At 49.4% G+C, this 140,278-nt stretch overlaps 5 protein-coding genes across 5 annotated transcripts; 4 read left to right on the top strand and 1 right to left on the bottom strand.

Annotated features, from left to right (window-relative positions):
- Window positions 1-55,613: 55,613 nt before the first annotated feature.
- On the bottom strand, window positions 55,614-63,145 carry SLC2A10 (solute carrier family 2 member 10). Its single transcript, XM_054392048.1, is given in 7 exon segments — window positions 55,614-55,710; window positions 56,336-56,471; window positions 57,032-57,154; window positions 58,020-59,448; window positions 59,451-59,519; window positions 59,747-59,756; window positions 63,120-63,145. Coding segments are annotated over 7 exon segments (1,890 nt in total).
- A 4,166-nt stretch (window positions 63,146-67,311) lies between these two features.
- TP53RK (TP53 regulating kinase) lies at window positions 67,312-68,640 on the top strand. The gene is made up of 2 exons (XM_054392074.1): window positions 67,312-67,660; window positions 68,162-68,640. Exons 1-2 carry the CDS (start codon window positions 67,312-67,314, stop codon window positions 68,638-68,640), a joined length of 828 nt encoding a protein of 275 aa, XP_054248049.1.
- Window positions 68,641-76,412: 7,772 nt separating this feature from the next.
- On the top strand, window positions 76,413-102,846 carry SLC13A3 (solute carrier family 13 member 3). Its single transcript, XM_054391804.1, has 13 exons — window positions 76,413-76,523; window positions 87,311-87,576; window positions 88,004-88,167; window positions 92,370-92,436; window positions 93,157-93,342; window positions 94,205-94,330; window positions 96,609-96,704; window positions 99,259-99,363; window positions 100,331-100,428; window positions 100,990-101,102; window positions 101,454-101,615; window positions 101,913-102,050; window positions 102,661-102,846. The coding sequence occupies exons 1-13, from the start codon at window positions 76,413-76,415 to the stop codon at window positions 102,844-102,846; spliced, it is 1,818 nt and encodes a 605-aa protein (XP_054247779.1).
- A 7,029-nt stretch (window positions 102,847-109,875) lies between these two features.
- On the top strand, window positions 109,876-113,210 carry OCSTAMP (osteoclast stimulatory transmembrane protein). Its single transcript, XM_054392152.1, has 3 exons — window positions 109,876-109,925; window positions 110,819-111,863; window positions 112,890-113,210. The coding sequence occupies exons 1-3, from the start codon at window positions 109,876-109,878 to the stop codon at window positions 113,208-113,210; spliced, it is 1,416 nt and encodes a 471-aa protein (XP_054248127.1).
- Window positions 113,211-124,331: 11,121 nt separating this feature from the next.
- LOC128975239 (thyrotropin-releasing hormone receptor-like) lies at window positions 124,332-133,422 on the top strand. Its single transcript, XM_054392049.1, has 2 exons — window positions 124,332-125,117; window positions 133,042-133,422. Exons 1-2 carry the CDS (start codon window positions 124,332-124,334, stop codon window positions 133,420-133,422), a joined length of 1,167 nt encoding a protein of 388 aa, XP_054248024.1.
- Window positions 133,423-140,278: the final 6,856 nt, after the last annotated feature.

The raw sequence follows: 140,278 nt of genomic DNA, 5'->3' as shown, positions 1-140,278 counted from the left end.
TAGTGAAAAACTTCTTCCTAACATCCAATCTGAATCAACCCATTTCTATTTTTTGTCCATTGCCCCCAGTCCTATCACTACCTGACACCCTAAAAAGTCCCTCACCAGCTGGATCCCTCCCATCTGCTGGGTATTACAGGCTGCCCACAGGCTGCAGAGCTGCCCTGTTGTCCCATGCTAGCTTGCGTATTTCTGATGTTTCCAGAGGTGTTGAGGCCAGTTAGACTTCTTCCATTACTCATCTCAGCTCTCCAAATGCCAGCGTGAGCCTCACTGGTAACTGAAACCAGAGGGAGCTGGAAGCCTGGGAACAGCTGCAGGCTGCAGTACAGCAGGAGGCACTGCGGTCTCATTGAGGGGAGGGAGGGAGAGCTGAGCCCTGAGATCCCATCGATCTTGTGCATGACCCAGGTGCATGCTCTGTGACATCCCAAGGAATGCATCTGTGGCACTGTACCAGAGTGAGGGGGCAGTCAGCTTAGACCCATGGCTCTGAAAGTTCCTTTGGAGCGTGCTGGGTTCTGCTTGTGCGTGGCAGAGCATGGACAGCTGCAGAGCAACCTGCACTCCAGGTGACAGCAGCTGGGATTTCCACAGGTTGCTGTTGTGTGGTGCTATCTGTGGGTTGGGATTTTTGTTCTTTGGGGATTTTTACAGTTGATTAGGAGGGCTACAGGAGTATTCTGTGTTTAATCAATTTTTGAAGTTAAGAAACACAAAGCAGTTGCAGGGACAGTTCTTTATGGAAGCATGCTTAGACTGGAGAACAGATTAGGGTTTGATTTAGAGCACTCAGATACCTTACATCTGATCTGAGCAGTGAGCAGTGCTGGATCTCTTTCTTCACTGGATAGAAATACAAAATGGTTGGTCTGAAAATACAAAATTCAAAGTTTAGAAATTGTGAGTAAAAGTCTAGATTATGACATAGATTCTTCCTCCTTCTGTGTTGCCTCATCCTTCTGAACCCTTCCAGCAATTCCACTCCCAAAAGCATCTCCAGTGTAGATATAAGAGTGTTGGTGACCACTGAGTGATGCAGATCTGCTCTGGTCAGCACTGGATTGCAGAAGGTGAACCACTCCAAGAGCTCATTCATGGCAGTGTTTCAGGTGCAGCTGCCACAGGTGGAAAATACCAACTCCGTGGTGCAGACACAGCAGCTTCATCTTGTCCCAGAGCAAAATCAAAAGCTCTGAACAGAGACTGAGGAGATGAGAGCTGAGCTCCCTTCCTTACAGATTGCTGAGGCTGTGGGCAGGTCTGACAGCAAATAAAGCAGAAGCTCTGCAGTGGCTGGCTGGTGAGATTTGTTCATTTCAGTGCAGGATGTGTGCAGGTAAACGCAGCATTAAGAGGAACCTCAAGCTCCAGCTTGCTGTGGCCAAAGTCAGTGTTAGATCCCTCTAGCAGACTGTGCCCTTCCAGGAGCTCTTCCTTTGCAGGTGTCACCAGTAGCTTCCTTGTTGTGGCTTGCTCTGTGTAACCATTGCAAAAGGCCTTTTGTGAGTTTTCTTAGAGTTTTGATTTTTTTACAATACATTCCCAGCACAGGCCATGTTTAGGATGAAAAAACCCCAGCAAAATAAGGAGTGGAAGCAGTGGAGTGGAGTGAGTGGAAAACTCCAGGGACCCTTCAGTTACTTTTAACTGTCTTCAGAGGCATTATCAATAATGGCATCATCAATATGCCAAGCCCAGTTTCTCACTCTTCATTAGGTGCTCCAATCCAGCTGTGTTTGATTGTGGTTCTCCAGCTGAGCAAAACTTCTCCATTGGTAGTACTTGGGAAAGTCAGTGAAAGTCTAAGTGCAAAGCTGAGGTTGATAGACAGGGTATAGGCCATGGCCAAGAAAACTTCATTTCTGGCTCCAAACAATATTTTCTAATCCCCCTCCATCGTCTGAGACTTGCCAGGTCCCTGTTTAACTCCTTAAATTATTGTGTGTAACACCTGAAGTCAAATGCAGACCTGACTTTATCTTGAAGGAGGGAATCACACTTAAAATTATGGCACCTAAGAGCCAAGGGAAATTTTCTAGGTGCCAAATTTGGCTGTGGAGCTGCCATTTCCCAGCACAGTGGAAGAGTTCACCCCCATCCAAGAGGTCACAACAAAGCACGAAGGAAGGTGTTAATGTAAAACCCCAAATCCACAGACTTCTTGATTTATGGAGCTGCCTTTGCTTTCTAGGAAGGAGGAACAAGAGTCATTAGAGATGGGGATGTTTCATGTTCATGTCACAAGGTTTAGCTGTGCCATTTGCTCCTGGCATTGATAGCTCAGGACACCACAGACAGGCTGTGGCTTGTGGTGGTTTGTGGAGCCTGGCAGGACTGAAGGTGCTCTAGCGGGCAGGGAGCAAGAAGGAAGAGTGACTGATGAGGCTGTGAATGTGTAGCATGCTAAGAAAGGCATGTGAGTCTCTGGTGCAGACACAGGTGGTGTCAAAGCCTGTCATTGCTGACCTCCAGTACCAAAGTGCTCCTGTTCTCAGTCACCTCCTGTGCTGCAGAGTTCCAGGAGACATATTTGAAGCTGTGGCAGCCCAGGTGTACCCGCAGTTACTGGGATCTCCAGCTTGTGAAAGACCTGAGGCATGAGTTTGCTGCAAGGGAGGGTCAGTGCAGGGGCAGGGGGATGGTCCATGTCACAGCTCCTCTCCTCTTTTCCCCCATTAGTGCTTCTCCTGTGCTGGGTGCTTTATGACACAGCATGGGGAGAAGTGATGCCTGTCCAAGGTCTCTCCTTATCACTTCTGTTAAAACTGTTCTAGGCCTTACCCTTGAAGGCATTTGCCTGCTGAAAGTCTCTGCTGACCCTGAAATAAGACACAGAAGTGGGAAGACACACGTGACAAAGCCCATGTTTGAATTGTGGTGGAGTAGGTCAACAGAATCATAGAACTGCCAGGCTTGGAAGGGACCTCAAGGATCATCCAGTTCCAACCCCCCTGCCATGGGCAGGGACACCTCACACTAGACCAGGTTGCTCAGAGACACATCCAGCCTGGCCTTAAAAACTTCCAGGGATGAGGATTCCACCACCTCCCTGGGCAACCTGTTTCAGTGTCTCACCACCCTCGTGGGGAAGAACTTCTTCCTGACATCCAATCTAAATCTCCCCTCCTCTAGCTTGGATCCATTCTCCCTCTAGTACTATCACTCCCTGACACCCTAAAAAGTCCCTCCCCAGCTTTCTTGTAGCCCTCTTCAGATACTGGAAGGCCACAAGAAGGTGTCCTCAGAGCCTTCTTCCTCTCCAGACTGAACAGCCCCAACTCTCTGTCTGTCCTCACAGGAGAGATGCTCCAGCCCTCTGATCATCCTTGTGGCCCTTCTCTGGACACCTTCCAGCACGTCCAGATCCTTCTTGTAATAAGGGTTCCAGAACTGGATGCAGTATTCAAGTACATCTCTGAATTGTGAGTTAGTTTTAAGGGAAAAATAGTTTTAAAAACCCAAGGTGGCATCATTTGGGTTAGACAGTTGGATGCCACTGCACAGGGATGTGATGGTTTGAAACTTCTTAATTTTTCTTCTCAAAAGTTGAAGCAGAGAAAGTGAGACAGTGTAAATAAGTCACTATTGGGTGTAAGAAAGCAAAATGATTGTTCTAAACACTTCCATTGGATAGATAGAAATGCTTAAGAACCACTACTCAAAACAAAGTAGGGCAGTCTGCAGTCAGGGCAACTTGCTGGGCTGTCTGGCTGCTGCTGCTTCTTCTTTTCTGGCTGCTGCTTCTTCTTCTCTTGTGGCTGCAGGTAACACACTGACCTTGGTGAGCTAAGTTAACAGCCTCTTTGCTTTTAATAACTCTGTTTTCTGCCAGGGGGGTCTGGGAGAGAGGCCCCTTGGGAGGTCCCCTCAGGGGAAGCAAAGGGAGCTTGGTTGTGTTTTTCTGTTGACTGTATATATTTGTAAATGTTGTGAATAGTGTATATTTGTACATATTCATTGCATTTCATCATAGTTTGTAGATTTGCTTGTAAATATAGCTTTCATTTGCTTTCCAGACTGAGCTAGCCTGGTTATTGGTGTGGGGGGAATTTCAGCTCACACTGACACAAGGGGCAAGTCCCACTGGATCTCCCCAGTTGGAACCATGGTGCTGTGGAGCTGCTGTAACTCTGCCAGCTCCTGTGGCTCTGACCTCAGCCACCACAGAACAAAAGTCACAGAAAGAGTTTTCCTCCAGCAGATCCTCCTCTGCCTTGGGTATCCTTAAGCTCCAGCGGGTGACCGCAGTGTGAAGGCAAACCTTGCCCTGACAGGAGAGTGAGGGATGGGTCCTATCCTGAAACCCAACCCCTGAAATTGATTGCAGCATCACAGCAGATCCATTACTGGAGCAACCCCTTTCACCAACACCACATTTCAATAATTCATTTTCAAATAAAAGGCTTTTTAAAGTATCAGATGAAATTAGGACCAGTTCTTTGATATCTGTAAATACTGGAAGCCCTGCTTCAGGTGGAAGTGTCATAGATACTTCCTGAGAGAAAATTATAGTTAATAGAGATAGCAGGCCAGAGAAGAGGGGAAGGGCTGAGGGGAAGGGAGTAATCTCATCCTCCTTGGGCTGGCCAGTTCTTTCCTCTTTATCTAGGTGGATCTGCTCATTGGCTGCTCCATGTTGGAAACCTGCACAATGGTGGTTAATAAATGTGGAGACTGGCAGCTCTGAGTCCACCACGTTCAGACAGGCCAGAAAGCTCTGCTTTCATCCAGAGCTAATTAGGTGGCAGATACAAAATGGATCAGGCTGTAAGCCCATCTGCATTGCACTCTCTCTCCAGCAAGGGCTGGCAATGGGCAATGGTAAGACAGCAGGAGCAAGCTCCTGTGTCCCACCACAGCCCCTGGTGAGCTAAGCTGCAGAGACTTCCACTGAGCTGCTTGGTACCCCTTGGTGGACTTCTTCATTGCTTTTACATATAGTGCTGCCTGGAAATCAGAGCATTAAAGAAGTGTGAAGTCACAAGGAAGACACATTTGTCACAAGTCAGAAAGGACAGCTGGCACTGGTTCTAGTGCTCCTGGTTAAGGTTTTGAGCTTGTTGGTATCTCTAGAGCTGGTTCTTCAGCTCTGCTGTGACCTCTTGGTAGCTCTTAGGAGTCTGGGTGTTTCTCCTAGAGCATCATCTACAGACCCACTGGATTTGCACCACCTAGAAGCTGCTGTTTGATGTTCCACACAGGTGTTTGTTGACCTGGACACTGTAACTCACCCCACAGTGGTGTTGAACAGCATCATGTGAGCTCAGGTATCAGAAAGGCTGGACTGTGCAGTTTGACTGTAAGTGCAGACTGTCTCTGGTGGTGTCTTCCAGGGTTTTGCTCTTAGGTCACTGAAATAGAGAGAACTGGAAAAGGTGAAAATGAGAGAGTGTGTTGCATTAATGGCTCATTTTATCTTCCTTTGACCATTACAGCAATAATGCTCTCTCCTAGCTGTTGATGGTTTGCAGAGCTTTGCACATTTTCCTGCAGGGCTTTCTGGGCTTGAGATAACAAAATCGGTGTGAAAGGAGCAGCAGCAGCAGCATGCCCTGCCTGCACACACCCCTCCAGTCCTTGGCTGCAAACACTGCTGCAGAATCAGTTCACAGACTGCTCAGAACAGGCTTTTGAGCAGTCTCATTTCTTAACAGTTGGTCCCAAAGGTTGTGTTTATATTGATGGTCATGGCTGGACCCTGGTTTGCCCCCCCCCCCCCCCCCCCAGACAGAGCAGCCCTGACCTGGTGTGAAGCAGGCAGTGCTAGTTTTAAGACAGTTGGAGGTTCCCATGTTCATCCTGAGATGCTCTGCAGCTATCAGAGTGCTGAATAGTGAGGGCCTGGGGTCAGGAAGCTGAAAGAAGGGGAAATACAAAGCAGGAGTGCATCCCATATTTAATAAATATGCACATTTTAGCCTCCATCTTCTGCCTGTTTACAGTGAAAATAAAATGAGCTGCCCTTGGTGTGACATTCCTTGCATTTTTACATCAGCTTAACCCTGGAAGAGCTTAATCCTGGTTTAATGGCCTTTTAATAGAAGTGGTCAGTAGTTTGGTAAATGTTTAAGTGACAGGCTGACAGCAGTGGAGTTAACACTTTAATCCTGGCTGGGGGCCAAATGGCTACCAAGCTGGTTTGTCTTTAAACCCAAGAGTGGGGCTTCTATTTGCAACTCAGCCTCAGGTTAGAAGTGGTGGCTTAGGCAGCAAAATTTGCTCTGGATGTTTACAGCAGGAAAGTGGCTGTGGCACTGGGCTCACAAGAGGTTCCTCTGGCTGGTGTGAAGGATTTCTATCTCACATCTTTGACAGATTACTTCCTCTGGGTGGTTGTAGCCAGGTGGGGGTTGGTCTCTTCTCTCAGGCAATCAGCAACAGAACAAGAGGACACAGTATCAAGCTGTGCAGGGGGAAGTTTAGGCTTGATCTTAGAAAGTTCTTCACAGAAAGAGAGATTGCCCATTGGGATGGGCTGCCCAGAGAGATGGTGGGGTTGATGTCCCTGGAGGTGTTTGAAAAAAACCTGGATGAGGCACTTAGTGCCATGGTCTGGTTGATTAGTTAGGGTTGGGTGATCAGTTGGACTTGATGATCTTGGAGGTCTCTTCCAATCTGGATGATTCTGTGATTCTATGTGATTCTCTGCTGCTGCAGCATGCAACAAGGGTATTGCAGGTGGATCTGAATGCTCTGCACAAAGATTGTCTTTCTTTAAATCCTGTCTCTGTAAGTGGTTGTTATAACCCAGAATCATAGAATCATTTGGGTTGGAAAAGACTGTGAAGAACATTGAGGCCAACCATAAACCCAGCATTGCCAAGCCCACCACTAAATTGTGTTCCTAAGTGCCATGTCTACACATTCAAGAAGCCCAGAAGCACAGCATTAGATGGAACCTTGCCAGGACAAGCAGGGACTCGTGGGTGTTGTAGGCAGCAGTGTCCCCAGGCACTGGGCATCTTGGGTGAATTTCTCACAAAATGACACCTGGGTTTAGAACTGGGGGGCTTTGAGGCAAATCCAGACTGCAGAGCTGATGCCAGCGGAATGCAGACATGTTTACCTCCCTGGTTCATGCTGCCTCCTTCCCCAGCTCCTTGCCCAGCTCTGGCAAGGCACATCTGGTCCCGGCCATGCACATCCCTCCCTGACTGTGCTGGTGTAGGGAGATCACAGCTCTGCTCCAGTAGCTAAGGACCAAAGTGAAACAGGAGCCAAAGGGACTGGTGCTCTGCCCTCCTTGAACCCAGAGCAGTTCTTGGTAGAGCCTCTGTAGGCTCTGCAGAGACACAGGGCAGCCCTTGCTGAGGTTCCAAATGTCTGTAGGAATGTGGCAGCAGCACTGCAGTGATGTGGGTCCCAAAAGAAGAGGCAATTTTGGTGGGGTTGGCTCGGCAAAGAACAATGCTGGGACAGCTCTCTGTGCCCTTCCCTTACACATACTGCTCCTCCTGCAATGTTCTGGGATCCCCCAGGACTCAGATACAGAATCATAGAATGCACTGGATTGGAAGGGACTTGTAAAGGACACCCAGTCCAGCCCCTTGCAGTGAGAATTTCCTGTGCCAATAAGGACATAAGCAAAGGACTGAAATCATCCATCTGATGGTTCAGAGTCTGCTTAGGTCATTCTGCTGCACAGCAAGTTTTCATTTTATGGGAACAATCTTCTTTCTCTTATGGAAGAGGGGTTTGCCAGATTCATGACTTGCTACCAGCTTAAAGGGAAGGAGTGAGCTAGTGTGGACAGACAGCTTGAACAAATTTCAAGCAGTAAAAGAAACTTGGTAGCTTTCAAATTGCTATGCCATGCATGTTTCTAGCTGTGCTTTCTTTCCACCTCAACTTGGAATTCACCCTGTTAAGATTTGAGTTGTATGCCCAGAGTGTGTTTGTATGTCTGAATGTGTCTGTGTATAAAGTGTATTGGGTTTGGAATGACCTGCTCATGGAGGGGGAGATTAGAAAACAGTCTCTCCAAGTGATTGGCAGCTGCACTCAGACCGTGAGGATTAGGGGGGATCAGTGAGGATTATCTCATTTACTTTCATTAACCCTTGAATTTGCTTTGCCAGTTTTCTTCCACATGCCTCTCAGCTGAATGTTAACAGCTTCTTTTAACAGTCAACTTTGCTGCCAAAGTCGAGGGCTGGCTTTTAAAGAGATGTTTTAGTACTCTAAAGTGGTTAGTGATAAAGGGAGACATTTAATGTTAAATGTCAATAAGCATCAATGCTCTGCACTGGTGTAAAAAAACCTGTTTCAGAGTTTATCCTTTTCATTTCATTAACTCAGCTCAGTGGAAACAGAGTTTTGACTCCAGTGGATGTTTTCTTGCTACCATCCCACAACTTCTTTGTAGGGACTTTTGAGATAAAATTGAAAAGAAAATTAAATTCCCTTCCCCTGTAGTGAGCAGTTTACTAACTGGATGCCTACATTTGGTACTTTCACACATTAAACATTAAAATTTAATATTTAATGTTTAAAAATTCCTGTTGGTGAGGCAATACCAGCATGAGACCCTCAAGGAGCCAAAAAGTTAAGAACCAGGTAGAAGGGATGGTTCTTGGAGGACGCTGCTCTGTCCTCAGCCTTTTTGAGAGGTTGCTATCTGGTGCCACTTTGTACCAGCAAAGTGGTAGTTTAGTTATGTTGATACATGCTCAGCATCCTCAGGGCAGCAGTCCTCCATTGTATCACCATCACCAAAGGCAGGTCAGCTTCTGGCAGCTTGGAAAGCATGGAAGGAGCAGGTTTTGTTTTCAGAGTCCTTCACTCAGAGAAGGAAGAGCTATCAACATTTTTCTGATTCCAAAAGTATAGTGCAAGACAAACCTCTTGCTTGGTTTCCATCCCTTCTCTCCCAGGGCCAAGAACCAAACAGAGGACACATGAAATGTGAAACCTTCTGGTACCTCAGAAGAAATGAGTTTCTGTGCTGAGGATTGAGCAGCACAGTTGTTTCTGTGGCTGCAGACTCCATGTGTAATGCTAATAACAAGACATGGAAAGAAAGCTGCTTAATCCCACTTTTGCTACCCTATGACTTCCAGGGGCACATCCAGTTTTCACATACATGGAACTAACTGCAGAAGGGATGTCTGTATGTCCCTGGGGGCTGAGCTCAGCCCAGAATCCCCAGGCTGGGTGTAATTTTCATTGTTAGTGCTTTGCAAAACTGCCTAATGCACTCCAAACCCTGAGCTGTTCCCTTGCAGACCATGAGTGAAGATGATGGCTGGATGTGTCCAGACAGATGCTGCACTGTGCAGTGCCCCACTGAAGTAGTGGCTCTGGCACTTGAAGGCCAGGCTTTTCTTTTTAGCAAGCACTGAACAAACAGCTCTGAATAAGTGAGCAGAAGCTCAACATTAGATTTTGATCCTAAAATGCTCCTATAAAGTACAAATGATGTGGTGCTAAGGGAAATGTCTATTAAATTTTGTTAGGAAATTATTTGATAAGAATAAAGATCATAAAAGGTGAAATGAATATGACTGACTAATCTAAAATGGCAAGGAATGTGAGCAGTAATTCTTATTAACAGAACCTTGGTAATTAACATTGTAAGAAGGTCATTCACAACACCTCCTTCTACATGCTCAGGATGTGACTAGAGCCCCAAGAATGAATTCTGAGTAGGAATTTGTAATGTCATGGAAGTCACCAAAACCAGGGGGATGTTTTTGCTTGACATTCAATAACACCAGGAAATGTCTGCAGACACATGGCCCTGGGAAGTAAAACAGAGAAGATGCTTCCAGGTGCATGCTTTACTCTGTGGTACTGTGCAGAATTATTTCCAATATGTGAATATCTAACATGATCCTGTCAAATACACCTAAAAAAAAACATTGGAAAATCCTGGTTAGCCACTTTCTGCATCCCCTGCCAACATGGAGTTGTGCAGGCAGACATGGAGTTTCCAGCTGCAGGAACTGAGGTGCACCAGGCTAATCTTGTTTTTAAAATCTACTTTCCATTTCCAAACTCATCTGCAGTCTTCTGAAAGTCTTCTTCTTTCTTTGGGGTTTCCTTTGGTGCTTCAAACACTTCCAGCAGGAATTTGCAACTACCTTTATCTAAGAACTGAGCTGCAATCTGTGAGGGCAAGTCCTTTTGGTTAAACAAATAAACCCAGCAGTGTTTGGGAATGAAGGAACATCAGATGTCAAAGCTTCATGCTCTTCAGAAATTTGTGAGATGCCTTAAGGAGCCTAGACAAGGCTGTGTCCTGCCACTGGGAAGATGTTGGCAGAGGCCCTAATGAGCACAGGTGCCTGCAACTCCTCTGTAGGTAGGAAATAAAGGAACACAACAAAGCCAAACTGTTTTCTGCCTTAGCAACTCATCCCAAGAGCAAGTAGAGATTCCAATTCAGGTTACACAGTTCCTTACTCTCCAGTCAACCAATTAGTGCCAGACAAGGCAGTGACATCTGGATTTGGTTAGTAGAGCATTAGCTGTTCATTGGGATGTTTTGACTGGACTCTTCAATGGGATTTATTGTACTTTATAGTTGTTTATTTTCCAATCAGAGTCAGCCTTTAAGCCAAGATTGCTGCTTCAGCCCCTTCTGAGCAAAAAGAACACCAAGCAAGAGCCTCCTCAGATTCTTAGGCAAGAAAGGGTTTCTCAGCAGTTACACACAGGCTGAAAACACTGCAGGGCAGACAAAGTCAAGAGAGCTTACCACATGCAGGTGAGGGGGTGAGGCACAGTGATAGCAGAGCAGGTATGTCTGAAAATGCATCTGGTGCTTCTTCTTTTAGAGATAATGGTGATTCATCTGAAGCTGAACAAATGCAGGAGTGGAGCTTCCGGCATTTTAGCCTCCTCTAGCATAAGCAAGAGTGAATGTTTGGTGCTGTGCTCACACCTTGCTGACCCCCAGCCCATACACCTCTGAGAGCCAAAGACAAGCAGCTACAAACTGCTGAGGTGGCTTCAAAGGAAGTGTGCCATGCTAGTGAGATGAAGTTTTCATTATGGGATGGTCTGTTTAGGACTGGAATGAATTCTGAAAGGACATTTTGCTCGCTAGGGCCAATGACCATCCACGACCTGGAAACTGCATGTAGTCATCCCAGCCCAAATTCACTTGATCTGAAGAAAAAAGTCTGACTCTCAGTTTCTGCCTCTTCCCAGTGCCTCTGGGTGTTTGCCTTAGCAGTGCACAGAGGCGTTGTGTGGCAGTGCACCCAAGGCTGACTGAGGAAGGGCTCCTCAAAAGTGTTTAGTGTGGTGAAAGCAGCCCGATTACTGCCCATGTGCTGAAGCCTGAATCTCACTGATGGTTTTAGGTGCCTAATTTCAGAGCAGTTTGGGGAAAAAAAGGTCATACATGGGCTCTGAGCCCAGTTAGGAGGTGGGAAGAGATGGAAGTCTGCAGCTTCTGGTCCTGGGAGAAAACTTCCACACAGAGCTCCGCACTTCTCCTCCTCCTCCTCGCTTCCTGCAGGGTCACACCGAGGCGTGTTGGTGGCATTCGGCTCTTGCTGACTGGCTGGGCGAGCACTGCTGCTCTCCTGGGGACAACGGTGGCAGGCAGAAGGCCACCCAGCCGGCTGGGTTTGGGGGCCCAAGCACAGGAAGCTTTCCTGACACGCACCTGGTGTTCCTCAAAAGCCCAGCAGTACCTCACTGCCTGGCCGTAAAACAGCTTTGTGCGAGCGGGGAGGATCGCGCCGTGCCCCGCAGCCTACACACAGAGCCGCAGCTCCGACGCTCCCCGAGAAGACCTGGGCGTGCAGGGGAGCTGTCTCACACTGCTAATGCATCCAGCAGCAGGTTCTCCTCAAACTCCCACCCACTCACCATGGCCAGGCTCAGACCTCCGCTGCCGCTTCCCCTCTTTCGGCAAGCCCCAGGAGCGGCGGCAGCCTCGCTCGGCGCCGCTTGGCAGAGCTTCAGCCTCCTTCATTAAGCCCCCAGCCAACAGACCTGCAGTCGCAGGCTCACCACGGCTGCCTCTTTTATTACCCAGTTCTGCTTAATCGGGGATTTTTTAATATATTATCCGGACTGAAGTCCAGCAAAAGTGTAATTCAGGCCCTAATCCTCACTGTACAGGAAACTGGATTTGGTATTTTCTCCCTTTCTTTCTTTGCTCCCCCTCGACCCTCTCCCCCTTTATCAGTGTTTCCTTTGGGTCTGCATTGAGCCACTTCAGTGATACTCAGTCAAGATTAAATATTTTTGCACTTAACATCATTGCTGCCACATTTTTTTCCTATTTATCCTAAGCAGAAGTGTAATTTACAGAGGCACACATCCTCCAATTATCCTTCAGCAGCAGCCTAGCTGGCTTTTTTCGAAGTCTGTTCTGAAATGGAAATGACTTTGAGCTCACAAATGGAAAAACCCAGCTCCGTTTAGAGCAGGTATTAAGACTTGACACATTACCAAATATGTCAGAAAAATAACTGTGAGTCCTGGGGGCATGGGGCTGGCACTCACAATTGGGTAATAGTTGGGACGTTTGCTTTTCACTCACCACTTGGCTGGTAATTGTGGGGTTTATACCACAAATTTGATCGTGTGGAGCACACAGACTTTGACCTCCCCTTCCTTTTGCTCAACCACTTGCACATGCTGTTCCAGCACGCTGGCATTTGGGGCTGATGCTAAGGGAGACCACATGGAGTGTTTCAGATTAGAGGCAAGGGAGGTGATGGTGATTGGTTCTGATGTGCCCGTGCTCTCCATGTGTGTCTGTAATGTCAGCAAGAGCTCAGGAGCGGAGCTGCTAACCTTGCAGCCTGTCGCTTCCAATGCAGGCAATGAGGAGTGAAATCACCTCATTTGCTGTGAATGTGAAGTGGCAAATTAAAAATGCCTGTGTCATCACATTTGTCTGGAGGTATTTCCTGACCAAACAGAGGCCCAACTAATAAAGCATATTCCAGATTTTCACTAAATAACGTGGGTTGCTACACAATAAACTCTCCACGGTCCTGGCCCTGCTAGGATCCAAGGGGAAACCTCTGTAGCTTGGCTGCTTGGAGAGGCAGAAAGTACCTGGGCTTGTTAGACCTTTGTGCATGGAGGGAGTGTGTGTACAGTGCTCTTTTTATAGATTTGTCTTGGCCAGACTCTTGCTGTGGCTGTGTCGTGCTTGTGGCTGCCAGGGCTTGGAAATCAAGCACAGTGCATGCTACAAGGAAAACTTTTGTCCCCTTGATTTCCCCTCCCCCCATCCAAGTTGGAAGTCTGTGTTTGAACTAAATATTTAAATGCTCTGTTATTCAGACAAATGAGAACATGATCTTGGGCCTGAGCTGTGGAATTAATGTCAATACACTGGAATATTTTAACTGACCTAATATGTGTTTGTTGGGATGATGCCAATCATCAGGTGTGTTTGCACACATGAGGAAATTCTTTGCTCTCACCAGAGTGGCTTGGAAATCTGCTCTTAAGACTACCAGAGGCTGGGGTCTGAGGCTCTGGTGGGCTGTGGAGCTGCTGTGGGGAGGCCACGGTTCATTCCCAGTTGGACTTTGAAAAAAGTTGTGTGGGAAGAGAAGACTTTGTCATGGCTCCCATGCTAACAACCAGGCTAAACTCCACAGAGGTTGTGCTCCTTGTATCAGGATTTTTTTTTTTTTTAATAAAAGGCTCAGATTTTATAATTTATAAGAAACCATTCCATGGTTTCCTTCACTCTGTATTCATGTGCTACCAGATGATGTGGACTTTGCCAGACAGAGAACCAATTTACTAGAATCATAGAGTTGTCAGGGCTGGAAGGGACATCAAGGATCATCTAGCTCCAACCCCTCTGCCATGGGCAGAGACACCTCAGGTTGCTCAGAGTCACATCTAGCCTGGCTTTTAAAACCTCCAGGGATGGGACTTCTACCACCTCCCTGAGCAACGTGCTCCAGTGTTTCACCACCCTCATGGTGAAGAACTTCTTCCTAAGATCCAATTTGCTACAGTAAATAAAGAGCAAATTTTGATTTTTTAATTAGAATTTTTAATTTTAAGATAAAGCATCTTAAATTAAATAAAAATAAGATCTTTACTCAAAGCATCACTGCTGCTGGTAACACCCTGGTACATGCTCAGCAGCAGCTTTTCAGCTGGCTGTGGCTAGCTGTGGACAGCAGCATGATGGAGTAGGGGCAGCAAGTTGACCTTTGAAGGATGAATGGAGCAAGTGCAAAAACCTGCAAGTCAGGTAGGATTCTTCCTCAAAAATTACCTCAATCCATAGTGGAAAAATTACTTTTGAAAATGGGAGGTTGGCTTCAAAAGCATAGAGGTGCTTTATAAAAATGCTACCCCAGGATGGTTGTTTTGTTTTGTTTTGTTTGGGGGGGTGTTGTTGATTGTTTTTTGTGGACTTTTTTGTTTGTTTTTTGTTATTTTTGCTTCTTATGTGAATTTCTGGAAAAGACCATCAGCAATTGATTTCTATTGATGTATATGAGGAGAAAGGCATCTGAAAACCCTCACATGCCTGAATTTGTTTTGGATGAAATAATACACGTGCCAGCTGCAGAATCCAGGCAGCTGAACTCAGAGGTAATGGGAAGAATGAAGACAGGGGCCAAACTTTCCTGTGGCACAGGACCTGGGTCTTTCTGCTGAGGTTCAGCATGGTTTGGAACCCTGCAGAAATCCCAGAAGAAAAGAGTGTCAAGGAATCTGATTGGTGATGAGAGCACACAAAGAACACTGCAGTTCCCAAGAGCACTTTAAAGCCTTGATTCAGAGGCAGGATTCCCAAGCAGAGCCTGCAGGAGAAATGTCTCCGAGGTACCACCATCAGCTTGGATGGGATGGCTGCAGGAACAGCCAGGTGGAAATGGTGGCTTTTAAGAGGAAGATGAGGAGGCTGAAACGAAACTTTTGGAAAAAAACAAAATGAGAAGGTGCAACAGTGAGAGGCACAGCAGCTCCCACCAGAAGAGGAGCCGCAGTGTCCCTCTGTGTCACCAGGGCCTTTGGGCCACAGGGAAGGTCATCTGAGGGCGCTCTGCACAGTGTGAGGACTGTTGCTAAGTGGCAGCTCCACGGTCGCTGGAGTTTGTCCGCTGCCATCTGTCTTTATTTTGCACATCCTGCTGAGGGAGGTGCCACAAATCACACTGACTTGGTGCGTCATGCCACATGTGTGGGGCTGGCAGCGCTGGGCAAGGCGCTCCAAGACAGGCAGAGGGGCAGGAGCTGGGGCTTCCCAAGCAGGATGAGCTGCATTGTTTGCTCTGTATCAGCTCTGCTGCTCTAAAGGTCACAGTGAATGGAGAGCAGGAGCCCCAGTGAGCCCAGAGAGTTAGACAATGCATCTGGCTGTTATTGCTCTGTTCTGGTTTTTATTGTGGTCTGGCACTGGGCTCCCAGTTGTGAACTTCACAGGGCTGCTGCAGGTGTGGTGCCAGTATCTCCTCCAGCAGCTGATAAGAGGAGTCTTCCCCATCAGCTTCCCTGAGAGCGTTCTGAGTGATTTCTGATGGCCAGGGAAATGTGGCATAAATTTGTTGCCTTTGAAAAATAACTTTTGTGTATGATGTTGGCAGCACAAACCCTCACAGTCAGCAAGGCTCCCTCTGCACATTAATTTTACTGCTCTGTGATGCTCCTTTTCCTGAGATAACAAAATAAAAGTGTTTAATGACAGAGAAAAGCAGTGTGAGGGAGGCAGTAGATGGTGAGCTGGACAAGAAGATGTGGTAGTAAACAAAACAAATGCCACCTTCTCTGGAGAATCTGATGATGTTTGGTTGTTACTTGCAGATTTAAGGGAAATGATTCTGGGGAGTCCTCTCTCATCTCTCTTCCCTGCAGCCACTTTTCATTAGTTGTAGTAGGTTCATTTTACAGTAGCTGTAATTTCAATGCAGCTTTCCAGCTTGTTGTAACCTTTCTCTAGGCAAGGGTCATAAAGATTCATGTTTTAATAGCCAGGAGGACTGACTGGTGGGGTTGAGCTTGAGTTTCTTGCTGATGGTGGTGGGAATTGCTGAGAGTCAATGTACTGATGATGAAACCCTAGCTGTGAGCCCAGCTGATGCAGACACATCCTTGCAACCAGCAGCTCTGCAGCCTCTTCAGGGTCTCAGCTCACTAGCAGGGCTTTGTCTTTTCCCTAAAACATTCATTTCATGAAACGTAACTTGGGGAACCAGCCCAGCTGCTGCGTGCCAGCCCTTGTCCCCTGTGCAAAATAACAAAAAGACACCCCCCAAACTTGGATGAGTTCTTCTCCTGCTTCCTGGTTTCCTCTTTTATGGGCAGTGGAGTGGGGGAAGAGAAAAAAAAAAAGTGTTCTTTCTTCTGTTGAAAACAATATGGAAAGAGTCAGCTGCAGCCAGGTCCCAACAGGGAAGAGGCAACTCAATGTTGAGCTCCTGGCTGCAGCAAAATGGCAAATTCCAGAGCAGAGCTGGAGCTGCCAGGCTGGGGGAAACATCAAACCACTACCAAATCCCTACCCACAGAGCCAGCACTGCCAGGTTGGGCTGGGGGAAAGCATCAAACCATCCCAAATCCCTGCCCACAGAGCCAGCACTGTCAGGCTGGGCTGGGGGAAACATCCAACCACTACCAAATCCCTGCCCACAGAACCAGCATGTACCTGGGTCCCTGTCACAGAGCAGTTTTAGCAGGGGAAGCAGCCAGAAGCAGTGCTGGTGAGAGCTACTGGGCCAGCTGTGTGGCACCCTAGGGAGCCAGCTGGTCCCTGGGCCATCCTGCGTGCCAGTTAATGCTGTCCTGAACAATGTCTCTGCTGTGCCACTGATACCCTTGATGGTGGTCCTTGATGCAATGAGCTGCTCATGGGGCAGTCCCTCCAGGTCTGTGCTTCACCAACCATTTCCCAGCAGGAAATGAAGAGCTAAAGCAGTTGGTTTAGCAAACCTGGGAGCGTGAGTGGCTTTATGAGGATCTCTTTTACTTCAGTCCCAGATGTCCACCATGCCTTGTAAAATGGTTTCCTGAGTAGCCTGGATAATAATGATGGGATTCAGCATTACCACCACTCTGACAATTCCTGGCTTGAGTTGCATTTTCTCTTTTTCTTTTTTTTTTTTTCTTTTTTCTTGAACTTCCTCATCTTCTTTCTTCCCAGGAGAGCTGAGTCTAGACAGTGAGCTGGGAACACTGGAGAAAATGAGGCAGAGAGAAAACCTCCCCAGTACATCTTCTCCACCCAGCGAAGTTTTGCACCTGTGCTTTATTTACAATTACTTCTAACTAGTTGTCACAATCTGAGGCCTCCTAGACTGACACTCTAGGAGAGCCTGCTGCCTGTATAGGAACAAAAGCATCACATTTGTCCTTGCAATCAACATTGCTTTGTTGAAATGGTGCTGTTGGCTGCTGCTGATCTCCTGGGATAGAAGAGAGGAGTTCCATGCAGAGCTGGGGGAACCTCCTGACCTTTCCTCTTTACATTCTCAGACTCTTTTTTCCTTCTTCCTCTTACAGGCAAGAGAACTTTTGGACAAGACTCCCAAATATTTGATTTTACAAGAAGTAGAAGGCTTGGTAAACCACTCAGGCCATCTCCTGAGGATGGAGTGGAGCAGTTCACCAGGGCATGCTCCCTGGATCAGCTTTATGTGAACGTGCACACTTTGACTCAAAGCAGCAGGAAAAATAAAAGGCGTCTTGACTGGGTCACATTTTCTGCTCTTGATAGAAACTGTTCAGCTGGAAGGGAGCAGCCAGTTCTGATGTGAGTGATCCAGCACTGGGGTGAGTGATCCAGCACTGGGGTGAGTGTGAGCAGTACAGAACAGAGTCCTTCCACTAGCAAAGCTGCAAACCTGGAGAAGTTAGTACTGAAATCAAAAGGCTTCCACATGAGGCTGGGCAGGGAATGCTGCAGCAATGCCAACAGAGCAGCCTCCAATTCGAAGTTATGTCATTCAAACCTTATGAAAACAGAACTAGTTCCAAATAATATTTTTAACCCAGATAAATCTGATCTCAGAGCCACAAGGGGCTCCTGATGCTGATGTCCCTCTGTCCTGGGGCACAGGGCATGATCATGTTGATCTTCTCTTGGATCTTGTGCAAAGCTTAACGCAGCTTTGCTGGAGGGGGCTGTCAAAGCTGTCCAGCTGTCCAGCACTACAGCAGTGGAGTTTTTGAGGTAAGGACCAGTACAAATCGATACCTCCAAAGAATCACTGAAAATGAAGAGCAGCAGTGGGCCAGGGGAACGCTTTCCTTCCTAAAGCCTTCCCTGTCTGCATTTCAAAGACCTTTTCCACCTGGATCAGTAACATGAAGGGACCTTGCAGAGGGGTTTATGAGGTTTTTCTGTCTCCATCTCCAGTTTCAGCACCTTGGGGATATCTCCAGCCTCCAGCACTGGCCTCTCGTGGCAGAAGGACGTGAACTCCGGAAGCTCTGCTCCGGGTCCCAGATAGGGAAGCTGAGCACTCGAGTCAACACTTCAAATTTATTGATGTCTTGCACAAATATTTATGGGGCCATTTCCTCCCCTACGGCAGGCAGAGAGCCAGCAGGCCTGCTAATTTATGGTATTTATTGACAGAAATGTGTAATTGTTTTATGTCTAAGGAGAAAAGCGTGGGTGCTGCAGCACGGGGAAGGGATGTGTGAGCTGAGAGCTCAGCAGGGAGTCTGAGAGGCTTTTGAAGGAATTTCACTTTCAACACAACAAGCAGGGGCACTGCTGATGTGCCAGCAATGGGACCCCTGGGAGTGCTCAGATCCCATGGCACTGGGCTCTGCTGGGACCCCTGAGAGCATTTGGGGCCCTCAGCACTGGACTCTGCTGTATTCCTCTTTGTTGTCCTTCCTCTTCGTTGTCCTTCCTCTTCACGGTCCTTCCTCCAGAAGCTTCACTGACTTTGAGAGGAGTAAAAGGAACAATTTCAGGATCCAGCAGGTAACCCTGCAAAACTCCAACCTGCATGGCATGGACACAGCATCTCTTGGACCTGCTGTCCAGGTTATTTGACAAATACCAATGCCCCAGACTGAATGTCTTAGATTTTCTATCACCAGCCAGGATCTCTCTGTACTGAGAGCTGAAGGTCTCCACTCTGCAAACACACATTTAAGAAACAGAGGGACTCCATACTTTCAGGCTCCCAGCTCTGAAGCAGTGCCAGGGGGTTATCTCCTGTTACACCCTGTGTGGCTGTGACTAAGCTCCTTCCCAGCTCAGCCCAGTGCAGCATTGAGCACAGGCTCAGCGTTAACTGGAGTTTCACAGGCTCAGTCTTTGGCCTCAGCAGTTCCATGAGTAAATGAGGAAAAACTATTGCTGGAGCATTTCAAACTCATTATGTGTAAACTGGAGGAAGCAAGGCTTTGCAGGACAGAACACAAGCACATGGAGGTTTCCTGCCCGCTGTGGTGTTTTTTTAAGCACCATGTGGCAGTGTTTTCTGCTTGGCAAAGCTCCCTCATGAGCTGTATCACTGGCACAGGCTGGGAAGCAGAGCAGGGCAGTGGGTAAGTGAGGAGCTTGTTTGATTTGCAGGGCTCCAGCGATGCAAATCCCAAAGGATTTGCACCAGAAAGATGCCAGCCCAGCATCAAGGCACAGACAGAAGGATGCAAAGGTGACCAAAAGCCACTTTCATCCATCCTCCTCTTCCCCTCTCAGTGGCAGGTCTCCCTGAAGCCTGGCATGGTTTGATCAATGTGTTGCCCTCTCATGTGTGCCTAGTCATGGGGAAGACAAAGTCACCAAAACATTTTGTCCCATAATTGCATTATGAAAAATGCAATAAAGTGAAAGCATCCTTGCAATGCTTTGTCGCTGGCATGTAAAATAAAAAAAAATAAAATCAAAAAGCAGAGGCATTAATTTAAACCAGAAATAATATTACAGAGACTCTGTGTAGAGTGAGAGTTTCAATTTTAATTTTGGCTCATTATCTTTTTCCTTATTAAGAAAGGTAAATCTGTTTTGTGTTTTCATTATTTCATTAGCTCAAGAAACCTCATCAGTAACCATGAAAGCTGCCAGCATAAATAGCACAATTTTCATCTGTGAGATGGAATAATTTGCTTAACCACCTATTCAGCAGAGGCTGGAGCTAACAATTAGTGAGAGCAGCGTGAATGGAAAATAAGTTACAATTGATTGTGTTTCAGTGCAAATGAGGTTTGCTACCTGCTAATTGCATTTCCTGTACACAGCTGAGCCTCAGTTAGCTGACATGAGACTCGGGACACCTCCTGAAAGAAGGTTCTCCTTAGGAAATGTGCCCCCCCCAAATTTGTTTAATACAATATTTAAAATGCAATTAAAGCGACATGCTAATGATGCCCTCACTTCTCAGAACTGACTGGTGACATCTTTTTCTAGGATTTGTTCCCAAAAGGACACATTTAGAGATGCTTGGCAGGGTGAGGCACCACATGCCCTGGAAGTGCTTATGAACTGATTCACTTTGGAGAGGGTGCTTTAGGACATTCATTGCTGGAGCCAGTGCAGAGGAGGGCAAGGAAGCCGTGAAGGGTCTGGAGAATAAATCTGATGAAGAGTTACTGAAGGAGCTGGGGATGGTTAGCTTGGAAAAGAGAAGGCTGAGGGGAGACCTCATCGCTGCCACTTGAAAGGACATTGTAGAGAGGTTGGTGCTGGTCTCTTCTCACAGGTAATTAGTGATAGAACAGGAGGGAATGGCCTCAAGCTGTGACTGAGTAGGTTTAGACTGGACAGTAGGAAAAAACTTTTCCCAGCAAGAGTGGTCAGACATTGGAATGTGCTGCCCAGGGAGGTGGTGGAGTCACCAACCCTGGATGTGTTTAAAGGTGCTTTGGATGTGGTGCTTGGGGATATGGTTTAGGGATGAACTTTGTTAAGTAGGGTTCCGGGTTGGACTCAGTGCTCCTGAGGGTCTTTTCCAACCTGAATGTTTCTGTGATTCTGTATTTCTGTGATCATTCTGTGTTGGAATGGTTTTGGCCCATTCCAACAATGGTCCTTGTGGCTTAATTAATGATTAAAGCCAAGAGAGGGGCAGAGTAATCTCTGACAGTCTGTGCAGAGAACTTTACACCAGAATCAGTTCATCTTCACTCTTCAAAGAACCATGGAGGCAGGAAAGAAAAATTCAAGAGATCAGCTACTGCTTTCAGCTGAATTTTAGGAAGCTCTGGCAGAAACAGCGTTTCTTGGTGGAAGTGCAGGACAACACCAGGCTTGGTGCCTCTCTGCCCAGTCTTTCCATCACTGGTGAGCTGTGTTCATGTACAGAAAAACCCAGGCTGCATGCAGTGGATTTGGGATGTTCTGTGGCCACTTGTTGACCACATAGCTGGGAGCAGGTTGGCTCAAAGCCTTCTTTCTCCCTCCCAGTTCTCCCCAGCAGCTGTGAGCCTTCACAGGCAGGCAGCTCCACTTCCTCCTGTCATGTGGTTGATTTTTTTTTTATTTTTTATTTTTAAGCTTTTGCAAAATATCTTTCATTACATTCTCTTTAATGTGTAATTATGGTCAGGAAAGGGATATGGCACAGCCAGCTCCTGGATGTGTGGTGTTCTGAAATTGCTGAGCTGCCCCAGATAGTTGTAACACCTGTGAGCAGGCTCTGATTGAGCACTTGGATGAACAAAGGAGGGAAGCCAAACTTCAGATTCCCTGCAGGTGTGGAAGACAGGGGTACATTGGCTATCAGCAGCATGTGGTTCCATGGTGTAATTTCTGCAGGTGAAAATCTGATTTAAAAGGTTTCTGAACTTCCTGATGGTCTTTTCCCTGTCTCTCTCCTTTGTGTTTCTCTCCCATCTGAACATGGTTTATGTGGTTGCTTTTTGGGTTCCTTTTCAAATGAGAAGGACAACACTGTTCAGATTAAACTGAAACCAGGAAGTTCAAGATGATATTTCATGGGCTTTTGAAAGGAAATCTTAGACTGAAGAGGCTCTGCACTTCATCTGTGATCAAAGCTGGTAAGTCAAGCAGGCAGCATCCAGCTGGCTGCATGGGTGTCTCCACATACCCAAGGTGTTTTAACTGCCTTGTCCACTCTGCTCTGGTTTGGCTTCACTTGGAAGACAAAATGCCATGTAAGAGTAGAGGGCAGTCAGCTTTTGTTTTTCACTGTCCCCTGATAAACTTCTCCAAGTAGCTCTATTTTGAGTGCAAATGTTGTTCATTCCACCAGACCTACCCAGGTAGAGCTGCATGCTATGAGGCAAAGATAAATGAGCTGTGAGTCCTCTGCACACCGACTCCTCTTCATCTGCAGAGGTTACTGAGACAAAAAGCAAGGAGGTGTTTGTTCCTAGTAGCTATATGTGCACTGCAGAAATCCATCTGCTAACCAGAGGACCACCCACAGATCATTGTTTTGGACACTTGAACCGTAATTTTCTTTTATAGATGTCCTGCAGTACAGACTCCACCAGGGTTCTGGTCTCTGGCATATGCCTCTGTATTGAGCACACTGACAGCACCCTAATGACTTGCATGGCTCAGCCATCAAGGAAATAGTTTGGAGGTTTTTAAAGGAGAAGCCCTGAATTGTTTATGGAAAGCTCCTTGGATCTTCTTTTCCAGGAATGTGTTATTTATTGTGGTGGTACCACAAAGGGGTAGGGAAGGAGCATGCCCCGAGGAGGAGAGGCTGAGCTCCCTGTGGTGTTTGCTGTCGTAACCAAGCTCAGGGGTCTGGTTCTGATCTTCCTTGTGTTGGTGTAAATCACGAGCAGTGTGGGCTGTGGACACATGTTCTCTTCTTGCTTAAGTGCTGCCAGCACAGTAGTAGGCTGCTCTTTGTTGCTTTCTTGCTACAGGTTCTCACCTTGCCATCCACAGAGCACTGTCCCAGTGCCCTGCTCCTGGCAATGAGATGACCTGGCTAGGTGCTGTGGGCTGCTGTTCCTTTCTGCAGACCTTCAGCACCCACTTCCTCCAAGAGGTGCACAGAGAAGGAAGCCAGGAGCACCAACCTGTGAACACATGTTCATGCTGGCAAGTCAGGCGTGGAGGTGCACTTTGAATTGGAGACTTGGGGCTCAAGCCTTCAAACCAGCTTTGAAAATCCATCTATACCCAAATATTCATAGCTTAGCAATCCACTTGCTGTGTTCATCAATAAATCATCCCATTGATGACCACATCTCTGTGCACTGTTCCAGCCAGCTTTCCCCCTTGCTTTGCTGTCTAGTTGGCTTGCAGGAAGAGTGCTTCTTCATCCCAAAGTAAAAAGGTCAGGCTCCCTGCACCATCTGTCAGCAAAATGGGCTGGCTGGGTGTAATCACCTCCTGGGAGAGGCAGCTTGGCCTCAGGAAGGGCAAGTACTTGTGGTAGGACTGACTTGAAGAAGGCTAGGCCATCCTTTACTTGCTCTGGGACCTGAGACATCTCACCTTTTTCCCAGACTGGAATGCAGAACCTTGTGTTGAGGGTGGTCTGTGATTGTGGATCTCTGCTGCAGGCATGGGAGTGCTTTAACACATCTTTAGCATTGCTCATTCTTTCTAAGGCTTCTAGGCAGGATATCTGAAAGGTGTCTAGCACCCAGTGGGTGTGAAATGAGAACGTGGAGTAATAGAAATATGTGGTAAATATGTGAGGGAAGGACAAACCTCAGCCCTTATACTTGTCTGTCTGAAACAGGTAGGGGTTTTCCCTATTGGAATTCTATCCCCTAAGTCCACTTGCTGGCAGGAGGCTTTTTGGGAGAAGGTAGCCCTTTTAGTCATGAGCTCACTGGTATTGCTGTTACAGTACTGCAGGGCTCTTGCACTGCAGAGAGACAGGGATGGGTGTAGAGGGGAGGTGGTGTCCTCTGACAGGTGTGTCCCCAAATGTGCCCAGGAAAGAGGGTGATGAACGGAGCTGCTGGCTGGGACAGAAATTCCAGCAGGGTGGGACCCTGCTCTGTGGCAGCTCTCCTGAACACCTCCCTGCAGCTGGTGGGTGAGCAGCTTGTGAGCAGCTGTGTTGGCACTGGTGTCCCAGCAAAGGAGTCAGCAGTGGCAGCACACCAGGGATATGCTCACTGGGTTTGCTCAGTGGGCTGAGCAGGAGGCCACAGCCAAGGGAAAGAGCAGGTCTGTGTGCTGGGAATGGGAGTGGGGTAAAGCAGGAATGTGTGCAAGGTGGTATTGCTCTCCCCAGACAACCTTCTGGGGCCAGAAGTCGAATTCCAACCTCAGAAGCACTGCTGAGGCCACAAACTGGCTGCTTGCTTCCTTCTACTGGTCTCTGGCTGCCCAGGTTATGACTGGTCATTATTTCTGCATTAGATCTCCATTAAGGGACCTGCAAGGAACGTCAGCTGAGGGGTCTAGCTTGTTTCTGATCCAGGGACAGGATTTTAGCAGGACAGACAGAAACATTAGCAACGCCTTGCAGTTTATGGGGTGAATTGGAGCTTGTAGGAAATCCCATTGCTCTGCCAGCACGTGCATTTGGGAGGATTAAGGGCAGCTAGACAGATGTTGGGATGGGAGAGGTCACCTCATAATGTCTACCACAGGGCATCCTTCTTCACTGTAGCTCTGCAGAAGGATGAGGGTTTAATTAGGCTGTGACATTGCAGAGTCATGGAGATTAAAGGGCATTTGACTCTCCCCCTTCTTCCCCTCCCCCCTGTGGTATTTTGTTTGTAAAATGTCATTGCTAAGCAGTTTAGGGCCTTGTTTTGTCACTACATTATTTTTATTCTATGCCACTGTCACCTCATTGATTTCTGGATGTAAGGCTGGAGGGTCCAGTGCAGCATGGAAATTCTGAGGTTGGCTTTGAAATGGAATCTGGGATTCAGCTCATTTGTCGTCTTGGGGTGTTTCCAGGCTGTGGTCACACTGTGTGTGTTCCTGAATGCAGAGAATGAAAATTCTGCCAGTTTGAGGTTTCTTCCTGGACTAATGACAAAGATCACTGCTGAGCCCGTGGTCCCATGGCTCATCTAATGTCAGGTGCCTTCAGGATTAGTCAAGCCAGATGTGGGTTGTTAGGAAAAATGACTATTACTCTAAAAACGCTTTTGTGAAAAAGAGCTGCTCTTGGCATCTCCAGGAGAAAACACAGAAAAAGAAGAACAATTATTTTGAAACTATGGTTTTGGTTCTGAATGGGTTTGTCTCCTTTCTTTCCTGTTCTCTTGTTCCTCTACTTTGACATACTTTTGCATTGCAGAGGTGAGGGAAGGCAGAGGAGAGGGTAGAGCATGGGGTAAAAGCTACACACTGTAATTTTGAAATGAGAGTTGTTCTGTTTTTAATTAAACAAGACACTTAAGATCTAAAAAATGTTAGAAAATGGCTTTCTCAGAAAGGTTTAGAAAATTGTCAACCAGCTTGAAATGCCTGCTTGGGAAGTTGACAGCACAGCATCACTGGAGCGTCCTGTATTGATACTTCCAAATCACCACTAAGTGTTGTACAGAGAACTCTGTATCATGAGATGTGGAGACTCCTCCTGTGGAGAAGCTTGGCCAGGCAGGGCTCATCCAAACTTCATGAGCATGGCTTGGGGTTGCTCTCTTTCTTCAGCCTCAAGCACAGGGGCTGAGGCATATTCCACATCCTGGGAAGCACAGCACTTTCCAGACTGCCAGTCTCACACTGCTCTCAGCTGTGTTGCCCTCCCTCCAGCAAGGGACTGCCTTATTTTTATTCTTATGAAGTGCAAAGACCTCCTGCAACTGAGAGGCAGGAAAGCAAAGTCAAACTTCACTGTTTGCTTTGTGCACGAGATCAGACCGTGGGGATCTCCCATTCAAGTCTGGAAGGTGTCCCTCCATGGTCCAAACACAGTGTTGGGCTGCTGGAACACTGGAAGTTGCCAGATCAGGACCAGTAAAGAGAAAAGGAAAGGAAACTTATTGGTTTCACACAATACTTTGTGGGTTCAAACCATCTGTACTCCGTGTGTCCCTGTGCTTGCCTCTGAGTGCATTTCTCCAAGCTCTGCTGCACAGGGTGTGAGGTGCAGGCTCTCTACATTTGCTTCTGCCCTGGTTTGTGTGCTTGTCTCTGAGGCTGTGTGCACTGTAACTACATGGTGTAAGTACATGGCTCCCTGTGGCTGTGGTGTGTAGATTGGAATGTCCAATCTGTGTGGCTGGGAGGACATAAAAATACATGCAAAGAATTCTGATAATTCCTTGGTTCAGCTTCATCCTGGCTTCAACTTCTGGACTTGGCTTGGGAGATTGTTCTTCACAGTGTGTAAAGAAGGAAAAGATGTAGTGGCTAATCCATGTTGCCTGTGGAGCTCAAGCAAAACCAAAATATTCCTCCTCTCCAGTTCGTTCTTCACTGGGCAGAGTTTTAAAGCAGTTGAAGATTTGACTTCTGTAGGTGATGTTCTGACCTATTGCCGTGTTTTCTCTGGAGAGACACCAAGAGGACCATCACCACCACAGGGACACCACCAATATAAAGCCTGATTTGTAGCTTCTGCATGGCCAGACAGCTTTTCACCTCTTTAAAGCAGAGGAGCAGTGTCACAAGTACCTTGTGAAACTTAGGTCCGGTTGGGAAAAACTCAAGCTGCTGTTCCCCCACAGCATGAGCTGCTGTCTGGAGCTATCTGATGTGAGGATTAAAGAGAGAGGTTCTGAATTCAATTCAAAGTGTCAATACCTAACTTTATAACAAATGAAACATTTTTCAATTACTGGTAACATGAAACAAAAGAGTGGGAAATAGAAATGGGAATCTCTTTAGGTAGCCTGAAGGCCATTTCCAAGAGGCACTGTGCAGTAACCCAGCAGTGAAAATTTTTGCATCACTCTTTTCCCCTGTGCCCATAATAGCATAAAATAAAAAGATTTTAGATAAGATTTCATTCAGTGAATCAATTGCAAAACCACACCGAGCCTTAGTGGGCATTCAGTCCTCAATCTAATGGAAACTTTTACGAGGATGTCAATGCTAAGTTGATTCCTATAGCGGAAAGCACATACACAGGATCCGATTACAGATGGAAACCTTTTGCTTTCGAAGAGACTCTGTTAACCCTTAAAGCACTGAACGTGCAAAGGGTTAGTGAAAACTTTGCTGCTGAATTGGATGATGGTTTCTCTCTGATTGCTTCTCCTCCCATCAGCTCTAGAAAAGAATACTCTGCACTGGTGGTAATTAGCATGCAGCCAGTGAAAGGCACAAGCTGGTTTAATTAAGTGTAGGAAGTGTCTGCCTAATGGATTATAACCTTAAAGAGATATCATGCTTTGGAAATGGAAAGCAAGGAATAAAGTCCTTGTTAGACCTTCTGCCAGGGAGGCCTCAATGGTTGGGGAGGTTGTAATGCAGGAATAGGACCAGCAGCAGAAGTCAGAGGGGGAAAGAAGGCTCAGAGCATGGCTTCCAAGAACAACTGCCAAAGCACTATGGGGCTCTCTGGGTCTCCAGGGCCCAGGAGACAGTGTTGGTACTCTGAGCACAGCATCTTGCAGTGCTTTAGTGGCACACTGGGGTGCATTCTCCAGATTCTCACCTCCATGGTGTCTGAGCAGCAGAAAAGCTTTAGAGCAGTTTTTAGAGCAATATGCTTGGAGCTGGGACGTGCAGGTTTGGAGTTCTTCTGTTATAGCCCATAGGCAGATTTTTTTAATTTATGTGAAAATGTTTATTTGATTGACAGCACAGAAGCACTTTGCCTGCTGAAATCTCAAACCGTGTGACTCCTGCTCCAAGTGAGAAGCAAAGCTCAGGAGCTGAGTTTTCTGAGCAGCTCATGAGTGAGAACACATGGAGGTGGATGTGCATAGGCCTGCAAGAGGCAGTGGAGTCTGCAGGGTGTGCTTGCTGTGTTGCTGAGGAGCAGCAGAAGAGGCAGGTGAAGTTTTATGTCCACTTTTGAGCACTGTTGGGTCTTAGCTCTGCTTAATTTCATCCCTTCCTAGCATTGCACTGCCATACTTTCTCCCAGGACTGTGCAGGACATGTACATGTGCCACTGTCCCTAGCTGTACTTACCCCTAAATGAAAAAGCAAAAAGGTGTGTGGCTGGTCATGAGTAAACTCCTCTTCACTGCCACTTGTGGTCAGGTCTGACTTAATTCCATAGCAGTAACTCCTGGCTGATGGAGGAGTACAGCAGGAAAAGGCCGTGGCAGAAGTGTTTATGAACCCAACTCCTAAGTGAAACCCTAGAGATGGAAACCCAACCACAAGCTTCAGATCTAGATCCAGATTTCCAATGCCCCGAAGTATCAGTGGGTTGAGATCCAGGCTGTTGTTCTGGGCCCGTGAGAGCCTGGTGCAAAGCCAAGCCCAGTGTCTGTTCCACACTCCTGACAGCAGCTCCTCACTGTTCTGCCGAGCCTGCAGACAACCAAGCATAACGTGCCCTGGGCAGCCTGGCTGGGCTCCTGGGGGGGGAATTCATCCCCCTTGAATAGCTGGAAAGAGGGCCTGAGCCAGGGTGCTGGGTGAGCATGTGTGCCTGCGAGTGTGCATGGGGAATTCTGGCTCCTGCTTCTTGCAATGAAAGGCAAGAATACAGGGTCAGAGCTCTTTGAATCTCCACTGATTCTGTTTGTGTTTAAGCTGTGGACATTTGAGACATGTGGGAATGTCAAAAATGCCTTGTGCAAGCCAAAAGTTCTCACTCAGCCCTTGCCTATTTTGAAAGAATTTTATCTTTGTCCCCCAAGTCCAACCTTGGTCTCAGATGCTGGGCAGTGAAATCTCCTGGGGTTTGTACTTGCAGATAACTGTTGGTGCTAAGGGATCCCTCTGGTTACCAGTCAAAGACAGAGATCTCCAAGGACAGAAGCAGGAGAGAAAGAGGCCACTGGGAAGGAGGGTGTTGCTCAGGCTGGGGGGATGCTGGCAAACACCACTGGTTTTTCCCTGAAGGAAGATGATGGATCAGACTCCTGCTGTTGCCTTGTGATTTCCCAAACCAACAGGCACCCTGAGAGTTTATGGATAACATATTTGTGCTAAAAATAGGACAAACCAAAATGCAGCTCTAGGGTTGGCTTTGTCCCCACCACTGACTGCACTGAAGAGGAAGGGGGGGCTCATGGGGGAGCTGGTTGGCTTCCATGAGGACTTCAGATCATCTTTCCCAGTTCTCCATTTCTTTACCTGGCCCATCTGCATCATGCATTTCAGGTCAGCTTGTGCTGCTGTGCTTGAAATGAATGTAAACCAATCTTCAGTGTATCATGTGTCTAAGAATCTCATTTTTCTGTTCAAAATGACTTGAGATTCTTGTCAGACCACTCGTCCAGCTTTATTTGGGTCAACTTATATGGCCCAGCTTTGTTGTTTTAAGCTTGAACAGTTCAAACGCTGCTGTCCTGCCTTGGGTGTGCCAGCAGCATCAAAGTCTCTGTCAACACTCAATAAATAAGAGAGCACACAGGCTGTAACTTCTGATGGGGAATGCTGGCAGCATCCTGTGATAGGCTTTTTGGGCAGTGCTGGAGCCTGTTGCCATTGTACACAGGGAGGGAATATCCTGCAGCTAGCAGCAGCTATATTTAGCAGATGGACAACTGCAGCAGGCGATGGGGAGTGCTGAGGTGGTGGTAACTGATACCCCGAAATGGGGGTCAGTAATCTGACCTTTCTGCTTGGCAGCCAAGCAGCTGAGCCTTGTTGTTGTCTTTTTGGACAAATTACAAGAGCAGAAGAGCTGCTGCCTGGTCAGAAAGGCTCTAATCAAATTGCTATAAATTACTAAATGAAGTATTTACGACAAATTTGGGGAAGTTCCTCTCATGCGAGGCAGACTTCAGAGCTTGTGCTGAAGGAGCAGGCACAGCTGCATTTTCCCCCACAACATTGAAAATAAGCACAAATGTTGACAAAATTGACTAAAAGTTAGACACTTCAAGCCAATCTGGTCTCTCAAATGTTCTTTGGCTATTCTTTGTAATACCATGAAACAATCTAATCAGAAGATGTTTGAAGGAGTGAAACTGCTCAGCTTTAAATGGAGGGACTGGACACGTTGGTTGCACTCAGCTTCTCAAACTGAACAGCAGAGTGAGTCTTAGTGGCAATAATTGTTAATAGCAAAACATCCTTCTAACATGCTCCCGTCCCAGAAGTTCTTCAGGTGATTGGAAATGTCCTCGGGCCCACAACAGATATAAACAGCAGTAAAATATCCTTGGCAAGCCTCTTGCTGGGGATGGACTGCAGCTGTGCAGCCTGGGGACTACCAGAGCCACAGCTCTTGCTAGCAAAGCCAAAATGGCAGACCAGTCCCCCAGAGCTTGTGCCCAGTGCAGTCCACTCACCACTTGGGTGGCAGGCTCATTCACTGTGCTTGCAAAGCAAAGGCAGGGACGTAGCTCAAATCACTCCTCAGCTCTTGTGTGCATCAGGGTAACTCCATGGCTGCAGTTTGCATCAGGGAGCTTTGAGAGCGTTGTAGAAGACCAGGTTTTGAGAGCAAGAGGTCCTCATGCTTAGCTGTTCCAGCCTGCACCATTCCCAGCCTTTAACAAGCATGCAGATATTAAAGATATCATCACTCAGCCAAATCTTTGGGGGAAACTGTGCGTGACAGGTGTGCAAGGATCAGGTGGAGGCTCTCAGAAGCATCACCATCTCTCCTTGAATTGCATGCCTAGCACATTGACTTCTCAGACAGCTGCTGGGTTTATTTATTGGCCTTGTCTTTTGTGCTTTGAAGGAACTTCAGCTCTAATTTCTTGCAGGGCTCCTTGTGCTGCAGCTAATGCCACTTCCTTGCCATTAATTGCCTGGTTCATGAGCCCTACACGAGTGTCCCTTTGTTGAGCTGCCAAGCTCTGGAGGATGTAACGCATTGAACTTGTTTTCTTTTCCTACCCTCCTGGCCCTGAGCCACAGAAATGCCATCACCTCATCACCTGCAGCTCTCCCTTCTAATATCTCTCATTTCAAATTAAAACTGGCATTCTATTCTCAGGCATGGCAAGAATTTTGCAGCACTAGCACTTTAAAGAGGTGTCTTTGAAGGTGCCAGGCAAGGACTCTTCTCCAGATGTCCGTCTCCTCTTTGGTTCCTCTCTGCTGCATATGCATGGGTGGACAAATTGTTTCCCTGTGGATTTTTCAGGGGATAATACTGGGATAGGAGAAACTCTATAGGACAGTTAGCCAGTTCAGTCCACTGCCCTGGTGCCCAGCTCCAGGGATGAGAAACAAGTGACATCTGCTGTGCAATTTCAGCATGTCCTCATCAGGGGCTGACTAAGAGAACTTCAGGACATTTTTCCCCTCATTGAAGGGCTGATGTGAGCCTGGAGTGGGCAGAGTTGGTGCCACAGCTCAGTGTTTCTCTTGCGTGTGCACACTGGCTGCTTCTGAGCGTTTTACCTTCCTCCTTGGTAATCCAAGGAGAAGATTTGCAGTGAACAAGAGCAGGCTGCTGATGGCTGAGTTGTGTTGTTGAATTAGTAATGCAGAGACCCTGGACTGGGTTAGACTGAACTTGGGTTTGGAAAGCTTTTTCTGTACCATGCTGGGCAGATATATGTTTGGATTCCCTTCTTGTTTATGTATTTTTCTTGGCCTCTGCAACTGTGTCTGCATTGTGATTAAAAAGTATTTAATTAACATACAAAAATAAAATTAAAAAGTGTAATAGTTATTGTAAAAATAAAACTGTACCAAACCACTCAGGCAAACAGCACCCTGGGGACTTGGTAAGCTTGGAAAAGCTGGAAAAATACAACTACAACTGTAACAACTTGTCCCAAGAGGGGTACAACAAGCTAGGAAAATAAAACCCACCATCTACTGCAGCGAACAACCACCCTGAGGGGGCACCAAGGCAAGGGAAAGAAAGTGCACACCCAAAGTTAAAGCAAGAAAAGGGCTTTCCCCCCCCCATATTTGCACCCAAAGCTGAGAGTGTGACCAGCCAGCAACTGGATTGCCTGGGGCTGCACTGTTAGGAGATGCAGAGGCAGTCTTAAGGACCCCTGAGCCATGAAGCACAGCCCACTTGAGAGCCAACTGCCTGTGTCAGAGCTGGGCTGTCCCTGGTTCAATGTCTTGGCATCAGCTGGTTCTAATTCACTGCTCTTCTTTCAGCTGGCCCCTTGACTCAGTGTTGAGGAGCACTGCTGCAATGGCACAGCCCTTGAAGGCACAGAAATGTTGTGCCCCAAATTCTTGCAGTCTACCAACAAATCTCTGTTGGCAGGCAACAGCAGCATCTGACAGTGCTTTAAGAGCTGTGTGACACCAGAAGGCTGCTGAACAGCTGTGGTGTTGAACCCACATTGCAGAGAGGGGCAGCATCTCCCCAAGGTACCTGAGGGCAGCAGAAGGAGCCCAGGTCAGGGGCCCTGAGCCCCTCTCAAACCAGAGCTCACAGCTCTTGCACACCAGCAGTGCTTTGCTCTCTGCAGTCTTGTGTTTTCACCAGCTTTATTTCCAGCCAGTTCTTTCCTGTCTTGCTAGTAAGTGGGATTAAAATGCTTGAATTAGCGATGAGTATGAGACAGGGAAGGGCTGGCTCAGGGAAATGGGCTTGGCAATTAGTCTTGCATGCTGTGAGGTTGGGGATTGTCATTATCTCTCAAAAGCCCTGTCTTATCTTGAGCCCTTTGAAAGCCCTCTTATTCCTGGGCCTCCCTGTCCTGGATGTTTCTGCTGACCAAAGGTTCCTGGTACATCCCAGGGGACCACTGTTCTCCTGAAGAAGGAAGCTGCTCCAGGGGAGCTGGAGGACCTGGGTGTGAGGAGCTCCATCTGGCAGCATGTGGGGTGGAAGGGACATGGAGGCAGTTAAGAGATGATCCAAATGTAGGGCATGATAAGCTGGAATCCACCAGGCAGCTGAGCTGGGTGGGGACCTTTTTTGTGGGCAGAGCAAAACTTCAGAGCGCTCTGCCCAGATCGTTTCTTCAAACTCTTTGCAGTGCCTGAAAGCTCACCAATGCATCCTTGTGAACTGAATGGTTTAAACCTAGCTAAGACCCAAACACACAAACCCTTCTAAATTGCTATAGCCACATTTTCACTCCCTTTAAAAAAAAAATAAAAACCACCAACCAAAACACAAGTGTAAATTCCTCATGTCCAGCCACTTTTTATGGATCCCTTCAGTGCTTTTGTGAGTTGCAAGGTCCTTGGGCCCCAGCCACAAATACCAGGTTTGCAGCAACTGAATTATTTTCATGATTAAAGACAGTAAAGGGTTTACAGGCTTTTTTTTTTTTTTTTTTTTTTTTTTTCCCCTCCCCTCTCTTGGTTGCAGTTGTCCTGAGCTCTGCTGTATTTCACAGAAAATGAGATGGGAATTCATGCCAAAGCAAAAGGTTAATTTCAAAACCACAGTGGAGTTGTGAATAGAGTGGCATGAGATTAGGCTTTGTTTTTCTGCTGGCAGCTCTGGAAGCAGACTCTCTACCTTCTGTGTTCAGAAACTCACCTAAATGGGATCAATGACAAATCACCTCTCCTTCTGCTGGGGCAATTAGGATTAACTTGTCTTTCCCTTGCAGAAAGGGTGGAACCAGTCTGTGTCCAACCCTCTTCTCTCCATCACATGCACTGGAAATTCTGTTGTATTTTGTTCTTTTGCCACAGCCTCTGGACAAACCTTGTGCTATTGGTTTGTTTTTACAACCTTTTCTGAAAGCTGAGATGGTTTTATGAAAAGGCTCAAGGAGGCACCTGAGTGATGGCTAAGTACAGAACTGGGTGAATCAGCCTTGATGAAGTAAGAACCATCTTGGAGTGCTGGCCAAAACAAATCAGTGATTTGATGTGATAAAACCATTTGCTGGTTAATGTTGTCCCTGTTGGTATTTATTTCTGCAGCCTTGGGCATTTCCTGGTGCTGGGCCAGGCTGGAAGCTCATGGAGCAGGTGCTGGAAAGCTTGTGTAGAAATAGCCAAAGCCTCGTGGTCCCCTGGGGCTTGACATCACCCTGCAGGGAGTGAGCTGGTGCTGGGAAGCTCTGGAAAAGCATCCGTCAGACGTCGCTGCATCCTTTCCAGACAGGTGTTAAATTTGGCCTCCCTACTATGTGCTACTAGAGAGCAGAGATTTATGAGCCAGCCCCATGATAGATGGCATTTGATCCTCATCCTGATGGCTTGCAAGATCTTGGATCTTGAACTGTTTCTGATCCCTTGGCCTAGCAATGCTGCTCTGGCGTGGCTCCAGGGCAGAATTTAGCAAGCCCTGCAGCTCAGGCCAGTAAAACTTTTTTTAACTACTGACAAATGTGATCTTCCTTTGCTCCTTACCCTTGATTTGCCTCCATTTATTTTCCTGTCACTGAAATCCCTCATTACTCCCAGTTCAAGCTGTTCGTGAACCTTGCTGAATTTCTGCAACCATTCCTTTTCTTTTCCTTTTTTTTTTTTTTTTTTTTCCAGGCTGAAACTTTGGTCTGGCCTTATAATTACAGCATTATTAATGTATTTTTATCATTGTTAATTATTTTTACATGCTGAAATTGATTCAATATGCCTGGAGCTGCCATGCTGGAACATGCCTTGATTCTCATCCAAGCTTGGAGCCCTTGCACACCAAACGTGGAGAGTTCCAATGGCTTTAAATCACTGCAAGCCTCTCTGAGTGATTTAAGTTATTGGAGCCTATTCAAGTTTTTATAAGCCCTCAAATGTGAACCCTGCTCAGACTCTGGGTCTGTACAATGCAGCAGGATCTAAAATGATTTGAGTGCTCAACATATTTCCTAAGCCCCCGGCCGGCTGGGGAATCATCAGGCTCGCTGGGCAGTGCAGTGTGCAGGGCCCTGTGTGATGGGAACTGTCACATTTTAAAGATGCTTCTAATTCCTTCAAATTGAAACATTCCTACTTCATTTAAGGGGCTTGGGGTAGGGCTTTCTGTGTGGCTTGGAGGATCAGCAGTATGATGCTCTTCATCCTGGGGTTGATGGATTGACTTCCGCACAAGGTCAGCCTGAAGGCAAGCCATCACCACCTGGTCTCTGGTGACAGCCCAGCAGAGCTATGCTCTGTGCCAGATGTTGGGTGAGAGATTTCCAGATCAGGTCCTAAGCCTGAGCCAAGTGGTGTCCATGATGATCCTTGTTTTACAGTGTCCATGCCCAGGCTATCCCCTGGGTGTGTTTTCTGACCAGGGGGCAGCTGGCACATCAGAGGCTGATGGCTGGACATGCTGGAACTTTTCAGCTCCATTTTATTTCAAAAGATCCATGGTCAGGAAAAAGTAGTAAGAACATAAGGGAGAGGATCAGAATGAGAGGATGGCCATGTGGGTGGAGGGAAGAGACCAATGTGAGTGTGAGAGAGCATGGCAGAAGGGCTCCCTCTCACCCTGACTCTCAGAGGCACTTAAATATTGCACTGAACTTTCCTGGGATCCTTTCGTCAGAGCCACTGAGTGTAGAGGCCTGAGATACTTGATGGAGCTTGAATAACACCTTGAATTCTTTAAGCTGCAGCCCCTAGGCATGCCCAGCATGATTTCTGTTGCCCCCATCCGCTGCAGAACACAGCCCATGGAGACCTGCAGGCTCAGCAAGTAAAAATGCAAAATCTTCTGAAAGCGGAAAAAATGGTCTTAGAGCAGAGGTATTGCTGCAGAGCAATGCCAGTCACAGCTCTGGGATGCTGACTTCAGGGCTGTCTGGGCTGAATACAGCAGAAAATCCACTGTCCTGCAAAATATTTGCTCATTTCATCTTTTATGGACAAGTGCATAACATCTCCACTGCAGTCCCTTGTCCTTGCAGTCAGTGCGTGAGCTCTTGCTTCACAGGTGCAGCTGCTGAGCACATTGCTGTAGCTTGGAGCTGTGCCTTGATGAATTGTTTCATTTGGTTTGACACCATTAGGTCTGTGTTGTATGTATGGGAACCTGTGCAGTAAAACATCTAAGGTTTGGACCCACAAGACTAATTCCTGCTGCTCCTCCTACTCAGTAAATAATGGCAGCCTTGAGACCCATGAGTGCTGAGGACCCTAGAAAATTCAGATGCTTTTGGTTCTGTGCCTGCATGGGTTGGGTAGTCTCAGTTTATTAAAAAGGTGGTTCTTAAATCCCAGTGAGCTAAAGGCTGCCCTGAATTACTGAAATGTAAATCCGAAGTAACTTTAAATAAAAGAGGGAACCCCTGAGTTCCTCTTGAGGAGACCTTATTGTGGCCTCACAATATCTGAAGGGGGCTACAGGAAAGCTGGTGAAGGTCTTTTAGGATGTCAGGTAGTGATAGGACTAGGGAGAATGGATCCAAGCTAGAGGAAGGAAGATTTAGATTGGATGTTAGGAAGAAGTTCTCCACTATAAGGGTGGTGAGACACAGGAAGAGGTTGCCCAGGGAGGTGGTAGAAGCCTCATCCCTGGTGGTTTTTAAGGCCAGGCTGGATGTGGCTCTGAGCGAGCTGATGTAGTGTGAGGTGTCCCTGGCCATGGCAGGGGGGTTTGAACTAGATGATCCTTGAGGTCCCTTCCAACACTGAGAATTTTGTGAGTTTTCCCGTCCATCAATGAGGGCAGAATGAGGCTCACAATGCTGCTCCAGAGATAGTTCTGGTCATCATCTTCGTGGCCCTGCAAAGCTCAGGCCACAGCATGTTCAAGGAGCAGGTTCTTACATTTTTGAACAGCATATAATTCTCCTTAAAACCTCTTTTATTAAAAAAGTTTAAAGACTAATATTAAATACATAAACAGTCCTGTTAATTAGATTATATAGCTAATGTACATTGGAACTATGACTTATTGCAGAGTTACCAACCATGAAAGCACATTTTGATCATTCCAGGCTGTAATCCCCACTTAATCCATTCCCAGTCTGTCAATCAGTGGAATACAATCAGGATATTTATGATCACATCAGACCAGAGATCTGGAATAATTTAGCAACTTTACAGGGCTGAATCCAGAAAAGAAAGGGGGGTGGGGGTAAAAAATGTTTCCATTGGCAAAATGAACCATTGCCAGGAAAAACATTATTGTTGACTTGGCCCATGTAATTGAATTTTCTGCTCAGGAGTAACTTACAAACCAGCAGCTAGGAGAAATTATCAATACTGGGAACTCACAATAATGAAGCAGAGGAGTTTTACCTGGCACAGCACTCTTTCAAATCATGGTTTTGTTTTTTCTTTTTTTTTTTAACATAGTGATGTGGGTTGTTTTTTTTTTTTTTTTTCTCCCCTCTCCCAGTTTTTGCCATCATGAAATAATTCAAATCAGTTGAGCAGCAGGAAAAAGCATCCCTTTCTTGGGCCTCTTACCTCCTGAGATCCACCGCAGTCCCTGCTCCTGCAATCACAAGAACCTGCCAGCAAAAACCTTGTCTTTGGACAGGGGAGACCTGAATATCGTTGGGGCTCCCCATCCCCTGCCCAGCCTGGGGAAGGCTTTGGGGTCCATGCTGCTTTGAAGCAGCTGATTCCTGCCTGGGTATTTCTGCAAGAGATGTGCAGTTGGACAGCTAAACATGTGGCAGCGGTGCTGGTGTCCTGTAGGTGTGGGACACTTCTTGTAGCAGAAGAGACCTGAGGATGGTGATCTTTGGGGGACTGCAGGGGTTGTCTCGTTATTGCAGTACCCTCCAGCTTTAAAAACATTTTCCAGGGAAAGAAGTGAAGAAACAGAGAAGATTGGGAAGATGCATATCAGAAAGGAGGGAGAGGACCTGGGAAATCAGGCAATGAACCAGCACTGGGCAGCTTGGAGTGGGAGGGAGCTGAAAGAAGCTTTATAGATGGGATATTCTACCCCTCTGCTTGCTTTCCATCCAACCCACAATAACCCTGCTATATCCAACCATGGTCCCAGCTCTCAGTGGCAGGGTGTAGTGAATAGCTTCCATTATGAACATTGTATTCTCTCACTTTCAGAGGGAGAAATCCAGGCAACAGGCTGTGCTGTCACCTTCTGTGCAGCTGTTCACAGAGGGGTGACTGTGTTGTCTGTTGAGACACCCAAATCTGGTGTTTGGTCACCTAAGTCAGTACAGAAGGCCCTGATCTGGCCATTGCTGTCCTCAGGTGAAACAATATTATGAAGACTTTTGCCTGCTAACTGATGTGCAGCCCCTCTGATCAAGCTCAGTCAGTCAGTGGCTTTCCTCCCAAGTCTGGATGGCTGCAAGCAAATACTGCACACTTTGGCATTTGGTTGTGATTTGGACCTTTGCCTGGATGGCAAAGGGATGGATTCCAAAACGTGTCTCCTCTGTGAGCTTTGATGTTTGGAGCTGTGATGAGCTTGGAGAGGCTATGATGAGCTTCCCAAGCCCCAGCTGGCTTTCTAACAAGCTCTTTCAGCTCAGAAGGCTGTTGGTGATCATGCTCAAAGGATGAGCTTGCAGGGCTCTTGATGTTGACTCCTCCACGGCATCTTTTCCTCAGTGGCTACTTTACCACCTCTGACTTAGTAAAAAATCTCAACAACATTCTCAATACAAGAAGTGGACAAATATTTCTTAGGGTTTGGTGGTTTGTTTTGGGTTTTGTTTTTTTTTTTGGAGTGTTTTTGGTGGTTATTAAAAGAGGAATAGAAAACAGGGCAGGGTCATCAATAATCCCTACAGGATGCCAGGGTCTTGTGATAGAGATTCAATCAACTTCCTTTCCCTGCTCTGGTGGTAATGAAGTCCTTGGAATGGAGCATTGTCAGGAGATTAGTCTCTGCTTGTAGAAGAAATGCTTTGGCAGTTAGTTAGCAGCATGATGCTGTTATATTGCTGACAGTGCTCTATGTCATTGGTACTGCTTGTGATGCAGCTTCTCTTCAGCCCTGATTTGTTTTCATCCAAGCTTTCCCTTCCATGAGGCATTTTCCTTCATGCTCTTACAGGTGTTAGAGCAGCTCCCCATAACCATGCAAGGTGAAGCTGAAGTGAGCCTTAAAGAGAGAAGCAGCCACCACCTCTGGACCTTTTGCTGCCCATAGTGCAACAGGGCTGCTTGCTTGAGAGCTGGAGGATGTCAGATGCAGTTTGTTTCTGTCAGAGTAATGTGGTAGTTGTACACATGCCACTCTCCCAGGAATGTGAACGCTTCGTTAGCTCTGTCCCTGTCCTGAAAAATCCAATATGGCACAAATAAAGTGCGGTAAATGGCTTCATGGAAAGCAGATGTGAGTGGAAGCCTAGACTCCTACCAAGGCTTTAGGGGGACTTCAAAGACTGAAAGAAAGAGCTGAACAAAATATTCAACTGTGCCAAATTTTCACTGTTCTTGATGAAAGAGCAAAAGTGAGGAGGAGGAAAAAAAAAAATCCAGCTGGCTCCTTGTTTTAATTTTCTACTAGCCTAGGGCAAGACTTCTAGAAGGAATAAATTACAAGCAAAGAGGGAGAGAGACTGAATGGAGCAACTGCTGAACAAAGGGCATTCTTGGAAGGGTCTGGGCTGAGAGAACCTAGAATTTGTCAGCTCAGTTATCAGGAGGCCATCTTCCTCCCCCCTGCTTTAGAGCTCCCCATGAGCTGACTGCATGCAAATGCTGTCACTGCTCAGTGGTGGTGGTGGCTGCCTGGAAAGTGTCCTCTGCAGAAGCGTTTTGTAGGACAGCCAAATGGAGAAGGCTTTGAAAATTGGGCAGCAGATGTGAATGTGACATAAATGATTGCAACCTTTAAAGTTGTTTTCCAGAAAAGCCATTTGGGCTGGACTTGGAAATGGTGTAGAATGTGGATGATGGTGTTCAAGAGGATAAAACATGCCAAATCTGAAACCCAGGATAATTCATTCCTGTTGATTTGGGTATCACGTACTACACAAGGATAAAAAAACCCCAAAATCCTACCACACACAAAATCAGATTTTTTTTTCTTTCTTCCTCAGATATTTTGTGGGAGTAAAGGCTCTGACTTAGCAAGAGATGGTCATAAAATGGAGGAGAAATAGAAGAAACTGAGCCACATTGCTTGTGGTGGTTTCATGAAATGATGCTTCAGCTGTTTAGGATCCCTTTCATCCCTAATTCTGTCCCAGCTGTCCTGCAGAATCCATCCCTGGTGAAGATTTGGCTGGTCCCACAGCTGGTGGGAGCTGTGAAGCTTTAACTGTCTTTACCAGCAAGCACCTCTGCCGTAGGTACAACTTATGATGCTCAAGTCTGCATTTCCTTCACTCCAACTGCAGGAGAGTTTTTATCTATGTGGCCAGGGAGGTGCGATCTGAGCCAAATGCCATTCTCCCCAGTTTTCCTGCTGTCTCATACTTCCTTCTCCAGCTCCTGAAAGGGAGATACCTTTAAAGCGATGTTAACCCACTCTTAGCTGCACAATTCAAAGCTTAATCCACATAGGTGCTTATTGTGACTGCATAACAATGAACTAATGGCTTGCAGAAGTTGTTTTGTAGAGGGATACATAGCTGTAAATCAGCTGAGAGACCTCAAGGCACATTTTCCAAGCACGATTGTGTTGCTGTGCCTGAAAAGAATTACGTTTGCTTGAGTCTGGGCCAGACTGCCTAAGGATTCCCCACACTGTAATGAGCTGCTGGTGACTTGCTCAGTGGGTTAGGTCTGGCTATGGGAGGGGGGGGGTGGGGGTGGTAGTGGTTAAATTTTGATGGTATTTTTTGGTAGTGGTCAAACAGCATAGGAAAAACAGAAAATAAGGCTGCTGAAGTGGGTGAGCAGTGATAAAGGAGAAATAAACCCTGGTGCTTCCCAAGTGCTCAGCTGATTTACCATTGGGTTTTCTGCAGTAGCCCAAATACCAGCCTGTGTTTGTGTGCCGCTGCCTGCTGGAGCCCTCGACCTCAGCCTGCCCTTCTCTCCCTCCGTGCTGACAGTAAGTGAAGAAATGCTGAATTCATTCATCTGCCCCAGCTCCTTTTGAAGTCCACCACTAAAAGCTCTATTGTTTTATTAGCTGTTAATGCGGCACGGGGGAATTCGGCTGCGCACAGCGGAGCTGGGGTGCGGGGGGAGCCCTTCCTGGTGATTTGTCACTCTTCAGAAGTGTGCCACACTCTGCTCTGCAGACACTCTGGCGAGCTGGAGCCAGTGCTCAGGGATGGAGCTGCTCGGTGTGGGGAGCTCCCACCGTCACCGGCTGGGATGCTGGGGCTGGAGCGGCTGAGGGCACAGGACGGGCAGAGGGCACACACCTTGATACCCTCTACTGGGTGTTCTGCAGGTCAGCTGGCTCCTTCAAAGGCCCAGCCATGCTGGATACTGCCTGTAGTGTTCTTGTTGGAGCAGGCAAGCTGGGGCAGGTTCTCAGACAGGAGGTGGCTATGGGTGGCCAAGAAGGCCAATGGGATCCTGGAGTGCATTCAGAGGAGTATGTCCAGCAGATGGAGGGAGGTTCTCCTCCCCCTCTACTCTGCCCTGGTGAGACCTCACCTGGAATATTGTGTCCAGTTTTGGGCTCCCCAGTTCAAGAGGAACAAGGATCTGCTGGAGAGAGTCCAAGGGAGAGCTACCAGGATGATCAAGGGACTGAAGAACTGCCTGGTGAGGAGAGGCTGAGAGCCCTGGGGCTTTTTAGTCTGGAGAAGAGAAGACTGAGAGAGGATTTAATAAAAGTTTACAAATATCTGAGGGCTGGGGGTCAGAAGGGAGGGGACAGGCTCTGCTCAGTTGCACCCTGTGATAGGACAAGGGGTAATGGATATAAACTACAGCACAGGAGGTTCCACCTCAACATGAGGAGGAACTTCTTTGTTGTGAGGGTCCCAGAGCACTGGAACAGGCTCCCCAGAGAGGTTGTGGAGTCTCCTTCTCTGGAGACTTTCAAGACCTGTCTGAATGTGTTCCTGTACTAGATTCTATAGTCCTGCTCTGGCAGGGAGGTTGGACTTGATGATCTTTGAAGGTCCATTCCAACCCCTAACATCCTATGATCCTATGATTAAGGGTATGTTGCCTCTGCCCTTCTCTGGGTTGAGAGGGTTTGGTGATGAATGCTTGAATGCAGCTAAGCTACATCCCTTTGCTGTCCTTCCTCTGATACGTCGCTCATGAAGCTGTAAGGTGGTGCCTGCCTTATGGAGACTCTTCCAGCACCAGTGGTGTTCAGTGCTGGCAGCATGGGCCAGGGAGACAGGCTGGTGGCCCTCAGAAGGGATCCAGTGTCTGACACCAGCACAGCTTCCTAACTAAAGCAGACACGTACTGGGAATGCCGACAGCTGCAAGATGAGGCTTGTGTTTCCTCATGCCCCCTACACAGGCAAGGGGTTAGTGATCCATAGGTAGTGCTGAAGCACTCACTGCCTTCTCCTTTTGGCTTTCAGCTCTTTGTATCTCATTACTCTCCCGAGATGGAGGGCCATGTAGGAACTTGCTGGTGTGTAATTTTCTGGACACAGGTACGCTTTGCAGCTGGGAGCTGGCTGCTGTGAGAGAGCTGAAAGCTGGGCACAGCACACTTGTGTGTCAACGAAATGAAGTGGATGCTGCCTCGGGCTGCTTATGGCTCAACGCTCTTGGCAGGTACAAAGGACCTTCCCAGAAGCCATCCATCACTGGATGCTGCTCCCTGCAAGCACAATGCAGTTGATGGCAGGAGCTATGTCCTGGTAAACACAAACAGGAAGGGGAGCTCAGCCTCCTGGCCATGTCTGCCTGCGGGCACCCTTCGTGTTTGCTTTGCTTTGGTCTGATTGCTTCCCACCAACTCAGCTTGATCAGTCTATCACCAGAGCCTTTCTTTCCACCCGTTCTTCCCAGTGCCTTCTGTGGCACTAAAACTAAGTCAATAGAAATGCAAAACTTCTGTCTTATTTCTTCAGTCACCTGATGACTCTGAAGAACTTTACTGGAGTAGCTTTGTGGTTTGCATAACTGCTTAACTACACTGCAAAGTGTGGCTTGTGTGATGAGGCACTCATGAATGCTTTGCTGTGATGGAAAACTGCTGCTGTTTGTTCTTACAAACAGGGAAATGAGTCTCCCAACATTTTCCCATGGCAGAAAGGTGAGGGGTCATGAGGAGCTTGTTCACTAACATCCATAGCAGGGGAGTGTGCAATCAATTTGATCTGCCATGCCCTCACCTCTGGGCTAGGATACAGGCAGGGCAAGCCCGGGAGCAGAGGGGTAAGAGCACATCAATGGGGAGATCAGCATTAACTTTTGTTAGGGTAATTTTAAATTCAGTGCCTTACAAGAGCACTCTGCAGTGGTAGAAAATAGCTCCCACTGCAAGGTCCTGATTCAGCACATTACCTTCTGTGTACTCTGCATAAACCCAGCCCTCCCTGTACATGGTGGGAGATGTCTCCCTGCGCTGAAGCCTTTTTAAGGTTTGTTGCTGCTGATGGCAGCAACCAGAGGTAACCTTGCAGGGCTGTTAGTGTAGACCTAAACTCAACGTACAGAGCACACTGAGCTGCTCTTCAATAGTCTGAAAACCAGTGACCTTTACAAGTGCTCTCTCCTAACACTACCAGGGGCTGAGACGGTTTTATCAACTCCCCTGCAACCGCTTTGGGTCAATGCAAATATTTGTAAACACCAGAAAGCACAACAATGCTGAAATGATGATTCCATTATTTAGCAGGAGAGAGTTTTTCTGCTTTGTTTTGAAAAAACAAAGAGTGGCACCAATTAATAAGCACAGCACGTGCGCAATAACGTTCCCAAGTGTGCAGGCTGTCCACATGCAGACTCGGGCAGCTGGAGCTGTGCTGGAGAGTACCTGGCACAGTGCTGGGAGGGACCTGGTGTGCATCCACAACTCCTGTGACCCCCTCTGCGAATCCCAGCCCCCTTTGGAGCAGGTAACCACACACTGCTGTGGAGGGAGACTTGTCATTGTCACTCATTTAGTAATTATTGGCTTCTGAGCTGCTGTGGGGTGATGTAGGCTGCTCCAGTGAGCTTCTGGGTTAAAGTGTATCTGGGATACCCTGTTTTACACCAGGAGGAAAAGGTACCCCTCTACTCGTCACACTCACTGCATTTCCAAACCCTAGCTCTCAGCCCGATGGTTAGATAGGAATTAGGGGTGCAGCATGCTCCCAAGCTCCGCAGTTGCTTAATTAGGGAAGCTTTAGGATGATAGCTTCCTCTCTGAGGCAGAGAGTGTCAATCAGCTTTGGACAGATGTTATTTTGGGACAGATCCCTGCCAGCAGCAAGCTTGCACCTTTTGGATGGCCATGCTGGGTTTTCGGGCTCTTATCAGAGCAAAGCAGGGTGCTCTGATTCCCTGTCAGTGGGTGACCTGCTCTCATGGGTGCTGGTTTTCAGCAACCACAGCTCTGCCACTGCAGAGCCCTTGGGACACAGCCTGGAGCATCTCTGCAACAGCTCAATGGATTGCTTCCTCTCTGCTTGCTTTCCAGAAGTTTGAGAGATTTAAACTCTCTCCCAAATTTCTCTGCTCTAATGATTGGAAAATGCACTTACAGGAGGCATTTACTCAAAAAGCTGCTCTACAGGACTGGTTCTTTCATCATGTTCCTATTAACCTTAGAATGCTTTTAAGCATTTTCTTTTCTGTGGAAATGAAACTGGGGAATATTTCCAGCTACTCAGAATTTTTTTTTAATTTCAACCCATGGGAATTGGTTAAAACCAAGGCATTTTAACAGGATCCAAACCTGACTGGCCTTTTGTCTTCCAAAAACACCCTCTGCCCCATGGTGATGCCTCTGCATTTGGAGCCCTGGTTTGGAACATGAAGTGGGGATTTTGTGAAGCTCACCACAGCACTTGCAGTGCCAGCATAGTGCAATACAAAGGTAGCTTTGTGCTTATCACAAAGTGTTTTGTGACTGCAAACCCTGATAAGAAAGACATTTCTAGAAAGCGCTTTGGTACTTTGTGCACCTGGTTTCCAGGGGACAAATGTTGTTGTGTCCCTGAGTACCTCCAGAGCTGGGTGAAAGCCCCTGCAGGGGCCTGGCTTTCTCCTAGAAAACAGCTAAAGTGTGCTGGGAGCTTCTCCCTCTCTTTTCTCTCTTTAGCCTTGTAGCTACTGCTTAGGGGTTGTGATGGAAGTTGAAGGTGAGGCTGAGGGGAAGGTTGAGTATTTCCCACGTGCTGCTCAAGTTGAAGTTGTTCCAGAAGAGTCCATGTGTGGTTTCTCTGCAGACCTCAGCACTGTCCTGTGTGTTGGAGCAGAAGGTGAGGCTTAGACCAGATTCCCTGATTGTTTGTTCATTTTGTGGAGTGCTTTTTTCAGAGAATTTGCAGCAATGCAACAATGGTCCAAGTGGGCTAGGGTTACAGGGGACATGAAGAGGCAGATTTTAGACGGGTGGTAGAAGCGTGATGCCCAAGGCTGGTACTGAAACATGCTTCTCCTGAGTTAGTTTTAGGCTGTGGAAGGAGGGAGGGAGTTCACATTAGCTAACCATTAGCATCCACTGGACTGCCTGACACGGGCACCGTGCTCCCTCTGTTGTCACGCAGCAGAGAGCAGCTCTTTCCTGCACACTCTGTAAGGGACTGCTGGCCAGCACCCATGAGCAGCCTGTCAGTGACAAGTCAGGGGGTTGCCAGGGGTCTGTAGCCACAAAACATCTCTCTGTTTCAGTGGGAGGTTTGAGGAGCTGGAGCCAAGCAGAGAGTTTTCCATCCCTGAGCTGTGAGGCTGTGGCAGTTGCAGCCAGCCCTGTTTCCAGATGGGTAACATTCCAGAGGAGCGATGATGGATTTGATGCATCTCAAATGATGACAGCAGAGGTGCTGACTCCCCCTTTAATTCCTTCCCTTAACAGACAAGGTCCCTGAACCTGGCCCACTTCACCAACATGTGCAGGGCTTGTTTCTCTGGATGGGTTTGGTTGGCTCTGCCTTCCTTTCACGACTCAACTCCCAGCTCCTTTCCTGCAGGAAAGATTAAGAAGGATAGGAAGTCGTCTGTGCAGAAAGCATTCCCAGCCAAAGCAAATACAGGTCACAAGATTAGGCTTCATCAGAACTTTAAGCCTGGCCCAGGCTAAATAACTGAGCTGTTACACTTGGGTCAAAGCTGCAGTGTGAAGGAGCTGGCATGGCTGCAGGGCAGTAAAGCAGCTGATGGCTTTTGCAATGTGGAAGCTTTAAGTCATGTTTTTAATGCTAATTCCTGACAGTCAAGACTCACACAGGACCTCAAATGCCATTAATTTTGTCAGTTTGCCTCAGTCTTTGCAAAGACACTTCCCAAAGCACAGCGACAGCAGAGAAACTGCCACGTGGGGCTGGTCTGCCCTGCAAAGAGGAGCAACACAGGAGGGCATGAAGCACCCTGCCTCAGCTCAACCCTGCCTCTCTTGGCTGGTGCCAACTCTGAGACTGAATCTTTGAATGAAAACCTCTGGCTGTATAAACATCTAACTGCCTGATCTCTGAATGCACAAAGCACCCCAACAGGATGGACACTGCAGCCCACGCAGAGTCCATTGCCATGAGGAGGTTGTTCCTATGAAGGTTAACTGAACCAGTACATAGATGCAATCTCTCCAGTTTCCCTGCAAAGAGTCAGGGTAATCTGCACTGAGGGAAGACCAGGAGTATTTTCTCTGGCACAGCCCTGTTGGGTATCTCTGGAGATGTTAATTCCTTCTGAACTCTTTGGCTCCCACACCTGCACAGTGGGGATGGCAGCAATGGGACAGCCACCATGCTGGGAGAAGGATTGAGGCTGTAACCCACACAGAGCTGGGGAGATCTGCAGTGCTCTGATATGTTCAATAATTGCTGCTCATAACCATTATAAGGAAAGGAAAAAAAAAACCAAACAAAAAACAACAAAGCAACCAACTAACCAACCAGCAAGCACTAAAAGTCTTTATGGAACAAAAGCCAGGCTTTTAATATTGTTTTAATGTACTTGACAAAGCTTTAGTTAGAGCTGAGGCCAGACTCTTGTAAGTGTGCAAGGGCTGAGACAATTTAAAAAGCAAAATATTTCTCCCAGTAGAGACCTTGCAGCTTATCAGGTAACTGCAGGCTGTATTTGGGCCATTTTTAACTGGGCATTAAAAGTCTTTTTGACACTTGCTTTATTCCGCTACAATAGACCCTAACAGCCCCTCTGAGGCCTTCCACAGCCCAACGTGTAAAATGTAATGGGGATTGGTTTAAAGAGTGGAATTTGACCTGAGAGAGATGTGAGTATTAGGGGACTACTTAGTCTTCAGTAGCACTTGGGGGCTCTTTAGTTTCTGGGGCACTTTATTACTCGTTAGTGCCTGGGGACACCCGGCTGCACTCCTCACTGTGCTGTTCAGTGGCTTTCTCTGCTTGAGCATTGGTTTGGCAGAGCATATAAACCCTTCCTCCTCTTCCTCCTCCTGCTCCTCCTGCTCATGGGAGAAGCAGCTTGGGCTGGGGCTGCTTGGGAAGATCAGGATGTCTATGAGGGTGTTTCTCAGCAGAAAGGAACTGGGGAGGTGTGTTGTCCACAAACATGACACCCATGGGTGTGGGGGAGCCTCTGGAGTTCACACAACCATGAATACATGGTCAGGAGCCCAAAGTGTGCTCCCAGGGAAGCTGTTCATGCTGGTGGGACTCCTGTGTAATTCCAGCTCAAAGCTACCTAGCAACGCAGGCAAGAGAGGTCCTTGTTTCAGCCTGGTGCTTCTGCTTCTCCAAATGCTTGCAGGAAAACCAGGAGCAATGAGCAATGGTGGCTGCCCAAGCCAAGCCCCTCTGCTCCCTGGCTGTACCCCAAGAAAGCCCAGCTCTAGCTACAGCAGCCCCCTTGAAAGCAGAGGGTATTCTGTGCTGCTGGTGGTCCCCTTGTTATCTTCCGCTGCTATGAAACAAGCCTGGGTGAAGCTGCTGACAGTCTTGCCCTGCCCTGTGCCACTGCTTTCCTGTTTTACAGTCTTGGCCAGCAGTGGAGATGTGATTGTTCATCTTGCATGACTGCATGACTGTCCTCCCAGGCAGGGCTGTGTGGTGAAGGGACAAGAGGAGGTAGCAGTCTTCTCACTTTTACTTTTTCCCTTTAGCTTAAATTATTCCCAGACGTGTGAACTCAGCAAACAAGGCTCAAGTTTTCTCCACAAGGCAAGGTTTACTCCAGGCCTGGAATAGCGCCTGGGCTTCCCAGCAGTCAGGAAAAAGCTTGCAGGGAGCAGATGAGTGATTCCTTTTGTATTTTCCATCCATCAAAAAAAGCTGCATCTGAAAAAATAAGAGCTGAGCTGGAAAATAAAATTAGACAAGTCTGAACAAATATGGAAACCATCCATGACCTGCTATTGGAAAAGAGTCTCAAATGCTAGAAAGGAGAGAAGCAGAGAGAGGGAATGGATGAGTTTTGGCCTCTGTCAGGAATATGGAAGGAATTATTTCATTCTTTTTCCCTGTCTATTTGTTCTCTCTATGGCACTCTGTGTGGTTAACCCTCTGCCTTTGTCAGAAATATGTGGCAGAGACAAGTTGTGTTTTTTTTTTTTTTTTTTTCCAGAGGTCCCAACCCAAGCATCTGTTTTGCATCTGCGGGTTTGCATATGTAAATATTATTATTAATAGTAGCAAAAGCAATCAGAGTGGCAGCAGGAATAGAAACACTATTGATAGTCACAGCACTGGCATTTTTATTTGTGTTGCTGCAGGAGGTCACATCGTGCACCAGGACTCAGCTGTGAGCTGGAGAACAAAAGGGTGCTTGTTACCCCGAGGGCTGCGGGTGAGCACGGACACAGCCACGGCTCTGGTGCCAGGATTGTCCCCATGGGAGCGTGGCACCAAGCACGATGATTTCCCCCAAACCCTCACAGAAGACCTATCTGAGGGCAAATAACTCTTGAGAACTCCTTGCAGCTCCAAGGAAAGAATGATGGCCAGTGGGAAGAGCTCAGTATCCTGAAAGTACCTGGAAACAACTGGGAAAACTCTCCAGTAAAGGTAAGGATGTGATTCCTGCTTAACCAGAGGCTGGATTTGTCCCAGTAGGTCTAGGGGCAGAGCAGTGGTTTCTGTATTGCCCAGTCCTGCACCTGAGGTCTCACTCCTTAGCACAGATCAGAGGCAGGAGCAGTACCAAGAAGGACAGGGTAAAGCAGGAAGGACAAGGGTGCAGGCCATGGGCACCAAACATGGGCAGCATGAAGGTGCTTGTGCTGGAAGGAGCACATCAGAGAGGACAGGAGAGGGGCAGTGAAAGGAGGAAGCCTCTGCTGCATTCTAGGCTTGAGTCTAATCTGTGCACTGCCTGGAGGCACACCAGCTGACACAACACATCTCAACACACCCTCCTCCTTCCAGGTTTTCCTTGGGTTTAGTTGGTGTCTTGCTTGCTGCACCAGGAATGGTTTTTTGCTAGCTCTGGTGGTGTTGCTGGATCTGTAGAGCATTAAACAGCCCCCCTGCTGGGCTGTGTTTTTCCAGTTATGCTATTTCATGTATCCTGGCTCCTTTCATCCAGCCCTGCATCCCCCTGAGCATAGACTGAGCAGGACCCCAACCTTCAGCCTGCTGCCTTCACATGCACACATGGAGCCTCATCACCAGGCTGAGCTGTGGGAGCATCTGCAGTAGGGACTGGCACTTCCCTCTGATGTCTGTTGGTCACCTTACCATGGCTGGAGCTCCAGGACTCGCTGCTGGTACCTCCAGCTCCTCAGGCTTCACCTCACCTGTACACAGGCTGGTTTCTCAAGTCAGTTTGGATGACCAATAACAAGCCAAGGTTTGTGCTTATTCCTTACATCATCCAGATGTTGGCTGTGGCACAGCACAGAGGTAGATCTAAGTGTGTGTGTGACAGAGGCTTCTCAGTGCATTACAGACACCCACCCTGACTGGGCACCTTGAGTTCACCTAAAAATTCCTGCAAATCATTGCTGAGTGCTCCTGACCCTGCCACCTCCCAGCCCATCCCTTGGTGTGTCTGCAGACTTTGGGATAGACAAAATCTTTGCAGACAGGCATTAAAAACAAGAAAAAAACAAACAAACAACCAACAAATCGATTGGATAAAAGGATAAAAATCCAGCTCCCTTTCCTCTCTGTCTCTGGCAGAGCACAGACCCCATAGCACAGCCCCTAGAGCAGTGGCTTTTGCAGCTATTTCTTCTGCAGGAGGGAGGAGATGGGGACCTAGGGGAGCACCTAGGCTGTGAGGCTGTCACAGGGAGCAGAGGGTGCAGGGCTGCTGGGGCTGCTTCTGCCGACAGATCATTTGCATACTTGAGTTGTGCATTGCCCCACTTGCTATATCCCAGGCTTGCTGCTGCCAATGTCTTCCCTGGGCACAACTCTGAGGAAATTTAAGCTTTGTCCCCCTCCAGGATTAGCTTCTGGTTGTGACTCAGATGCCTTCAGATCTAGTGGCTGCTCAAAAGTGTCATTCTCCTTTTGCTGGCAAGGCCTGAGAGCAAGTTTCCATTTGAGCAGGTTGATTTACACAGTCCCCAGAGCCAAGCCTTATCTCACAATTTCATGCATTTGGCCTTCACACCCACCACATGGCTCTTGCTGTGTATGCTCAAGGAGGCATGGCCCAGAACTGCTCTGTTCAACCCCGTGCAGTTTCCCTGGTCCTGGCTCTTCTCCTTTTTCCCCACAGCCACCTCCCCTGGGACACCAGGCTTTGCAGTGTCCTCATCCACAGACTAAATCCTGCTGAAGGCTCTTCCCTTCCGTTTTCCCAAGAGATGCTCAGCTGATCTTTTCCTGCTCGCTTAAGGGAGCAAGTGGTGCCTGTGGGTGGGCTGGGGCTGGCAGGGCTCTCCCGACCAGCAGTGATTATCCAACAGCTCCTCCGAGCGGGGGGGAGGGGAGGGGGCAGGGAAGCCACTGCCTAATCCTTCCCCGAGCTGGATGGGAGCCTGGATGGCTTCAGCACAGCTCAGCAATGCGTTTGCTCCGCAGCCTCCTCGGCCAGCTCATGGCACAGGCATCTGTCACTGAAACCTGTCTGCATGAAAGGCTGTCTGCACGACCAGGGGGGAGAGGAGAGGCATGACAGCACAATTAGTGAGAGCAAATGAAAGGCTGTTTGAAGAGGAGGAGGGAGGAAAGGGGAGAGCTGCATAAATCCCTGGTGGGGTTTTGGGCTTGACATCAAAACCCCTTAACAGTGTATTGCTTCAGCCCCCAGTGTGGACAGATGTTGAGCTGTGGCTCAAAGGAAGTCAGAAATCTTTCCTTAGAAAAAATTTGGCTAGGAAACTAAAGAAAATATTGTGAAAGAAAAGGAAATAAAAGCCCACTAAAGAAGATTTATCACTGCCTCAAGCATTTCTGTATCCTCCAGTCTTATGAGGTCTCAGCCTCAGGGGAGGAAAAAAGAGCAACAGCCTGTGGCTATGTTAATGGGTCACAAATTCAGAGCAGGGACATGTTTGTCCAGTTAGATGATGATGGGGGGGAGTCAGCTCACCCAGCTGAAGACTCCTTCAGTCCATTCTAACCCCAGATATCTTTCAGAGGCCTCTGGCATCAGCCTGCAGCTTTCCCTGGCACATCCATCCCAGCTGCCCTTTTTGCCCTCTTGATTTTGCAAGGTTGTTCTAGAGCCCTTTGTCAGTGGCAAAACATTTTTGTTCCCAAAAGAGCTTAGCATCATCCACAAGGTTGGAGCTTTTGCTGTTTATTCCCTTTGCTTCAGCTCCACAGCAAGGTAATTTTTTAAAAATGGTTTTACCAAGATTTTTTTCAAAACCTTCCACCTGTTCTGTCTGTTAGCTCCCCCCTGTCCCTGTGCACACTGGTGTTTTCCTAGAGCCCCAGCATGCTGGCAAGGCAGGCTTCTGCTCTGCTGGTTCTTTCCCACCCTCCTGTCTGCCCATGAGCTCTTGCTGCTGGTACAGACCTGACCACCCAGCAGGGATGGAGGTGACGCAGGATCACAGAAACATTCAGGTGGGAAAAGACCCTCAGGACCACCAAGTCCAACCAATAACCCTGCTCTACAAGGTTCACCCCTAAACCAGCTCCCCAAGCACCACATTCAAAAGACCTTTAAACACATCCAGGGTTGGTGACTCAACCACCTCCCTGGGCAGCACATTCCAATTCCTAGACTAGACCCTGCAGCTCCCAGGGTCCTCTTGGTTTGTAGGTGGGAGGTACTTTAGTAACTTGCCCATCCTCAGGTAACCCCTTGTAAAATCACATTGATCTTATTCCTCTAGCTTGCAAGGTACAAAGAACAAAATGGGTGTGAGATCTCGCACATACTGCAGCAGTGAAGCCCAGCACACAGTTGTGTCTGGGCTGCCTTGTCATACCTCATCTTGCCCAGCACCCTGCTGCACCTTGGTACAGACCAATGGCTCCCTAGCCAGCTGCTCACCTTTGATCTAGTTAAAAAAAAAAAAATCCTTGCAAAGAACTCTTCATGCTCTTTTTAAGCTCTCTTAATTTTCTGTCTGCACTTTACTCGCTTTGTTTTATGGTCTTTCCTTTTCTCCTCATGTGGGAAACCTTTCCACATTTAAAACATTGACCTTCTCTCTGTGATACCATCTTAACCTTAGCACTCAGTCAGACAGGGTGTTTTTAGGACCTTTTAGTTCTTTTTGAGTTGTGACACATGTTTTACTTGGGCTTTAATAGAGCATTTTTTAATCACCTCCAGACTGCTTGCAGACTCTTTACTTTCTCTCCGTTCCTTTTGTTGTTGTTGACTAATCACCTGAGTTTTTCATAGTTCCCTTTCTTGAAATCACAGAGCCACAGGCTGGATTTATTTGGTGTGCTCTCTCCCACTACAGCATTAAATTGGTTGTTTTGTGGTTGCTAGCAGAGAGCAGCTTGCCCACAAACACCTTGTGAAGCAGGTCCTGTGCACCACTCCCCTCCGAGCCCAGAGCAGCAGCCTTCCTCACTGCTTCCAGCACTCCTGCTTCCAGGAGACTCATTATTGTATCCAAAACTGTTTCTTTCTCCCTGGTGGATCACTGAGGTGACCAGCTTCTCTAATCTCATTTTATATTTGCTGATCATTGCCTTTACCCTGATCAGGGGGCAGTGACTTGTTCTTCCTACTGGCTCTGCATTTTTCCTATTGGAATCTGGGCTCTCCCATCTCAAGAAACCTGTGCTGGCACTGGGGCTGGCAGTCAGGGTGATCAGAAAGCCTGGCATCATCTTTTTTTTTTTTTTTTTTTAAAGCTTTTTGTCTAGGGATAGAAGCATCTCTTGTTGCTTAATGTTCCTGTGGCTCTGCTGGCACTACACAGTCAAACTCACCTCATTTATGGCAGCAGCACCATTTACTTCCCCACTGCTCTTTCCCTGAATACTGGCCGTTTCTCCTCACAAGGGGTGCAAGTCTGAATTTTTATACCCACTGACTTTCCTTCAGCCTCTCCTTCAAACACTCCTCTCCAGCCTTTCCTTTTTTCAGTGCCACCAGTCCAGCACTGATGTGATGGAGGTGCAGGACCCTGTGACACCAGCTACCAGAGGAGACGGGACTCAGCTCTCCAGCATCCTCCAGGCTCTCCTAATATCCTTTCTCCTTGCTCTTTGTGCAGACACCCAAATGCAGAGCATTCTGTATGATGAGCTGGGCAGCCCCTTCCAGAGCCCTCCTGCCTCATGGGCTGGGCAGCTCTCAAGTTTGGAAATTTGCATCATGTTTTCCTGAAGACAGCAGGAAAAATGCAGCCCTCTTACCCTGGCCTTGTTAAGCCCCTAACCACAGGTTAACTTACAGATCTCTGTTCCACCACCCACACAGCCTGGCAATGCCAGTGACACTGTCTGCTGTCCCCATAGCCCTCTTCAACCCAACCAGCTGTGCTTGCCCCCCCTCGAGGAGCCCCTGGAGCCCGCTCCACCCTCTCATGAAGCCCAAGGGTCCCCAGCCCCTTCTCCTTGCCCTTCAGCTCCCTGCCCACCTTCTTGCCGGTATTCCCTGCATTCCCATTCCCATCTCCCTCCTTTCCAGGGGCTTTGTCAAGCCAAGGGACATCGCATGGGGGGTCAGCTGCACCCCTGCTCTGTGGATAAGGGGGGGTCTCTCTGGCTCAGCGTGGTACCCGAGGGGTGGGGCGAGATGAGATTTTGGTCTGGGGTAGATGTGTCTGTCTGTCTCCCCAGGGTGACAGAGCAGTACCAGGGTGCGCTAGCACCACGGGGAGCAGCGGGGCCGGAACGGAGCTGCTGCTGCAGCGCCGGTGCCACGGTGCCGGGGCGCCCTCTCGCGGCAGACACGGCGCGGTGCACCCCCTGCCCGCTGTACCCCTGCTCCTTCCCGGGGCTGCCCAGGCTGGGCAGGGGGCTCAATGTCCCCAGGGTGGGCTGGGTGCCCCCTGACACTCCTGAGGCAGGTGGTAAATGGTCACAGCCCCGAAAGAAAAACTGCTCTGAAGCTCTGCTGCCACTTCGTGGCACCCACCTCCAGCCAAACACATGTCGAGGTGCATGCAACCATTCCCCCTTCTGCCACCGCCCCCCAACCCTCTTCACCAGGGATCCCCCTTTGAATACACGACCCTGTCCCCAACGACCAGTCTGCAGCCCTAATCTGGAGACTGACTTGAGCTCCTAGGGCAGCACTAACACTTTTCTCCCCAGTAAATCTGAGCCGGCCCTGGCACAGCTCAATATTCATGAGCTTGTCTGCACCACCCACGCTCTGTTTTACATGTGCCCTTGTGTGCCATGAGGGGACAGCACCCGCAGTGCACAGGGACTTCAGAAACACCAAATTCCAGCTGCAGCAGAGGTGGGTGAGGATGGGGGTGACCCCTGTTGCTCAGTGGCAAGAGAAAAGCAAATCCCACAAGTGACTTAGGCAGAGGCCAAATAGCCATGGACCGAGTTACAGCCAAGGACAGGCCAGTCTTATGTTATTGTGGCTTCTCTTTGAGGCAGGGGTTTGGGTGATGTGGACACATCCTGTATGTTTGTCCGTGGTGCCAACCAGGTGGTTGGTGCCTATCAGTCACTGGGCCCCAGAGAGCTGCATTTGCAAGGGAAAACTCCAAGCTTTGGGGCTTTGTTCCTTCAGGGGTTCAGAAGAGGCAAGGCTGGCTGTTCAGCAGGATACCAGCTCCTCCTCCCTTCTCACAAGGTTTTGGGGGCAAACATGGTGTTAAGAGTGGGTTTTATAATGTGCACAAAGGCAGAGGCTGTAATTGAAGAATGTCCAATTGTAAGAGGTGGAAAACTTGTCAAAGGTACCAGAACATTGCCTGCATTTTTGAATGTGCAAACTCTGATTATGAATGCAAACCAGGCTTTGTGTCCAAAGCTGTGAATGCAAACCAGGCTTTGTGTCCAAAGGCGAGCAGACAAGCATGCAGGAGATGCACTTCTGCACTTGTGTAGGCATGGGCCTTGGGTGGTTGGGTGGGTGAGCTACTGGACCTTCACCCTCTTGGCACAGTGGATGAGCCAGCACTTGTTCTGCCTCCACTAAAAGAGCATTTATCTGCATTAACTCCCACCTCAGACTTCAGGCTCCTGCACAGATATTATAGAGGGGAATAATATTAATGCCTGCTGCTGAGTGTTTGACACATTCCTCCTGTGATGCCCTCCATAAAGCATCACACATTCAAAGAGCTGGCAAATAACACACCTTGCTCACAGATGAGCTGCATGGCTGGAGAGCACCATCAGCAACAGTTGTGCTTTAATTCCTGTGTACAAAATCATGAACTCCTTCAATGGCAGGAGATACAAATCATGACAAGAAAAGGTATCAAAGGGAGGATGTGTTACCCAGACCAATGATCCTCCAAGGAACCAAAGGACAGCTATTGGCATGTCCCAAGATCTAAGGCACTGTGGTGAGCACCATCTCTGAGGAGAGGTCACCAGTTAGAGGTCATGGAGAAGAACTGTCAGGATGGCACAGCCTGCTCCTCTCCTCAGAGCAATGCTGTGGGCATGTCCCAGGCTTTGGTTTCACGTGCTGCTGGTGTGCTCCACTCTCTGGTACTGGGTGTGCATGCAGCTTGCTCCTCTTCCACGTCTCTGCTGGAACACATTTCCCTCCCACAGCCTGCAGGGCAATGGTGAAGGTCAGCTGCAGCTCACCCAGAGCCGGGCAGGGGTTTACAGCAGTTATCCCTCTCCAGCCACCCTCTCCATGGGGTGTGTGCTCTCTCCCCTTGGCACCATGGATGTGTGGGTGCACAACTTCTCTCTGCTCCCACAATGCCTGCCCTGCCACCTCCTTCACAACCAGAACTGCACCAGCACCCTTCATCTTCCCTAGCCTACTACAGGCTTTGCACGGAAATTACCAGGTGAGAGCCCGTGGCATGTGTTATACCAGGAGATGTCTCTACCCCAGAGCAGAAGGATCAGTCCTGGATTACTCTAAGGACCTCACTATCCTGACCTGCCTGTGCCATGCTCTGGTCCTGCTCTCCTCCCCTCCCCCACACGCCTTGTTTTTTAGACCTTTTCCTCTCAAGTGTCACTGGTGCCCTTCAGCAGCACGGCCACAAGGCTCAGGGCAGGGACCTGCTGATGAACCACGCTGCAGCCCTCACAGGCTGTCCCACAGCCCTGCTGCAAACTGCAGATATTCTCAGCAGCACTGACCAGACTCTGCAACAGCCCTGGCATGCCCAGTGCCATCGACCCCAAAGCCATCACCCAGGCTGGCAGGGCACAGGTACCGTTTCCTGGAGAAGTGTTGGTCTATCTCCTCCAGGGACTGTCCTTTTGTCTCCGGAACAAACCAGTAAATGAAGGTGACAGCCACAGCTCCCATCAGGCCATAGAGAAGAAACATCCAAGAGAAACCAATGGCATCTGCAGAGAGACTCAAGTGTGTGAAGATCTCTTGGAGGTAGGTCACATTGTGGGATACAAAGGAAGGCGGCTGCTCGCTGCAAGGTGGTCACAGGTGCCTGACAGGGGCGTCTCATTTTGGTAAGTCCTCAAAAGGACAGGGAAGGCCTCCTTATTGGCAAAGTCTGGACCAGGAACCAGCAAGGGAGAAGGACATTTCACACCAGGCCTTGCCATCAGCACCCCAGAGAGAAGGAGAAGGCAGCTGAGCTTCGGGGACCAGCAGTGCTCACTCAGTGCCTCAGCTCAGAGCTCTGCTAGCAAGAAACATCTTAAAGCTACCAGCATGAAAGCTGCAAGCTCCCTGTTTTACCACAGGGGGATGTGGATGATTTTTATGAAATGGGTGGTGGAGAGGCTCAGACCAGCACTGCTGCTGCCTGCTTTTTCTGGTCTCAGGGGCACCAGGGTTGCACCTATCCCAGTGTCAAGGTTCAAACAGTTTAATCACCCAATGTCCTGTGGTGGCCACTTTCCCATAGCAGCTGTGGGAGATGGAGGGATTGGGGATGGCCACTTACCAATGAGGTCCAGGAAGGAGAGGCTGATCAGTAAATTGGCAGCCCAGTTAAAGCTGTTGCAGAAGGCAAACGCTCTTCCTCTTATCCCAGCAGGGTAGATCTCACTGAGGACCAGCCAGGTCACTGCACAGATTAGAGAGATCAGAAAGAAAGTCACAGGGGGTAAGCAATTTATTTGGGAAATAAGCAAGGGAGACTTCAGCAGGGGGTTTAAACTCTGGCTTCACCCAGAACTCAGTGGGGCCAAACATTCATCTCAGAGTCAGGTGACAGCAGGAATCTTCAAAACTCCCACTTTCAGCACTCTCCAGAGGAATGAAATACCAAAGAGGAGGCCCAGGGAACAAAGAAGAGAGCAAAGGAGTTGGTTGTTCCATTCAGGGGAGGTGGAAAAGGTCTGGCATACCTGCTGGCAGGATGTGCTGCTTGCAAAGAAATGAGGAAGGGGTAGGGTTGGGGTAGCAATGGTGTGTTAGGGCTAACAGCAGAGCTAAAGCAAAATATCTTAAAAGTAGTCTCTTCTATCCCAGGGTTATTTGACAGGGTCCCTGTCAAACCCATTTGATGAACAAATAACGACTTCAGAAAGAGACCAACTGATACTGTGAACCTTCTGAGGAGGTTTCTCTTCTAGTTCTGCCACAGACTTTCTTCACCACACAGCAGAAGCCACTCAGTCCTCTGTCTTCCTCCTCATCAGGGTGCTAGGAAGATTAGACAGTGCTTGTGGGATGCTCTGATTTTGCAATGAGCTGGACAGAAACAAAACCATTACAAGGGCATAGACAGCATGGAAGAGGAAGTTATTCTAGTGCTGTACCAGCCCTGGGGCTGACAGAGCTGGATGTTATCCAGTGGGCTGAAGGGGATAAACTCCCAGTTCCCAGTGAACTGCTTGGTAAAGTGGATACATAATGGATGTTTTGGGCAGACTGTAAAGAATTTTATTCCCTGGGTTATGTAAAGGATACACAAACATCACACTTACTTGGTCCAAATCCAACTGAGAAGGCACTCACAAAAGCCATCATGCTCAGCAGTGTAATCCAGTTTAACACCTTATGTTCTGCCCAGGGAGCACCACTGAGAGGAGGGCCTGTGATTCCCACTGTCTCTTCCAAGCCCCTTTTCCAAGTGAGGGAAGAACCAGGAACCACCTCTGTACTTTGAGTACTGGCAAAACCTTTTGTAAGGCTCCTCGTGGCAGCAAACCCAGGACTCGCCTGACCTTTGCCAGCACCTAATGCTGGTAGGATGGGTGATACAGCAAGCTGGGAGGATGCAGGTGTCAGGGGGTGCTGGGTGAGGCTGTGGGATGCATTGGGGTCCGTGGCTGCCTTGCAGTCCCTGGCCATGGCCAGCGGAGCAATGCGGCTGCTGAGGCCAATGGTGGTGACGGAGATGGCCATCACCACACAGCCAGACATGAGTAGCACCCTCCTGCCAGCCCTGTCTGCAAAGGCCATTGCAATGAGTGTGGCCACCACCTTTATTGCCCCCAGCCCAACAGAGGCCAGGATTGCTGAGGAGTTGCTCTGGAACCCCACTGAGTGGAAGATTTTGGAGGCATAGCCCAGCACATTGGGCTGCCCAGTGAACTGCTGGAAGAGTACCAGTCCCAGGCCCACCAGAGTCCTCCTTCTCATGTTGTCTCTGGTCCTGAACAGGTCAAGAAATGAGTAATGCTTCTCCTTATAGGGCTCCTGCTTTGCTGTTGCTCTGTCCTCAGAGTCCTGCAACTGAATGAGGCCCTTTTGGCAATCTGAGTCCCATGAGCTTAATTTAACTGGGTTCACTGGGAGAAAGAGGATGCTGAGGAACTGCATGGCTGTAGGGGCAATGGCCAACCCAAACATGTACCTCCATCCCTCATCCATATCTGCAAAGATGTAATTCAGTGCATAGGAGAGCAGGATTCCTACAGTGATGCCTGCTTCATAGAGAGACACCAGCAGCCCTCGCCGATGAGCAGCCACCATTTCTGAGACGTAGATGCAGCAGGCCATGGATGAGATAGAGATGGCAAAGCCCACAGTCACACGCCCAAGGACCAGGCCAACAAATGACCTTGTCAGTGTCAGAACAAGGCTGCCAACCAACAGCACCAAGTTGCTGACCAGGATGGCTCTCCTCCGTCCGTGGCGGTCAATGAGGATCCCCCCAGCCAGAGAGGCGAGAAGGGCTCCGATGAGGAGGGAGCTCACGAGAACTTCTTGCCTGAAGCAGCTGAGGTGAAAGTCTATCTGCAGCTGCAGCAGTGCACCAGAGATAATCCCCAGCTCATAGCCAAATATCAGCCCGCCGAGGAGGGAGACTGTTGCAGACAAGAGGAGGACCAGCAGTGCACGACCTGGAAAAGCAGCAAGGAATGCTGGGTTCAGTTTTCTATCACAGGCAGGCAAGCTATCAGTACACAGCCAAGCTGGAAAAATCTCTCCCAGAACATCCAAAGTTTTCCATCTAGAAAGCCATGTTGCTGAACTTCCCCCTAGGTCACATGCAGAGTGGCACTTGCAGATAGTCACCAACCTACCAGTCCTGCACACGCTTCCACTAACTGCAGGGGCACCCATCTGGGGTGCAGAGATGTGAAAGCAGAACATTAAGTCTTGTGTTCAGGTGCAGAGCAGTGATCTGTAGTGCCCGGAGTAGTGTGAGGGGATTCCCCACACTATCCCAAGATTCTAATTACAAAAGCTGTTCTGGGCAGGAAACACAGCTCCCGCTTTCTGGTCCTGCATTGTTCTGTTTTATCACTGTTGTATTTCAGTGCCTGTGGCACCTCCAGCTCTCACTGCAGGCTCTGCAATCCCATTCCCTACCCTGGTGTTAAAAACACTGCTTACAGAAGTTTGGTTTTCCCAATTAATCTTGCATTCTCAACAGAACTTTCTAGGGGTGGCTCTGATTTCTTCATCTCTACTTCTGCAGCACACAGAGCCCAGGATGCCTGAGCCAGGCACACCCTTCTCAGATCCAGGACTACAGGATGAATTTCATGAGCTGGAAAGCCTGCCCCAGAAAAAGAAGCAGTTCTTTGACCTTGGCCTTCCTACACAGCTGACCATGCAAGTGTGGTAAGTACGTACGTTTAGTTAAACTAAGAAAAACACAACAGCAAAAGCAAACCAAACCCCAATCAACCAACCCTAAAAACTAAATAAAGGTATTTGCTGCACATGCCTGTCACCCTGGGGAGAGGATGAAAGGGTGACCACGTGTCAACCATTAGTCATGTTATGGTAGGGGGCTCTGCACATGGCATGAGGCTGTGCAGCAGCAGGGACCCCTGGGGACATCAGTGACAGCCCCCCTCCAGTGACAGTTTTGAAGGCACTGGTAAAATTAATTAGCTTAGTTTCTGCTCATTTCAAGCACATTATACCATCTGTATTCTCACACTGGCTTTGCCTAATCAGAAATACTCAGACTTTCAGCAGACTGTATGTGGAAAGAATGTGGACACAGCCACCAGATGATGGCAAATTGTCCTCACTCTGTCTGTGGGCTTTTTTTCCCCTCCCAAGCTGTGTTTAATAGGAAATGTCTCTATTACAGCAATAAAGGGATGGCTGTACGTGCATTTGGATTGAATCTCTTAACACTGGGTGCTTCCTTTGTGTCATGACACCTTTCCAGCTACACAGCAGTCCCTTCACCATGCTGTGTGCCTACCTGCACTGCTTTTATCACTCCTTGTACAACTTACACAGGTAATTACAAAGACTATTTGCTCACTGGGAACAAAAGGCTTTGCATAACGTGGACATGCCATTAGTTTCAAGCCACAAACTCAATTCGACACAGGAAGCCCCCACTGCAAATCTCACAGCTGATCCCATCCTAGTTTGCTGCATTTCCTGATGAGCAGCAAGAGTTTCATGAGCTCTGACTGAAATCAAGCTTTGCACAGTCTGCTCTGACGTCGTTGGGGAACGCGAGGACCATTCAGATCTTCACATAAGGACAGAAAGTTTGGTGGATCTGACAAAGTGCTGCGCCAGGAGATGCCCTGCTTAAGGCAGCCCGGTCGGAGGGAAGTGCTCCGGACTGGGCAGTAACCAGTGGCCGCTGACCTCGCTGGGACTGGGCTGCCTTTTGAACCGGTGCAGTCCCTCTCTGCGCACACCACTGCCGCTGACTCTGGCAGAACTGTGCTGGTCCCTCCGGACTCGCTGAGGCTCTGCCCCGCCGGCAGCCCTCTCCTCCCCGTGGTGGGCTCCAGGGATGGCCCGAGGGGCTGTGCACGGTACAGGCTTTGTCTCTTTACGTTTGCAGCGGGGAGTGCTAAAAAAATAGAAAGGAGGTGGGGGGCGGGGAGCTGCAGCCGCAGCCTTTCGGGAAAGCTGAAAACTTTAAATAAAAACTTTTTCCTGGGGCAGGACGCGCCCGTTCCCAGCCCGGCTGCCTCTTCCCGAGCCGGCCCCGCTGCTTCCCTCCCAGCCTCGGGCCCCCCCGCTGTCCCCCGTCCAGCCCAGTCCCGGCCGGGACTCACCCATGGTGCGGCGGGGCAGAGCCCGCGGCGCTCCGCGGCCCCTGGCGCGGCTCGGTTCGGCTCGGGGCGGAGCGGGGTCCGGCGGGCAGAGCGGGGCCGCGCAGCGCCACGTCGCTCCCGCCCTGCCTCCCGGCCGGGCAGCCTGGGGCTTGTAGTCGCCCTGCCCGCCCCTCGGGGAGCCGGGGGGTCCCGGGGGGGCCGGCCTCGCTGCTCGGGGCCGCCTCCGGGCGAGCACCGCCCCGGGAGCTGCGGCAAAAGGCCGGGGACACTGCGGGCGGGGGGTGGATGTGGCCAGCAGGACCAGGGCAGGCATCGCCTCTGGGCACTGGTGAGGCCACACTTTGAGTACTGGATTCCGGTTTGGGGCCCTTATTCCAAGAAGGGCATTGAGGGTCCAGAGAAGTGCAACAAAGCTGGTGCAGGGTCTGGAGAACGGGGCTGGTGAGGAGCAGCTGAGGGAACTGGGGGTGTTCAGCCTGGAGAAAAGGATGCTGAGGGGAGACCTCATTGGTCTTTACAACTCCCTGAAATGAGGTTGGAGTGACGTGGAGAAGTAACACCAAGTAACTGTCTCCAGTAACATCTCTGAAGTAACAAGGAATAGGACAAGAGGAAATGGCTTCAAGTTGTGCTAAGGGAGACTTAGACTGGACGTTAGAAAAATGCTTTCCTGAAAGCATTGTCAAACCTTGGAATAGGCTGCCCAGGGAGTCACCGTCCCTGGAGGGGTTTAAAATTGCGTAGATGTGGTGCTGAGGAACATGGTTTAGTGGTGGGTTAACAGCTGGACTTGATGATTGTAAAGGTCTTTTCCAAGCAAACCAGTTCTGTGCTTCTGTGATTTTATGAACTAATCTGGTGGGACAGACCCCCACTTGCTGCACCTTAACCTGGGGCTGGGCAGATGCCTGCTCCATGCAGCCCAGGTTTGCTGGTGGAAGGTGGCAGGGGTCATTTTACCAGGAGAATACTGCGAATTGGTCTGGATAAAGGACGTGGCAGGATATGACTTTGGAATGACAGCTCTGTCCCCAGTCTATCTCACTTGATCCAGGAAAGGAATTCCTCTCCTTGCTGACTGCAGACACTCTCTAATGCAGAGCTTCACCCCTCTGGACTAGAAAGTCTCTACAAAGCCCACAAGAGACTGACAATATATTACAATTTTTAGGTAGCTCAGCTGGGAAGCTGGAGAAAATCTGCGAGGAAAGGAGTCACCACTTAAAACCAAAAAAAAAAAAAAAAAAAAAAAAGCATGACTGAGTTTGCACTCCTAACTGGTGTCTCTGGAGCTTATCTCCTTCCCCCTGCACAGTGCTCCATGAAGCAAAGCATTTCAGTATTCAACTTCCCTTGCAATTAACATTCTTCTTCTGCTGAGCGGAACAGGAACTTTCCTGCTGGCTATTGCATAAAAGACACTGGGACCTGCACTTGGATGCAAGATGTTTTTTTTGAGTCTGAAGCTAAATTCATGTATCCCAAAGTCCAGTTTATAAAAGAAGGATTTTGCAAAACTTGAAGTGCTTTCAAGACACTTCAAGAGCACAAACATTCTCCCTTGGTGCTGTTCATGCAAAGCAGCTGCTGGGCAGGTTGTGCTGTGATGAAGTGCACATGATCTTGAGAAGCTTGCTGTAACCCAGCTGGTGTGAGGACTCTTGCAGGGGACATGTGGTGTCACAGGCTCATGGGGGGGCTTTCACAGCCTTCCCAGGGCCACAAAACAGGGACTGCTGCTGAAGGGTGCATGCAAATGACGTAAAACTTGCGTATGATTTACATCATTTAATACTGCATTTAATCAGATGGTTATAAACATCATGACTTCCATCCCAGCACTCTGTGGAGCCTGTGCTGGTAAAGCTTTTTGCTACAGTTAGAGGGTCAAGATGGGTAAAGTCTACATCAGTGACCATCATCCCTGTGGTGCAGACACAGCCCTGTGGCACTAGCAAAAGCACGCAGGCTGAGTGAAGAATGAGGAATGAAGATGAATGAGTAAGGAGGATGATTAAGGGACTGGAGCACATGCCCTGTGAGGAGAGCTCATGGCAGGAGCTTTTCAATAGGATTTGTAGTTCACATTTATGTAATCACAATACCTTACACAGCTCTGAAATGCCAGCCAGAAGGAGAAATGACTGCAAGCGTCTCTCTTCTCCAACACCCTGCATATAAGTCCAGTTCATGGTGGGCAGGAAGCACTACAGCTCTGTGTCTGGGTTTTGGGAACACAGGGATGCAGGGGATGCAGCCTGATCCTGCCTCTGATCTCTGGCTCCTGCAGCTTCTCCCAGGTGATCAAGCCTATGTATTTTGGGTGCATTGTCTTATGAACTGCAGAATGTCGAAACTCCACAACTTCTCCAGGCAGCCTGTCCTGGTGCTCCAAAGTAAAGAAGTTTTTTCTTAATTTCAAGTGAAAACTCCTGAGTTCCAGCTTGTCCCCATAATTCCTTACTTCTCAAATTATTTCAGTGTGAGAAGGAAGAACTGATATTTTTCTCCATGGTCACTCAACATTCATGTATCTGCCACCTTGCCATTTTCTGGAAGCTCCCTGTTCCCTGCAGAGCAATGAAGCACTGACGGCAAGGAGGCGGCAAGGAGGCGAGGGCCTGGGGAGTACAGACAATGTTTTATGGTGTGTTTACAAAAGGTGGTCAAAAAGATGACATCAGGATATGCAGAAATGCAGCTGCTGCATTGACTCTGCACATGGCTGTGGGTTGTGGTCCTATTAAACCCCATGTAAACTTGCTGTAAAACGTACAGCAGAGACAACCCTTCCTTGGTGGACTTTTGGTGGTGGTTTATTTTTCCTTTGTAGGAAAAAAAAATCTGCCTTTCCATTTTTAAAAAGCATCTTTCTTATCATGCCACTTGCAGTCAATGTGCTCTCTGGGCCTGCTGAAGCCACTGAACCCCCCATGAGAAGGTCTGGAGGGGTTGGGTCCAGCAGGACTGACTCATGCGTCACGGCTGCCAGCAGGTTTCTAGCCGTGCTCCCTCCTGCGACGCGTTCCTCCTCCTCTTCGACTGTGTGTCTTGGCAGTACCACTCCCCATCTGATCCTTATCTCGCTCTTGGCCGCTGGGCTTGCGGGGTAGGGGGGGCAGGTTCCTGCCTCGCAGCCGAACCCATCTCCGGGGCCGAGCCGCAAGAATGAGCGTCCCCAAGAGCTCGGCGGCGGCGCTTGGAGCTGCAGCCTGCACTGGGAAACACCACCCGGCTGCGACCGCTGGAGATGGGACTCTACCTCTGGCTGGGGCAGCTAAAAGAGGCGTTAAAAATCACAAAAGAAAGTGTAAATATAAAAAGCTAAAGAAGTCCATCCTGCACAGAAGAAGTCAGGGTGTTCATCAGTGCTCACCACAGCCCCGGGTGTGTTTTCATAGAATCATGGAGTTGCTTCCATTGGAAAAGCCCTCTGAGATCATCCAGTCCAACCCCTGACCCAACCCATGGCCATGAAACCATGTCCCTAGGTGCCATGTCTACATGTGGTTTTGAACACCACTCTGACTCCACCACCTCCCTGGGAAGCCTGTTCCAATCTTGCAGCAAAGAAATTTTTCCTCATCTTCAGCTTAAATCTCCCCTGTCACAATTTCAGGCCATTTTCTCTCATTCTATCACTTGATGCTAGGGAGAAGACACCAACCCCTTCCTCACTGCAACCTCCTTTCAGGGAGGTGTAGAGAGCCTCCTCTTCTCCAGACTAAACACCCCAAGTTCTCTCCAGACCCTTCACCAGCTAAGCTGCTAATTACAATTGACCCTTATGAAGAGATTCAAGGGATCAAATCAGGGACCAGTCAGTACACCAGTGTGTTCCGTTTCCTGCACATTTTAGTAATGCCTTCAGTGTGGCAACCTGTGGCAACCCAGGGTGCTCCCCTGTGTCCCTGCGCCCCTCTGTTGGGTGGCTGGTCCTCCATACAGCCCATTCTGCCCATGGCATCCTCTTCATGGGGGAATTGGCCCAGATTCATGATTCTGAACTGTAATGTGAGTCAGAGCTGTGAATTCACACATGGGAGGGTTTATCACTCTGCCCACAGTTTACAGGTCGAGGATACAAACTCAGAGCCAACAAGTGCCTTAGCTGAGCATGAGTAGCCACTTGAGCCCTGCTGTAGTCCAGATTCAGACCTTTTCCAGTCTGCCCTGAGAATGGAGCTAACTAAACCAGGGGTGAGAGCAGAGCTGCCTGCAGTGCTGCAGGGATTGGCGTGGAAGAGCCCATAGGATCTGCCTTGGTTTCCATTAGCTTGGTTTGCTGTGCTTCAGTTTTTAACTCAATCACATTGTTTGTAAAAGGAGAGTTTATAAATACTTGTCACTAGGAGAGCAAAGTTACATAATTAAACAATTTAGCAGAGTCTGTGGCTTCACTGCAGTTCTCTGGGGTGGTTCAATATTCCAATAAAAATACTGGGTGACACCATAAATATTTTAAATGGCTCTAGATGGTTTCCAAGGGCTATGTCAACTGTTTATTGCATTCAAGGAGAAGAGCATAAGTGAAATCACAGGGAAGAGAAAATTTCAATAAATAAAATAATGAGAAAAATTAAGGGAAAATATTTTCTTTCATATTTTGAAAGCCCTGGAGGATGTTTTGGACCAGCATGAGAGAAGACCATCCTATTTACCAGACTAATGAACCGAGGGCATCTGCGTGCGCTTGCTCCTAGGCTGTGTACATGGCTGGGGTGGGCTGTGCATGGATGTTTAGATAAAATCTGCCCACAAGATGGGGAAAACCTCTGTTTATTTGATTGTTTGTGGCATTTGTGAATTCCAGCCACAAAGCTCAGGAATGCATCTCTTTCCCTGGCTAAACTGCCACGGTGATGGCAGCCGAAGGAAGATGCCATGGGCAGGCAGACTTGTGGGACAGATTACCCATATCAGTGAAAACTTGGGAGGGGTGTTTAAAAGTTGTTACTGAGGCAAGACAAATATTTTCCAGGCACAATCCCACCATGGCGTGACAAGTAAGCTGTATGGAATGTGTTAATAAAATATAAATGTTCTGAAAAGGAAACAAATGTTGTGGATGAGAAAACAAGGACAAAATGGACTTGTGACACCTCCAAAGGCAACAATTGGAAACATATTTACATGGACTAGGCTGCAGCCTCTTGTATCTTCTGAGAAATATAAATGGCAGTGTGTGCAGAACACACAGCAGGGTAGTGGGGCTTTGGTGTGCCATAAAACCCCAGATACTCCTCCCAAGAGAATGAGGCTTGTCCATCTTTTACTAAGGCAGAGATGTGGGGCTTGGATGCTTGGCAGAGCCTTGGTGGTGATGTCCCAGTGGTGGAGGCCCCACGGTGATACCCCAGAGGCGAAACATCCTGATGGTGATGCCCCGGGAACAGTGTCCTAGGGGTTATGCCCTGGCAGACGGCTCTGGTGGTGCTGGAAGCACCTCGAAGGGACCACAAGACTCCACTTGCAGCATTGGGAAAATGCAGACACCCCGGCTGGGGAAAGGTCAGGTGCAAGCCCTGCCACCCTGCAGCTCCTCAATATCCCCCACCGCGGCAGAGGAGGGCAGAGGGCGGCAGGACTTTCGGGGGGAAGTACACAGAAGAGTTTTTGGAAGCGCAGCATCGGGAACAAGGAGAACGCGCTATACCGAGGGTGCCAGGGAGCGGTACCGGCGGGGAGGGGAGTCCGAGCGCTTCGTAGCTTTCCGGCGAGGGAAGGCGAAAGGTGACGACGCGGAGAGCGACGCGCATGCGCCTTGGGGCGGTGCGTGCCTGTCATGGCGGCGGCCGAGGCAGAGGCGGGTAGTGTGCGGTGCGCCATGGCGGGGGCCGCAGGCTCTGCGATGGACGGGATGGGGGTCGTGGGCCCTGCGACGAACGAGCCCGGGCTCCAGGCGGGCGCCACGGGCCCTGTGGTGGCTGAAGCGCCGGTGCCGCCGCTGCTGGGAATGCAGCTGCTGCAGCAAGGCGCCGAGGCCCACGTTTACCGCGGGCTCTTCCTTGGGCGGGCGGCGGTAGCCAAGGTCCGCATCCCGAAGCGGTACCGGCACCCGGCGCTGGAGGAGCGGCTGAGCCGGCGGCGCACAGCGCAGGAGGCGCGATCGCTGCTGCGGTGCCGGCGGGCAGGTGGGCTCGGGAGGCGGCGGTGGGGCCGGGCCTGGCTGGAGTGAGGCGAGGCTGGCTTGACATGACAGACGACTCTGGGCGCCGGGCGCCTCACCGGCAGCATTCGTGCTCTGCAACTCTCTCACAGCAAATAGCAGACACTCTACTGCTGTCCTGCATCACCCCTAAGGATACAGGCAGCTTCCTGTCGTGCTGGGGTGCTGCGCTCTGGTTTTCCAGAATGCTCCCCTAAAACGCAGTTTTTTCATGGCCAGAAGGGCCCTGTCTGTGTGTTGCTGGAGAGTCCCACCCCAGGAGAGTTCGATCTGCTACCAACTAGTTTTAAGGCTGAAGCTGGTGCAGCATGGGTTGGAACCAGGGAGTTGGCAGGGGGCATTGCTAGATGTGGGTAATCAATGGCCAGGGGTGATCTCCGCTGGCAGTTTCTTAAGGCTTACGTTTTGTTGTTAAAAGATCCTGTAAATTAAACACTAGCATTTCATTTGCTCTTCTTTTCAATAGGAATTGCAGCTCCAGTGGTCTACTTTGTGGATTATGTCTCCAACTCCATATATCTTGAAGATATTGTGGACTCCATCACTGTTCAAGACCATATTTATTCTGTACAGCGCAGTGGAAATGATCCCAGTAGCCTCCTTGTCTTAGCAGAGAAGATGGGCGAGCTGTTGGCAAGAATGCACGATGAAGATCTCATCCATGGGGATCTAACAACTGCCAATATACTTCTGCGGCCACCCATTGAGAAGCTGGACTTGGTGCTGATAGACTTTGGACTCAGTTTTATTTCAGGTCTTCCGGAGGATAAAGGAGTTGATTTGTATGTTCTGGAAAAAGCCTTCCTTAGCACTCATCCAGACACTGAGTCTATGTTTCAAGCTTTGCTGAAGGCCTATGCAGCTACATCTAAAAAATCTGGCCCTGTGATCAAAAGGTTGGATGAAGTGCGGCTGAGGGGAAGGAAGAGATCCATGACTGGGTAAAAAGGGCGGGCTTAGGGGCAGAGTAATGTTTATACTGGGGTTCTACAAATGTAGTTATTTATATTTCCAGTTGGTTTTATTTCACAGATCTCTATTTTGATAGCTGCGTCTTCGAATAAATAAATCTGAATGAGTTTGTGTCATAAAGTAGGCAAAGTAATAGTGAGATGGGAGCAGAGGTGAGGGAAACAGCTAAAGGACACTGCCTTCCTCAGTGTTAAGTATGTGTTGTAGGAAGTGTTTCGGAGTGTCATTCCCCTTGTCCTTCCTGTGGTAGAATCCTACAAAGTCTTCTTTCTGAGCCTGTGGACCATGGATTCATGGGAGGTAAGTCAGACCTGGGGGTACCAGGGCATGCACAAAAGGTAACAGAAAAACAGAGGTGTCAGTTTGCTTGGAAGACTTCACAACAAAGCATTTAAGTCCGTTAGGAGTGGCTTTACACATCCTGACCATTTTTAGGAGGATTGAAGTCCAGGACAGAAACCCAGCACTAACATAAGATACCTGTCTTATGCATTTTCTTGCAGTAGTGATTTTGGCTTTATAAACTTTTGGTCCATAGTTGTTCCACACAAATACAAGAATGTTTATCACATTGTTTGCAGAGAAACTTCCACAAGCAAGGAGTCTGCTGTAAATGTCAATTTCTGGAGCTTTAGAAGACAACTTGTGTGGTGATTGTCTGCCTAAGGAGGCACTGGGCAGAGAGAGGCAATACTGCTGGGTATTGGTAACCTTTTCATTACTTGATCTTCTGGATTAACCCTAACAGTGACTGTGTTGTGGCCCAGAGGAAACACCTCCAAACCCCACAGTAGATAGGCTAGAAGATGATCAGTCCTCTGGTGTAAGCAGACTGGGATGTAAGTTGTGTGCTGGGTGAGCTTTGTCATTTGTTTCAGATTAATTAAACTGAACTCCCTGAGTGTTTGCTATGCTGGGCAGCCTGTCAAGCAAGATCCCCAGTGCCTGTATGCTCTCCCCGGTGCTCTGTCTGAAAATGCTTGTGCAAAAGGAAGAGCAAACTCTGCAGGAACCCTCTTCCTCACAGCAGTGTTCTCACCAGTTCACAGCCATGGACATGCCCTTCCCAGCTGGTGTGGAAAAAGCTGTGAAAAACAGCACTGGGCCTATGCTGGGCACAACTGCAGGCCTTAAAGCAAAGCAGCCAGGACAAACCCCTGCCTGGGGACACGCAGGAGGAGATGGGGCAAGCAGGAGCCCTCCCGCAGTACGCCGTGGCCCCATGGTGCATGGAGTTTCAGGTGAGAAGGGAGAGGCACCGTTTCGGGCCCGTGTTTTAGGAATGAGGGCTTGCAGATGCAGCGGGTGGCGCCGAGAAGCACACGGAGCAGCTGCTGGCAGAGCTTTGTCCCCGAGCGGTGGCGCCAGTGCAGAGCTGCTGCTCTGGGCGCGGAAGGTGGTGGGTTCGTGCTCACGCAAGCGTCCTAGCGCCGCGGGCTGCCTGTGCTCGCAGCGCATTCACCTCTTGCCAGAGCAGCCGGCTGGGCGAGTGCCCAACCCCGGCGTGTGGGGTCCACGGGTTCCACCGCTCAGCCACATGTTTTAAACTGAAGGGCCCGAAGAGCCGCAGAGGTCCTGGAATTTCCTGGCTTTTAATTTTATTGCCGGGGTGCCCCAGCCCTGTTCATCCTAACATTGAACATGAATCAGTCCAGGATGGAGGCGAAAGGAACCCAGCGTCCTGGTAATGAAGCTGGTGAAGGGTCTGGTGAGGAGCCGCTGAGGGTTGTTTAGTCTGGAGAAAAGGAGACTGAGGGGAGACCTTCTGGCTTTTCACAACGCCTTAAAAGGAGACTTCGCCCAAGTAACAAGCAACGGGACAAGAAGAAACAACCTCAGGTTGTGCCAGAAGAGATTTAGGTTGGACGATAGGAAAATTTTCATCCCCCAAAGTGTTGTCAAGCCCTGGAACAGGCTGCCCAGGGCAGTGGTGGAGCCACTATCCCTGGAGGGATTTAGATGACTTGTGGATGTGGTGCTGAGGGATGTGGCTTAGTGGTGACTTGGCAGTGCTGGGTTTACAGTTGGACTTGATGAGCTTAAAGTTCTCTTCCAACCCAAATGGTTCCATGATTCCATACATGAGCAGTGGGGCATTTGAAGCTCTTGCTGCTGCTGCATGCTCTCCTTTCCTGCTTGGAAAATGAATGTGACAGCCCAAGCAGCACACAGCCACTGAATAAGGTGCTCCACTGGTGACCCAGGGTGGCCTGGAGCAAGGCCTCGTGGCATGGTGGCAGCAGGTGGATGTGAGCTAACGAGTCCCCTAATGAGGTCTGATCTGAACCCCAAATCCCAGACCCACTGAGGAGTGGCAGCACGCCTAACCTCCCTGCCTGCCATCCCCCATCTGTCCAAACACCGCTCTCGCTGTCTCCCCGTGATGCCAGGATTGAGCTCTGTTTGCAAAGCCCTTTGAAGAAGGCTGTTTCTGACTATGGTTATGTTTATCAAAATGCAGCTCTCCCTGCGGGACTGCAGAGTAGAAACAAAGCTGCTCAACTGCAAGTTTTTATGGCTGGTGCTGTGCTCTGAGCTGAAGCCCCGCAGTGGGGCTGGGGTCAGCAGCCTGCAGTGAGCTGAGCCCTCCTGGGGTGCTGGTGCGTGGGACTGGCCTTCTAGCAAGGACTCCTGAGCTGTCCTCTGCTGAAATCTGCTCTGCAATGGAGCTGCAAAACAAAGCAGAACGTTGCTGGTAATGAAAAGCAAAATGTTTTGCTTTTTCACTGCATGATAAAACTCCTCCTCATTATTTAAGTGTCACTTCTCACACATCTGTGCTGTGTCTTGTTGATATTTCCTCTTGATCAGCCTGATGTATCCCTATAGATTGCTGCAATGAGTGCTGAGCTATTGCTGTGCCAGGTGGAAAAACCTCAGCAGGTGCATGTCCAGCAAAGGAGACACTCTGGGCCTGCAAAGTGTCCACCCTGCAGCTGTATTGCTGGATGTGCCTGTGGCAGCAGCTCCTGGGGTGAAAACCAGGGCAGGTGGAGTTTCCAGTGCTGGTTTGACTGAGGATAGCTTGGCTGACTGCTGTGTTAGCTTTTGGCGCATCTGCATGGTCACAAGCAACACTGAATTATTATTATTAGAGTTATCATTTTCCATTGCAGTATGAATACTCAGGATTTATGTCCAGTCTTTGAGCATTCTCCTAAGGAAAATAGGACTCCTGTGTTGTTTTGTTGTTGTTTTTTTTTTGTTTGTTTCTTTGTTTGTTTGTTTTTTTAATACATGAATAGTTTTTCTGATGCAAATGCAGTTTAAAACCAGCAGTGCTTTTTAAGAGTTTGGTCTGACTTGCCAAAAAAATCTTTGCAAGCCAGTTTAGCTTCTTTGAGTTTAAAAGGAAGGAAAACCGATGGACTAAAATCTGCTTTTTTAAAGTAAAATTGAAACAATTGTTGCAAAGAGGTAAATTCACTTTTGTGGTTAGAAATCCAAACTTCTTCTTAACTCAGAGGGACTGTTTGTCTTGGTTTGTCTTTCCACTGCTGGCCAAAGCAGCACAGTGGGCAGTGCCAGCCTCTCCAGGGTGTGAGTCTGGACACTGAGCACTGTCACAGCTCCATGTGGCACCAGAAGTGGAGATGTGGGTGTCCCTGTCCATGGCAGGGGAGCTGGAACTAGATGATCTTTGTGGTCCCTTCCAACCCTGACTGATTCTATGATTCTATGTCCTGCCCCAATTTACCCAGCAAGGCTGTTCTCACCAGCCTCAATGGCTGTGTTGGCCTTCACACACCGCCCCCCCCCCCCCCCCCCCCCCCCCCCCCCGAACCCTCTTGCCTGCCTCCCCAGGGGGCACAGTAGGGATGTGAAGGTGACAGCTTCTGTGGCACCCAACCACTGGAGGTCTCTCTGCCACCATCACTAGCACTGGTAAAACCTCTCCAGCTGGGGAAAAATGTTCTGTCAACAGCAAATATTGATAACCATGTGCTGGGTGGACATGGTCACTCTAGGTCTTTATACTGCTTGAATCTTCCAGCTGTTAAGAATGAAATACTGTCTCAGGGGACCAACTCCTGGCCTGGCCTGCCAGGAACTTTTGTTTTCAGGAGCTTCCTATCACCTGCTTCATCTTGCCCCACACCTGGATGTTACCCGAAATGCCATGAACACAGTGGTGTGTGAAAGAGCTGAGCAGAGAGGACAATAAAGGAAAAAGGGAAACACAAATGAAATGGAAATAGAGACATCTCCTCAGCAGATTGTGCAGGGTTAGGATTTCCAGGGGGATTGGTGGTTACTGATGGAGCTGCCTTTTGGATTTCTTTTAGCGTGATCATTACCAATGATTTCTCATATGGGAGTGGGCAGCCAGCCTGACCTTGACTGGCAGTAATAACAGCAAGATCTGTTTTGGCCACTGCTGCCATCAATGCAGAACTGAAATAAGAGGATTTTTTGGAGATAGGTGTGAGTTGCAGACCTGTAGCAGGAGCACCAAGAGAAAAGGAATGAAAGAAAAAACACACACATGGTTGGCAAGAAAGGGGGATGAAAATGCAATTACATAACCTGGGTGTGCTGCTGCCATGACTTTTGGACAGGGGCTCTGCCATGCCAGAGGTTGCTCTGTGTGTTTGTGTGTGTAAAAACCGTGCATCCAAGCTATAGGGGTAGCTTTGCTGAGTGAACTTTTTTCAGTCTAGGTCTTGATGTCTGTAGAAAATGGATATTTTCCAGTTTTGCAAGATGCAAAATACTGATAACCTTTTGCAGCCCTCCTCTCCCATCAATGCTGATAGGAAACCAAGTTAGTGCAATGAAAGCTTGTTTAAAACCCAGAGTTCACTATGTGAAGGTCACTACAGATAAAGAAAGCCTCTCCCTCACCCAAGCACAAGCTGTGTCTCACAGTAGTCCCTTTGGGCACTACACAGCACCTCTTTCCTTTGTGCTAAGCTGAATTTACTCTGTAAATAATGGTGAGTGGCCCAGGAGTGGAGAGATATGATCCCAGTGATGGTCATGGAGCACAGGGAAGGCACAGTGAGGGCAGCTGCTGCTGATGGCACTGAAAATGAGGGTGGCAGAGGCACAGATTACAAGGAAACAAGTTAATTAAAAGTTAATTCCCAGCTAGAGTTCTGGAAGGATGTATGAACCAGCATGTAGCCCCCATGCAATACTCTCTGCTGGGAGGTGCTGAAGGCTGATGGGTAGGCCATGCAGGCAGAGTGTTCCCTTCACCCTCCGTGCTGAGGTCTGCTTCTTCAAACCAGAAAGAGCAGCCTGGGACATGGATGGCTGTGTATTCTGTTGAAGCTTTTTTTAAACTTAAAAGGTTGATTTTGAGAGACAAAGCTTTGCAGGGCTCCAGCACATGGCACACACTCATGCACGTGCTTCCGGGCTCTGGCTGATGGGTACACTGGGCAAGCTGAACCTGTTTTAAGCTGTTGTGGTATTTTGATGGCCTGAATTTTGCTTTCAGGTCTTTATCCATCCGTCCACCCACCTTGTCCATCATGCACACAGCTTGTGCTGCTGTAGCACATGGTGGCATTAAGTTGGCACAGGAATGTCCTGCTCTTTTTTTTCACCAGGATAACTTTATATGCATGTTGTTCAGCAGTTAAAGAAAGCCAAGCTATGAACCCCCATAGGTTGCCCTGAGCTAGCTCTGTGCTTTCTCTGGGGCCTCAAGGGAAGATTCCTTTGCCATCAGGGCTGGGCAGACCGAGGGCCAGGTGCCAGGTGGATGCTGGATCCTCACTTTGCCAGCAGCCCCTGGCAGTGCCCAGCAAAAGCTTTTGTGTCCATTCTGCTATTTGCAGAGAGCTGTGGTGGTGATGCCATCACCCTTCAGCTGTCACCCGGGATGGGAGTGGGGAGTAACTGATTTGTTACTATTTGTGCAACATTAGGCATACACCCTTAAGGGAAAGGAAGGGAACAGTGGATCCAGACCTGGTGCAGAATCCATTCAGACAGGGTGCAGTCCTGTCTCTGTATCACCATACCCTTTCTCTCTAATTTCTTGTTGCCTCTGTGCCAGTGATTCGTGGTTTTTGTAGGCTGGAGAGTGCTTTCCAGTAGGGTTTGTTTTTTTATCCATTGCATTTGACTTCAGCTTCTTTGATGCTCTAGGAGTGACCTGCCTGGAGGAAGTAGTTCTCCAGAGAGCTGCTTAACTGTGACATGGGAAAAGTTTCTCCACTGGGCATGAGTTTTGTACAGCTTTTATATGTATGGAGGCAGCTCAGCCAGGTTTTGAGTATGTTTTAAAGCACTCAAAGGGTGTTACTTTGCTTTCCCTTCTTTTTCTCCTCACTGCTCAGCTTCATTTAGGCTCCAGTTGTGAGATTCCAGGTAATGCAAAAAGCAGAGGGGAAACCCAGCTCCCTAGACTTTGATCTGTTGTTCATCTTAAGAGTGCCCTAGCTCAGTCTCCTGTGATGTGTGCCTCTGTCTCAGGCTTCCTGCAGGCAGAGATCAATCACCTCTGTAGCACTTGCTGAGATGTACCTGGCTCCAGGGGAGGGGATCCTGTCCTGCCCCACATGCTCTTCCATCTTCTTTCCTTTAAGCCTGGTGCAGGACAGTGCTGGCAGGAAAATCTGCCCTCAAAGTAAGAACTGAATAGCTTTTGTGTTTTCTTTGACTCACAATTGAAGCATCCTTAACTGCCTGGGTCTGGCCTGATTAGCTTAAGCACAGCCAGGGTATGGTCATATGCTACTTGCTTGCTGGGGCTCACACTTGCATAAGCCAAGACTTTGCCTCCTGCCTTTCTGGTATTTCCCATGGCTCTATCCTGCTCCGCACCACTGGCCTTTTGTTTGGTTCTGTCCACTTCTTTTTGATGGAAAAAAAAGGAAAAGTGTTTTGCAGGGCATTGCAAACAGCTCCTCAAACCCCTGAGTCACTGCTTGAATCGATTTGTCTAAAGCAACCCCAGTTCCCTGCTTTTCTCCTGCTTTTGAATATTTAATGCTGTGGGGTTTTGTCTGTGGAGGGGAAATGTTGGAGAATGAAACCAGGTACAGCTCTGGGCTGGGAGGGTTCCTACCAATCCCTTCTAGTGTTTCTTTGTGTTTACCTGAAAGGAGGTTGGAGTGAAGTGGGTGCTGGTCTCTGCCCTGTAACAAGTGATAGGATGAGAAGAAATGACCTCAGTTTGCACCATGGGCTGTTTAGGTTTGATATTAGAAGAAAGTTCTTCACTGACAGGGTTCCCAGAGACTGGAACAGGCTGCTCAGGGAGGTGGCTGAATCCCCATCCCTGGAGGTGTTCCAAAGAGGCAGAGATGTGGTTCTGAGGGACATGGTTTAGCATCAGCCTTGGCAGAGTTAGAGAATGGTTGGACTTCAAACACTTCTATGATTCCATAAGTTGAGGCTGTTATTAGCCTGACCAGAAGCTATTTGACAGCTTGTGATACACCCATGGTCAAGCAGAACAAGCTCTGCTGCTGCTGGAGTTCTTGGACCAGTTTGGAACATCCACACTGTGGAAACCTTCCAGGTGCCAGCGCTGCGGGGAAAGGGTGAGATGGGGGCGACACAGACATCATATTTGGGGACCGGGAAAGGGGTCAGGGCGGGTATAGCAGGATGGCAGGGTGGTGTAATGGGATGCAGGAGCGGTATAAGAGGATGCAAGGGCGGTCAGGCAAGGCGGGGCGGTCTGTCGGGGCCCCTCCCGGCAGGCGGAGCATGGCGGCCTCGGTCGGGTCCCGCGGGATAAAGCGGGGGTCGGCGGCGGGCGGTGCGGCGGCGGCGGGTGCGGGATGGCGGCGCTGGGCGCGCTGGTGAAGAAGGCGTGGAGCGTCCGGCGCTACGTGGTGCTGCTGGCCGCGCCGCTGGCACTGGTGCCCATCCTGCTCAGCCTGCCCCCCAAGGTACCCGCGCCCGGGCACCGGCGGGGCGGGGTAGGGGGGCACCACTGGAGGCGTGGATGGAGAGCAGCGGCCGTGGAGCGGGACAGGTGCACCTGCTGGGGCTGCCACCCACGGGACGCCGGCTGGGGAGGCATGGAGCGAGGGAAACCGAGCGGGGGTGCACTGGTCGGGAAAAGGGATGGAGGCGCTGAAAGCAGCGACACAGATTGGGGGGCACCAACTGGGGTACACTAAGCGGGGGTACCAACTCGGGCCGTGGACCGGGAGCACAAATGGAGACACTGCCTCGGGGCATGGACCAAGCGTCACAGCTTGCGGGGCAAACGGTGGGGCACAGCCCTGGGACGTGGACCGGGGACATCACCCCCGTGCTTGCCCCATCTTGCTGCTCGCCTCATGCCTCAGCCCCAGCAGTATCTGGCCCTCTCAAGAGTCCTTTTGCTACCAGCCAGGGTTTCCCCATGGATGGAGAAGACCACCAAAGATTGCAGTCTGCCACAGCTCCTCACCCTTCGGCAGCTACCTGGGAGTGTGAATGGGCAGATCATCCTGGGGTTAGCTTAACCTTCTAGGAGCAAGAAGGGATGGACAGCGTGAGCTGTATTTGTGTTGCTTATATAGGGGCATGTCAGGAACCTGTGGATCAGAATCAGCTTGAACCAGATGGCACTGACAAGTACTTCTTGCTGATGCCAAGCTGCCTTACTGTAGTTTTTATCAGTACCCAAAGGCAAACTGGGAAGACTGAGGCAAAGCAGATTCACAGCCAGCATCATCCAGGGAGGTATTTGTAGAGCTGGAAGGCAAGTGCCGGTGTCTCTGTGGCTGCCCATTGTGGCTGTCCCATCCCTTGTGCTTTGGGAATCACACTGGCCAGTGTGTGCACAGGGAGAGAGGGACATTGCTGAGCTAGAGGTGGCCATGCAGTGGGGTTTGTGCTGCAAGGCTGGGAAATATCTTGGGAAATGCAGGGGAGCTGCAAGTGCCACCCACACCACTGTGGTCAATTCCCGGGGGGACCTCTGGTGCTGTCCAAAAAGGCTTTGTAAGTAAGGTGTTTGTCGTGTTCTGCAGTCGTTGCACAACTGGTCCCTTGGTAAGGTCTGGGGCTTTGGTGTCAGAGTTAGCTGCATGTTATCAACCTGTGGCAAAATTTTTGTGTCTGCAGAGTTTTTGCAGCTGTCCCTTATAAGTGGCTCTCATGTTCTCAGCCTCGGGTGGAGATCACAGGGCAGTGAAATCACTGGGGAATTTTGTGCCTTTGACTTCAGTATGGGCAGGATTTCACTCTTTGATTCTGATTCAGATCCATTTGAGCATGACTTTGCTTACATCAGAGAATGAGTGAGGTTGGTACTTGGTTATTATAGAATGATTCAGGTGTGTGAGGACACGAAGGTGGCATTTAGTTTCACATGTAAAGTGCTTGGCAGGTGAAACCTTTGTGTTCAAGACAGCAAAGAAATCTCCCAATTTACCAAATAGAATGGCCACTGCTGTATTTGATGACACACTATATTAAAAGAGAAAATTGCTTTCTCCCTTTCTCTCTATTTTTCTATATTGCATCATTGAGTGAGTTCTAATAGGCACATACTAAAGGTCTGCCTCAAGGAGCAGAAAGCACATGGCACAGCTGGTGCTTAATGCCTCTGCAGATCACTAAGAAGGAAATTCGTACATTCCCTCACTTAATGAGTGACTTTGATTCTATTTCCTAGCATCTTGTTTAGCTTGGGCACTTGTAAAGCCATGAGATATGATTGGAGGGGTGAGGAGATGCTCCATGCACCCAGCCCAAGCTTGTGCCTGAACCACACAGTGGCTGGATGTGAGAGTAAAGCACAGATGGACCTGGCACTGTGCTGCAGGGAGGCTCTTGGTCTGGGTGCTCCATGGTGTTACACAGGCTGTGTGAAGATTTGTGTGTTCAGGAAAGGGATTTCTCCCCAAGTACAGAAGGAAAAACTCTCAGCAGTGTAGCCTGCTCAGGTGTGACCATCCAGTCTGGTCAACACTTCCTTAGTAAAGAAAAACTGGTGATGGGAAAGTGGGAGTGTTTGTAGCTGGGAAGGTCAAGAAGCAGTGGGGCAGCTATGGGCAGGGAAGGAGAGGCCCTGAAAGATCTGGCTGGTCTGCCTGCTTTCCTGGATGATCTTTTCTTCACATCCCATGGGTGCTAGATGCATCCCAGTTGGTAGCAGTGAGACTGGCTGGTACCAGCAGTGCTGGCTGTCAGTACAGAAGGTTGGGTGGCTGTTAACCAGTGCAATGTTTCAGGAGAACACAGCTGCAGCTTCACCAGGTTCTCCCCGAGTTTGGTGCAGGGGTGAACCTGTAGCTGTGAGCTACCATCCCAAATTGTACCTGTTCATGTTCAGGGGGCAATGGTTCAGCTACAGTTTCAACACAAAATTCTCTCACTTGTTCAGCAAGAAATGAAACTTGCTGTTGCATCAACAGGGGATTAAGTTCTGACGTCTGGAGCCTGCTTGAACTGCCCTCTGCATCCTGAGCCATAGGGGGCTGGAAAGGAAGGGAGCAGGTTACGCAGTTAAGGGAGCTGTAAAGACACCAAGGCAGGGGACAGACAGGGGCTCTGTGCGCGGGGGATCTGGGGAGCAGAGTTGGGAAGTTGTCTTGGCATGTGATGGGAAATGTGTGCCTTCAGCTGCACTGCTGCTGTCAAATGGTTTATCCTGACACAGGGCTTCAGTCCAGCCTCAGGCTCTGCTGGGCTGCTGCAGGTGTTCAGAAAGCTCCATCTCAGAAGGAATTCAGCTGACTGGGGTGCTGCTGTTGTTATTGGGAAACTGTCCTAGGCACAGCACCCATGGAAAGCAGGCTGGGGCAGGAGCAGCTTCTGAATGTGATGCAGTCATTGTAGCAACCCTGATGCTGCTGCACGCTTGCACACCTGGAGCATGGGAGAGTTGGATGGGCTGGAGATCCTCATGTTCCTGCTCCCATGCTTTGTGTGCTGCCTTGCAGAGCATTGTAGAAATTGGCAGAAGATGAGAAGCAGTGAGGTTCAGCCCATGCTAGTCTCAGGATGAGGTTTCCCTTCTGATCAGTTGTCTTAAAGGCACCTCCTGCAGTAGTTTCCTGCCATGGGGGTTCTAAAGTCTGTTCCCACATCATGTCACCATTTACCTCCTCCCCACTGAGATGCTCAGCAGTTTTCATCTGAACTGGATGCCATAAAAAGCCACCTGAGCTCTGGCTTCAAGGGCAGCATTTCACTTGAATCTGGAGACAAAGAAATCACAACCTGAAGTGGATCTAACAGAGAACCACGGATAGGATGTGGCTCAGTGTGTGATACCCCACAGTCTGGGTGCCGTGGGTTTGCCACTGAAACCTGCACCTAGATGACATCTCCCTGGAGACAAGAACCTTTGAGGAAAAAAATCATCCCTCAGGTCTGGCCCTGCTTATTGCTGATGAACTCCAGCTTCCATATCTGCAAGCTGCTATCAAAGCTCTCGTCAGCTGCCACCCTGCAGTGGGCGTTTTCCAGATCTCTGTGTGAGTCCCTTCACAGAGGGACAGTGTCAGAACCAGTGCTGACATCAGGTTGGTAGCCCTAATTTTTCTTTGATGGTCTTTGCAGGTTGCATTCATGGAGAGTGAGACTTGCTTCAGATTTTTTTTTCCTGCAGTCTCCTTTCTCTTAAACAGAGAAGTGACATTTCTGCAATGTGAAGGGGTTTGCTGAGACCTCAGGCTGTGCTTCCCAGACCGTGGCTGGAACAGTGTCCTGTGTCCATCACACAGGACAGCAGAAAGGAATGTTCTGTGTGCAGCCACTTCTCTGGGACCACTTCTCCGTCCAGGGGTCTTTGTGTCACTTCCCACTCTGGTTGCTGCTGAAATGGCTGAAACTTTGTCCCGTGAGTGGAAGTGGCTGTGACCCCCCTGCTTGGAGGGCTGTGAATGATTGCAAAGAGCTTGGGCAGGGCAGCAGGGGCTGGAGGAACTGTTCTGCTGGAAGGGGCATGGGGGGCACTTTTAATGAGCTGTGCAAAGAGCTTGTTCCAACAGCTTCTAATGAACTCACTGTCTACAGCCTCTTGGCTTGGTAACAGCTGAGACAGCCAAATGTACTAAAAGGAGCTCTGAGCAGGCAAAGAGGGCCCAGTGGCTTCAGAAAACAGACCTGACTTCCTTGGTGGCCAGAGAGCAATTTGAAATTAACTTGGACATAATGAGTCCTCCTGATTAGAGCAAGGAGACTTTGAGAACTTCCAAAAGAAAAATGATATTGCTTGCACTTAAAGGCAGAGAATGTGAACTGTGAGGCACTGTGAGGGAAGGGGGTGATGCCAGTGGTGGTCTGAGAGGTGGAGGGGAGCTGGGTGCTGGTCTGGAGGACACAGTAAGAGCAGGGGCAGGCAAAGAAGTAGCAGTGAGGAGAGGAGCCTGGCAGGGGATGCAAGTGACCAGGGGCTGATTATACATTTCATGTACAAAGTCCATCTCTGTTGTCTGTCCTTGATGAATTAGAAAGGCCAGTTTCACAAAGCTGGAAGCAATGATCACTTGAGATGAGAAGAGGAACTTCAGTGATGAAAGAGGGGTGGTTACTGGAAGTTTTGCCATGTGCAGTCATTCTGGAGAGGGCAAGCCTGCTGAAGAGCAAGCTGACAGAGGAAGCAGTACTTGGGGGAAAAGGGAAGTTGAGAAAAAATCATATTAATTGGAAGCTAAGAACCACAGAAAACATGAAAAAGGATGTGGAAGAACTGAGGAAGAAATCCCTGGACAGGGTGTAAGGGTGATGAGCAGTGTCTGAGGTGTGAAGCACAAAAGGAACGTGAGCCATTGCTACTGCTGCCAGATGGACAGCACAGAAGAGCCACATTCAGTGGAGCAGTTTTGTTTTGTACTCAGGGAAGTGCTTGTAGTGTAGTCCTGTGTCATAAGAGGTTGTCTGATAATTAAATGTTTTTATTGTGACAGTAATTAAATGGAAATTAGAATACTGGCACCCAACCCTGGCTACTGTAAAATCCGCAGCTTCAGGCAGCTGCCATACAGAAACTTCACAAGAGCTGCTGGGGGACTTTTGTGACCCAATAAACTCTGTGAATTCCTACAAGTGCCAAGACAGATGGAGGTCTCCAGCACCACTGGCTGCAGGTCAGGCTGGACTGGAGTCCCTCCTAGGAAGCAGATTCCAGAAAAGGGCTGGGGATGGCTGTGTGCAGTTAGCTGAGTATGGCCACCAGACTGGCTACCCACAGCCAAAAGGGTTGAAGTGGTACTGGAGATCATGGACTCATGAAAGCTGAGGAAGAGCAGTGAGGAGCTACCAGACAGCTGTTTGCTGAGGTTGTGGGTTTCACCTGAGCATCCTTCCAGGCTGGCTTCCACTGTTTAGCAATGGCTTTGGAGAAATTTCAGAGTGGAAAAAGGGCTGGAAAACAGACCACACAAAGGCTGGAGGAGCTCAACCTGTTTCTTTTAAAGAATAAAAAGGCACAGAGTAACTTGATTGCTGCCTTGAGGGCTCATCCATCATGAGCAGAGTTTGGGTAAGGGTGGTCCAGGCTAAGGCAGAATGGAGGAGTGTATAAGAAGATGATGCAGAGGGTTGAAGCTGGCAGATTCAGGTTATCACAACATAATTTCAACGGTGACCTTAACTAATCACAGGAACAGCTTACTAAACTCACGGGCTCACCACCCCTGGAAGTCTTTCTTTTTTTCTAATTGAATGTGGTGACTTTGCCCAACCCCAAACCTCAGTGCTGGAACAGAGGCTCAAAAGGGGAGCCCTGTTACTTTCACACAGAGGGTCACATCCTCACACTGTGCTCTTTTAGCTTCCCAGTTTGGGAATGTCTGAAGACATAGCATCTGTTGCTGGCTCCAGGAGCAGGTGTGAGCCTCAAGGCCTCTGAGCCTGGGCAGATTTTCTCTGAAATGCAAATTTAATTTTTGTCATTAGTTTCCTACCTGAGCTGGGTCCATTTGCCCGCTTGCTCTGCCCTTCAGCTGTCCCATTTGTAAAACAGAGAGAATTGTTCTGTTTTTCTGCCAGCTACCAAGTACAAGAAGTTTAAATAAGATTGTTTAATAGTTTGTGTCTTTTTTAGAGTAATTCCAGAGCTAAACATCTTCCCTGCAGCTCTTCCAGCTTGTGCCCTTGTGTTACCAGCCCCTTTCTAGCTGCTCTGCAAATACCCAGTGGGAGCAAAACAGCTCCGCTGGCAGGAGGGCTGGCAGAGAGGGCTTGGTTTCTGTCCAGATTACATAATGTTTGCAGGAGCTGGGTTAGGAGCAATCAGATTCACATCTCCAGTGCAGTGCTGAGCAGGCAGGGTGAGAGAGGTGGCCAGCAGCGCTCTCACAGCTGTAACAGGAGAACAGCTAAAGCCCCCAGGCCTTTTTTTCATAGAATCATAGAATCAACAAGGTTGGAAAAGACCTCGGAAATCATCAAGTCCAACCTATCACCCAGCACCTCATGACTAACTAAACCATGGCTTCAGGTGCAATCCTTTTTTGAACACCTCCAGAGACAGTGATTCCACCACCTCCCTGGGCATCACATCCAGCGGCAAATCACTCTTTCTGTGAAGAACTTTCTCCTCACCTCGAGCCTAAACTTCCCCTGGTACAGCTTGGGGCTGTGTCCTCCTCTTCTGGTGCTGGTTGCCTGGGAGAAGAGACCAAGCAGCAGCACCAAGTAGCTCTGAGTATTGCGGAGAGGATGTTCCTTTGTGATAGCAGTGGGACCAAAGGGCCAAAATATTGAGATCAAGATTGTGGAGGAGCCCTGTCACCTGTGTGCTCCCAGTTTGCCTGGTTGTAGGTTGGAAGGTTGATGGGGGAGCCTGTGATGACCATGTCACCTGCAAAGGTGATGGAGACAAACCAAAGCTTGGCAGTGCCTTTAGGTAGGGCATCTTCATGTGCTGGGTATGTCTGCTGGGAAGGCTGTGGGCACTGGGCCAGGTGGCAGTGGGCTGCCCAAGGGTTGCTGGGGCTGGTGGAGAACAAGGTGCAGCTGAAGCTCCAGGTTGGAGGTAAGGGCTGGTGGCTCGGGCAGGCCGATGCCTGGATGCTATGCCTGGGTGAGCCAGTTTGCCTTACCTGACCCACATTCCCTGCCAGCACCTCCTTTCCCTAGGGTACCTCATCTGCCCTGTCAGGAGGCCTCCTGCTCTCTCCAACTCCCCTGCACATGGGAGACTACCTCGTGGCTTGGCTTCTCTGCAGCAGCTGAGCAAGTCCCCCAGTGTGGAAAATTCCTGGTGCAGCAAAGACAGGATCTATGTCTGGAGGGGCAGAGGTCATTCCCAAGGCTCTTGAGCAACAGGAAGGAGGTGCTGCAGTCCAGAGTCACCAAGCACTTCCCTGGAAATCATTAAATGGTTATAAAATTAACCCAATCACAAGACCCATTTTAAAGTTCGTGTGTGCTGCCATTTTTCCCCCCCTGAACTTTGCTGGGCTTCTTTTGAAAATAATAAACCCTAAGCTGCAGGGAAGTGAGAGAAGCAGAAGTTGTCACAGCAAAGGGGTCGAAGGATAAAGGTCATTTGGGGGTTATGGTGTTGCACACAACTGTGGACACAGCCCAGACCATCCCTGGGCAGCTGTGGCCATCTCCAGACCATTCTTCTGCCATCTGTCAGCATTTCTGGTTTGCATGCACCCCAAACCCATGGGGCACAGGCAGCAGTCAGTAACTAAGGTTTGCAGGAGATCTTGAAACCAAAACCTGTTCCATTTCATGCAGAGTTTGGTTCAGTTTTATGAATGGTTGAAATTAGTTTTTATTCTAGGGAGTGCTTGTTCTGAATCTTAGTTATTCTGAAGAGATCTTGTTCCTGTTTTGTCCAGGGATGTTCCCATCTTAAGTGAAGAACTTGTGTAATGTAGGTGCAATTTGTCCTGTTTTGGGGTTAGATAGCTGGATAACAGTACTAGAGTCCTTTTTCAAGTGGCTTGCTGTTGATCCATACAGATTTTAAACTCTCAGGAGAACTTCCATCTAGCAGCCCTTTCTGCCCTGTTTCATTGGCTTTTGATCTTGCACTGGAGGTTAGTTACCAGATTCCTGCTGTGTTTCATTGCAGTGTTTTGCAGAACATTTCCCATACCCCAGACAACAAATATCCCTTACTTGTAAGGAGGTTTTCTTAATCATCCTTCATCCATTTCATGAAGGCAGTCAAAGCCTTCACTGATCTGCTCTTACATCAAGGCACTCTTAAATGTTTCCAGTTGCTCAGCCCCTGTGAGAGGCAAAGTGTCTTTATTTTGAAGCTGACTTTGGTGCAACTTTCCTTTTAGAAAACTGAAGAATATTTTGCTAGTGGGAGGGGGGGGGGAAAGAGTTGTTTATACAGCCTTTAGAGATCAAATGGAACAGAACTTAATGGGAGCGAGGCTGTTTCCTTGGTGCATAAAGAGCCAGAGCAAGGAGAAATTATCAGTTGCCATACGAATGAAATCAGTAATCTAGTGTGAAAACTTTTAAAGACATGACTATTTGTACAAAATTCAGCTCTTCCACGTTTGTTGCTCTAGTCCCACTGGTTTGGAGGAAGTGAAGCTGTGGGGAGCTCATGGGAGCTGCCAGGTGCCAGGACTGAGCTGGGAACATAAAGGGTTCACTTCACACCATTGCATGTTTTTACTGGGATCTAAAATTAGGACTGGAAATGGTCTTTAAATCCAGATCTTGGGAACTTCACATGAAGTCTTGGCTCTGCCACGATGGAACACGTTTAAAAAGTGCAGAGCAGAGGACTTGTGTCGGTGTGAGCTGAAATTCCCCCCCCCACCGACAATAACCAGGCTAGCTCAGTCTGGAAGCAAATGAAAAGCTGTATTTACAAGCAGAGTCTAAAATCTACAATGAAATGCAATGAATATGTACAAATATACAAAATTCACAACATTCACAAATATATACAATCAACAGAAAAAGCACAACCGATCTCCCTTTGCTTCCCCCCAAGGGGACCCTCCCAAAGGGGCCTCCTCTCTCCCAGGAGCTTCCCCCCCAGACCCCCCTGGACAGAGAAGCAGAGTTAGTTAAGCAGAAAGTTGTTAACTTAGCTGCCAAGGTCAGTGTGTTATCTTCAGCCAGAAGAGAAGAAGAAACAGCAGCCAGACAGCCCAGCAACTGCCCCCACTGCCGAACGCAGAATGTGCCGAGTGCCTACTTTGTTTTGGGTAATAGTTCTTAAACATTTCTATCTATCCAATGGAAGTGTTTAGAACAATCGTTATTTTGCTTTCTTACACCCAATAGTGACTTATTTACATTCTTTCACTTTCTCTGTTCTGAACTTTGCAAGGAAAAATTAAAAAGACAGTTTCAAACCATCACAGGACTCTGAGCTGTGCAGTGCTTGCAGAGCTGTTCAGAGCACTGAAACACTGGAGCTGTGCTGGCAGAACTGCTTGTGAAGTGCAAAGCCTGAGTGCTAAAAACACATCAGAAACTCTTACTGTTCTTGCCACTTGCCAAACCCTCACTAGGGATGTTCTGAGGCATAAAGCTGTGCTGGGTTCAATTCATCAGGCTGAGTGTTGGGGTTGATTTGCTCTTTGGCTTTCTCAATAGCTGTGGTTATGTTTTATCATCAGTTTGTGGGTGTGTTATGGGGCTCATGTCTGCTCTAGGAGCTTGAGGATGACCACATTTTAGTTAAGGTCTGGAGTGAAGTTTCTCAGGTGGGCAGGTAGTTGTGGCTTTGCTGTACTTGCTGTGTAGCTGGAGCACTGCTGCTGAGCCCATGCTGTCCCCAAAATGCAGCTCCACAGCTCCCAGTCTGCTCTGCTCCTGACCTCACCAGGCCAGGGAGCAAAGCTGTCATCTCCCTCACGAAAGCCCAGTGAGCCCAGCCTGGGTTCTGGAGAGGAAGGTCCCAGCAGAGGGACAGAGATGCCTTTGATTAACAATTCAACCTGTGCAACAAGCTGGAAAAGAGTGGTAAAACAAAAAAAAAACTCTGTGGCTCCAAGTGACTCTGGGCTGTTATTTATAGCTCTGCGGGCACTCTGCCCTGCAGTCACTGACAATGTCCCCGTTCAGCCCCTCCATGACTGACCCCAGCTTCACTCTGGGCTCCCCTCTACCCCCTGGGGCTCTCCCCTCCTGGCCTGGAGCCATTCTCCTGACTTCTTTCCGTCCCTCGTTATTTCATCCAGGGCTGTCATGACAAATGGCTTTGGTCTAGTTTGCGTCTCCTGGGCAGATGAATGAATTCCCGGTGTGGGGGGCACTGGTTTTCTGCCAGCCTTGGCCAAAGCTGGGGCAAAGCTGGGCATGGGCAAGCTCCCTGCCCTCAGGAAGTGACGTGACAGCAGGGCACTTGACTTACTGATTTCCGCAGGGATGGGTGGGTTGCCATGGAATGGTTTCTCACAGAGCTCTTGGGAAACTCGGATCCAAGAAAAGAAACCTTCCTGTGTGCCTCCTGTTGTGGGACCTCAATACAGCCTGCTGAGGATTAGCACCCAAATTCAGTTCCTGCTCCCCAGAGCTTCCTTGCTTGGTGCCCCAGGGCACTGCCACCCTGCAGCTCATAGGAAGCTCAGGCAGTTGAGGAGGGTTTGGGGTTCGCTGTGGTCTCAGAGGGTCAGTGTAAGTCCTGAACCCCTACACAATGCAGGAGGGAAGATTTCATGGAGATGATCTGAGAGAAATACTGGACCCTTGAAGGAGCAGTTGCTGCATTTTGCTTGACTCAGTGTCTCCAGGTGAAAAGATGCCTCTGGGATGCCCCATTCCTTACTTTCCCTCTCTCCTTCTCTTGCAGGAAGGAAGATGTCTCTATGTGATCCTGCTGATGGCCCTGTACTGGTGCACGGAGGCACTGCCCTTGGCTGTGACAGCCCTGCTGCCCATCGTCCTCTTTCCCTTCCTGGGGATCCTCCCCTCTAACAAAGTTTGCCCACAATATTTTTTAGACACCAATTTCCTCTTCCTCAGTGGTTTAATCATGGCCTCAGCCATCGAGGAGTGGAATTTACACCGCAGGATCGCCCTCCGTGTCCTCATGCTGGTGGGAGTCCAGCCAGCCAGGTGACTATGGGGGCAGGGCCACCTCCATGGGGAGCTCAGGAAGCAGCTCTGGGTTGTGATGTGAGTGTCCCCCAAGGCAGAAGGCTGAACATATCTCCCTCTTTCTTCCTTACTGAGTTTATTCAGCTCTCTGCCTTTGCCTTTGCTCAGAGGGCAGCAGAAGCTTTTGGTTCTGCTATAATTGTGCTCCATCCAGCCACAGAGTAGTCCCAGAAGCCCTCATGGGGTAGTTCCAGAAGCCCTCATGGGGTAGTTCCAGAGGCCCTGTATGGTAGTCCCAGAAGCCCTCACATGGTAGTCCCAGAAGCCCTTTTTTGCTGTTAGCTCTGCTGTCCCGGCACAGGAGCTTTCTATCCCATAGCTGTGATGTGTCCCAGACCTTGCCAAACTGCAGAAATTCAGCTTTTCCTTTTTTCCTCTCTTCCAGACTGATTTTAGGGATGATGTTGACCACGTCTTTCCTGTCCATGTGGCTAAGTAACACAGCCTCCACTGCTATGATGCTTCCAATCGCCAATGCCATTTTAAAAAGCCTTTTTGGGGAGAAAGACACTTCTAAGGATATGAACAGGGAAAATGAAGAAAACCAAGGTAACTGAGGCAGGGCTGTAGCAGAAGGCAGCTGAGGTGTGTCCTGCTGTCACCAAATGTGCCCCATTTTATTGACTTCCCTGGCACAAGTGCCAGGTTTCTTAGCTGCAGCCTGATCTCAGTGCTGGCCCCATTTCAGTACCCACTTTATTACTGTGATGGGAGAGTATTGGCATGAAGCTCCCTTTGCCCTGTCCTTGCCCTGTGCCATGCAGGAGGCAATGCTTAGGAGTTGCTTGGAAAAAGCAAGAGGTGGTGACATTGAGCCAGCCTGCTGCGTAAAGCTGCTGGTGGCACAAGTGACAGTCCAGCTCTGGGGGCATGGCAGTGATGGGAGCCACAGGGATGCCTTGCTGCGGGCACAACCAGAGCCAGGAGGGCTGTGGGTAGGAACAGCTGGGCAGAGGGTGCTGGGTGATGGTGCACTGCTGCTGGGACAGGCGAGGCACTGGCCAGGCAGTGGGAGCAGGGCGAGGGCAGCAGCCTCCCCGTGGCAGCATCCAGGGCTGCCCTGTGCTCGGGGACACGTGGCTGCTTTTCATGTTTTCCTGTTTGTTCTCCTGTGAAACTAGAGCCTGAGCTGGAAGAGAAGGGGAAGGCTTGGCAGGTGAAACACCAATTTACAAAGTGCTTTGTGATTTCCCAGCTTGAAGCCACTGCTTGGTGTTGTTCCTAAGCAGGTTGTGGACAGGCTGGGTCAGGGGTGTGCAGTTAGATAAGGTCCTCCTCCAGCCCTCCCTTCACGAGTCATTGAGCAGGAGCTTGGGCTTCTGGCAGGCAGTGATGAGAAGCAGCAAAGCAGAGGTGATGTGGTGAAGTCCCTCTGCAGCTATTACTGCTGGAGCAGTAGTTGTGGCTTCTCTTTCTTGCACTAATTAGCAATTGTTCTGCCTCTGTGACTGAAAAGCAAAAGCTTCTTGGTTCCCACTGAGTCCTCAGGCAGAGAAAAGAATCCTCAGAAGAAGACTCAAGCATGTGCAAACTCTAATAAAGATATAATTAATCATGCATCATCAATGTCTAGCAATTATGAGACATTTGCACTCCAGGTTGCTTTTATCACAGTTGCCTTATGAATTTCTGACCGTTCACATCCATTAAAACCAGCCCCACTGACTTTGCTAGAACCTCTTCTTCTGTAGAAGCATTGTATTTTGTCAGTCTGCTTTTAACCTTCACTCCATCCTCTGAAATGGTTTGACTATGCAGTTGTGACTGTAAACAGAGCAGGGATTTGGAACACAAAGTCAAGAGCCTTGTTGTCCTAGACACTGGCTAGCACAAAATTAGCATCCTTGGCTCACAGTGCTGACAGTGGTGAGAGAAGGCAAAGGGAGAGGTGTACAAGGGGAAGAATGAATAAAGTGATGTTTTCCACATCTCCTGTGATGATGAATTTTTCTTGTGAGGTAGAAGCTTGTGGAAGTGACAAATACAAGTGAAAGGGGAGTCAGCATCAGGTTTTCCTGACTCATCCTTTTCTGTAATCTTGCTGGATGGATGAGCAAAGCTGAGTTCCTTGAAGGAAGCCCTACCTCTGAAGTCAGTCAAAAGTGACAGATCTGATGTTACACCTAGGAGTGGAGACTTGAAGGTGACCTTTCCTGGGGGTTTCTCTCTGCTGGGGTCATCTGGAGCCAGGGCTGGGGCTGTTGCAGCTCTTCAGAAGAAGGTACACTCTTTTTCTTTTTTTTTTTTTTTTTACTTCATTTTTCATATCCTGCTGAAGGCAGAGTCACAGGCAAATGGCTCTGTGTGGCAGCAAGTTTTACAGAGGCATGTGATGAGGTCAATTTGCAGGTCTGCTTGGCTGTAGACACTACTGAGGTAGTGTCCAGGAGGCTAAAAAACACTTGGGTGGATTAAAAAAAAAAAAGAGAGAGAAAGAAAAAGAAAGAAATGAGAAAAATCTGTTCAAGGCTGTGAAGCATCCATGGGAAATTGATTTTCTGAAGATTTCATTTCCCTGAGCAGCTTCAGCATCTCCAGGTAGAAATCACATGGAAATCTTTCCATCCTTCTTTGCCTGCCTAGAGAATATCTTCTGTCAGTTCAAGGTGACTGCAGTCAGTGCCTGAGGTGCTTTTGTGGGCTGCAGACCTGGAAATGATTCTATGGGCAAGTGGGAAATGTGCATTTTTGGACACCTGCCTGGTTTGGCTGCCTGACCCCAGCCCATGCTGGCAGGGTATGGCCCCAGCACTGCTGCCTGCACCCCTGAGTGGGGGGAAAATTCCTTCTCAGGTCTCTTCAGCATCTTAGAATGAAGAAAGATGTCATTAAAGCCACATTCATGTAGGGCAAGCCTTTGTGCCTCTAAGGCATATGGCCCCTGAATCCTTCTCTTTGTGCTCCATGGGAGGTGTGCACAGCCAGGTCCCACCTCTGTGGTCTTTGGACTCTCCTGACTTAGGGATCTGCAGCAATTTTTAACTCATTTTTACAAGTTCCATAGCAAAAGTTTGCTCTGCAGCAGCTCTGGCTTTACTGTGCATGGCTGCCTTTTGCAAACCTTCCTTGAGAGGTAACTCACAGAAAGCCCTGGTGAGATGGGATGGGGGCTCGGGCTTTGCAGGGAGACAAATAATGGAAAAATGTTAAGTGGTAGCCTGAAAAAGTCTTTGCAGTGCCAGCATTGGGCTTGGATAGGACAGCAGAGGTAAGAGGCCTTGGGCTAAGTGTGTTGGAGGATCAACAGTTAACCCTGGGTTGATGTTTGTCCTTCTAATTACACCCCCCCCATGGGCAGTGTTGGGATGAAAGCTCAGCATGTGTGTCCAAGCCAATTAACTCCAATTCAGTAAATTAGCGATGTGTAAAACATGACACTGCAGAATGCCCTGCTTCACTGGGCTGGAATGAGCTCTGTGTCTTCAGGGCATGGGAGCAGGTCCAGAGACTTTGACCCCTGGCCTCTCTCCATGAACTGCTTTTGGTCCCCAGTGCAGATGTGGGTAGAAAGTGATCGTGGTTCAAACAGAGGAGGAGCGCAAGGACAGTTGGGGTCTGCTGGAGTGGCACTGAGAGCAAATGAGCTCTGCATGAAGTGGTCTGCAGAGCTTGAGGAGGTACAGGGACACAGACCTCTGGACCCAGAAACCACCAAAGAGCCAAAGGAAAGGCAGCAGAGTCAGGGGTGATGAGGAAAGGTCACCTGGGCTGAAGGTGGATGAAACTCAGAGGTACTCCAGGCCTGAGGAGGAGTGTGGGAAATGGGGTTTCATGGCACACCTCTGCTGCCAAGCCCAGGAGGTCAAGCCACCACTGCAAATGCCACATTTGTATGAGCTCTGGTGGAAAAGAGGTGACTGCATGGTCTCTGGGTTCTGAATTCTCCTGTGTGTGTGTGTGGTACTGTGGTGTGCACCTCCCAGCTCGCTGCCAAGGGGAACATTGGCCACCCTGGTCAAAATGCAGCCTTTTTACCATTCCAGGTGTTCCTGAGCCCTGTGCTTGGTGGTAAGAAGGACAGTGAGGCAGAGCCCATGTGGAATGTGCAGGAACTAGGAATGTGGGATCTAGGAATGGGAACCTGGGGTGGCCCTAAACTCACGGTAGGGACTGGTTGCTCAGCCTGCAGGGTTTGTCATTCCTGGGGGGATGGTGGTCTTGGGAATGGTCTTTACTGTCAGGGTGGGTGTTAGAAGACCTGGTATGAAGCCCAAATGTGTGTCTCACTCTTGTCTTTAGAGAGGGAGTTATAGTTTTGTGGTGACTTTGTTCTAGGTATTTGCAGGAGGTAAAATTCTCATCCCTTGTGAATGGTGCTCCTGAGCAGGGAGTGCTCCTACTGATGCCTCACAGATAACATCAGGCCCCACAGTTTTTGGTCTTAAGAATGAGTGATGGATAACCCTCGCCCAAAAACTTCACCCTAAAACCATGACTTGACAAGGCACCCCCTGAAACTGCTGCTCATGTCAGGAGATCCCAGAGCCCACCAGTGACAGAAGCAGTAAAGGGACCAAGTGTCTCTGGATGCTGCAGTGGGACAGGGGTGGTGGCAGGAGGAGACAGACTCCTTCATACCCCCCCTCTCCCCCCAGGTGCTCCTGACCCCATCCCCATGGTGTGAGCTCACCCTTGGTGTGCACAGCCTCTCCTCTGCAAATGGCAGCTGTTTCCTCCCTCCCTCTGTTTGGTTCAAGGAGAATTTTCTAGATGCTTTGAACTGTTTTAAAGTCCTCATCTTTCTTTTTCAGCATCTTTACAGCAGAATAAACTTTACACTGTACCAACTGAGATGCAGTTTCTGGCAAGTACTGAGGAGTAAGTTGACTATAAAGTTTGTATTAGAGAGCTGAGAGAGAGAACTACCCCTGAGCTAGAGCAGGCTGGAGGAATTTGAAATTCAATCACTGTAATGTTTTGGTTATACCAAACATCCCAATCATTAGCATCCTGACAGTAGAAACCCTCCTCTGTGTGTCCAGCATGCCTTGACATGCCCAAATCAATGCAGAGATTTTTCAGCCACTCTGAACTGGTAGCCAGAAGTGTCTCCTGCTGGGGAGCTGTGCCTTGGTTTTCTCAGGAACATCAGACACGTGAAGCTGGTGCTGTAACCTCCCCCCAGGATTTACACACTGGTGATGCTCCTGCCCTGATAACAACCATGGGAAGCAAAGATTACTTCCAGGAACAGTTTTCTTTCCTCTCAGTGCTATCAAATTTTAGTTGTCCTTTTTCCTTTTAGCAGTCCTGTGGACTTTATGCTAAGCGTCACTGAGTCGCTGAGGGGCTGGGCAGGGCAGGTGCACCCTCAGCTCCTGCAGATGGGTGCTGAGGGTACTGTGCCCTCTGCAAGGCTGCCATCCCACTGGCAGTTCACTGGGCAGACCCCTCTGCAGCACTGAGCTGCTCAGGCTTCCCTGAGGACAGTGCTAGCTTGGATGTGTTAAAAGAGGATGTCTTCTGTCAAGGCTCTGAATGGTTGCGCTGTGTTCAAACCAGGGCTTTCACCGGATTCTCTTTTGGGCTGTTTTAAAGCAAAGACCTCTCAGAGGAGAAGGAGATGGCCAATGATGCTCTCTCAGACTTGAAGAAGGAGGAGGAGTACAAAACAAACATATGGAAAGGGTTCCTCATCTCCATCCCCTACGCGGCCAGCATCGGAGGGACAGCAACTCTGACCGGCACTGCACCAAACCTCATCCTGCTGGGCCAGCTGAAGAGGTATGGGAGCCCATCCTGGAGAGCCTTGTCAATCCTGGGAAACAGAGATGTGTTCTCCATCCCTCTGGGAAATCCCCTTCTGTGTTGAGGACTGGTTTGGAAAATTCATTCCCTTCTGGAACATTTGGGAAACCTTGTGAGCAGGTGATAGCAGAAGGTGGCTGCATCAGCCAGAGCTGTAACCAGCAGGTTTCCAGTGCACCCAGTCGGGCTGTCAGCCAAACTGGTGCACATGTACCTCACCTTACTGATGCTCTTGATCCCTCTGGATTTGATGGGACTTGACTCCACACACACAATGAACCTGGTAACTGTTTCAATGAAACAGGCCAGGTAGTGTTTTGTGAGCAATTTTGTCTACCCCTGCATGGTAGGGAGGACAAGGACAAGGAGGACCCCAGTGGTTGTGACCTGTTAGTTATAAAAGGGATAAGTGCCATCCCAAGTACCCAGAGATATTTCTGTGCTGGCCTCTACCAGCAGCATGTTCAGGCTGTCCTCAGCACCTCTGGGAGGTTCCTCTTCAGACTCTCCAGCAGCTGCAGCAGGGTTTCACCCACACTGTTCAGGAGCATCACTTCAGGAGAGCAGCAGCCAGCTGGAGGGAAATTTTGACACCTTCCCATGGAGGCTGGGCTGGGTGAGCTGTGGGTGGCAGACTGCCTGGTAGGTTGTCCCAGCACCCTCAAATCTCCTAGTGCCCAGATCCCTGCTGATGCACACAGGGGAGTAGTTCTCAAAGGCAGGCAGGCAGGCAGGCAATTGTGGGATGTTTTGCTGCTGATTTCAGGTGTCTGTTTACCCTTACATTGAAGGGCTCTTTTCCCTTCTTGCATTAACCTGATTTTTCCCATTTCCTTAGTTATTTTCCAGAATGTGATGTGGTGAACTTTGGTTCTTGGTTTATGTTTGCATTTCCTTTAATGCTGATTTTTCTTCTCATGGGATGGCTGTGGATCTCCATCCTGTATGGAGGAATTAACCTCAGGTATGTTTGCATTCACTCTGCATGTACCTAGTGGGGCTGTAGCAGCATTGTGAAACACACCTTGATCACAGGTCTCACACTACATCTGCTGATACCACCCAGGATTGTCTCCTGGGCAGGGGGAGGGCTTCATAATTCAGTTCAAGGTACTCGGGCTATAACAAGTCATCTAATTTTAGGAAGCTGATACACAGCAGGAACGTTGTAAAGATGTCTAATGGTTTGCATGCACTTTCTCTACCTGAAGCACACACAAGTGCAGGGCTGTCAGCAGTGTTCACTCACTTAAACCCTTTTGTTAAAGGTTGTTTTACAGCCTGACCTGGGCCTGTGGAGGTCAGTGACAAGTTTTCATCAACAGAAGGAAAAGCAGGGTCAGACTTTGAGGACCAGTAGGAAATCTTGGATACCCTGGAAAGAGTAGCCAAAAAATCTCCTAGAACAAGAGCCAGAATTTGTTCCTGGGGCAGAAACTTGGGGTTGGAAGGGATTTACTTCACAGCAGGGCTTGGTTTTGCAACACTGTGTTAATCTGTAACTGACAATAACATGTTTTTCCAGTAAATCCTTGCTGGATGCATGCAGCCCTTACTGCAAACCACTTAAAATGGTTGTAGCATTGCTGTGCTGGTTCACTTGGAGCCCTTTTCCCCCTCTGCACTCTCCTTTGTGCTAGTAACAAACTCACAGTCCTGCATCCTCCAGGGACCATGCAGAATATTTAATATTTAGACAAGTCTTTCATTGTTATTTTGAGTCTAAAATGTAAATAGAAGGGGAGGGGGGAAAAGGGAACAGGTGTCCAAATATTTACATTGTCTCACAGACAGGAAAAACCCAATGGGAAAGTTTCAGTCCAGAAAATGCCAAACGCTGGCCCGTGGTGGAGCTTCAGAGGAGGCTGTGCCAGCTCGCAGCAGCTCTGCATCGTGTGCCTGGGGCTCGTGTGGTGAGGAGCCTGAGTTCCACATCCCACAGCGAGGGTTGAGGCATGGCCCCTGTGTCCTGCTGGCGTGGCCCTGGGCGGTCAGTAGCTGGCCAGAGCCCCTGAAGCAGTGCAGAGCTGCTGCTGTGCTGCGAGAACGTGCTGCTTTCTGTTTTGCTTGGCTGCTCTCTGGCAGCACAGAGCCTGGCTTCACTGGGAGAGCTGGGCCAGCACAGATACCAGAACTCTCCTGGGGCAACATCCTGAAGCTGCAGAGGGACAGCCCTGTGCAGACAGTGTCTGCAGGAGTTTGCTGGGCTGCTTTGACTGGAAGGGCTCAGGGACAGTGGCTGGTGTCTGCAGCACAGGACAGGCAGAGGGACAGCAGTCCAACAGCAGGCTGGCTCTGCTTGAATCCAAAAGACATTAAAAGGCTTAGGTATGGGGTGACTGGGCTGAAGAGCTGTTAATAAGACCTCCTCAAAATAAGAAGTTGAAGGACCAAGTGTAGCTGTTTGAGGCTTAGGAACTTGTGTAGAAGGTCATGTGTAGAAGGTCCAGCCTTGGAGCCCCTTTGAAGCAGTGAATGAGCTAAGGAAGTGCCGGCACCATGGAAACAAGTGGATGCACCTGATGCAGAAGGTTGTGTTTGTAGGTTTAACTAAGGTCACAGGCAGGGTTGGAAACCAGGTGCAGCCATGGGATGTGATGGGAGATGAAGTGCAAGGTATGAATACATCATTTGTATGCACACACTACAAAGGAGCAAACAGTTTGTGGTCAGCCTGGCCCAGCTAAGAGGCTTAGCCAGGAGCACATTAACATTCCCAGCCAGTTAGAAATTCCGCACATTTTAGCTGATCCTTAGCATCATCCTGGGATCACCCAGGAAATCGCAAGTGACTTGAGAAATGAAGAGACAGATTAATTTTCTATGTCACCCTCTTCCTAGTTGTTCTGCCCGAGTAGGTATCTGTAGGACATGAGGAAATCCTGCAAAGCTGGAACTTTGTTTGGGCAATCACAGCCCATGCTGGAGGAAAAAGTTCAGAATATAAATGAGAGAAAACTTCTGAACCTCTGCAGGGTCTCCTTTGCGTGAATGCAGGCAGAAAGGATACATAAAATAGAGCCTTATTGCCCTTATCTACAGCAGAGACCTTCATCATCAGTCTTCATGATCTGAAGACAATGCAAACTGAGCTGCCAGAGATGTGCAGCTCTTTGCCAACTTGCAGAGCAGGCACTGGAGAAGTCCACTGAGTCATGCAGACACTGCAGTGGAAGATGCAGCATTTCCTAAGTGTCACTGATGTTAGAGGCATGTAAACATGGCACTGTGCTTCTTGGCAGGGGCTGGAGAACAAAAAAGTCAAATTTAAGAGTGGATGCAGAAGCCCGAGCCAGAGAAGTGATAAAGGAGGACTATCAGAAACTGGGTCCAACAAAGTAAGTCATGAAGGTGGGCCTGAGATTGAAATCAAGTGGGTGGGAAATGTTTTGTCTTAAGAGTGAAGAACTAGAGGCAGTGGGGTTTTTGAGAGGAAAATGGAGTAGATGTTTCCATTCCAAGTGTTTGTAACCTGCTGGAGTTTGCTTTCCACACCTTCCAGCCTCTCCACACCTTCCAGCCTCTCCACCTTCAGTAACAGGAATTGCAAATAGCAGCTTGTACCCAAATCTTCCCAAGAACAAAGTTCATGTTAGAGGGAATTCATGCTGGGCTGGTTAATTACTCTTTGTGGCTTTTCTACTCCAATCCTGTGTGTTATGTGCTAACCACCACAGGCTGAATTCTGAGGGGCTGTGCATTCCTGCTCTGCAAAGCAGGAAGCATTCATCAGGAAGGCTGATGAATCATAGGACAGATCTGAATCATATGGCCTGTGGATGTACTTTAAGAGAACACAAGAGCTGCTCAAAGAAAATCCATGGAAAGAAGCCAGTTCCATGTCATGGACTAGGTTGGACTTGATGACCTCGAAGGTCTTTTCCAACCTGGTTAATTCTGTGATTCTGTGACTGCATGATTTTTTTCTGAATAGCTCCTTCAGCTGCGTTAGTCAGGTGAAGAAAGAACAAGAGACTTCTAGCTTCTTCCAGCTTCTTCTTTAAGTTTCTGAGGGGCCTTGTCTTTTGGGAAAAGCTTGGTGCAGGTTGCAGTGGTGGGATCATATTTGGGAGACTCAGCAGAAATGGGGTTTAGGCTTAGGAGAAAGGTCAAAAAAGGGGAAGCAGGCAAAGCTGAGTGTCTCCACAGTATCTTGACAACTGTGTCCAGTTCTGGGACCCACAGTTTAAGAAAGATGTTGAGATACTCAAATGTGTCCAGAGAAGGGCAACAAAGCTGGGGAGGGGTCTGGAGCACAGCCCTTTGAGGAGAGGCTGAGGGAGCTGGGGGTGTTTAGCCTGGAGAAGAAGAGGCTCAGGGGAGACCTCATTGCTGTCTACAACTACCTGAAGGGAGATTGTAGCCAGGTGGGGGTTGGGCTCTTCTCCCAGGCAACCAGTGACAGAACAAGAGGACACAGTCTCAAGCTGTGTCAGGGGAGGTTTAGGCTGGATGTCAGGAAGAAGTTCTTCCCAGAAAGAGAGATTGGCCAATGGAATGGACTGCCCAGGGAGGTGGTGGAGTCACCATCCTGGAAGTGTTTAAAATAAGACTGGATGAAGAACTTAGTGCCATGGTTTAGTTGATTAGATGATGTTGGGTTATAGGTTGGACTTGATGATCTCAGAGGTCTTTTCCAGCCTGGTTAATTTTGTGACTCTGTGATTCCAAGAATCAAACCCTAGGTGTGACCAACCAGTCTCCAAGATTCTGGGCAACCAGGGCTGGTGAAGATTTTTGCATCTCTAGGTTTTAACCTTCAGTGGTCCTCAAGTTGTTTCTAACTCCTTGGTAGTTTAGGTACTTATTGAACTATGAACAAGTTACACAAATCTTCTTTGGGAATCAATCTGATAGGAAGGACTCTAATTGGGAAAGAAAAATTGCTAAATAACATTAGTCAAATTCAAAAGGTAAGAAAATTTTCAAAAAAATCATAAATGAGAACTCTCTTTTGGGCAGGATCATGAAACAGCAGTTGCATAGTGAGGGTGATGCTGTGAAGATCCAGTGATGTTTGTGTGATGCTCTCTGTGCTGTAATTATTGCTGTTGTGTGGGACATAGAGTGGTTCTTCAAAGACAATTGCCTGTGCCTGGGCTGCAAATGAAAGAAATTGGTTTATTTGTTCCACCCAGTACATTATGGAGCAGCCTGCAAAATGTCTCTGAAAGAATCAAAGTCCCACTTTGAGGTCTAGGAGTAAGAAAGTCCATTAAGCTGTGCTTTACCAATTTGATTAGCAGCCCCATAACTTAAAATCAGTGCAAGTGGCTCCTTCCCAGGGGTTTAAATGCCCTGCCTTATGCTCTGGGAGATTTAAAGCAGTGTTTTGAGGCACTGTCTTGGTTAAATCTTGACTCCACTGGAGTCAAGCCTGATATTTAGTGACAGACAGTGATGGTTAACCTGCTGCTTGTCCTGCGTCTCCAGAGGATGCTGTTTAGGTTTTGACCTTGAAGTTTGTTCCTGGTGGTTTAGAAATGATTTGAATCTCTGCTATCTTTTTATGTTGCTTGAACTGAAGTGAAGCAATCCCTAGCTGGCAGTGCCTTAGGGACATCCCAGAGGGCAGTGGTAGGAGGAATGACCATGAGAAGCTGCTTGGCTCTTCCTCTCTGCCGTGGCCAGAAGTTCAACTCTGCCTGTGCCTGTTGTGACACCTGGGCACAGCTGATGCCCACCTGGTCTCTCTAATGTCTTCCAGGATGAGACAACTGCTGGAAAATAGCAGTATTGGCAAATAGGTTTACAATCCACCCCAGTGTTTCACCATGGTCAGTGTTGGAACTCCAGCCAGACTTCTCCCCAAGCTGCTGCAGCCTGAGCTCAATGCTTGTCCTGGCCTCATCCACCTCTTTAGCTTTTTATCTGCATTTTCTTTCATTTTAGGTTTGCAGAACAGGCAATTTTCTTCTTCTTCTGTGTGTTTGCCATCATGCTTTTCTCCAGGGATCCCAAATTCATTCCAGGTTGGGCCAGCTTGTTTTCACCAGGGTAAGAGTTTCTTTTCATTCCACTGTCACATTTTCAGTGGTGTTTCCAAGCCATTGGGGTTCCTGGGTTTCTGATTGTGTTGCTCTAACACAGTGGCTCAGGTTTCCTGGGATAAATGAAACCCAGCTTCAAGCAGCAGAGCCAGCTTTATTGTTTCTGTTTCCTGGAGAAGGCAGATGAAACCCAGTGGGAAGTTGGCATGTGTCTGTCTGAGGACATCCCTAGGGTTTTCCTGTTGGGAATGCTGTGTGTAGGAGCTTTGACAGTGAAACAAGGAATTCTTTATGCAGTCTCACTGCAGGCTGAAGAGAGATGGCAGGAGCTGACCCCAAAGGCTCTCCTGTCTCTTTGGCAAGTTTATCTCCCTTGTGCCATACCTTGGGAAGACAAATGGAATAGCAGTTGGGGAATGCTAAAACTCTGAGGGTGGTGTTGGTTCTTAACAGAAGAGATCTTCAAGCTGTTTGTTATCTTCTTAAATAAAGCCCTAGCATAATAAATGATTCCTTAATACAACAAAATAGTTAGGGACCTTTTCCTCTTCAGTTCATAGCTTCCTACAATCAAACACATGCCTGAGCTCTGGCTGGAGCCTGCCTTCCACCTTGCAGTCTGAGCATTGCAAAGAGCTCATGTGAAGAAGATGGGCTCTGCCTCTCTTCCTCCCTGCCACAAGCTGAGGAGACTTGTCCTCACAGCCCCTCCTGGACTGCCCACAGCTCCACAATCAGAGCAGCCAATGGAGATTACATCTTGGTCTTTACATTTGTAGAGCAGCTTTTTTTGGGGGGGTTCAGAGCCCACTGCAGAAAGCTTGAGAGAGAATTAAAAAGAAAATACCTGTGAACAATGAGGGTCTTTCAACCAGATGGAAACTTGTAATCTCCTTTGGTAAATCCCTGTTCTCATAAACATTGTATTTCTGCAGGCCTGTGCCTCTTAAAATGTTTCTGCTGCTTTTGGACAGGTTTATCTCGGATGCAGTTACAGGAATCACCATTGTCATTATTCTCTTCTTCTTCCCTTCACAAAAACCTTCCTTCAGGTGGTGGTTTGACCTGAAAGGTGAGTAGAAGACAACTCCAGGCAGGCAACCTGCCTGTGCCTGGGCTCTGGTAGGGCAGGCATGGAGCAAGAGCCAAGACTCTTGGACCTGCATCAGCCCACAGCAGCAGCCTGGCTGCAGTAGTGTTGATTGAACGTTCACCCAGGGAGGTGGTGGAAGCCTCATCCCTGGAAGTTTTTAAAGCCAAGCTGGATGTGGCTCTGAGCAATCTGATCTAGTGTGAGGTGTCCCTGCCCATGGCAGAGGGGTTGGAACTGGATGATCCTTGAGGTCCCTTCCAACCCTGACAATTTTATGATTCTGTGATTTTAAATGCTCCCCCAGGAAAGCCTCAAGAAAAACCAAATGCTGCAATTCTAAAACAAATTTCCTTTTATTTTAAAGATCTCATCTTAAGTTCACTGTCTGCCTTAGGAGACTCCATCTGTGTATTTTAACCAGCAGCAGCTCCTGGGTAGTGAGGTCCAGCACTGGTGTCAGCCTCAGGACACTGTTCTGTCAGCTGATGTCTGATGTGCTCCTCTGGGGGTGTTTGACATGGGGCTTTTCTCTTCACCTAGCACCCAACACTGAGATGCAGCCCTTGCTGACATGGAGGAAGGCCCAAGAGACAGTGCCCTGGAACATCATCCTGCTGCTGGGAGGGGGCTTTGCCATGGCAAAGGGCTGTGAGGTGAGGCCTGACACAGCTGCCACGTTGCAGCCATCCTGTCCAGCAGAGTTGGGATTTATCAGAGGGTCTCCTGGGGTTCTCATCTGGCTCTGGGAAGTTCGCTGGGGTCACAGCACTTGCAGCACAAGTCTCTCAACTTCAAGTTACAGAAATGCACAGCAGCTATCTAAGGAGATGAGATCTTGCAGCTCCCTCCAATCCGCTTGCTGTTAAATACCCTGAGGACTCCACACTTAGGTGCTTGTGTAGGTCAATGAAGGTTGCATCTAATTTGCAGTTCTGGGAGAGGATCAAGTCACTGCAAGGATGCAGGAGTTCCACTCTCCAGCTGTTTTGTTCTCCCTTCTGCAGGAGTCTGGTTTGTCTGTCTGGATAGGAGGCCGTCTGCATCCCTTGGAGGGTGTACCACCGCCCGTGGCTGTCATCCTCATCACCATTGTCATTGCCTTGTTCACAGAGTTTGCCAGCAACACAGCCACTATCATCATCTTTTTGCCTGTCTTGGCAGAGCTGGTAAGGTGGTCCCATGGCAAGCCCAGCTGCAACTCTGCTCCCCTCCTCTCTTTGCCCTTTGGGTGGGCAGGTTTGTGTCATGCCTGTGCCATCCCTGGGCTTCAGGCACTTTGGGAACAACACAGCAAGAGCCTGTGGGATAATGTGGACACTGAAGGGTGATGATCCTTCAGCTGTTGCTGAGAGGTGTGATTATTTCTCATGGGGTGTGGGATACAGCTCTGCACCGTGCACTCACTGTTGGCAGTCTTTGATCTCTCTGCCTGGCACCGTTTCTGTTCCCTTCTGTTTTTCAAGGCCATTCGTCTGAGGGTGAACCCCCTCTATTTAATGATACCAGGGACCATAGGCTGCTCCTATGCATTCATGCTGCCAGTCTCAACACCTCCCAACTCCATTGCATTTTCTTCTGGGCACCTGATGGTGAAGGACATGGTAAGATCTTTAGGTCTAGAACCTACATGACTGAAAGCCACCAGCCTGAGTGGAGTGTTCAAAAGAGGAACCTCCCAGATTTGTACCAGTTCAGTGTTCAGTGAAGTGAAAAGACAGAAGTCTGACACTGTTCTCAGCAGTGTTTGATGGCACAGGGATATGGAAGGAGCCTTTACAAAGGCTGGCCCTGCAAAATTTGGGGTCACCATTGCTCCAAGTGGTGACAAAGGTGGTCTTGAATATGCTTGGCATCTCCCAGACCCTACTGCTGGTCCTGCTAGTGTCACCAGCTCAGCTTTCATAGGTTTCTGGATGCAGGAAACATTCCCCAGCTTGGTGAAATAAAGCTCATGAGTAAAATTAGACTCGGGCCCAATTCCTGCTCACATTCCTGAGGCTAAGCAGATGTTAATGCTTTTGATGGATCAAAGCTTGGTAAGCATCTGCAGAATGGCCTTTGTGGCTTAAGAAAGCCCACTGAAGATGTTGCTAATATTAATAGCAATTAAGCCTTCCCTTTTTATAATGTTTATATTCAAATGGCTTTGTGCTCCACAGGCTGTAGCTGTCCAGTCTAAACTCAACAGCTGTCTTTGTATTTCTCTTGTAGGCAAGAACTGGGTTGCTCATGAATCTTATGGGAGTTCTGCTTCTTAGCTTGGCTATGAACACGTGGGCCAAGACCATCTTCCAGCTGGGAACCTTCCCTGCATGGGCCAACATCCATGCAGAAAATGCCACTTCAGTCTTGCCAGCTGTAGAAAATGTCACTTTAAGTGCACTAAATAAAATATGAACAAAGCCACCCCTGGGGAAGGACTCACTCACTTAGGACTTGGGCACTGGAATCGTCAGAGTGTGCACAGGAGAGAGCCCCATGGCTGCCCACACTGTGTGGGACCCTCTGGTTTAATTTGACTTTCAGAAATCCTGGTCAGTGTCACAACATCCATTTGTTATTGTCTCTGAAGACCTGTCCCCACCTTCCTCAGGCACCAGTCAGACTCTCCAGAGTCCATCTGTCAGAGGTGGTGGTTGTTAACTGGACAACCCTGTAACTGTTGAGCATCTTTGAGTAGATGCTTCTTCCCCCATGAAAGCTGGCAAGCTCTGCTGCTCTAGCTTCTGACACCCTACCTCATATGGGAGAGTAGCCCTGAGGACAGGCTGGAGGTAACTGGATTATTTAAGTGCAACCCAATGTGAGTGAGCACCTCTGAAGCTGGTTGGGGGGAAGATGTTGTTGGCTGGGTGTTCCTAGCAGGATGTGAAGGATGGGGTCTCGTTACCACCTCAGGAGCAATTCTCTCCTAGAGGATGAAGACATTTCTTCAGGTTTGTGTGTGAGAGGGTGTTTCAGGAGGTGTGTCAATAGGACCTGGTGCACTGCTCCAAGATTTGGAAACAGGCAGGCAGCAGATTGTTTCCAAACATGTTTAGTGTTTGGAGAGCCTGGGGCAGTAATTGCTGCCTGGTTCTTTGCATTGAGGGCACAGACTGGGGGAGGGGGGCTAGGACCAAACTGACTTCTGATGTAACTCTGGGCATTGGTGATGGCTCACCATTGATGAATGTGGCCAGTCTTAGGTTTATGAGGTTGACTCACTGACGAGTGACCCACTGAGTCACAGCTCAGTGGACAAGTTGCACTGGGATATTAATGACACTTGTGAAAAATGGGCTTTGATTCTTAGCATGTTTTGAAACCAGGCCTCTTGGGTACTGTCGAGGCAAGCACTGCCAATTGGCTCTGAGTGCAGCACCACTTCATCTGAGTTTTTATTTTCTGTAAGAATCTAAAATGTGTATCAGAAAGAATCAGTCTTTGAGTGGTAAAGGAGCTGATTCTTATCACATCAGTGGTGACAGGGGACTGGCTTGGGGTGGGGATTCAGTGCATCCTCCTTGCTCCTATGCTGCAGATAACCCCTGGGGCCAGGAGGGAGAGCTGACAGGGTGATGCTCCCCAGCCACAGCTGCTGCTGCAGGGAATTACCCTGGGGCCATGGCGTGGTAAGGAAGGACTCGGAGGGGTTGAGCCAAAACTGCCAAAACCACTTGAAGGTGGAACTTTGATCAGTCAAGTTCAAAAAAAATCCTTACTGTTCAACAAACTCCCTACTGACTGTGGAAAACTTCCAATAAAGCACATTGGTGAGCAGCTCACATCGTCCTGTTTGCTCTGTTGCCTGAGGGAGGGAGGAAGCAAGGCCAAGCCTCCCTCTCCCTGTGCTTCACCCCTGATTTGGGCAGTGGTTCCCCAGGAGGAGCAGGAGGGCAGTGAGGTCTCCCTCCTCACCTGAGCAAAAGGGAGCCCTGCTGAGCAGTGGGAAGGCTTCCAGCCCAGCATCTCAGGGCTGCTCTGCTAAAGAGGTGCAGCCCCAGCAGGTGGTTTTGGTCCCCACTTCTCTGGGGCAGCTCCTTGCCGGCTGTGTGCTGGGTCTGGGCACTGTGGTTCTGCGTGGGCACTCCTCATGGTGCCTTAGTGAGGGCGGGCTGAGTGAGGAAGGGAAAGCTGCTGCCTGCGGTTCCGTGTCCCACCGGCTGCCCTGGGGATCGGGGACAGGCTGTACCCTGCGCGGCCGAGCGTCGGGGACAGAGCCCTGCAGTCCCACTGCCCTGCCGCGGCTGGAGCTGCCGGAGAGCAGATCGGGCACTAGAACAAAGCTGCCTCTGTCCCGGCAGACTACAGGACAGACAGCGACGGCCCTTGGATCGTCTGATTGCCAGGCTCAAAGGGTAAGACCCAGCCCAGCTCTGTGGCACACGTGAGTGTCACAGGTTTTCTGACAGTCTCAGCTCTGCCTGTGCATTCTGGTTGAATCCAGGAGGATGGTTATTCTTGAGCAGGAGAGCAGAACTGAGACCACAAAGTTCGTATAGAAGTCTCCAGAAATCACTGCCAGGGTTCTGGTATGCCTGTGGCACTGTCTGGCCAGGGATCAGAAGGTATAGCACAAGTGCAGCCAAGGAAGGTTTGTCATCCCCACGCCAGCGTAGGAAACTGAGGCAGAGAGGGACCAGGGACTTACCCACAGTCACACAACAGTGCCTTGGCAGACCTGGGGAAGGTGTGAGGAGGACCTGGCTCCCAAACCTCTGCTCTAAGTCAAAGACCTGGCTTCTGCCAGCTCTACCAGCAGTCCCTGCATTTCCCAGGGTTCCCCAGAGGACCTGTTTTAAGGGGCATGGATGACAGCATTACCTAATCCCACTTGTTCATGTCCAGGCATCTGTGAGAACAGGACTGCCCTGGCCTGCTTCATTGCTACGTGTTTTCTTTTTCTTTTTCTTTTTCTTTTTCTTTTTCTTTTTCTTTTTCTTTTTCTTTTTCTTTTTCTTTTTCTTTTTCTTTTTCTTTTTCTTTTTCTTTTTCTTTTTCTTTTTCTTTTTCTTTTTTTTTAACCAGAGAACTAAGATTTAGTACCCCTGGGGTTCAAGGGTGAAGTGCTCTGCATGAGCAGTTGCTCTTCTGGTACTGCTAGTACTAGAATTTGCCAAAAGCAGCTTTTAATAGTAAGTCAACCTCATTATTCTTGAGGGGTCTGTGATGTGAGCAGAGATAGGAGAATTCCCAGGGAAGGGCATTTCAAGTGCTGTACCACTCTTCCATAAGCTCAGCTACCTGTGTTATTTAAAGGAACTCTGCCCCACTATCCACCAGTGTAAAAATCCAAGGGCCATCACAAAAGCCATTCAGATTAGCAGCCTGCTTCTGAATTTTAATTAACAGGAAACGCCACTCACCATTGAAATTCAACATCCAGAATATCTCTGCTTTACTGCTTTGATGTTCCCCATCCAAGCCAGGACCAACATCCACACGTTGTCCTGAGACACATGGGTGGAAATCACTCTGGTTTATTTACAGTAGGAAAGCATTTTGGAGGAATTTTCTTGTCCCAGAAGCATTTGAGTTGCTTTACAAACTGTTCAGATGGTGGAGCTGCTCTACAAGGTCCTTACAGCAGTGAGTGCTTCTGAGGCTGAGCTCAGCTCTCCTTCTGGTCAGGAGAGAAAGGGAAAGATTCATGACACAATGAAAGCCCAGTATGAGAGGGTAAATTCAGCTCTTGCAGGGCAGTTAGCCTTGTTTCCCTCATCGCATTTGTCCCTTGTCACTCACTGAAAGGATGTTGCTGGGGTTTGCTCTATGCCTACAGCACAAGCTATAGAAGCTATAGAATTTGTAAGGTCTCTGTGGGACACCTTTCTGTGGCTTATCAATACTTAAAGGGCTCTATCAGAAAGATGAGGACAATTTTTTTAGCAGGGCCTGTTATGACAGGACAAGGGGTGGTTTTAAACCAAAGAAGAGAAGATGAAGACTGGATAGAAGGAAAACATTTTTTTACTCTGAGGGTAGTCCTGGCCCTGGCCCAGGTAGCCCAGGGAGGTGGTAGATGCCTCATCCCTGGAACTCTTCCAGTTCAGGTTGGATGGGGCTCTGAGCAACCTGCTCTGGTTGAAGATGTCCCTGCTCACTGCAGGGGGTTGGACTGGATGACCTTTAAAGGTTCTTTCCAACCCAAACCATTCTGTGATTCCATGAAGCCTAAGAAGACACAGCCTGACTCTGCCACCCTTAGCTGTTTTGCAGGTGAGTTTTAACAAGCAAAGAAGCAGCCCTAATGGCCTAATCTTCCCCACACCCTCCATGTCTGGAATTGGTAGAATAATGTGGTCAATGGGTGCTGATGATACTGCCAGGAAGTAGCTTCAGCTTTAAACCAGCCCTGGTTTAGCCTTCCTTTCATCTTCTTCACTCAGGCATTTTCCTAAGCTGTGCAGTTCATGTTCCCCATGTTCTACCTGGGATACAGCTGCTCCTTTCTGCTGCATCCCCTCCCAGAACTCTCTACTGCAGGGTGACCCTGTCACTGCCTCTTTGCACTGGCCTGAGACCACTCTGTGAGCACTGCAGTCTGCAAAGCAGAGGAATTCGTGTGACCTCTTTCTCCTGGTGGGTACAAGGCTGTGCTCTCTGGCTAGGACACAAAGGAGCCCACTGTAGAGGAAGCTCCTGCTGTAGCACCAGAAAGTCTAAATCAGGGATGTTGGAACATTTTTGAGCTCAAGCTCTACAGAGACTGGAGCTTGTTGAGAAAGCAAAGCCCCTGGGAGCTTGGCCACAAGATCCCCTGGGACACAGGGTGGAAAAATGCACCTCAGAACATCCCGAGGGGGATACAGCAATACACCCCCCCGCCAACACCATCCCGACCAGCACCATCCCAGTTCTCCTCCACTTCCTCAGGTTTCCTTAAACCTCTCCCATTCAGACGCCTGTAGTCTCTAGGCTGAAATGCAGGCAGGTCTCCGGGTCCCTTAGCAGAACGCGACCACAAGATGTCACAGCTGCCTCGCTGAGATGCAGGGTCCTGCTCGCGTCCAGTCCCCAGCCTTCCTCCCTGCTCCTCATCTCTCTGTAAAACACCCTCTGAACTGAAATTTTTTGTTAGGCAAAAGAAGCTCTTTCATTGTGTCCTGGGGAAGATGGTTAAAGGACTGGAGCACTGCCCTATGAGGAGAGGCAGAGAGACCTGAGGCTTTTTTAGTCTGGAGAAGAGAAGACTGAGAGGGGATTTAACAAATGTTTATAAATATCTGAGGGCTGGGGGTGAGGAGGGAGGGGACAGGCTCTGCTCAGTTGCACCCTGGGGTAGGACAAGGGGCAATGGATAGAAACTACAGCACAGAAGGTTCCACCTCAACATGCTGTGAGGGTCCCAGAGCACTGGAATAGGCTTCCCAGAGAGGTTGTGGAGTCTCCTTCTCTGGAGACTTTCAAGACCCATCTGGATGCATTCTTGTGTGACCTGTGCTAAATTCTATGGTCCTGCTCTGGCAGGGGGATTGGACTCTCTGATCTCTGAAGGTCACTTCTGTGATCAGACATCAATGAGTCTGGCCCATTTAGGAGTTACAAATTCAAGGTATGAAAGAGAAGATACCCTGGATTTTGGGTAGTCCACAGCCAGATGAAAATCTGAGCTTGACTTTGCATACAAACACCTCTTGGTGCTGCCTGGAGTTACTGGTCGAGCATGGCTCCCACCCAGGCTTCATCTTTGCCAGGTGATGCAGCAGGCTCAGGAAACACTCAGCACTGTGTTGTAGCCTTGAGGGCTGCTTTGTTGTTTATTTCTAACTCTTTTTGTTTGTTTGTTTGTGCTTTTTGGTGGTGGCCCAGAAATCTGCCTCTTCAGCCTGGATGGAGTCCCAGGGACTACTGAAATCAGCTCAGAAATACGGTGAGGAAGAAATTTCATTTGAGAACAGCAACTACGGGGAGCTTGATGAGTTTTGCAGCATGCAGCTCTGGGCCATCTGGGGTGGTTCTTCAGAGTCTGCAAATTGAATTCAAGACCTAATTCGTGGCCTGTGCAAGCAATTGCTGTGGATGCTCCAAACAAGTGGCACTTGTCTTTCAGGCCCGCCTGGCTGGTGCCTCTGCCCAGCTGGAGCCAGTCAGAGCTTCCCGCTTGGTGTCTGCGCTCCAGGGAACCAGGAGGAGACCTTTGCTCTACCAGCCACGTGGGATAAAGAGAAACTCCAGCAATGAAGCAGAGCAATTGAGAGGAGCAATGAGGGCAGAAAGTGCCTTGTATGGTGGCTGAGGAAGCAGAGAGAGGTTTGCTTTGCTCACTTGTGCTCGTGGTTGCTTGTCCTGCCGTGACTGCCGCTGCTGGGGGCTCTGGCTGTGTCCCCTGGGGAAAGTGCTGCTCTCCCACTGCTCTCTGCTCCATCCCTGGGGACAGCCAGAGAAGGGCTGACCTCCAGCCTTTTGCCCTCTCCAACCCAGGGGAGCATGAGAACATCCCAGGGGTCTGATTGTTCCCACCCAGCAGGTCCCAGTGAGAAGTGGGCTCAGTGGTGGCTGGGGGAGCTGAGTCACCTTTGCCCACGAGCTGTGGCTTAGTGCGAGAGTGTCTGGCAAAGGGACCAGTGTGGTGGGATCTGGGGAAGGCTCCCATAGCCCACCAGCTCCATGCAAGGGGTAGGCAGGGTGGTGAGGGGAATCCTCCTCTTTGGAGACATAACTGAGGAGCAAACAGCAAGGGCTGGTCCTTGTCTCCCAGTGAGTGGGTGGCTAGAGCTCTGTTGCCTGCACGCCCCGGGGGTCAGACAAGCCTGCCCCATGGAGGACCACACATCCTGGTTTGCATGTCTGGGAGCTCCCCAGGGCTTGTGGAACCCTGCCTGTGGCAGGGCAATCTTTGCAGTGGATTTGCTGGCTACAGGGAATTGGGAAAGGTTCAGGTTTGAAGCTTTGTCTTCCTCTGCTGGGACTGTGGGATGAGCCTTCAAGCAGTTTGTGCAGCCCATGCATGAGCTCACTGTTTCAGCACATGGTTTGCTGGATCCTGCCATGCCCTTTGTGCCATGATTGGTGATTGAAAGAGGCAAAGCTCCCTTTCTTTCTGAGACAGATCCCAACCTTGCTGCTGGGCAGTGGCAGGAGAAGTCAGCTGATTTCCCCAAGAGAGGGGTGACACCCCAGACTCCATGTGATGCTTGTTCCATCTTCGTCAGTCCATATGTCATTGACTCATTGTTTTCAGCTACATGTCATGTTCTCTGCCACAACAGTAAGACCAGAAGGAGTGTAAAGCCCAGGCAGTGCTGTGCATCCTGGCTCTGCCCTGTGGAAGGGTCAGTGCCCAGGCTTCACATACCAGTTTGCCTGCTCACTTCAGGAATTGCCAGATCTGAATTGCCTTAAAACATCTTTTTATTTCTTGAGTCCTGGCTCACTAGTGCCAGCTGCCTTGGTTTCCCATCCTGCATTCAGGATCTTCTCTCAGCAGTGAAGCACTGGAGCATGAAGAATTTTCAAGCAAGACTTGGGCTTGCAAGACTCTCTGCTGCTGGGTATGTAGTGTCTGCTCTAATCTCTCTCCTTTCTCTGTCTTCATAGCTGTTAAATGGCCTTTTTTCCACCGAAAAAAATCTCATTTTCTAGTCAAAATCTCCCTCAAAACATAATTGAGGGTGCTGTTGAGTGAGGGAAGAGGAGGATTGCCTGGCTGGGTTTAATCCTGGGGACAGGCTCAGTATCACCACCAGGTTTTCTGGTCTCTGGAGAGTCACTCCAGATGTGAGGCCTGAGAAGTGATATTCCTTCCCAAACTTCTGTTTTCATTAGACATTTAAAGAGCTTGATGGGACATTTCATTCTGTCTACAGTGGCCAAATTCGTATCCTTGGAGATTTCAGAAGCTTCAGTGTGGAACTGTTTTCTCTGATCAGTTCTGTACTTCTCACCCTTAAACCTGCAGACATATGTTTGGACTCCTCTTAAGAGTCAGAGAGGGCAGAAACTGCTCCATTGAACACCTTGTAATTACAGGGCTGCTGCAAAGGTTTCCACAGCAGCCAGGAACCTCCTCTTTCTCCCTTAAGCACCCTCTAAATAGCCACCAATCTCCCCTGGAGCCACTGCCAAGGATGCTGGCCCCTCTGAGTGATTTTAGGAGGAAGTTTATAGAATAATACTTTGCTTTCCTGTGCTGGTGTTAGAGGACAAGCAGCCACGTGTGCCTTGCTGTTTGATCTTGCAAGAAAAACCTTGTACCCCCCCCTTCCTGCTTGCTTCCAGGGAGGATCCCAGTCCTAGCTACTCAGGCCAGCAGGGAAGTAGAGAAGAGTGAGACCAGAGGCACTCAGACAAGGACGCTAAAGGACCCACGAGTGGTCATCTGGAGAAAGCCTTCTAGTGAGTGCGTTTCTGAACCTCCTCTGCTGACATCCTGTTCTTTTTACAGGACGAGAGCCCACATCTACTGTGAAGACATTCTGTTCCCAAAGGTGTGCAGGATTGTGGCAGACCTATGGCTCATTTACTCCAAGCCTGTCCCAGCAAACAGCAGAGAGCTGTGGACCTTGTTTCTGCAGTGCTCTTGTATCACAGCAGTGATAGGAGGCCTCTTTTACAACTGGATGTTTGCTTCCCTGGAATACTCCTGGCAAGTCTCTGTTGCAGTGGCCATCTCCTTCAGCCTACTCCTTTTCCTGACCCTTTTCCTGGTGCATCCTGCCCGTTGTGTCTTCACTATGATCATGCCTACCCTAGGGACCAAACAAGGCCGGAAGCTTCTGTTGTCGACATGCATCATGATAGCTGCAGTGAACATCACACCCAACATCATCAGCAACATCAAAAGCATTCTGCAGGTTATTCAGTGCATCTGCAAGACCTCCTCCGAGAGTCTTTTGAACTCCACTGCCCTGCTAGAGGGAGCTTACAGGGAGTTTGGGGATGCAATTCAAGAAACTGTGAATTCCATTCAATTTTACAGGCCTATGGATGGGCAATTCCGCTTCTCACTGTTGAAGAACAGCTCCTTTATTTACCAACAAATGCACCTTGCTGGTGAGAAGATTGGGAGGGACTTCCTAGCTGTTGAGGTACTGGTCAAAGACTCTGTACAAGTAGGCAACAAGCTGATTGCTGGCTTCTCCATCCTCTACCTCTGTTTTGAGTCCAGCTGGTATCTGAAAAAGTACCTCACTGACCTCCGCTTTGACAACTTTTACATCACCAAGAGGCTGGAGCAGTTAGCTTTGGGCAGCAAAGCAGCTCACCTGCTGCTGGGCTCATCCAGAAAGCTCATTCGACCAACAGGCTTGAAGCTGTCCCGGGAGGAGCTGATGTCATGTCTGGTGCAGGCCATGCTCCTCAGCGTGGCCCTGCTGCTGATGCTGGTGGTCGTGGCCATGGAGCACTTTGCCTTCAGCGTGGCAGACAGGGCGGTGACAAAGGCAGCTCAGTTCTCCGTGGTGCCCGTGGCTCTCAACATCAAATACAGTGTAAGTGCTGGGGAGAGGCCCTCCTCACTCAGGGACCTTGCTGTGCATCGTGTCACAAGAGGTGGTGGTGGGGACTGCAGTCTCTGTAGCCTTACACAACCCCTATTGCCCAGTGACAGGCTTGGAGGGGAGGAGGTAGAAGCACAACCTCAGCTGCTCCTTCCAGTGCATCAAAGAGTAACATACAAGTGACAGCCCCCTGGGAGCAAGGAGGGGAGCAAAGACACTGCTGGCATAGGGCAGTCAGATGGCCTCCTATCGCCAGGTCACTTCTCTGAGCAGGCTGGGGGAAGAAGCTCCCCTCCACAGCGTGGGTGCAAGCACAGAAGGAAGTGAGAAGCAGAGGAGCAGGTCTCAGCTGTGAGGTCATCTCCTCATCTTATTGCACTGGCTGTTCCTTGAGGAGAAAGCCCTGCTCACTGCCTTTGCTGTCACCCTGGGCAAGCCTCTGCACAAACTCTCCCAGTTTGTGCCTGTTTTAATATCCTTTATCTGGACTGGTTCTGGTTTAGTGTTGTAGCTTTCCTCTCCTGCCTCACAACCTGCCTCCTTCCCCAGCCCCAGGGTTCCTTAGCACAGAGTCCTGCTGCTGCTGAATTCTCAGTAAAACTGAGGCTTAGAAAAACCTTCTGCAGCCACTTAAAGCTGCTCTCTGGGCGATGGCTTCCCTGTAACTCTCACACAGTGAGGACCTGCTGTGATCTCTGTAGCTGCAGATGACAGATGGAGCTGGGTCTCACCATGCCAAGTACTCAGCACCTATAGGTCATGTTCTACACATTGCAGGTGTGATGCTGAGGGAAACTCTTAGTGGTGACCTGACAGTGATGGGTTAACGGTTGGGCTTGATCCCAAAGGTCTCTTCTGTGGTTCTGTGCTCTTATTCCAGCTCAGCCTGAAGTGTATGAGCACTTCAATGCCCTTCTCTTTGTGCACCCCAACAAGCTGTAGTGGTGATTGTACACCCCCAGGCTGATGGTTGGTTTGGTTCAGACTCCATTTGACTTGTAACTTTCTTTATTTCAGGCTAAACTAAGGATCTCTCCCTTGATTCCTCAAAGCGATGTATTACTCAAGGACTTTGAAAGAAGCTACCCCCATTACCTGACCTTCAGCTCTGCCCAGTGCAGGGTCAGCCCCCCAACACCCCCCAACCCCTCCGTGCTGCTCGTGGTGGGGCTGCTCTTCTGCATCCTCTACACCATCGTGTTCCTGCAAGCCTACGCCCGCCGCCTGTGCAGGGCGATCGCGGGAGCCTTCTTCCAGAGCTGGGAAGAGGAGAGAGCTCTCCACCTCTGCAAGGAGCTCTGCCAGGAGCACAAGGTGAAGCATGGCAGGAGAAGCTAAAGGGACTTTTGGAGTTATAGAGCATGCCTGAGACAGAATCACAGAAATATTCAGGTTGGAAAAGACCCTCAGGATCACCAAGTCCAACCCACAGCCCTGCTCTACAAGGGTCACCCCTAAACCCTATCCCCAAGCACCACATCCAAACAACCTTTAAACACATCCAGGGTTGGTGACTCCACCACCTCCCTGGGCAGCACATTCCAATCCCTGACCACTCTTTCCATGAAAAAATGTTTCCTACTGTCCAGTTAAAACCTACCCAGTGACAGCTTGAGGCCATTCCTTCTTGTTCTATCACTAATTACCTGGGAGAAGAGACCAGCATCAACCTCTCCACAACCTCCTTTCACAGAGTTGTAGACAGCAATGAGGTCTCCCCTCAGCCTCCTCTGTTTCAAACTAACCATCCCCAGCTCCTTTGGTTGCTCTTCATCATATTTCTTCTCCAGGCCCTTCACAGCTTCCTTGCCCTCCTCTGCCCTGGCTCCAGCACCTCCACATCTCTCTTGTACTGAGGTGCCCAAAACTTAACACAGTACTCAAGGTGTGGCCCCACCAGAGCTGAGTCCCAGGGGACAATCCCCTCCCTGATCCTGCTGGACACAGCATTGCTGATCCCAGCCAGGATGCCTTTGGCTTTCTTGGCCACCTGGGCACACTGCTGGCTCCTGTTCAGCTGCTTGTAGATTAGAACCCCCAGGTCCCTTTCTGCCAGACAGCTTTCCAGCCACACTTCCTCAAGCCTGGAGCATTGCTTGGGGTTGTTGTGAGCCAAGTGCAGGACCTGTGGCAGTGGCTGGGCACTTCTGCAAAGGGTCACACATTCCATTTTCCAGAGTTGGAAAAGGGTCTGGGGAAAAATATTTGTTAGAAAAAAAAGGGGAAAAAAAGGAAAAAAAAAGGAGAAATGTCACGCTTTGTGTGAGTGTGAGGAAAATGGGTGGCATTTACTTCCCTCTTTTTCTTTTTTTTTTTTTTTTCTTTTTTTTTCCCCTTTGTGTCAGTCTTTAAGGTCTGGAGTCAGCTGTTCCAGGAATGGTGAGAGAGCTCATATGACTTGGAGGATACCTCCAGCATTAGACAAAGTTACCTAGGAAATATGTGGAGCTGGGGTGAGAGAAGAGCTCATTTACCTTCCTTTCTTTCTCAAGATATCCCCTCAGGCAGCAAGAAAGGAAACTCATTCGACTTGATGAATTTTCAGAGAATTTTTCTTTGGGTTTCATGCAGAGAAACCTGGAGAGAGAGTTTATCCACCTATGAAAGTGTCACTTCAGCCCACTGAAATAAATTCATGGCCAGTGTGACCATGAGATACATATCTTGGGCATGGGTGGTAGTGGAAATCAGCACAGGAGGACTTTGTGAAATCACTTCACAATGGCTCTTCAAAGTAAAACACAAATAAATTAGCTGAAGGGCCTCAGAAGAGGGTGAGGCCAGACAATAAAGCCACTTGGGGTTGTCTGTCTCTTTTCCCAAGTGACAAGTTTTAGGATGAGAGGAAATAGCCTCAGGTTGTGCCAGGGGAGGTTTAGGACATTTAAAAAAAAAAAAAAGAAATCTATACTGGAAGGGTTTTGCCAAGCCCTGGAACAGGCTGCCCAAGGCAGCAGTGGAGTTCCCATCCCTGGAGGGATTTAAATGCCTGTAGATGCTGTGGTGAAGGACATGGCTTAGTGGTGACTTGGCAGTGATAGGTTTATGGCTGGACTCAGTAATCTTAAAGGTCGTTTTCAGCCTAAATGATTCTATGATTCTACTATAGGCCAATATCCTGGAAAGCTTCAAAAGTGGCAGGCAGAAACTTGAGATCTGAGCTGGTGTTCTACAGGGAAGCAGCAGGAGTTGGAAGGCTGGACTTGGCTGAACCCAGAGCTGGTCTGATGTCTTGAATAATTTCAGTCTCAGCAGCTATGGTACTGTATCCAACATGCAAAAATCCATCACTGGGGCACCACCTGAAACATTGCTTCTGGAGAGAGAAGCAGATTGGACACCTCTGTAATGGCAAGGCCCCAAGGAGCAGGAGCTAAACCAGTGCTAAATTAAAAACAAAGCAACTTGGCAGCTTCATTTCTTCAAAGCATCTCTGTTATTTTCCTGCCTTCTCCCATTAGAGCCTTCATTAAGGTAATTATTAGGCATAATGCACCTCAATGAGATTAAATTACAGAAGTGAAGTGGCAGCTGCAGCCAGATACACTGAATTCTCTCAGCTTCTGAGGTGCTTGAGACTCAGTAGGTCTGGATTGTTCTTTTGGTAAGCACCTATCTAACAAAACCTTGACCTTGCAATCATCCCCACAGGTCTCTTAATTCCCTGCTGCTCTGATGATTAATCCAAGCACCTTTTCTCCAGCAACCAGGGAGCTTTGTCCTGAGGCTGCTGTAGAAAACACCCTGTGGTCTTCTGCTGGAGGAAAGCAGAAAGACTTCCATGTCCCCACTGAGCAGCCAACATCATTTGGAGGCAGGGATTAAAATAGGTGGGAGGAGAATAGTGGAGCCCCTTCAGGCAGGAGCCCATCCCAGCAGCATGGTGCTTTCACCTTCTAAATAACACATCATTAAACCAAGTTTTTCCTTGAGATTTCTCTTTTTTTTTTTTCTTTTTATGGCCAGCAGCATTTGGGGACCCCATCCACCTTGACTAACATCCAGTCCTTCTCCCTGCCTTCTGAGGGGGGCCTTCAGAGGAGACTGGGGCAGCACACCTCTAGTGTGAGGTGTCCCTGCCCACGGCAGGGGGGTTGGAACTAGATGATCCTTGTGGTCCCTTCCAACCCTGACTGATTCTATGATTCTATTCTATGATTCTATGGGGAGAGGAGGCTGAAATGGTGAAGGGTTGGTGACAAGCATGGGGATGAGCTTTGGTTCAGGTGGGGTTTCACACACACAGCATCCCACAGAAACAGTCAGGTTGGAAAAGACTCTCAGGATCACCAAGTCCAACCCATAATCCTAGTCCACAAGGGTCACCCCTAAACCATATCCCCAAGCACCACATCCAAACCACCCTTAAAGACATCCAGGGTTGGTGACTCCACCACCTCCCTGGGCAGCCCATTTGGTGTGGGTGAGACCACAGAAATGGACTAAGAGGACTAAGTACCAACCTGAAAGTCCTATTGCATCCTTCAGAGATGCACTGCCCAGCTGCCAGAAGTGTGTGAGATAGAGCCCCAAACATCCCTTTCCAGCCTCAAAATTCAGAGTTATTAGGAAAAACTGGCCCCAGTCCAGAGCAGTTCTCCCTGTCTCCTCTACAGCTGCCTTTAGCTTCCACCCATTTTTTGCCACTAAAGATTAATCCCTGGAACTTTGTCCCTCTAGACTGTGAAGTTCAGCACCAGCTAAAGCCTCGATGAGTGTAATTACATCAGCCAGGGGTGTCCCTGGTGCAGAGCTGGGCTGCAGTCCTTTCCCTGGGCAGGGAGGCTGGAGGGAGGCAGAGCTGGAAATTGCTTTGCACTCCTTCAAGGTGTTGCTCCTCAGTGAGATCCAGACAGGAAAAGCAGCAAATGCTGCTCGTTATTGAGTCGTGTTCTGTGCTGCAGAGGTGAGCTGCCCTGCCAGAGTTTGCTTGATGGTGCAGCAGGGAACCAGCCTGCAGCTTCAACCAGCAGCCAGAGTTAATCTGGTCACTTATTTTTATTAAGCAGGGCTAATTTACAAGCCTTGTTATTTGCTGAGGGGTTTTCAGCCCCTCCAAGATCCCATCCTCACTTCTGCTCGTGGTGGCTCTTGTTGCCTTCACTGTAACTCCACAGCACCCTTCAGTCACAGGCAGGAGGAGCTGGGGACAGAGGCACCCAGCAGCCCCCAGCGCTGTGCCTGGAGCCCATGGGGCACATCCTGCCTGACCATCTCCTGCACCAGGAAGCACCAGCTGGGCAGTGCTGCCCCTGCACTAGCACAGCAGCTCATTTCTGTCTCTAACTGTGTTCTGCAGGCAAGGATTCCATCACATATAGCTTATAGGTTTGGAAATCCTTGAAGTTTGGCGTTCAGGGTCAGACGTTTGTGTGCAATGAGGCTGAGGCAGGGCCGGGGTGCTCGGGGGGGGCTGGGAAGCATTTGGTGACACCAAACATCCTTGCTACTGATCATTAGTGCTGATGCCAGCCTTGACACTGCTGCCATGGCTGTCATTGTAACTCAGGTCTGTCCAGCTGCCACCGGTGGAAATGTTGCCCTTGATCAGGGGGAGCAGGAGAAGCCTGTTGTACCCACAGCTGCCCTTCTCTGCTGGTGTAACTCTGGATGCCCAGTAACCCATCGAGGACATGGGAACTAGGGGAGTTTCTTGAAGGCTGGACAAGACAGGGGACTTGCAACTGCAACTGGCAGCTCTCCCTGGATGTCCTGTTGGAGTGGGATTTGCTGCTGAGGGCAAAGTCCTTTATTGTAGCCTTGGACCTTGTCTGGAGTCATTTCCTCCACCAGGTCACCCTGAGGCCACTTCTCCAGGAGTTCTCACCACATGCTGCCTGTGGAGCTGTGTGCCAGAGCACAGAGGAGTGGACCAGGCAGGGCTGTTTGTGTGTTTGCTTTCTGGCATTTGTTGAGGTTTGAGACTTCTTAATTACCAAATAATGTTAATTATAAGAGAGAAGGGCCCATGGATTACTCTGCCCTCTACCAGTGCAATAAGCCCAGGGGACAGAAAGACCCTCACACATGGGAGAGGCTCTACACTGAAGCTCCTGATTCCCTTGGTGGTTTTGTGGTGGATTTCTGTGGATGTTCATGGACAGGATTTATGCCAAGTTCCTGCTCATGGCTGGCTGGCAGGCAAGAATGAATGAACTTAATATACTGAGGAGCAAGTGTAAACTGTTTAGCTAAGGCAGTGCTCTAGGAAAGAGCTCATCCATAGTCACAAATCTGCATCTACCAGAGCAGACAACCAAGTAAACAACAAAACCCTCTCTCCTGCAATATTTCCTGATTTTTAAGCCAATTCCATTTTTATTGTTTATCCCATCTGTGATATTTGCAGTGAACGAGCAACAATGATGCAGCAAACTAGGAGAGAAAATACTGATGGGCATGATAAAAGCAAACAAAAGCTATTTGATAGCACAGTGCATGCCCTGCTCTGGGTGTGTGCCACTGCTAACAGTGCCATGCAGCATGCCCAGAGAGTCATCAATCTCTGTGGGAAGCCTGAAGTGCTGGTGATATGTACTGTGGTGAAAAGTGTCAAATGAAGCATGGCTGCAGTGAAGGAATACAGAAAATGCTGATGGGAAGCCCTCTAGAATGGCTCTCCTAGAAGGAAAGAGCCTCTCTCCTTGATCTGGCTGCTGGAATCTCTTGCTCTGCAGAAGCTGACACTGTGGCTGGCCACAGAGAATTGCTCTCTCTGTCACCATAGTGGCTCATTGCAGTAAGGCTGCTGGCACTGGGCCAGCTGGCACCAGTGCACCCACAGAGTGCTGCCAGCAGCACTGGTGCCCAGTGGGAAATGGCCCTGAATGGTTCATCCCATCTGCACTTCCATAGGACTGTGCAAAACCTCCCTGCAGTGCTTCAGGAAGGATGCTCTGGGTGCATCTGCCTCTCTGCTTGCAGCTGAGATGGAGCAGCTCAGGACTTCATCAAGCTCAGCCCTGCACAGGCAGGGAACTACAAAGGCAGCATTTATTTAAGGGAGGACTTTGTGCATGAGAAGCACCATCGAGGGCAGCTGCACTGTGCTGAGCACTGCACTGCCACCCAGCAAGAGCAGCTCCAGCCCAGGGCTTTTACCTTTGAGACAAGAAATGAGGAAATTCAACTGGTGAGTGGGAAAGCCTCTTACGGAGAAGGTTTTCCCTGCCTTTCCCAAGAGGATGGCCAGAGTCTTGGCTGGGTTGTGAGGTGCTGGTGCCAGAATGAGAGGTAGAGCAAAGAGAGAAGATTGTCTTCAGAGGTAATAGGTGATAAACAGCTGCTGCTTAATTGCAGAGGTTGCCACAGGCAGATCTGAAGCAGCAAAGAGATGCCAGCACCATGTATTCCCAAACCAAAGCCTGGTACTGCTGAGAAGTGACCATTTCCTGACCTGTGGCTGAGAACACAAATTCATAAAGCCCCAGGACCGCTGTGTTCAGGTACCTGCACCAGGCTGGTAGATGTGACCCAAGACTGTTATGAGCAGTAGCTGATGACCAGGCATCCCATCACACCTCAAATGAGATCCCATAATCATCTTGAAGCAACTGCCAGGAGATGTGATGTGAATCAGGAGCTGGCAGCACTGCTGGCTCTTGTTCTTTTGAGCAAATCCTCTTAGAAACCAACATTTTTTTTTTCCTGAGAAGGAAGAAAGATATTTCAAAATGAGTTCCAGATATGAGAAGCTGCAAAGAGAAGGGGAAAGATTTGCAATTCATAAGGAGAGTTTCCCTGGTCCTGGCTCTTTCAAATGCAGATTGCATCAGGGTTTCACTCTGAACTCAATGCCTCACATTTTGCAACAGAAAATTTCCTTCAGCCTGTAAGAAACAGAGAGGAATTGAGGAAGAAGCGATCCTGGCTATCCCAGCTACTAAGATCTGGGATGCTGATACAGAAATCCATCTCCCAGGCATGTTTCTCAGCCTCCTGACTTCCAGGACTTTGTGGACATCACTGAGGCCTGAAGGTGAGGGGAGATTTGACCAGCAGCTCACTTTTCAGGCATTCAGGGAAGCCACAAGTTGTGTGTGCAGCCAGCAGCTCCAGTGGCTCACAGGGGAAATGAGATGTGGTAACATCTTGAGTCCATGCTGAGGAAATCAAGTTACTCAGAGGTTTGCTTCCACCACTTTGCAGCCCTGCCCAAAGACCAGGGCCAAAGCAGTTCTGGCTTTCTTTGCATCTGAGCAGCTGAGGAAATATCACCAGAAGAGATGTTTTCAACATGCAAACATAAGGTGGGGAAAAGTGCCATGTTCCCACACACTCCTTACTTCCATGCTGTTCCTGTCCAACCTTCTGTAGTTCCTCGTCCTACCTGGAAATAGCTGGGGAGGTGTTTTCATATCTGAGAAGGGGGAGAATCCAATTCTGTGGATTTATTTCCCAGGAGACTTGAAAACCCACACAGATCTGAGTGGTTGGGGGATCCATGGCTTGGACAGAAGAAGCTGAGAAACTGAGATGGTGGAGTTCAAAGGCTGAAAGCTTCCTCTTGCATTAGCTGGAAATGTGCCACAGCTGCTCAGACAGCAAAGTGGGAACCCTGCAAATTACAGGAAGGAGGAGGCAAGGGCTGAGCTGAGTCACCTTTTCTTTTTACCAGGGAAGAGAAAAAATTGCTCTATGTGTCCAATGCTTCATGCTTTGTGTCACCATGGCTTTAGCAATGCCAGACTCACACCCCCAGTTGGGTGAGTATGTGAGGTCTGAAGTCTTCTCCCCATTGCCTGTGGGACAATTTAGAATCATAGAACCAGTTTGGTTAGAAAAGACCTTGAAGATCATCTGGATGACCTTTAAAGGTCCCTTCCAATGCGATGCATTCTATGATCATCAAGTCCAACCATCATCTGACCCTACATTGATTGTGACAGCAGCTCCTTGCTTCAGAAATCCAGGTTTTTACACCAGAGCTGGGTGCTGGAGGGAAGCAGAACCAAAACTTTCCCATCTCCATGCACTTGTAACCCAGCTGCACATTTGTGAGAAGCTTTGCCATGGAGCTGAACCACGACAGATACCCAGCATGAGCCATTCTAGGTACCTGCCACAGGCAAGAGGCTCAGAAAGGCTGGCTGTGGCCAAGTTCCTCATTTGCAGCACCTGTATTAATCTGTTTTCTAATCTCTTCACAGTGAGTGGCTTTTTCCTTGAGGACTGGGGTTCTGAACACAGCAGGGAAGCAGGGGAGGGCAGAAGGTTTTTTTTTTTTCCGCCCCCTAATTTGTGACTGTGGCCTCATATCACTTTCTTTAAAAGCTTAGTAACTGGAGAAAAAAAAATCACCAAGATCCTCTGTGCCCCAAAGCAGTTTCCAGAAGAGTTTATCATAGATTTCACAACAGATCTTTAGAAGAGATTAAGGAAACCAGAGGGTAAAGCCCCCCAAAGCCAGGAGACAGCTCTGTGCCAGCCAGCCAGGGAAGAAAGGAGTCTGAGACACCCTGCAGAGCTGCCTGTGCTCCCTGAGTCTGGGGATGAGAAACCAGCCCTGTCCTCATCACTTCCTGAGCTCAGTGCTACAATAAGTGTCCAGAGCTCCTGAAGCCTGGCACCACCAGGCAGGTTTTCCCATGCATCCCTGCATTGCTGCTGCAGGAGGTGCTTCCTGCCCCATTCCTGGATCTGAGAACCTGAAGATACTTTTGTCATATTCAAGCCTGAATTGGTTTTCAGCCACAAAAATCCATATCCTTGCCTTCCTCTTAATCTTTTCCCATTCCCTCGGTCTTCTTTTAATCCACAAGGTTTTCCAGAGGGACCAAATGCTGTTCCCTTTCCCATCATTGGCATGGATGTCATGCAGCCCAGGTCTGTGAAGCTGGTAACTGTGGGAGTCTCCAGGAGTTTCATCCCTCCAGGGAATCTTCTCTTCTCACAAGAGAAATTAGAAAAGCACCAACTAGTTCATTTTTAAGTGCATGGTAGCACACACCCAGGTCGATTTTTTAATCTTTTTAATTCCTTGACAGCTGACTTTTTGCTTGGGTTTAATAATCTCTGAGGAGATTAACCCCTAAAGCCCTGAAGTAATTTTGCTTCTAGGCTGTGACCGTGGAACAGGTGAAGGCAATTCTGACAGGACTTCTCCCTCCTGTATTTTTCTGAGGGATCAATAACTGCTGCTTTTAACAGACTGACTCATACCTCATCTCCAACAGCGCTTGCCAGCCCTCAGGCTGCTTTGCAGAGCCCTGGAGTACTTTACTGCCCTCTCCATGCTAAGTTGCAGGGGTGCAGAGGTGGGAAGCACTCCCCACAATCACTTACATTCAGAATTTTGCAGTTCCCCAGGGCCCCAAATCCTGTGGCCCAGCCCCTCAAAACCACTTGTGGCTTCTGTGATTCAGCTTCTTCATCTCCCCCAGCTCCATGTGGATGCAGCCTCTGTGCCTCAGCTCTAACAGCAGAAGTTTTATGGGTTTAATATTTGTAGGTTATGAAAGAGCAGAGAAATGGAGAGGTGTTTATCACAGATTTGGGTAAAAGGATCATCTTCTCTCAGCTCTGTTTATTAAACATGTGAAGCCTCAGAGGTCTTTTCTATCCACAGGATTGAATGAGCTGGCCAGAGGGGTTGAATGAGAGAAATTAGCTGCATGAGGAGTGCAGGAAGATACTGAAGCTGGTGCTGAACTTCCCAAGCACCCAGGCCGGGTGCAGTGCTGCTGACCCAGCCGTGGGGCGGCACAGCCACATCTTCCCAGAAACAGCCCTGTCACAGCCAGTGCCCAAGGACACAGCCACCCCCATTTGGGGACCACCAGGAAAATGAAGACCTCTCCTTCCTGACACCTCAAGGCACTGGGTGATGGAAGATATTAACAGAGGATGGCAGCTTGAGGCGATGCCAGCAGAGAAGGAAATGCAGAAGCGTCTTAAAAGAGCCTGACATGAAATGTTGTTTAAAAGAATCAATGTCTGTTGGTCATCAAAATATTTGGGTTTAAGCCAAGCTGAAAGAAAATATTATGTAGGTGTGGGATTGGTTTGCCTCATCTTAAATACACACTTCAGTCACATTCTGTGCTACTGGAGGGGTCTAGCAATCAGCCTGCACAGCAAGCCTGTCCAGTTTGACATGCAGGAGATGTCACCCAGGTATGGGTATAGACAGTTGCCCCTACGCAGCTTTGTGATGGACACACAAATTAGCTCAGGGACTTGGGTAGGAAGAGCTGCTTCAGCTGGGTGTTTAATGCTGCCATTATCACTGTGCTAATAACTGCTGAATTGCCAGTGCCACAAAGCAAAGCAGCAAGGGAAATAATTATCTACAATGATCCAACACAATGTTCCAGGTCTGAACCAAAACAAAAACTTTCTGCAGTCACGTGGGAGTTTGTTTAATTTTTGTTTCCTCACTTTTGGGATGGGTTTGAGCAAGCAGATGAACTCCAAGCTCCCCCCTCAGGATGGTTATGCGGGGTCTGTGCCCTCTCACCTCCCACACATGGTGCCACCACACCAGCAGCTTGCGCTCCTCTGCTTGGCAGTCAGGGATGTGCCAGAAGCAAGGTCCTTGCCTGCACTGGATTTGGTGCTGTTCTGCAGGGCACAGCTCAGGGCTTGCAGGGTTGCTAACAGACAGGCATCAGATATGGGGCCATGCAGGGCTGCGTGGCCATGTGAAGCTGCTGAATGCCACGTCTGGTGCCTCGGCACATCAAGTAAAGATGAGAAGAGGGGAAACATTATCTTGTGGTTCAAGCAGGGGGCTAAGTTGGAAGCTGGGTCTCATTTTCAGCAGGGTCTGGAATCTCAGTGAAAATCAAAGAGAGCTCAGGATGTGGCTGTCCCACAAGCGCCCATTCCCTCAGGTAGCTCTGCTGCGGATGCAAGGCACCCACAGCCCCGAGTCCGGGAGTGGATCCATTCATTGCGAGGGTGCTCTCAGCTCCTATGCTTCTCTGCCCTCTCTGCTCTCTTTCCCTCTCTGCCCTTTCTGCCACCTCCATCCCCTGCCTGGGCTCCTTCCTCCTCGGCTCAGCGGAGCGCTAGGACCCAGCGAGCACAGACAGGGGATGCGACCGGGAGGTGAATTGGGGTTCCCAAGGGTAGTCCTGAGGGCTCCTGGGAAGTTCCTGGTGGTTCTCGGAGGTCTCGGCGGCTGGGAGAGGTCCTGGAGGGTCCCGTGAGCTGGGAATCCTAGACCGTCCCGGGTGATTCCCTAGGCTGTGAGGTCCTGGATGCCCCGGGGGTTCCGGGGACTGTGGTGGTCCTACCTGCTCCCAGTGAGGGTTTTCACAGCGAGCACAAGGAGCCGGGCAGCGGCAAGACTTGGGGTGAATCGGAGGCGGGGGGAAAAGAGCAGAGGGAGGAGCCAGGGCGGGCGGGAGGGCGGGGAGGGGGCGCGGGTGGCAGCGGGGCTCCGCGGCTCCTGGCTTTCCCGGCTCCAGGTTCCCGGAGATCCCAGCTTTCCCAACTCCCCGCTGCAGGGGGCCGATGGAGAACAGCTCGGCCACCCCGGGAGCCGCGCTGGGCGACAGCATCAACCAGACCCTGGGCAGGATGCCTCGGCAGCCCCTGGAGTTTCAGGTGGTCACCATCCTGCTGGTGCTGCTGATCTGCGGGGTGGGCATCGCGGGTAACGTGATGGTGGTGCTGGTGGTGCTGCGCAGCAAACACATGGTGACTCCTACCAACTGCTACCTGGTGAGCCTGGCCGTGGCCGACCTCATCGTGCTGCTGGCGGCCGGGCTGCCCAACATCTCAGAAGTGATGTCTTCTTGGGTGTATGGCTACGCTGGCTGCCTCTGCATCACCTATTTGCAGTACCTGGGCATCAACGCCTCCGCCTGGTCCATCACCGCCTTCACGGTGGAGCGGTACATCGCCATCTGCCACGCCATCCGGGCGCAGCTGCTGTGCACCGTGTCCCGTGCCCGGCGCATCATCTCCTGCCTCTGGCTCTTCACCTCCCTCTATTGCCTCATGTGGTTCTTCCTGGTGGACACGACCCAGGTCACCTTCTCGGATGGGGCGCAGGTCAGCTGCGGCTACCGAGTCTCCAGAAGCCTTTACATGCCCATTTACTTCTTGGACTTTGTTGTTTTCTATGTCATCCCATTGGGGCTGGCAACTGTCCTCTACGGTCTCATTGCCCGCATCCTCTTCATGAGCCCCCTGCCCACCACCCCTCAGCGCTCCTGCCTGGGCTCCACGCACCAGGGTGGATCCCTCAAGCTCTCCTGCCGGGGCAACAAGGGGGCCCTGAGCTCCCGCAAGCAGGTAGGGGCTGGGGCTCGCTGGGCTGCAGGAAGCACTGGCAGAGGCTCAGTGCTTCGAGGGGCATCCTGGCAGGGGATGGGCTGCCTTTGCTTGCCTTTGTGGAGGGAGTGGAGAGGGTTCTTTCGGTGCGCAAAAGCCTTCCTAAGCCCAGCTGGAGTCTGGGAGCACAAATGGGGTCCCCCTGCTTTGACTAAGCTCAGTGGAGCAGGTCAGAGCTCCAGCATCTCTTGGGAGAGGCAGGAATGCAGGGCTGTTTGAGGATAATTAATCATTGGTGGCTTCCCTGCAGAGGGGAGCTGTGGGTCGTGTTATGCCAGTGGGACTCCCCTCCCAGGCAGGGTCCTGCACAGGTGACCTCCGATTTAAAGGAGTAAAGGGAGGAGAGAACTGGTGTGACCTCTGCCCTCAGGGTCCATCCCTGGCTGCACCCTCAGGTCCCTGCAGCTGGGGAAGGCACCTCAGCGTCACAGTGGTGGATGTGCTCCTTGGTGACTCCTCTGTCATTTGGCTGCTGCCTTCTTCCACCTCCTCCCCTCACTCCTCCTCTTTCTTTGCCCACATGGACAATTACTCTTTCTTGCTCTGTCTCCTTTCACAGGTCATCATCTGGCCATGGGACACTCTTGCCTGCTTGCTGTCTGCCTGCAAGAGACATTCCTCTCTCTCCCCTCTTCCCCCCCCCCCCCCCCCCCCCCCCCCCGCTTTCTGTTTTGCATAGACAGAGACATGGGTATCCTACCAGAGCAGGTTGAATGTGAGATTCTGACTTAAGTCGCAGAAATCAGCAGCTCCAGTGTGATTCTGAGTGAGCAGGACATGATTTGCAGACAGCCTGAAATAGGCTTAAGCCTGTCTTGAAGTCCTTGTTTCTCCAGCTCAGGATCACATTGCCTGACTTGCAGAGCAACCTCTGTTCCCCAGGGGTGATGATTCAGTCACAGAGGGGAGGCAAACAGCCCTGAGAACAGCTTTAGGAACTTCAGAACTTTTCCACTTCCAACTTTTTCTCCCTTTTGCTTCAGCACAGGAAGGTTTAAAGCAAATCCTGACCTGCAGAAGTATTTTGCTGCTCTCACAGGGTAGTGAGGTTGATCCATGGACCTCTCCTTCCAGAGGAGCTGCTGCATGGTCTCTTCTGCTCCCTCTGCAGTGCTGGGCCATGGGCTGGCCATGCTGCACACAGTGTGCCCCAGCATCAGTAGGACAAGTGGCTGGTGGGACTGGTTGACAGGCACTTCAGCTCCTGAAAACATCTTGTGCTCTCTTTTTTCGTTGTTGCACTGGGAGTTTTCTTGAGGTCATCATTACTCCTGAAATATCTTAGCATGCAAAGCCTTCCCCTGGCTGGCCTGAAATTGCTGCAGAGCCAGCAGCATTAGGAATAAGGATGGCACTGAGTTTTTTAACTGTAAAGCTGTTTCCCAGGGCTTCAAGTTGTGATTTGTTGAATGCTTCTTTATAATTTCATACCAACAGCTCTCCAAAGCAACCTGTGCTGGGGAGCTTCCGGATGCTCTGTGCAGAAATAAGTCACCTGTGCACCAAAGCCAAGAAAAGTCATGCTGCTGTTTAACAAGTTTTGGGCAGTGGGAACAGGAGAGCTTGAAGCATAAAGAGTATCCCCTTGAGCACTGCCTGAAATCCAGCCAGAGGTTTTTGCTGGTTGTGCAATGAACTGAGGAGCAGAAGCTGCAGAGGGAAAACCTAACAACACAGGGAGGGAAGAGGTATCCAGACATCCCCAAGGGATCAGCACTGGATTCTGCCTGGATTTTCTCTCCCTGAGCAGAGACAGCCAGGGCCACAGGAATGATATTTTGGGGGAGATGCTGCAGAGTGCAGCATCTCAGAGGGGTGGCTGGGGCCAGAGCAGAGGGGAAGCATGTGCTGAGTGCTCGAAAATGGGCAGATCACTAAGAAAGGGATTTTAATGGGAGACAGAAGGTAGCTGAATGCACTCGTGCCAGTAGAACTGGCAGAAGGGGATGCTAGGGAGAAGGGACTTAAAACCAAGCACAGAGGAGACCATTCCTGTGGCCAGTCAGGCCCCACAAGGAGACCGAGGTGTATGTGCCCATGTGAAGGGGTATGGTAAAGTCCACAGGGACTACAGCCCCCATGGCACCCCCAGCAGCAAGCCCATGGGACACCTCACCACCTTGGTTTCTGCAAAGATGGGAGAGAGGCAGAGAAGGGACCTGAGTGGTGTTCTCCAGGCAGGGTTCATCTCCCAGGGAATCAATGGCAAAAGGGCCCCATGCAATGAGCCCTAAAAGGGAGCATCCTGGATACCAGTGTCCTGTGTTGCCTTCACCAGAAGGTTTACTCTTTGGTTTTCTGATAGCCATGGCATTACTGCCCTCAAAAACAAAGGAAACTTGTGGAAAGAAGAAACACAGATGGATCTCAGCTTGGACCACCAGACACTGCCTTGAAATAGCTGATGCTGGCTGAGGAACTCATAAGTAGGTTTTCTTGCTCATTAATCACCAGTGAACAGGGTGGAAGCCTGCCAGGTAATGCCATCAACCTCTCACGTTCTCCTGAGAAGTGCTGACAGCCCTGGAAAATGGCACTTGGAATTTCCACAGGTAAAGGGTCTTGTCCTGAGCATCAGAAGTGAGGACACAGCTGGTCCTCATAGCAAATGCCAATGGTCTCCAATGTGATAGGGTGATGAGGAGGTTGTGAAAGTGATGCACATGCTACCAGTTGGGAAAACTGAAGTGAAGGTGCAGCTTCTTTAAATGCAATTCCCATGTAGACTAGGCCACTAAAGACACCATTGGAATGCATGTGCAGGCTTGGTCCAAAATGGCTATAGTGGTGCTCTCTGACAGGCTCAGACATTCAGCAGGAGCTTCACAGCACTCCTGGAGGCAGCAGGCTGCATCCCAGTGATGCACTGAAGCAGGACCCCAACCCCACAAGCACCTCTGAGTTTTTTTGAGGTGATGGTGCACAAGCATCTGCTGGATTCCCATCACAGACCACTGGTGTGAGGACAGTTCAGCTCCTGGAGGCCATGAGAGCAGAGTGGGAAGGGAGGGTGGGTGCTAGGCATGTGTAGCTCAGGTGGTCCCTCTGACCCCCTGGCTGCTCCAGAGTCCCCTGGCAGATGCCCAAAAGTGGCTACCCTCGAGGTGCCCATTTTTGTCCCCTGACTCTCTGACCTGCAGGCCGGGGGTGTTTCGCTGTGGCAATGCGGAGGTGGGAAATGAAATCCTGGCCGTGTGCTCCTGCACACCCCGGCGCTGTGCTGCTGCTTGCCAGGGCACTCAGATGCTGCTCTGCCCTCGTCGGTGCCCCAGAGATCCGCAGGTCCCGTGGAGGACAAAGCCAGGCACGAGTTGTGCTGTGCTGAGCACCCACAGCAGCGAAGCGCCGCAGGTACAAGCACCGCCGCCTCCAAGCATGGACTTCGCCTGGCCGAAAGCCGCTAGAGGGAGTGACATTCCCGAAAAAGGGATGCAGCAGCTCGATGGGGTGGTGCCTGGACAGGGAGAGCTGACACCGGGTGAAGAGGAGCATCTGTGGCCTCGGGGACAGCGGCAAAGGCTAGACAGAGCCTTAGGAGAGAGGATGGGCTGGAAGTGCCGCGGGATTCAAGATGCCAACCAGGTCGTAGGGAGCGAGAAGGACGTTCGGTGTGGGTTTGCACTGGGAGTTGCACTGGGCTTGGCCTGGTGCATGATGAGCCACCCTTGAGCTTTGACACAGGGACCTAGGATGTGGTCAGGGGTCTGTGCAGCAGATATCCCTGGCCACCCAGCACCAGCACTGGCTTATGGGCTCAGAAGTGTGTTTTTAGATAAATACCAACTGTTCTCCTGAAACACCTTCTGCTGGCTGCAAACCCTCACCCTGCTCCTCTCCACAGCTCCCTCACAGCTGTTGTCACACCCTGTGAGAGGGTTGGAGGAAAAACACCTGTTGGAAAAATTGCTGTCCCTGAGCTGCTGCTTCCCCAAGAGATGCTTGGAGGCTATGGCAAAGCTCTGGCTTTTCTGGGGCAGCTGTATTGTGGGAGCCACAATGCAGGACTTCACCAGTTAGGGATAAATGTCCCAAGCTGTTCTCACTGCTGATTGGTTTATTTTTCCACATGAGCACCAAAAGTAAGTTCAGAGGATGTCAGAAGCACTATAATCACTCACCTTAGCAAGGTAGAGTGAGGAAAGGTGTGGAGACAAGCTCCAGTGCTGCATGCACACGATGCTGAAGAGTTCTTTCTCCATGATGAAGATAGGAGAGTGAGTCTAAGATAGACTGTTAGCTTTCATCCATAGGAAACAGCCTGTGCTGACACAACTTTGCCAAAGTCGAGCCAAGGAGAAGATGATCCATAAGGATGCTTGGCTAAAAGGCAAACGTCCACCTTACAGGGGCTGCCCATCCCAGCTTGTGGTCTGAATGCAGCACCCTCAGGGAGCACTGAAGGCATCTGCTGAGGCAGATGTAACAAATCCTCATGGTGCTGTTCCCAGGCAGTTTCCCCTCCCAGCACACAGACAGCTCTTTGCCAGGGCTGTGCTCTTTGGGTGATGGCTCTGTGTGGTCTGCTGCGGTCTGGAGGGAGGTGTAGAAAGCTTGCTCGGGTGAGAGCTGGGAGAGCATTCACTGGCACTGTCAGCATTTCCATAACAACCAGCTGAAAAGCACGGGCTGAGAGTCAGATGAATCACTGGTTCTTTCCCAGATTACATTTCTTTTGGACTCAGAAGGACCACAAGGAATTTATGCTTCAGCTGTGTTGGAATAGACTCCTTCTGGTGCTGTCTATGCAGATGCAGAGTTTAGAGCATTGGTCACAACCTTTGTGGTTCCTGAACAAGAACACAAGGCAGAGAGTTACAACAGTTGAAAAGCCAAAGATGTTTCAGTCTTGGGAGGCTGCCCATGAGCAGTGTTCATCTGTTAGCTTTAAAGGAGACATTTCAGCCTGTCGGGAAGGGACACCTGCCATGAGCAGAGCTAGGGGTGTAACAGCTCAGGGATTTATCGTCCCCAGCCCTGTGGGGGTAACTTTGCAACTCAGGGACTGAGACCACCACTAGGGGAGGAATGCTCAGGCTAAGTGAGGACCTGCAGAGGTGTGGGATTTCACTTTTCCAGGACATCTTCTGTGCCACTTCTGCTGCCTAGGACTGATGAAGTTGATGGAAGGACTCCCACCAACCTTACCCTCAAGACAGCTCTTTAACATGGAGCCTTTCAGGCAGGATGGGGTTGTTTTTGGTCTCTGCAAGGCAGGGAAAAGCACAGAGCCTGCTCTCATCTCCCAGGAGGAACAAACTGCTTAAAAGAGAGGAATTAAATTTGGACTTCAATGGCACTAAGAATCACTTAGCTGAGCAGGTGGTTGCATTTTGCTGCAGGGTTAAGCTATTAGCACAATTTTGTTTAGATCAACCTCATTCAGGTTCTCAGGAAATGAAGCTCAGAAGCATCAAGAATGTGGCAAAAGCAATTCCCTTTGCAGACTGGAGAAGCAGGTCTGTGGAAGGCAGCAGACTAGCTGAATGCTCCATTGCTGCCATGTCTGTTTGCAGTAGAGATGCTCAGAACAGTGGAGGACACAGACCAGTGAGTCCCATCCATGTGCACTGCTCATGTGCCAGACGCATTGAAGCAAAAGGGACCTGGGGGTACTGGTTGACAGCAGCTGAACATGAGCCAGCAGTGTGCCCAGGTGGCCAAGAGAGCCAATGGCATCCTGGCCTGCATCAGGCATAGTGTGGCCAGCAGGAGCAGGGAGGTCATTGTACTCCTGTACACAGCACTGGTTAGGCCACACCTTGAGTACTGTGTCCAGTTCTGGGCCCCTCAATTTAGGAAAGATGTTGAATTGCTGGAGCATGTCCAGAGAAGGGCAACGAGGCTGGGGAGAGGCCTTGAGCACAAGCCCTATGAGGAGAGGCTGAGGGAGCTGGGGGTGTTCAGCCTGGAGAAGAGGAGGCTCAGGGGAGACCTCATTGCTGTCTACAACTACCTGAAGGGAGGTTGTAGCCAGGAGGGGTTTGGTCTCTTCTCCCAGGCAACCAGCACCAGAACAAGAGGACACAGTCTCAAGCTGCGCCAGGGGAGGTTTAGGCTGGAGGTGAGGAGAAAGTTCTTCACAGAGAGAGTGGTTGGCCATTGGAATGTGCTGCCCAGGGAGGTGGTGGAGTCACCATCCCTGGAGGTGTTCAAGAGGGGATTGGACGTGGCACTTGGTGCCATGGTTTAGTGGTCATGAGGTGTAGGGTGACAGGTTGGACTCGATGATCCTTGAGGTCTCTTCCAACCTTGATTCTTGATTCTTGAAAATCTGCCCTTTTCTGGACTGGGCTCCTATATGGGAGCTCTCTGTCTCCAGATCTTGCAGTGGTACTGTTTGGTCACTGCTGTCAGGATGCTCCTTCCCTTGGCAAATGATAGCCGAGCCTGGACTGAACTGCCAGCCTCAGTGGAGCCTACAACTGTGCTGAGATTTTGATCATGGTCAGCTGTGTGCCAAGCAGCTGCTGCCCACTCCCAGCCTGTCTGCTCAGGAGCATTTCTATGAACCAGATTATCACTCCCAGAAGTTGTATGCTAGATAGGGTGGCTTAAAACCAAAAGCTTGGGAGATGGCTCTTGCTCTTCAGCATCCAGCCAGCCCTTGGCACTGAAAAATTCTGAAGCTACCTTTTACTGACACAACTTCTACAATCTCTCATTCCTTTCCCATAAGGCAACAAACTGGAGCAGCAAACATGCTACAGTCTTAGCAGCAGCCCAGCACTCACTACATCACTAAAAACTTATTCTGGGAAGTGTCCTCCCATTGCCATTAAACCACACACAGCAAAACACTTCTGTTTTGGCCTCAGCTTGATACCAGTCCCTTTCTCATAAGGAAAGTTTTGTTGCCACTACCAACCACCTCCAATTTCTACTCACAGGATTAGAAGAAGGCATAGCTGCTTCTGATGAAGTAAAAAAAGCACTCCAGGAAAAGCTGAGAGACTGTGACCATGATCCAAGTGCTGATTTCCATACTGAGAACTGGAACCATTGCACAACTCCCTTTCTGACGTTCTGAAATGCCACTGCCTTGATGTGTGTGTGGCACCAGTGGTTACTCATACTTTCCTCCTTGGGGACGTGTATTCTCTAGGTATTTGCTGGAGGATGATTGTCACCTACCAGAAATAGCTGTTGAAATTGTTAGGATCACTGGAGCTTTGGGACAAAAATCCCATTTTCTTAAACAAGCTGGAGTTGAGCAGAGGGCAATTACTGCTCCCTTCTGAATTGTTAATGTTCTCCTGCTCCTGAGGTGCTGAGGCACTGCCTGCACTGCCCCACTTCTCTGCTGCAAATTATAAAATAACCCACACCAATCAGCCAAGAAACTCCCATATCAGCACAAAAAGGAATCAGCACAAGTGTAAGACCCCAGACACCCTCCTCTGCACCCAGTGCTGCTCTGTACCATGAGCCTGTCCCTGGGAGCAGCACAGCTGGCACAGGAAACCAAGAGATGTTAGGCAGGGAGCTGAGGTGTATCCCATGGCACCCCCAAACTTAGCTCCTCACTTTTGCACAGGTTCTTTTCTCCACTGATTTATTGTTATGTGCAATTTGCAGACCAGCTATCTGGTACAGACATCCCCGTGACTATGCCAGACCATTTCCAAGCTGGTGGGTGCTTGTCCTAAAGAGTTTTAAAGGCTCCTCAGTGGCAGGTCCAAAGCTGTCGTTTAGGGGATTTATTTATGCAAGATTAATTAATGAACAAAACAGACTCAGAGAGGAATGGTCTCATGGTCTGGGGGCATATTTAAATGCTTAAAGAGAGATATAAGCAGTGCAGAGACTGCCCCATGTCTGCAGGCAGGGAAGCTCCCTGGAGATCTAGCATCATCTGATTCTCCTTTTTCATGTCCCCCCTGGCAAGGTGACCAAGATGCTGGCGGTCGTGGTGGTCCTCTTCGCCCTTCTGTGGATGCCTTATCGCACACTGGTGGTGGTGAACTCCTTCATGGACCCTCCCTACCTGAACATCTGGTTCCTCCTCTTCTGCCGCTTGTGCATCTACCTGAACAGTGCCATCAACCCCATCATCTACAACCTCATGTCACAGAAGTTCAGGGCTGCCTTCAGGAAGCTCTGCAAGTGTGACAAGCAGAGCGCCGAGAAGGCGGCGCCGTACGCTGCCCCCGTGTACTACAGAGGGCTCAAGGACACTTCTCATGACAGCTCTGAGCACACTGCCACTGAGCAAGAAGATCTGAACAGTCTCCCTGCACCTCTCAAGAGGAACAAGCCTGCCAGATAAGTCCTGGGCCCCTGGAGCAATGCAGGCAGTGGGAGCTGCGAGGCTGTGTGTGCTGCGTTGGGAAAGTGCCAACAGAAATTGCTTTGGCATTGCAGCAAGCTTCGTTTAATACCTCTCCAGGGCATTTGACAAAACATTCTTAGAGGCAAATTCATTTGCTGTTCCTTAAGGCTCATTTAGTCTTGTTTGGTGAAGTGTTAGGCACAGGTCAATGTTTAGCATCCTTAGAGAATCTGTAGTTAACTCCAGTGGTGCAACGCTGTGCTGTGTTATGTGCCAGTGCAACTGTGTGTGGGGTCAGGCCAGAGCACTGAAAGGAAATCCAGGAAGGGCATTCAAGGAAAAAAGAAAAGCTGTGTCTGCTGGGCCAGCTGTCTTGCAGGGTGAGAGTCACCTACCCACAGAGACATGCCTACACCAAAACCATCCCAGGGGAGCTGCTCCTCTGGAGTTCTTTTCAGGAGGACAGGCAGGCACTCCCAGGAGCAGCTCCACTCATCCCAGCACAGTGCTCTGAGGAAGAGCATTCCTGATGAGGAGATGGATGGATGTCTCCTGAGATGGGACTGCTTCTGTCCATTGACTGTAAAGGGACCCTCTCTGGTGGGTTGAAATTTCACCCCCCAACATTAAATTTGCCAGAGCACCCCAGCTGGAAGCAAATGGAAGCTGTATTTACAAGCAAAAATACAATCTACAATGAAATGCAATGAATATGTACAAAATATACAATATTTACAATATTTACAGGTATTTACAATTGACAAGAACTTCCCCTGGCCAAAAAGCAGGGGAGCTAATAGCTTCTCTACTCCCTGCCCTTATCCTCCTTACCCCCCTAGTCACAAAGGGACAAGTGAAAGAGAAGAGTTGTTAGAGCTGAGCCAAAACAATGCAGCCAGGGTCAAGCAGAAGCCAGCACAGCACAAAGTTAGTATCTCCCAGACAAAAGAAGCCAAAAGAGAAAGAGTTTACTAAACTAATTCTTATGGTAGATATCTCTCCAATGGGATTGTTTAGAACTTATCATTATTTTCCTTTTTACACCCAATGGTGATCTATTTACATTTTATCACTTTCTGTTCAAGATCTGTGGAAAATTTTAAAGGTACAGCCTAAACCTACCACAGTCTCTCAGGTGGAGATTCTTCCATTAGGAGTAAGCTAAGTTGGGTGTCCTGTTTTTGTTTTTTTTTTTTTCCCTTAGAACAGATTTTCCCTGGCAGCTCAGAATAAGTCATTGATAAAAACATCTGCAGGCAAACCAGAGCAGTAGGATCAGGGTGCTTCAAAGAAACACACAGGGGAGGTGGAGGAGGAGGAAGGGGAGCCCTGGGGTGACTGCTGATCTCCTGGAAGTGGTAAAATCCAAGGCTGAGGTTTGGATGTCTTAGATCTTGCCTTTGGATGCATCAGCTCTTACATGAAGATGACAGAAACAACTTCATTGCACAGCCCAGAGCTCAGCTGGGCTCTTGTGCTAATGAGTTTGTCCCATGTGTCAGTTACCTTCTTCCCCTTCAGCTGCTCCATGCCCTGTGTAGCCAGGACAGGAAATAATTTTCTTTATTTCCACAGCCAGCTGTGCTTGCAGCTCCTTGGGGTACAGGGTCCTGACTACCTTTGGGTGGCCACATGCCACAGTCAGCCCTGAGAGCATAAAGCAAGCAGCATCCCATCTTCTCCTCCTTCTTTCCCTCCCAGCTCTCCAGCCAACTAATCCATACAGCCATGAGGGGCTGGGGTTGGCAAGGAACAAAGAGGAGCAAGTTAACCTTTCTAAGCAGTGCAGTAAATTGGCAACACCCTCTAAGCATGGTGGGGCTGGAGAGGAAGAGCTGGGACTGAGACTCTACTTCCATCCCTGCACTGTTTGCTTTGGCACAGGAACTGGATGATGGCAGCAAAACAGAGCCCAGCTGCCATGGTAATGGAGGATGGTGCTTCCCCAGGGCCTCCTCAGGCAGCATCTCCTCAGGACAGGCTGTCCTGTGGCCCCCAGACCTTCACTGTGTGGCTGTGGGTGCAGGGAGCAGTGAGCAAGCCAGCTTTGCCCTGAGGCCACAGGTGAAGATTTGCCAACCCTAAACCCACCTGTGTCTAAGGCATTTGTCAGGTGTGGGATGTGCAGTCTGACAGACAACCTTGGTCTCTGAACCCAAGTAGCAGCTGAACACTGAAGCATCTCCAGTGGTTTTCTTCCACCTCCCCATCACATTTACAGTCTTCACTGCTCCCCTTTGTGCTTTATTATTGCAGACAGAAACATCCTAAAAGCACTGTTCTCTAAATTAACTTTCAGCCCCAGGCCAACAGCTAATTGATGGGTCTGAAATTTGTGCTCAACATACTTGGGATTCAATTAAACCCCAGCTTTCTTCTCTCCTTCCTGCCCTTATCTGCCAGGACCCTTTCGTATTTCTTGAGAAGTAATTGACAGATAAATTCCCCCAGCACCACAGGATCTCCAGCAAATGCAACAGGCCATTAAACTCAGCAGATGAGAAACGAGCTCCAACTCCCTCTCTCCACACTTTTGCTAACATGTGCAGGGAGGAGGAATTGGGAGAATTGCAGGTGGAAGGAATTCAAGTTTTGAGTCAGACACGGGATGTTCAGAGGAAGTTACAGGGGTGAGAGATTGCTTTTCATCCCTTTCTGCTGGTGATTAATTCCCCAGCCTGTCCTCTCAACCAGCACCTCCTTAGCAAACTTGAATTCCTTAGAAGAAGTCAAACACCCCAGCTTCAAGCAGCCTGGATGGTTTTGCAACAACTCACCCTGCTTCTATAGCCTGAAGCTGCACTTTGCCCTCAGCAGTTATTTGCTCTCAACAGCACAGCGTAGGCTGCAGGTTTATAAATGTGCCACTGAAGAGAGGATCTGCTGCTCCTAAATCATTCAGCACACTGAAGCTGCTCCTCAATTTGATCTACCCTGGCTGTCTCTTAATTAAAGCCCTTCCAGTGCTCACTGACCTGGTAAAATGTCATCTGCTTTCTTTGGGGGGACTTGGCAGTGCTGCAGAGCCCCAGGGAGGGGGGATGAATTGTGAGCAGAGCAGAGGGGGCAGAGGCTTGGGGAAGGGCTGGCAGGAGAGGGATGAGTGAGGTTTATGGGCTGGGAGAACCAACCACAGGTTGGCTGAAGCTCATAGCGTGTATCAGAGACACCCAGTGTGGGAAACGGCACACTCAGCATGTTTACCTGAGTCTGGCTCTTCCCAGTATATTGGTGGTAGAGGTCACACAGCAATCACCTCCATGTGGTGCCTGGATGGGTGCCCAGCAAGGCTTATGTACTCCTGCAAAACACAGGAGTTTAAATAACTTACCAAAAGCTTCAGTTTAACCTCCAGCCACATTGTCTTCTTACCTTGTCTCCAGATTTGGGAGGTGTAAAGATAGTTTGAGGGCACCAATGCCAGCCTGTGCCAGAGGAGAGCATGGCCAAGCTGATGGCTTTTTGGGAAAGCCAGCACCCTGGGAACCAGCCTGCCCTGGGGCCACATGAAGGAGTAACCCACAAAACACCAGCAAGTGCTTAAAAAAGGGACAAGATGACTTCTAAAGCAGCAAACACCTCCCTGCCACCAGGGCCATGGTTGATGGCAGAGGCATTAAGGACAATCTGTGGTTTATAACTGCTGAATTGTCCTTAATAACTACCCTGTGAGCTGTGCTTCGAGTGTGCTGTTTCCACAGGGGATGCTGCAAGTGCACTGGTTGCTGCTCACCCCTCCTTGGAAAGGGAACTAGCCAGGAAGCCTTTCAAAGCTTTCTCTTCTTGAGGAGAAGGTCCTGGGATGGTCCTGGTGGCTGTCCCCTGATGCATTAACACCCCCAAGGCCTTGCTTTGGCTTCTTCCAGGAAAGGTTCCCAAGCAAAGGTGTGGAACCAGCCCCACTCTTGCCTCCTGAGCCAGAAAGGAGCACTGCAATCCCTCTGCCACCTTTGCCCCAGCTCTGACCCTTGCTCTTACGGAAAGGCAAAGGCCAAGAGGGGCTTGCTCCTGAGAGCCCTGATGCCCTGCAAGGGCAGTGGAGGGCAGTGTGGCTGTCCCTGTGCCCGGCCAGATCATGCACAAAGGACACGGGGGCTCAGGTTGCACCTTCCCTCACACTGTGGAGGCCAAGGCTGCTGCCCTTCAGTCACAGGATCAGGACAGTGCCCTGATCCTGGTTCTCAGGTGTCAGTCGCCTCCTTGCCCACACCCAGGGACATGCAGCCAGCAGCAGGGTGAGGGATGTTACCCCTGGGACCAGCACGGTTACCCCTGACCTGGGGAAGGGGCAGGCTTTTAGTTTCACCTTTATTAATATTTTTGAAGCAATGTGTCACTGCTTCAGCAGCAGACCCACCTCCCTCCCTGCTGCCCCTGCCACACATGGGCCAAAGATCTGCTCCATTCATCAGCCTGAGATTTATGAGGTGCCAAGGGCTCTGGTTACCCCACTGCCCCAGCCTCCTCCCAGTGACTGCATGAATGAGATGCTGCTGGTTCCTCCCATACCAGAAGCAAAACAAGCTCAGAGGGGAGTAAAGCCATCATTTCACCAAACCCAGCTCCTCAAGGCTCTACCAGAGCATGAAATCTTCTGCCACGAGACCTTTTGTGTCCTGCAGCAACCAGGGGAGCCCCTGCTGCCCGTGGAGGCTGAGCTTGCATCCCGCCAGCCACCACGCACAGCCTGGCTTTGCTCATGTGAGACACTCCAGAAATAGAAGAGGGATGGAAGGTTGTGGCTAGTCTGGATTCCTCAGGCCCCTGGGCTGCCACTGGCCTTTGCTCTCCCATCCTCCCCATAAAACACTCTCTCCCCAACTCCTATTTTCCTGTCCCCATGCCTGGTTTTCCTCTCACTTTGGCTGTTTCAGGGGGCTGAGTGAGAAGCCAGGCTATGGGTGGAGGAGAACCCCTGCTCCCCAAGCCCAGGGGCACTGTGGCACTGGGGAGCGGGCAGTGACGCACGGCCTGGAAGAACTTGGCAGCTGTCCTGGGGTCAGGAGGCAGCCAAAGGACCATCCTGCATTGCCTGGGCAGGCTTTGGGCCAGCAAGCTGCGTTTCCTCCTGGCCCCATGCAACCTCTGGGGGAGGGCAGCACGAAGGCAGCACACAGAGCTGGTTCAGAAAGCTGGAGATGCCCTCAAACATCTGCCACTATAAAGCAGTAAGTGAAAACAATTCTCTGCAAAGAGCCCCACACTGACACAGGACTGCAAGAGTTTGATACAGATATTGGGGAAAAGCTAAAAAACATCCAGATACCACCTGGGAAATTCTGCAGCCCATGCTTGATGAACTCTCCCTTTAAGACTGCAGTGAATGTGTCAACCTGGAAAGAAACCTGCTGGGTACAGTGAGCAAATAACTGTTTATTATTGCACATAATCCAGCAGAACAACCGACAGAAAACTCTGGACAGCAGTACACAGATTGGAGTAAACAGCTTGCAAAGTCTGTGAGGAAGGTATTTGTGTGAAGAGTGAAAGGTATCTGCATCTTTGTAAGACCTGAAAAAGTATAACACAGTCTCCTAGGCACTTCTGAAAGCATGCAGTTTGAGGTAAATCTGTTCTTTATTTTTTTGTTTGTTTTTTTTGTTTGCATCTAAGAAAATGAAATCCCTCAGGGGCTAAGTATCTGTGTGTGTGAACACATCCCCAGCTCAGCACATTGTGGATGTGTTTCTGCATCACAATAAAAGCAAATCTACTTTTCTCAGAAGGTTGCTAAGAGGAAAGCACATCATTGAGTGCACATCACATGCATTAAAAAAAGAAAAAAGAAAAAAAAAAACAGGTGGGGGAAAGGGGGAAATTACCTTAGCACTGTTCAAAAAGCTCATTTTTGTGCTTAGTGATCAATAAAAGCCCTGCAGGTCTCTCAATAGAAACTGTCTTGGTGGTTAATGACAGCAGTTGGCTTCTGGAAACTGCAGAGCTGGCAAGGAAGTGCCAGCAAACAGATAAAACATCGAAGGCAGCAGAGCCTGGGGTATGCAAAACATTTGTACTGAAGGAAAAAAAAAAAGAATAAAAGAAAAGAAGCAAATTGCTGCTAAACTCTGGGAGTGTAGATGATGCTGCAACAGCTTTCTCAGGACTGGTACAGCCACATGGCTCTTAGGAAGGGATCACATTCACTTCTCCCACAGTTAACACCACGGATTCACTACTGTGGCAACGTTCCTGAGCTCAATAAGGTTAAAAAATAAACTTGGTTCACAAGGAAAAGTATTGAATGATTCTCACTCTCTCATGCCATGATTAGAGCAGATAAATTAGGCAGGTTCTGTCCTGTGTCTCCAGTCAGTGTAAACCCGTGCCCGTCTGCCACCCCACCTCTGAAATCCTTTCAGGTAGACCTTTGGAGCAGACTGGGCAGCTCCATCATTTCCCCATTCTTTCCAGTCCTTCAGTTTTCCTGCCCAGTCCTGTGCTGTGGGATTTCAGGATACACAGAGGTGCACAACCAACTGTAAAGAACATTTCTGATTATCTTAAAGAGGATAGAAAATGCACACTGCTCGGAGAAGGAAGAAACAAGCCCAAAGCACTCAGCCTCACACCAAACCCTAACTTATCTGTGCTGACTTTCTAAGCTTATGCTGCTGAGGACCAGAGCAGATCATGGTGGAAACATCTCCTTCCAAAGGTCTCTCTGCTGCAGCTTTGGGAAGAATCGGTGCAAATCCACCAGTCCTCTAAGAGCCTGGCACACAAGAACCACAGCCAGGGTCGCCCATTGTGCTGTGCCACTGCCGCAGGCCTGGCTGCTCCGTGCTTCTGAGCCCAGCACCCAACCACAGCAGAGCCCCGTGGGTCTCTGCACTGCTTTGTCTCTCAGGAATAA

This window comes from Indicator indicator, chromosome 24, assembly GCF_027791375.1.
Source record: "Indicator indicator isolate 239-I01 chromosome 24, UM_Iind_1.1, whole genome shotgun sequence".
NCBI lineage: Eukaryota > Metazoa > Chordata > Aves > Piciformes > Indicatoridae > Indicator > Indicator indicator.
Note: the sequence above shows the minus strand (reverse complement) of the source record. Positions and strands in the feature narration are given on the sequence as shown.

Bases quoted from the DNA above. Each gene is read 5' to 3' on its own strand.
- TP53RK (XM_054392074.1), top strand. From the start codon at position 67,312: ATGGCGGCGGCCGAGGCAGAGGCGGGTAGTGTGCGGTGCGCCATGGCG. The intron at 67,661-68,161 runs GTGGGCTCGGGA...TCTTTTCAATAG, and splicing joins GCTGCGGTGCCGGCGGGCAG to GAATTGCAGCTCCAGTGGTC.
- SLC13A3 (XM_054391804.1), top strand. From the start codon at position 76,413: ATGGCGGCGCTGGGCGCGCTGGTGAAGAAGGCGTGGAGCGTCCGGCGC. The intron at 100,429-100,989 runs GTGAGTAGAAGA...CTCTTCACCTAG, and splicing joins GTGGTGGTTTGACCTGAAAG to CACCCAACACTGAGATGCAG. The intron at 102,051-102,660 runs GTAAGATCTTTA...TTTCTCTTGTAG, and splicing joins ACCTGATGGTGAAGGACATG to GCAAGAACTGGGTTGCTCAT.
- OCSTAMP (XM_054392152.1), top strand. From the start codon at position 109,876: ATGAAGAATTTTCAAGCAAGACTTGGGCTTGCAAGACTCTCTGCTGCT. The intron at 109,926-110,818 runs GTATGTAGTGTC...TTCTTTTTACAG, and splicing joins GCAAGACTCTCTGCTGCTGG to GACGAGAGCCCACATCTACT. The intron at 111,864-112,889 runs GTAAGTGCTGGG...TCTTTATTTCAG, and splicing joins CTCTCAACATCAAATACAGT to GCTAAACTAAGGATCTCTCC.
- LOC128975239 (XM_054392049.1), top strand. From the start codon at position 124,332: ATGGAGAACAGCTCGGCCACCCCGGGAGCCGCGCTGGGCGACAGCATC. The intron at 125,118-133,041 runs GTAGGGGCTGGG...CCCCCTGGCAAG, and splicing joins CCCTGAGCTCCCGCAAGCAG to GTGACCAAGATGCTGGCGGT.